This window comes from Pempheris klunzingeri, chromosome 4 (genome assembly GCF_042242105.1).
Source record: "Pempheris klunzingeri isolate RE-2024b chromosome 4, fPemKlu1.hap1, whole genome shotgun sequence".
NCBI lineage: Eukaryota > Metazoa > Chordata > Actinopteri > Acropomatiformes > Pempheridae > Pempheris > Pempheris klunzingeri.
In genome coordinates, this window is record NC_092015.1 from 24,087,107 (window position 1) to 24,230,578 (window position 143,472).

The 143,472-nt window shown below is 42.2% G+C and overlaps 7 protein-coding genes and 1 long non-coding RNA gene across 10 annotated transcripts; 3 read left to right on the forward strand and 5 right to left on the reverse strand.

The window, feature by feature from the left end:
• Nucleotides 1-6,168: 6,168 nt before the first annotated feature.
• Nucleotides 6,169-7,250, reverse strand: LOC139199570 (complement C1q-like protein 4). Its single transcript, XM_070828619.1, has 4 exons — nt 7,244-7,250; nt 6,957-7,070; nt 6,717-6,857; nt 6,169-6,602 (listed from the first exon to the last, which is right to left on the reverse strand). Exons 1-4 carry the CDS (start codon nt 7,248-7,250, stop codon nt 6,169-6,171), a joined length of 696 nt encoding a protein of 231 aa, XP_070684720.1.
• Nucleotides 7,251-10,410: 3,160 nt separating this feature from the next.
• Nucleotides 10,411-15,163, reverse strand: ftr86 (finTRIM family, member 86). The gene is made up of 11 exons (XM_070828621.1): nt 14,654-15,163; nt 14,206-14,301; nt 13,819-14,052; nt 13,535-13,697; nt 13,361-13,453; nt 13,156-13,215; nt 12,980-13,030; nt 12,834-12,875; nt 12,647-12,712; nt 12,343-12,545; nt 10,411-11,126 (listed from the first exon to the last, which is right to left on the reverse strand). The coding sequence occupies exons 1-11, from the start codon at nt 15,161-15,163 to the stop codon at nt 10,791-10,793; spliced, it is 1,854 nt and encodes a 617-aa protein (XP_070684722.1). The 3' UTR covers nt 10,411-10,790.
• A 2,379-nt stretch (nt 15,164-17,542) lies between these two features.
• Nucleotides 17,543-21,399, forward strand: nudt8 (nudix hydrolase 8). 3 transcript variants are annotated; one of them, XM_070829145.1, is made up of 5 exons: nt 17,543-17,610; nt 18,106-18,993; nt 19,070-19,202; nt 19,646-19,723; nt 19,828-20,661. In XM_070829145.1, exons 2-5 carry the CDS (start codon nt 18,107-18,109, stop codon nt 20,011-20,013), a joined length of 1,284 nt encoding a protein of 427 aa, XP_070685246.1. In that variant the 5' UTR covers nt 17,543-17,610; nt 18,106; the 3' UTR covers nt 20,014-20,661. The 3 variants fall into 3 exon arrangements, with proteins under 3 accessions (XP_070685246.1, XP_070685245.1, XP_070685247.1); XM_070829144.1 differs by adding an exon at nt 20,693-21,399 and having other exon boundaries at nt 17,571-18,993; nt 19,828-20,026; XM_070829146.1 differs by having other exon boundaries at nt 17,571-18,993; nt 19,876-20,661.
• A 264-nt stretch (nt 21,400-21,663) lies between these two features.
• mfrp (membrane frizzled-related protein) lies at nt 21,664-35,032 on the reverse strand. Its single transcript, XM_070829908.1, has 13 exons — nt 34,979-35,032; nt 28,256-28,358; nt 27,098-27,235; nt 26,479-26,634; nt 26,098-26,317; nt 25,269-25,399; nt 24,979-25,104; nt 24,785-24,861; nt 24,535-24,683; nt 22,941-23,071; nt 22,420-22,554; nt 22,056-22,183; nt 21,664-21,888 (listed from the first exon to the last, which is right to left on the reverse strand). Exons 1-13 carry the CDS (start codon nt 35,030-35,032, stop codon nt 21,664-21,666), a joined length of 1,773 nt encoding a protein of 590 aa, XP_070686009.1.
• Nucleotides 35,033-35,991: 959 nt separating this feature from the next.
• Nucleotides 35,992-49,589, forward strand: LOC139200319 (complement C2). Its single transcript, XM_070829584.1, has 19 exons — nt 35,992-36,043; nt 36,648-36,760; nt 38,267-38,414; nt 44,948-45,133; nt 45,261-45,434; nt 45,697-45,795; nt 45,986-46,128; nt 46,232-46,373; nt 46,505-46,639; nt 46,775-46,879; nt 47,092-47,229; nt 47,683-47,792; nt 47,903-48,014; nt 48,325-48,472; nt 48,669-48,742; nt 48,855-48,946; nt 49,055-49,187; nt 49,272-49,321; nt 49,407-49,589. Exons 1-19 carry the CDS (start codon nt 35,992-35,994, stop codon nt 49,587-49,589), a joined length of 2,337 nt encoding a protein of 778 aa, XP_070685685.1.
• A 62-nt stretch (nt 49,590-49,651) lies between these two features.
• On the reverse strand, nt 49,652-56,880 carry pnkp (polynucleotide kinase 3'-phosphatase). The gene is made up of 17 exons (XM_070829036.1): nt 56,494-56,880; nt 56,084-56,130; nt 55,540-55,818; nt 55,119-55,406; nt 54,547-54,626; nt 54,390-54,447; nt 54,164-54,271; nt 54,007-54,078; nt 53,829-53,877; nt 53,461-53,528; nt 53,152-53,244; nt 52,936-53,032; nt 52,784-52,845; nt 52,499-52,608; nt 50,876-50,963; nt 50,731-50,798; nt 49,652-50,050 (listed from the first exon to the last, which is right to left on the reverse strand). Exons 1-17 carry the CDS (start codon nt 56,612-56,614, stop codon nt 49,930-49,932), a joined length of 1,809 nt encoding a protein of 602 aa, XP_070685137.1. The 5' UTR covers nt 56,615-56,880; the 3' UTR covers nt 49,652-49,929.
• A 1,935-nt stretch (nt 56,881-58,815) lies between these two features.
• On the forward strand, nt 58,816-68,956 carry LOC139200003 (TRPM8 channel-associated factor homolog). The gene is made up of 11 exons (XM_070829232.1): nt 58,816-59,462; nt 63,538-63,754; nt 64,095-64,386; nt 65,406-65,707; nt 65,827-66,001; nt 66,200-66,294; nt 66,687-66,897; nt 66,982-67,218; nt 67,635-67,858; nt 68,047-68,160; nt 68,676-68,956. The coding sequence occupies exons 1-11, from the start codon at nt 58,816-58,818 to the stop codon at nt 68,916-68,918; spliced, it is 2,757 nt and encodes a 918-aa protein (XP_070685333.1). The 3' UTR covers nt 68,919-68,956.
• A 66,680-nt stretch (nt 68,957-135,636) lies between these two features.
• On the reverse strand, nt 135,637-142,525 carry LOC139199721 (uncharacterized). Its single transcript, XR_011584153.1, has 2 exons — nt 141,729-142,525; nt 135,637-141,640 (listed from the first exon to the last, which is right to left on the reverse strand). It is a non-coding gene; the product is annotated as an uncharacterized lncRNA (long non-coding RNA).
• Between the last annotated feature and the right edge of the window lie 947 nt (nt 142,526-143,472).

Genomic DNA, 143,472 nt, shown 5'->3' on the forward strand with positions numbered 1-143,472 from the left:
CTAAAGCCCTCAAAAGTAGAGCAAGAGCCAGAGCTTTCAGTTATCAGGCTCCTCTCCTGTGGAATCTCCTTCCAGTTTGGGTTTGTGTGTCATTCTCTCTACATTTAAGAGTATGCCAGAAACTTTCCTCTTTGATAAAGCTTATAGTCTAGGGCTGGCTCAGGCCTTGGACCAGCCCCTAGTTATGCTGTTTTAGACCTAGACTGCCGGGGGACTCCCCATGATGCACTGGGCTCCTCTCTGCCATTGTTGTTTTATGTAGCACTTTGAGATTTGCTAATGTAAAGTGCACTACAAATAAAAATGCATTATTATTATTATTATCATTATCATTACACCTCATGTGTCTTTAATGTCTGTTACTAACTTGGTATCTCCCCCAGAGCCTTTCTGTGCTTTTCTCATCTCTCAGGCTCCTGTGGATCCTGGTCCTGGTTCTCCTGCGGTGGTTCTCGCTTCATGAATCATAGTTACTGTAGTTATTATTATGTGGGGGTGTCAGATCATGATTAACCTTGCCTTAAAAACCAGTTCAGACTGCACTTTGCTGCTAAATCTGTTTTGCAGTTAGTCATGCTCCACACTTTTTGATTCCTGCTGCACTGTTTTGTCTGTACTTTTGCTTCTGTTAATCCCTGTCTTCCTTTTCTCACTGAGGACCTGACTCCAGCCTCTGTCTCAAGTGCTCCTTCACTGCCTGACTCACCTGTCAGCCTGGTCCCTCAACCTCAACCAAAATCTGCACTCTCTCCTCTCTCCTCACTGCAGTGGTAGGGTTCAGTACTAGCCTGTGGCCCTTTGTTGTGTGTCTTCCCCTCTCTCTCACCTGTTTCTTGTCACTCGTCACTGTCTATTAAAGCTGTAAAGGCGAAAAAATAATCTTAAAAAAATAGCCTTGCCTTGACACCATCTGCATACATCCTATGCCATTGGTAGATCATTATAGATCATTATTTTTTGGGCAGAATTAAATTTTTTGAAATTTGATGTTAGAAATCTACTGAGTCGTTTATTGATAACAACACCGTTCCTGGGTCATTGGAAGTTCATAAGAATAAATACAAAGAGAGATTTAATTCACATTAAAGATTGAGTTGGTATGTTTACATTGTGTTTTTCTTTTTTTTTCAGAATCAACTTTATTTGCCAAGTTTGTACAAGCAAACAAGGAATTTGACTGCGGTGAAACTTATCTCTCTACGTACAGTAAAAAAGTAAGAAATAAATTACAACAATAAGAACAAGAACAATATAAGTACTCATAACAACAGTATATACAGTGGAGGTAGGTGTGGTGCATTTATGTACAGTCCCTGACAAAAGTCTTGTCGCTTACCGAAGTTGTTGGAACAACAAATAATAACTTGACTTGTAGTTGATCAATTGGAATCTGAAATGGCTTATGTGAAAGGCAAAGGCCTCTGGATTATGTGTATTGTATCAAAATAAGGTTTTGTATCATTCATTGAGTTTTATCATTTAATTAGAACAGGTCAGATTTGGCTTGGGCAAAAGTCTTGTCGCATACAAAAAAAATGTATGGTAGAAATTATATTTTATTTTGAATACACAAATATGCTACAATAACATCACAGCATAAAGCTATGGTCCCTTGGGAAAAATAATTAATATCATGTATGACTCCCACGAGCTTGGAGGACTGCATCCATACGCCTCGGCAATGACTCAAATAATTTATTGATGAAGTCATCTGGAATGACAAAGAAAGCAGTCTTGTAGGACTCCCAGAGTTCATCAAGATTCTTTGGTTTCATCTTCCAAGCCTCCTCCTTCATCTTACCCCAGACATGCTCAATAATGTTCATGTCTGGTGACTGGGTTGGCCAATCCTAGAGCACCTTGACCTTCTTCGCTTTCAGGAACTTTGCTGTGGAGGCTGAAGTATGAGGAGGAGCGCCATCCTGCTGAAGAATTTGCCCTCTCTTGTGGTTTCGAATGTAGTGGGCAGCAAGAATTTGTTGATATTTCAGGCTGTTAATGTTGCCATGATCTTTCGCACACCCCCATACTGGATGTAACCCCAAACCATGATTTTTCCTCCACCAAACTTGACTGTTTTCTGGGTGAATCTTGGGTCCATGTGGGTTCCAACGGGTCTTCTGCAGTATTTGCGGCATTTGGGATGCAGATCAATGGATTATTCATCAGAAAAATCTACCTTCTGCCACTTTTCCTCTGTCCATCCTTTCACCAAGCTGTGGGCCTTTGCAAATGCAACACAATTTTTTAGTTGCCTTCTGTTTAATGCTGGCTTCTGAGCACTAATTTGGCCATGGAGACCACTGCGTGAGAGAAACAAACTGACTCGACAAACTGTTCTTCAAGATACAGGGGTTTCTGGCGACCACTTCTCAGATCTGACCTTTCTGTTCTAATTAAATGATAAAACTCAATGAATGGTACAATACACATAATCCAGAGGCCTTTGCCTTTCATATAAGCCATTGATTCCAATTGATCAACTACAAGTCAAGTTATTATTTGTTGTTCCAACAACTTCGGTAAGCGACAAGACTTTTGTCAGGGACTGTAGTGCAATTTTGTAGTGCAAATATAGTGCAAATGTGCAGAGGTATGGGACTATTGCACAGTGGTTCCTGAGTCTCTGAGACTAGTGAGAGTTCATCAGGGGAATGGCCTGGGGGAATGGCCTGTGTCTGGTGGTTCTGACTACACCAGTGGACCAGCTGTTCCACCTCTTGTCTGTATGCCGACTCGTGTCGTCCGCATACTTCAGGAGTTTCACAGAAGAGACCCCTGAGGTGCAGTGCAGGGAGTCCAATTGTGTTGGTGGGAGGTGTGAAGGACTGCTTCTCAAACCTGCAGTAGAAGCTGTTCAGGTCGTCAGCAAGTCTGAGGTTTCCTTTAGGGTGGGGGGATGGTCTCCTGTAGTTGGTGATGTGCTGCAGGCTTCTCCAAACTGATGCAGGGTTGTTGGCTGAGAGGCTGTTTATTAGCCTCTCACTGTAGCTCGTCTTAGCTACCCTGATCTCCTTTGCCAGCCTGTTTCTGGCCTGCTTGAACAGGGCCTGATCCCCACTTCTGTAGGTTTCCTCCTTGGTCTGACGCAGCTTCCCAAGGTTAGGTGTAGACCAAGGTTTATTGTTGTTGTATGTGATGATGGTCTTGGTCTGCACACACGTCCTCACAAAAACTGATGTAGGACGTCACAGTGTCCGTACGTTCGTTGAGGTCAGTTGCTGCAGCTTCAAAGACACCCCAATCAGAGCAGTCGAAGCAGGCCTGTAACTTCAGCTTTGACTTCTCTGTCCACCTCCTCACGGTCCTTACCACAGGTTTAGAAGTTTTTAATTTCTGCCTGTTGGTCGGAGAGTCCTAAAGCTGCACGGGGGACAGAGCAATAAGCGTCCTTTAACACAGTGTAGCAGTGGTCCTGTTACATTAGAATTGAATATTACAACAAAATGTTTTCAATGTTAATTAGAACTTTAAATCATAAAGTGTTTCATATGTTTCTCAAACGTTGTACAGGTCAGTCTGACCTGACAGACTGGAGTCTCCTCTATTGTTTTAAGAAGCAGATGTAATATCTTGATTGTAAGAAACAGAAAGTTCTTGTTTTGTAAACATATTCCTGCAGACACATGCCTACGCAGACAACGCTGACGGCTGGTGGAGACTGACGCATGAACCCACCGGACCAATCGAACAATGTGTACGTGTGATATTGTGATACTCTACCCTTTAAAATCTGTTGGAAAACCCAGTTCTTGGCTCCTCTGGCCAGAACCTCCCCCCAAGGTCTGTCACAAGCCCAGCGCTGCCTGAACCCCAGCGTTGTATTGCATTGTATTATTCCACCTGTGAATCTGAATTAAAGGCGCTTCTGAGACCCGACTGAACCCTCTGGCTGATCTGTGAATAATCTCGGGCTGTCCATTAAAAGAATGCGGGCCCTTACAGTCCAGAGTGTGAGCCTCTCTGGTGGGACACTTAATGTGCTGTCTGTACTTTGGGAGCTCATGGGTGAGGTTTGCTCTGTTGAAATCCCCCAGAATGATGAGAAGGGAGTCTGGGTGTTTTTTCTCTACTTCTGTTATCTGGTCGGCAAGCTGTTTTAACGCCTCTGTTACACAGGCCTGAGGTGGGATGTAGACACCGACCAGGACAAACAAATTGTGTACATGTTCTGAACATGTTAAACACAAGCATAGCGTTGATTATGCTTTTTGCATGTTTTTAGTTTGACCTTTCCTTGCAAAGTTAATCCTGCAGACAAGGGGGCAGCTGTCTTATGTACAAAACATATACTGAGGGCAGCACAGTAGTTTTACTCTAGGCATTTTTGCTGCACTCTAAAATAAAAAAGGAATTATCTCTGTGTCCTTTTTATAATGTTAGTGTTACATTAGAATTGAATATTACAACAAAATGTTTTCAATGTTAATTAGAACTTTAAATCATAAAGTGTTTCATATGTTTCTCAAATGTTGTACAGGTCAGTCTGACCTGACAGACTGGTGTCTCTATTGTTTTAAGAAGCAGATGTAATATCTTGATTGTAAGAAACAGAAAGTTCTTGTTTTGTAAACATATTCCTGCTAGATACATGCCTACGCAGACAACGCTGACGGCTGGTGGAGACTGTGACGAACCCCCCGGACCAATCGAACCTGGTTGCGTGTGATAATCTCTGTCAGGACCTTTAAAATCTGTTGGAAAACCCAGCTCAGGGCTCCTCTGGCCAGAACCTCCCCCCAAGGTCTGTCACGAGCCCAGCGCTGCCTGAACCCCAGCGTTGTACTGCATTGTATTTGACCTGTGAACCTGAATTAAAGGTGCTTCTGAGACCCGACTGAACCCTCCGGCTGATCTTTGAACAATCTTGGGCTGTCCATTAAAGAATGTGGGGTCCTTACATTAGTACAAATGATCACCACACACACGGCATCCTTCAATATTTAACACTCAACAAGTACTTTTCTCTGTATGCCTTCCAACCTTTGTTGGAAATTGTTTGCATAAATTGAACATTTTTGACAAGCGCTCTTTACTGTTGATTGTCCTCAATCTAGTGGTTACTAGGCACTCTCCAACTTGAAGCATGAAGTCACACCTCAGAGATTAAAATTTGATGTTGGTGACTTAACTTAAAAATTAGAAAAGCACAGGTGTAAAAAAAAGTGGTTTTGACTGAAAGCTTCCTGAACTACTAACTTGGTTTTGTCCCCTGTTGGCTCCTTGCAGCAGAAGATTAGTCTTCTCTGCATGTCTACAGTACAGTCTGTACAGTCTACAGTGCAGCTCTTCTGTCATCTCATTTTAGCCTTAAGGTTCACTTCTAAAGATGTTTGCTTTGTTTGCCAACAACCATTACTACAATTGGGCATCACTCTTAAAATTTTAGAATATGTTAAAATGACAAAAAAAATCTACAATGGTGGAGTTAAAAGTTTAAAGTTAAAAAGCATTGAGGTTTTGTTTTTAGCCTGCTGCTCATATGTGCTTGAGAATAGTGGCCAAAGGCAATATAAGACATAACACACTTGAATCTCTGAGCAAACTATTGGGGAAGGGTTGCATTGTGAATGATTTGGAGCCAGGTTTTGAAAAGGGAGAATACAGCATGAAATAAAACAACTGATGTATCTGATTCAACTGGATCAATTTTTTTTTTCAAACTGTCCATCATGAGATGCTAAGTCAATTGTGTACTCTGTGCCAATGTCAACATTAAAACAAAATACGCCATAATGCTAATATTTTGCTTACCATTTTGTTTTAATCAAAATCCAGGATTATTTTCTTGTAACTATACAGCTATATCTATATCTATACAGCATACATCCAGCACATAAAAGAACAAACATTTTGAGACACACATTATGACATTAATCAGTTAGGATATAAACAATTAAGAACAGAGACATACACCATTTTGAACTTAGAGTAAAACTTTGCTTTTGTTAAAAGATAATATTTTGTGTGAGGAAACATGATGAAATAAAATAAGTAAAGAGTGAAGGTGAGAGCATTGTGTTGGGATAAGTAAGAATAGAAAACAACAGATAGATTAAGATTACTTCGCACAACTGTCACCACAGAAATATTTCATGTATCAGACGCAAGGCCTTGTCAGTAGAGCAAGATTTGGTACAATTCCGAGAGCAGCTAAATTTCCCTAACTTAGTCAGTTGCATACAGTAGATAACCAGTAAAAGTGTTATAGTGGCTGTTGTTATCACAGAGGAAACATCCAATGGGTAAATTGACAGCCACCTGGTCCCCAGCCTTCAGGTGGTAGGCCACGACAACAGTGGCACTGTCTTCTTGGTCTTGCATATTTTTTTCTCTGGGTCTTGCCACCACTTGGCCATTAACTTCTAGAGTGGCGCAGGCGGCCAAGGTATTACCAGGAGAACCAGCATCACTGTAGACGGTGAGGGCAAGGCTGTAGACACCAGAACGGGGCACAGTGAAGATACCAGTATCTACATTGTATCCGTCTCCCACGTTGATGAAGAGATGTTTGTAGACGATAAGTCTGTCATCGCGGAAGGGGCCAAAGCACTTCAAATTGTTTTCATTGGTCAAAGCGACAGAGAAGGCACTGCGGCTGGCTGAGGATGCAGAGGAGTACAGAAAAGCATGAAGACTGGACTTTGATTGGATCACATGACAACATACAAAGGTTACTCTCTTTGGGTTTGTGGAACTTATACAATTTGTCTCACCTCTGACATTGTTGAGGATGGTCTTTGTTTTTACCAGTTCCTTCTCCAGCTCATTGAGGCTCATATTAAAGAACAGTTTCATCCTGTGTATCTGTTGCTGCATCAGACAGCAGCCACATGACGCCTGGTCCTGAAGACACACTGAGCACACATCGAAATACAGTAGGCTGCAGATGAGAGTATGTGTACATACAGTGACTATGGCCTATGCCTAGACTTATTTTCTTAAAAAACTCTCACCATTGTCTGTGTTGGGATCTTTTCCTCCATTTCCTGGATTTTTGTCAGGTCCGGTCCAGGAATATTCACCAGCCTGGATAAATGCAGCTTTCAACAGACACAGCAATACTATAGCTGGAAGAAGAAGAGCAAAGCCATGTACCACTAAACCCGGAAAGAATCATAACATTGAATCTTACACACTTAACATACATCTTAAATGTTGCAACCATCTATCTACATGCATTGCCTCTGTAGTTCAACCTCGTTAATTATTGCAACTTTTTTCAAATTATATCAAGTCTCACCTCGCATGGTGATGCAGGTATCTGATGATGGTTTCAGAGGGGCAGAAGGTGTGATAGACTGATGTAGGAGCAAAAGTTGCACACATATATATATATGTGTGTGTGTATATATATGTATATATATATATATATATATATGGCTTTTAAGTCACTCCTCCCTGTCTCCCCTGAAGTTCACCCTGTATTCTTTTTGCCTAAACACCTGCATACATAAACACCTTTGTACATTAACTCATTTCCTTTTGAGTTGTTTCACACTCACACACACACACCCTCCAAGGCTTTGTATTGTAGATGTAGGTCAGGTATCATCTATCCTCAGAGGCAAGTAGTTCATGCGGTTCTGTGTTCCCATCAGTTAACAAAAGATAGTGGCTTTTCTTTGAGTTTACAGGTGCTTTATTGTGCAACAAAGTTAGCAGCACAATCCACTAAATAATAACAGTGACGGTGCATTGTTGTGTTTTATACCAGCAGATTTTTAAATCAAGATAGATATTTTGCACCCAGAGGTCATGCCATCGGTATTAATTATATTATCCAAATTTGTCCAACTTTTTCAGTTACAGCCAGACACCATCTCGTGTAAAATGAGAGTTTCATTGTCCCCATATGAATAGTGTTGAATTACTTACTAGCACAAAGTAAGGCTATGCTTCTGAAGTTTTGGAATATGAAAGAAAAGACACTGCATTGCAGGTTAATGAATTACAGTTTAGCTGTGTCAAAAGAAAGGAGTGAGTAGATAAAGACCAATGGATGTCAAGTAGTTCTAGTTCAATCCATGTGGGAATACTAAAGATGCCACAGATAACTGGATGGGTAGCTTAAAAGCATCCAGGTCACCAAGTGACAACCACGAGTGATGAGCAAATTTTAAATCCTTAATGTCTCTTTTTCATGGATCTGACACCCTGCATCTCCATTCTCTACATGCCTGCTCACCATTAGAGCAGTTAACGTTATGGATCTGACTTGACCAGGCACAGACACAGACAAAAGAAAATCGTTGTTTAAACAGAGGAGACATTGCAATGACTTACATTTTAAATTAAATGTTCACACACTTTTTTTTTATTTGCATACAGAGCGGAGAAGTGAGATCCGATCACAAACAGTCACTGGAGACGCATATGGAGATGTATTTTAATGCCAAATGTAAATAGATGAACGTAGATCTGGCCACTTGTGATCAGATCACAAAAGACACATTAGATATTCTTTTAGTCACCTAAATAGGTACATAATCTGCATTGTCTTATATAATGTTCACTCTGGTACTGAGGGCTATTCAAACAGTCAACAAGCATAATTTCCATGGTATACTTAAGTGCTTTAAGAGATATAAACCTTCATCCAAAAAATATAGAATGTTAGAAAAAAAAGATATTTGAATGGAAATTTTGGGAGTGTACCAGGGTGGTGCGTATCCCAGGATTGCAGATGTTGTGAATGATGAGTGGTTGAGACTCTTGTGTGTGTGTGTGCTCATGTGAGTCAGAATTTGTGTGTGTGTGAGTATCTTTATAGCAACACTTCAACAAGCTAATTTATTTAGTGTTCTCCTTCATGTCCTCATCCTCTGAACAAAAGGAAAGTGTCTAAATAATATGAATAGGATTTAACTGAATAAACATCATATTGTATAAAGAGATGTGGAATATCATAAGAAGAGAATTAATCTGAAAAGTAGGAATGAACAGATAAGACTTGAAAAATGTGTGAGGATGTCTGACTCCTGTGTGCGTATGTGTGTAAAACTATTGATTACCATCTGAGGTCTTTTCTTTTGGAAATCTGAGGGCTTTTATTTTGAAAATCTGGCATTCGCAAGAGTCCCTGTTACCTTTTGAAACATTTTGAAATGAGATTGTGGAAAAAGTTTTAATGGGATTTGAAAAGTAAATAATAAAAGTAAAAAGTCTGTATTTGTATAGCGCCTTTCTAGTTATTTCAACTACTCAAAGCGCTTTACATGACATCCTCATTCACCCATTCATCATACAGGAGAAATGTAATTTGGAGGAGACTATTCTTTCATACTCATTCACACTCTGAAGCCATGCTTCAGGAGCAAGTTGGGGTTCAGTGTCTTGCTCAAGGACACTTCGACATGTTGACCCATAGGAGCTGGGGATCGAACCCCCGACCTTCTGATTGAGGGACGACCCACTCTACCACTGAGCCACAGCCGCCCCCAAGTAATGCCCAGAATGTGCACAACATGTTGAATATTCTGATATTTTAATGGAGTTTCTACCTGAATGTATAAATGAGTAGTGAAGAGTTGAAAAAGTGGAAATTGGGAGCATTTGCTCCATTCACCTGAAAGGGGAAATTTTCGCAGAAAACATTACATTTTCTGGAAAGTATGTATGACATGAACATGAAAAGTTATAGTGCATGAATCCCAATCAAACTGAATGTTTTGAAGTTTGAATGATGTTTCTACTTGTGGAAGGAGAAGTATGCCGAAAAAAGTAAAAAGAATAACTAGAACATTTTTATTTTTTTTTTGCATGTGGAATGCTAATAGCTGAATGAAATCGCAAAACATTGTGGAAAATGCAGAAATGCAGAAAGCTCAACTGTAATTCAGTGCAACCCTTAAAAACCTGAAAATGAAATTGGCAGAGATGGCTGTTGGAAAAAGTTTAAGAAGTAGTACAGTTAATAGTAGTAGCAGTACAAGTGGTAGTAGAAGTAGTAGTAGTACAGGTAGTAGTATTAGTACTGGTTGTTGTACTACTAGCAGTAGTAGTAGTACAGGTAGTAGTATTGGTACTAGTAGTACAAGCAAAGTACAAACAGCTGGAGGTTTATATTATCAGCAGAAGCTGTGTTACTGTATCTGGGGCCTGAACAGTGCTGTGTCATGGTGAAGCCTAACTGTTGATAGCACAGAGAGCCCTGCAGAGGTGCCAATCTAACAAGACATTTTGGCTCAAAACAGTAGGTCATACACCTGAGCCATTGTCACTATGAACATCACCACTTTGAGCTTCACCATTTTGCTGAAGATGAAGATGTGTATTTTGTTTGGAGAAAGTTTAAAAACGACCAAGATATCATAGTTTTAAAAGTCCAATATTTGTGGTCTTGCTGAAAAATTCAGAGCCAAAATAACATACAGTGAATGAGAGAGTTGAAGGGTTCTCTCATTGCTTTTGAAAATCCAACTGCTGAAATAATTACATTGTCTTAAAGAGGATACATTTGTCTATGTTTTGATGTAAAAAATAGTGTATAAAAAGTTCAGGAATAAGAACCAGAAAGGCAGAAGAGCATCATTACCGATGATGTCACCCACTCTAGGCAGCACATTACACACCCATTATAAACTCAGGAAAAGAACTGCAAAACTGTAAAATAAAAATAAAAAAGCTGAATAGTTGAATACATCAATAAGGTTGGTGCAAAAAAAAAAATTTAAATCAGACATTCTGAATACGTTTGTTTCTTCTCTTTGCATTTCTGGAAGCAAGAACACATTTATGACCTTACTAAAAAAAGTGAAAAAAAAAACAGCCCATCATTTACATATAACTCAATCCAATTGGCAAATAGTCACTGTTGCCCCTACTCCTGCCCAGAACCTGAACCCTGGGTATAGTGGGCCTGTGAACTGGGCCTGGTGTTGGTAGATGAGATCAACCTGGTTGTTGGCGATGCGGTAAAAGGCCAGAAACCCTACATGCTGGTCCAGATAGATGCCAATCCGTTTGGCCTTAGGTGAGCCCAGCAGTTTTTCTTGGCCATCATGCCAGAAGGAGAAGCCACTCCCAGACCAGTACAGGCTCCAGGACAGAGCATTGTGGCCCAAACGGCTTTTGTCATCAAAACCTTTGCGTTCCATCTCCTTGTATGCCAGGCCAATTGTGATCTGCATGATGGGACATGAAAAAACTATATTAGGAAATAAGCAAATCCTGCTGTCGGCAAATGCCACCGAGGGGTAACTGTGAAATTTTATCTTCAGTACCTAAAAATAACATGTAAAGGGAAGTCAGAAAAGTATGTAGTTGTGTTGCTCACACCAGCACATTACGATCAACATTACTGTGAACTACAATGACCAGTGACCAAAATGTGGCAGGAAGTGCCAATTTTGAAAGTCTCATTTCCCACACTGTAGTTTTATACTGAAAGAGCAGCTTTACTGGTCATGATTGGGGAATCATGACCAGTAAAGCTGCTCTTTCAGTATAAAACTCATAAAACGCAACATAAAATATTCGTTTTTTATTGTGTTCTGTACTAGTTTCAGCAATAAGTAAATGATGAAATGTTGTCTCCCGGTGGGCATAATGCATATAATCTACAGTTTGTCAAGACATATTGCAAAGCTACTTAACTCATCTGGGCATTGTTTGACTCAAAACCAAGCTTTTGTTGTGTTGTCTTTGTGACCTGATTCAACATCATGTGCATTTCAATCCACAATTAACTTGGAAAGTAACCCTGAACCCAAAAAAGAAATAACCATAAACCCTAAAGAAAATAAACCCTAAAGAATAGTTGCCCAATCCTACTCCCCCATACACAAAGAGAGGGCATGTTTGTAAAAAATTATCTATCAACACTGCCTTTTTATATCGACATGGTACTCCCCCAGTCTCCCTGATAAAAATTCTTCACTTGATAATTTCATCCACCGCAATCTCACCTCATAATTCAACTTAAACTACCAGAGAGCCCTGAAGGCAAACTTCTTTTGTGCTCACTGATTGAACAGACAGCCAAACAAATATTCACAGTAACATAACAAGGCACAGTAACATAATAAGTCAGCATGTCTTATGTAGTTCTCCGTTGTTTTGTTTGGACCACAGCTGTGTAATTCTGGCTGGGATAGATGACTTCCTGTGATTTCTCATAAAATAAAATCCATCTTGTTTCTAGTAAACACATTACCTGCCTCCTGCAGCCCTTGGCAAAACCAAGTGGAGTATTTCAGTCGGTGGTGACAGTCTGATAAGGACAGTTTCTTGTTGTGTACCAATTTAAAGTTAACATTTAATTCAAGCAAATTTCATCAAATTTGCAAGGATATACCAAACTAAAACCATCTATTTCCCAACTGATTTATAAGGAGCTACCTTCTGGCCAGTCCACTCCACCTCCCAGTAGTAAGGGCTCCCTGCCAGAGGCTCTCTGCAGAGAACCTGTCTCCAGAAGTGGAAGCGTTCAGGGTGATCTGGTGGGTTCAGATTCCCAGCCCGCATTGTGGCTTTACGATCTCCATCTGATAGCAGCACGTGGCGATACACTGTGTTGGGGTCCATGGTGGGTTCAAAGCGAACTGAGGGGAGAGAAGGTATTTTAGTGAGGACTCTGGGCCCCTCTGAAGGCTTTGACACTGTTGTAGATTCTGTTTCATATTGTGGAGTATAAAGGACTCACATTTCAGCAATTCTTCTCTTGTTTTTGACTCTGGATTAGCAAGTCCCACTACTGGTACAGGAGGCACTAAGGAGGGAAAAACAAAATGAATGCATCAAATCTGGTATTAAAAGTCATCTACACCACACTCTCTACTTCTGTAAGAGGAAAAAATTGTACAGGCAGTTTCATATATTTTTGTATTTACCTTGCGGTTGAGGAGGAGGGGATGGAGCAAGGGGGGCTGAAGCTTCACATCCAGAGAGAATGGGAGAGAGGAAACAGGAGCTCAGCTTCTTTACTTCTAACATAACAAACTGTTTTTTGTACTGCAGCAGTCTTTCTGATTCTTACCTTGAAGGCATGCAAGGCGTAGATTAGGATATTTGAATGAATCCTGATGCCCTGTGGGGAAAGAATGAATAGATGAACAAACTATTAACTCTAGGACGTTCTAACAGCCACATTTAAGAGCATTTGTTTTAGGAGTCACAGTTTCTATAATTGTGAGCAACAGTTTCTATGATAACTTAAGGTCTTATAAGGTCTTCGAGGCAGTAGAGGTGGAGGATCTGTCATCATCTGATAAACTAAAGAAAAGAGTGAGTGAGTTATGAGAAACAGATCTGAAGCTGTCCTTTTTTTAAGTTTATAACTAACAGTCAAAACAAGCTCATTGTCAGCTCAAACTTATTTTGCGCTTGTATTGAAGTGGGTGATTTTAGGTTACTGTACCTGTGTTTTGTGCATTGGCCTGAACACTGTCATTAGCTGCTGTAATGACTGTTGCTGCACAATTGGGTATTGGAGCCATTAAGACCTGATTCACTGCAAAGAAAAAAAATTTTGACTGTCTGAATAAGAGAGGAGAGGAGAAGAGAACGAAACAGAACAGAAGAAACTACTGACTTAATGTGATAATCTTGGCCAGGCTGGCTTTGCAGAGGTCCTGTATTGATTCTTGCAGTTCTTTCATGGTTGAGCGAATGGAGGCCACCACCACTTCCTTCTGATTCAGCACTGAGCCTCCTATGGCACCTGTCTGACCCAGTGGCTCCATGGTAAGGAAATTCTTTTGAGCAAATGACACAACCTATTATAGACAGGACTTCTCATTTTATTAATGATTTATTTATTGATTCTGTAGTTATCCAGTGAAATCAATTTCCAGAAACATTGCTCCCACTAATCACCTTCAAAAAGCAGATGTTGTCCTGCATGTCGGCCAGCCTGCCCAGCTTTTCGTTCCTCCATCGCAGCTGTGTCACTTCCTGCTCCAGTCTGTGGATTTGCCCTTCAACTTGGCTGCTTAAAGAGGTCTCATAGGTGCTGAGGAGCTCACCAACCTGGGTACCTGTTTGATTCACATGCTTGGCCAGCTCAGTGAATGAATCTGTGCTATCTTGCTCAAAAGCCTGCAACAAGGCCTGGGATTGCACAAGGAGGAAAAGGTGGATCAAGCAAAAACAGGAATGAAGAAGTTATGCAAAGAAGGTACAAAGAATGTAAAGGTGTGTATCAGCTACATGCAAAACATCAGAAATGGGTTTCTAGACCAAACAATCATAATTGTTACTTACCATCTGTTGGCGAGCAAAATGTCGGAGCTCATTAAGCTTCTTTTCAGACTCCTGTATTCTCTTCTGTACATCTACCTGCATTTGAATAAACTCTTTCTAGAAACACACACACCACCCATGACTTAGTATAGTGAGGAGTCAAACCCACCCCCCCACCCACACACACACACACACACACACACACACACACACACACACACAGGCCCTAGACTGTGTTTGTGATGTTACATTTTTTGGCCAGAAAATCAGAGTTATCAGATGAACATCAGCTGAACTTATTCATCAGTTGAACAAGTTGTTCAAGTTCAGCTACATGTTAGAAATGCTACACTTGTGACATCACAGTTCTGGATTTACCTGCTCTTAAACACCAAGACCAACATGAGAGAAAAAACAACTACAAAAGAGTACTGATAATATGGTGGTATTTGCCTTGCTCATTTCATACCTGTCTCTCCTTCCTCTCCTCCTGTGATTTGAGCACACGATGTCCCTTGTGTCCATGCAGGCAACACACCTCACACACGCACTCCCTGTCTTCATGGCAAAATAGGTCCAGGGGTCGGTTGTGTCGAGGGCAGGACCTGGGATCCATTGTGGGAAGCTGAGGGTAAATGCTGTCCTGTCCCACCCCTGTATCCGGTAGGACCTCCAGGTAGATAGGCATTGATGGTGGGGCAGAGGAGACAGCTGTGAAGGAGCTTTGCTTAAGGCTACTGGTTCTCAGTTTCTCCATAGCTTCCATTAGCACAGTGCTCTTGCCCAGTGAGGGTCGAGGGTTGAAGATCTGCCTACACTGGGGACAGCTGTACTGACCATTGTTGTCTCTCTTGTCCCAATGACTCTGAATACAACCCAAGCAATATGAATGTCCACAGGGCAGAGTGGCTGGGTCCTTCAGGGTATCCAGGCATACTGAGCAGACAAAGGTCTCCTCTTCAGACCAGGCTGAGGCCATATGGTGTGGGGTGGAACAGAGAAGAATGAGCCCAGATTTGTTAGCTAAAGAACTAGATATAATGTTAGCAAGTCTTAAGTTAAGACACCCAAAGATGTCAAGGCTGAAATGCCAGTTGAGCTGAATGAAATGCTGCTTAAAAACCGAGGCAGTCTGGGCTCAGGGTGGGGCTGGTAAAACTGGTAGGGTGAGGAGTTTCTCTCCCTTATGTCATAGATTCTATGATCAAATGATAAATAGTAGGCCTCCTAAACTAATGATAACTTTATGTCACTGTGAAAATTAACTAATTACTAACAATGGAATCATAATGTTCAGAATGTGAGCCAAACTGTGATGTTAGGCTTCATAGAAACTAAAACTATAATGGACTTGGGTTTTAGTCTAGCCCTCAAAAGAGGACAGACTGGTTTTCCCCCCCTAATGATGCAAATTGCAAAAAATGCAGGGAGTTTCCCCAATGGATTCATCAGTAAATACTGTAAACATTCTGTCTCATCCCCACACTGTATTTATATGTGGTTAACTCAAGCTAAAAAGAAGAGCTGTGAAATGAATTTGGTGTCATCACAGCGCAGTGAGCGCGCCATTGACGCAAGTGAAGCTTTGCCACTTGCCATTTTGTATTCTCATAACTCTGTATTGTTTTACTTGCTTTGGGTCCTAGATTCTAACCAATCCAGTGCTTCTTCCCTGTTTAAATATTGTTAGATCAGCAATAGACACAACCCACAACCCATAAAAGGCAGTTTAAGTGATCACACCTGCTATCTTGACTTGATAATATTCACGAGGGCTAAATTTGGTCCACTCTTTTGTTTTGTTTTGTAGTTTTTTACAATGTTACGTGCCCCACGTATGTGTGTGTGTGTGCTGGTGTCTTGGTTCTCTCTCTCTCCCCACAGGTTCCTCCTCTGCAGGAGAGGTGGAGAGGTTAAGTTTTCCACAGTTGGTTAGTGGCATTCAGCTTTTGAGTTCGCTTTAAGTTGTGTAATTCTTTGGTTTACTTTTTGAATAAATACTTGCTTTCTACCCATCAATTTGTTTTACCTCCCCTCATCCCCTAAACATCTTTTGGGTCAAAACATACAAGTTGAATTACATTTAAAGGGCCAATACATCTCATTACTTTATGGCACTTTAAATTATTTGTCAGTGCTCAATCATTGGCCCTACACTGGATAGAGGAGAAGGAAATAATAGTTTTTCAGCACTGTTAAGCATAAGATCTGGTAAATCATCATTTAGAACAGACATTGTTAATGAAATATTCGTAGTAATGTACAGATTGAACAGTAAAGGTACATCTACATGCTTTCTTTGGATTCCTGCTCATGTTGGTGTGGAGGGAAATGAGCAAGTGGCTATTCTGGCAAAACAGACATTAAAAAGTAAACATGTAGACCTACAACTTCGATTGAGCAAGGCTAAAACTGAGCTACTCATTAGGACATATGCGTCCTGTCATACTGACTGAAACTGGGAGACATTTATACTATGTTGGAGCTGGGGGATGGTGGGCTTCAAATTTGACTGCACTGGAACTGTAAAATGCAGTCATTGTAGCCAACCAGAAACAGTCAATTTATTGTAGGAAATGTAGTTTTAGGAGGAATCACCTTATTCAGTCATTAAGGAAGGCAAAACACCATGATTTTTCATGGACAGGTCTCTTGGGGAAAGCACTGGGAAAGATATATGGTGCTATTATTAAATTCACTGATTTAGCTAAAAGAGTCTAAAGGGGTTTCTTCCCCTCTTTTTTCCTGCATAAACTCACACTCCAGTCCAATTGGAGAGCAGTTATGTACCTTTAAGAGGGTTTGCCATCCGCCAATAAACTCTAAAGAAAAAGAAGAACTAGCAATGATGTCACCCACTCTAGCTCTGAACATTCCGCCACATACACACTAATGGAAAATCTGAGGAGGGCTGGAAATTATCTGAAATTTTGAATGGCGACGGTGGTGAAAGGGCGGATGACATTAAGGGTGTTGAATGATGTCCTGGGTGAGGACAAGATGTTGAACGTTTTAAAGCTTGAATGGAGTTTCTAGCTGAATATATGAAGGAGCTGTGAAGACTTGAAGATGGTTGAAGAAGAAAATGAAGAAAATGTTTAATAATTCTGAAATTATGAATGTCATAAATGTGAAGTCATTGAAAATGGATCCCGAATACTACTAGTACAAATAATAATAAGAATTATTATTATAACAATAATAATAATAATAATAATAATAATACATAATTTTGGAATAGAAGAACATATGTCGTGAATGCCTGCAGCATTTACACCAATAAGAAGAAGAAGAAGAAAAAGCAGCAGCAGACGACGATGATGATGACGATGATGACGATGACGATGACGATGATGACGACGACGACAAGCTTCTGGCACCCGCCTGCTGGGCTCGAGGCCAGCTGCCGTTGAATCAACTTTGAAGGTGATTTTTTTCTGTTTTCAAATTACGTTTTAATTTTGAAAATGGACCATTGGCGTGTTTTCTAACTTCGTGTAGGACATAGCGGACTGCCATTGGCCAACTTTTGAGTTAACCGTCGAGACACGACATTAACGTAGCTTTGTTTTTGTTGCTAATGTGTTAGCAGGCTAAGTTAACCTGGGTATCCTTGGACAGCTGACTCTCGAGCCAAAGAAGGTCATGGCGACTACTAAACCAGCTTTTTTTGATATGGTAGCGGAGAAACGACAAACCTGATTTAAACGTAATGTGATTTTTGTATGTTAGCAGCGTAGCTACGCTAGCTAATAAGCAGCTGTTCCTAACCAGCCAAAGTTTGTTGGCAACTGTTTTGAACCCCTCCTTCTGTGCAGATAGAACGTCAATAGACTGAATTTCATATGCTTGTGTAATCTATGACAACTATGAGCCTACTTGACTAATGCTCTTAAGACTGTCTTTGTATGTTTCTATTAGGATGTTTAGGGGGCGACAGATCCTCACTTGGTCTTGTCCCATAAGACCTTTGCTATTGGTGAGAGAATCCCATGCCTCTGCTTTCTTTGAACACACTGGTGGTGGATGGCAGGTTGCAAGAGATGTGAAGGAGAGGAGATATGAAGGGATCTGTGGAAGTAAGGTGGGGTCATCATTGTCCACAGAGACTATATCCTGTTCAACACAGCTGTCTTCATTTAACTTCGACCTTGATAATCATCACTTGAGAAAAGCTTCATTTCAAAACCCCTTATGTAAAGCCATTTTGTCCAGCAGTTGTCACCCCCCTCAAGTTTCTGCCACCACAAAAGCTAAGCAATCATCGGATCATTGGAAATGCACTGTAGTGGAAGATTTAGGTCAAAACCTCAAAGATGTGAGCACTTACCAGGAGTGTTTAATCAACAGAACTTATGTTCAACGCTGGAGAAGGCTTTGGGACATTTGCCAGTCTTCAATCAGTTTCACCAATAAGACTCAGTTTAACCCTCTTCACAGCTATTACAGACCTTTCAGTTTGTCGACACACACGCCATGGATTTTGAACCATTTTAATGATATACCACAACCATCCAGCCTCTCTTTTCACCAATCCAGAGGTGTTCATCAGGCTGCCCCTCACATGGCAGATGCCTGGAGAGACTGTCTATCCCTGCAGAATGAAAACAGGTGTCGACAGAGCCTGTGGCCCAACTTGAAGCTTTACGAGGTGGATAAAGGAAGAAAAGAAGTGAGTCAGAACCAGGGAAAGAACCAGAGGAGATGGGCATCAGTACTGGTCTCTCTCTGCTCTGTTGAGGGGGAGCCAGCGTTTCTCTTCACTCTGCGCTCCAGCACACTGAAGGGAAGGCACAAGGGAGACGTGAGGTCAGTGGCAGGCTAGAAATATACTATATACAAATGTTCAGTACAGTACAGAATCCTCATTACCACTTATTTGTAGCTTTGCAGGAGGGAAGAGTGATCCGTCAGACAGAGATGTGGTGGCTACAGCGTTGAGGGAAGCCAGGGAGGAGCTGGGTGTTAATGTGGCAACAGAGAGGGTCTGGGGCATCCTGAAGCCTCTCAGGGACATGGTGAGTGCAAGTGCTGTTATGTCTCAAAGAGTTTAATGAAGGGAAGTCTGCCCAAGTAGACCAAAACTCAAAAATAATCAATTTATAAAGAGAGAGAAAATTGTACTAATTTTTTAAATTATTTATGATTAACTTTCTGTTGCTTCACTACTCAATCATTCATTTATGTGTTCCGGTACTAGCCTTACATTTGGCACAATTAGGCCTGCATACACTTTATGTCCACTACTGTAAAGCTTTGTCACAAAGTGAGGCCACAGATGAATCTATATTCACTATAACGAAAATAAAACTGTTAACAGTTAACTGTTTTGTGTCACTTCTACAGACACTTATCATTATACTTGTCTAATTCTCAAAAGCTTTTGTCATTTTTAATTTTAAATCTGATCAATGTCTGATTCTGATGCTGTCTTTTTTTTTTTTTGTGTCTCTCTCACCAGTCAGGGATGATGATTGCTCCTGTGTTGGCTAACCTCGGTCCTCTAGAGAAGTTTTCCTTCAAACCAAACCCTGGAGAGGTAAATTAGCAACATAGAAATACAAATAAGCAAATGCATTTTAAAAGACACTTCTTTTCTGGTTGGATTCTGTACTGTACTTCCTTTGTCTGTTTCCATCCCAGGTAGAGGAGATTTTCACCCTGTCCTTGTCCCACTTGTGCAACCCTCAGAATCGTGGCTACACACACTTCCGCACCGGTGACAAATATGGATACACCCTCCCAGTGTTTCGTAATGGGAAGCATCGAGTGTGGGGCCTGACAGCTGTTGCCCTTGACCATACCCTGAAGCTCATTGTCCCTCCATAGCAGCTCAGTCACAGTAAGTTTACAGTACACTTACAGTACTAATTTTGTGTACATAAGTGTACTAAGTGTACCTCATGTGACTCAAAGATATGATTGTGATAAATGTGCAATCAAGCTTTGTGAAGTGAAATCATGCCAGGAATCAGTGCGAGTACAAAATATGGTCATTCACTCATTTATAAAGGTAAATTCCATTTATGCACTTTCTGAAGTTTGGGTGTAGAAGAAGCTCTATTGAATGGATCGCGTGTATGAAATATTGGCTAGCTGTGTTTATCACTGATAGAGTTGGTGTTACCACTATCAGTGTATATATACTCTGTGTGTTTATATGACTGCTTACAAAATTTCTCTGTAATTCAGCTTGAAATCTTCTTCACCAATTACCAATTAAATGGATTTTAACAAGTTAAATTAATGAATCGCCGAGATAACTTTTGCCATATGAGTTTCACACAAGGCTTCTGTTTTTCTTATTTTATCATGCGGGCTCAGGTAAGCACTGCTGTAACAGCCTACATGATTTCAAGAGTGATTCAGTTCATGCCCATATTATTTTGTGCAAGATGAAATCTAGACTTAGAAACCCTGAATATATAACCACATCACACGATGTGCAATGAATAATATGCAATAAATGGTATTTTAATGGTGTTCTCTGTATTTTTATTCTTCATAGGTGAACTCTGTTCATATGATTGACATCAAAGCAATAAATAGTACATATACAGTTCACAGCAGTGATTTCTATGAGAGATTTAAAACTTTCATTTTGCTTGGTTGGTTTGTGAATCACACGGACACTTGAAAAACTTCTTTTCATCTATATACTGCTGAGGAGGAGGGAGCACGGAGAGGGACACTGCTGGGGAGGAGGGAGCACGGAGAGGGACAGAAAGAGACTGAACAGGCTGGTCAGGAGGGCCGCTTCTGTCCTGGACTGCTCCCTGGACTACATAGAGGAGGTGTGTGAGAGGAGGACATTAACAAAACTCAAGTCCATCATGGACAACCCATCTCACCCCCTGCATGAAACTGTGGGGGCCCTCAGCAGCTCATTCAGCAGCAGGCTGAGGCACCCACCCTGCAAGAAGGAACGCTACCGCAGGTCATTTCTCCCATCAGCCAGCATCACTGGCTGATGTTAATACACTGTTTTCCATCCATGTCATTCCATTCCTTCATTCCCGTCCATACCTGTACATTTCTGAACCAAAGTGTAAATATCCCATAGTGTAAATATTTATTTCATCACAGCCATATATTTATATTTATATTTATTTTGCTATTGCTATTTTTTCTTTTACTATTTGCTTCTTTTCACTCTCCCTGTTCTATTGTTGCTGCTGTAACATGAGAATTTCCCCCTATGGGGGATCAAATAAAGAAAGGTCTAAGTCTAAGTCATATACTTTAAAATGGCTATTGTTTCAAGTTTTACAGGCAGTATAGTGTAATGAGGTTTGCAGTCATGCTGCAGGTCAAACTGTTTTCTACAACACAATGTTGTGGAGCTGGTCTGAGAATGTCTCCAGGTCTGTAAAATATAGGCCACAAATCCAGTCTAAAATGTTTTCTGAAAAAATAGGCAGGGATGGAAATGATCATCTCTTACAAACAACACAATTGAAACATTAATCTCTTGAAGCATCAAGGCAGCGAGCACTCCATGGGATCCTGTGAGTCAGGCAAGAGGTGACAATTGAAGGGCCAGCTGAAGGAGAAGAGATCTGGGGATTTGCTGCATTGCTGCTTGGCAGAGGAGCAGACTGAGCGGCAGGGCTGGAGGATGCCACCCTGAAGGCTGCATTGGGGCAAAAACATCCCACACACTAGCCTCCGCAAGGGCCCAAAGCACGCCAGCTCCATCAGCACCTAGACAATGAACATTGAATGTCTGGCTTGAAAGATCTGCGCAATAGTTTAAAGAAACTACAGCATTTTTAATGCGTGTTTGTGCTTCTAAAATGACCCAAAAATACAGCAGCAACAAGAAAATATTGGCAATTTAGTTACATTTAAATTGTGAAGGTAGCTTTTACCCGGTACTGTTGCAGGAGTGTGGCAGCTTCTCTCTGATCAGCAATGGACAGCCAGATGTTTGGGAATGAGGTGAGGTTATAGTTTAGGCCTTTACACATCTCTACCTCTATTAGCTCACACGGTGAAGCTGAGGGCAAGGAGAAAAGAAATTATTCCTATTCTCATTTGTCCTTGATGTCGTCCAGTGTTTGGCTTCTGGAGAACCAGAACTCTCTCTCTCTAGTCTGCACAAAGGAAATTATGATCTAATCAAAAAGCAGTGCCCCAATGTTTCTGTTAAAAGTCTGGCTCTGGAGACAAAAACTACTCTAACTCGGACTCAAACGGGACTCCGATTGGGGTCGAAGATTAAAAGGGACTCACTGAAGGGAGGGTAGGTGGAGTTGCCACAGTCCTGTTCATCTGCCCCATCAGAGCAGTCATTCCATCCATCACACAACCACTGCTGCTGAAGACACTCCCCTGTACTACAGGCAAACTGGTTGGGACCACATGTCCCTGTAAATAAAGACAAAAAACACAGGAAGGGATTTTAGAAAGCAAAAAAGTGACAATGTGAGGAGGCATAGGGAAAGGAAGAAACTACTGTAATAGCACAGAATTTGGGCCTATATTAAAGGGATTTAACGTCATTTATAAACTGATGATTTTTGATGAGTAAATGTAGGTTAAATGCAAACATGGAGGCAAGGAGAAGAAAGGAAAGTTTGTAAGATTTGAAGGAGGAAGTAAATGCATAAAAATGGGAAGGGGAGGAACAAAGAAGCCAAGAAGTAAAACAGAAGAAGAGAGAAGAATATGGAACGGGAAGGATCAGCAGCAAAGAAAATAATAAATGGACCAGTAGCAATTTTGAATTAGCTTTACAAAAAGCAAGAACTCACTGTCCAGTACAGACTCAGCCTGGTATGTTGCACTGAAGCCACTGTCGGCCACTCCCTCATCAGCCACAAACACGACAGTCATGTGGGGGCCAGAGGAAGTAAGGTCTGGAGGGAAGGTGGCACCACAAAACCTGAGACAAAGGTGGAGGAAACAAAAGCTGTTCAGTCATTGTGGTTATGTAACTCAAATAAAGGAAGACACATATTTACTCAACATACAGGATGTTACAAGGAAAAGAACTTTGAAGCTTACTTTACATAAATCAACAAAAAAAAGGGGTATGGAAAACAAGGGAGGTGGGTAAGAGTAACATAAGATTAACACAACAAATTAATTATTAACTAAGAAACATTAATTATTAGCCTTTGGGATGGGGGCAGGGGGCTCACCTGAATTCTCCAACTCTCCAAGTTGCTGAGATAGAAGAACTCTGGGAATATTTGTGTTATTTTTGTAAAATATTGATCCCTGGGCCTTTTGTATTGGTCATACTTGCTTAGGAAGTGCACCTGTCTCTTTTCCCTGGTCACAGTAAGAACACAACCTCTCCTTTCTGGGCACTGGCCAGCCTACCTCCACTGGCAGGTTGTGTTTACTCAGTCTGCACTTAGTACACTACTTGACCACAGAGTCTGACAGAAAACTGAGGAGAACATTGACTGTCTGTTTAGGGCTACATACTGTATGTTTTTATTTTGTTAATTCTGTGCAGTAATCTCAGTATTTTTTGTTTCTTAATGATTTACTGGGGTCTAATATTCTGAATGATTGTACCTTGAAGCTGAGGTGGCACTGGTGTAATGACCTGATTTGGGAAGATGGGGTTAAGAAAATGTAGAGTGGACTCCTTTGTAGATTCAATTTCTGGCAGCACAGGACTTTTAAGGAAGAGGAGAATGAATCACTTGTTTTATTATGATTTCAAAAATGTAGGACTCATTTTTGAATATTAAACAGTGGAGGATATTGGCCTAATGCAATGTTGGGAGCTCTTCGGAGCACCTAGATGATGGTTTTGCAGAACTCTTGTAGGATTTTAAAGATTTTGTCCCATCTTGTCCAATCGTCTTGAATTTAAGTACCTACACCTCACTGCCATATAATGCAAAGGGACTGATAGTGATTAAAATATTTTGAGCGAGGTTCTAATTTTAATTCATTCAATTGGTAGCTCAGTGTTTATTGATATTGAAGTGGCATAGAAATCCCTTTTTGCTTTGTTTTAGTGCATTCACAGCCAAGCTAAAATGCCCTGTGTCCGAAATTTTAAGCCCTAATACATATGATGATTTTTTTTAGTTCAACAAGGTTGTGCCCAATTGCAAAACTGGTATTGTATTTCTGTAGTTAGACCCTTTGTCCCAGCACTTTGGTTTTGGGTTGGTCCCAGGTTTGAAAGTATTTTTTCAATTCTGATAAGTGTTGCTGTATCCCCTCTTTTGTGGAGGACAGTAGGACCAGGTCATCAGCATAAAGGAGACACTTAATTTCACTGTCTTGTGCAGCTAGGGTTACAGCCCTACATTCACCTGGAAGAAAGATTCTGTTCTCTTTCTTGCAATCTTAATTGAGCATTTCCCATTTGGGCCTCACCTTCCCAACAGTCTTCCGGCTCCAGTATCAATGCTGTCATGCACTTCCACATAGTCAAACTCACACACATCCTGAGTTTCCAGGCTGAAGTCGCTGAAGCTCAGTGTGATGACGTGACCCTCGTCAACAGATATGTACCATATGCACAACTGATGTGAAACAGAAGCGATTGGTGAAAAACACCAGTTTCATGGCACTATATTAATTAGTATGGTGTGTGTCTGACAGTCTAACATGGTTGAGAATGTACCTGCTGGTGAGGATAGGGACTTGGGTGGTTTGGACTTGAAAGGTAGCCATACGGCCCAGCCTTCTGCCCACCACATTCTGTGAAAAAACAATAGAAACAATGTCCTTGTGTCCTGTGGCCTTTTCAAGGGTGTTGAAGTTACTGTATGTCACTGTATGTTACTGTATGTTTTAAACGTTGTCTGCTGGTCTCACCTTTGTGTTTATGGCTGCAGTTTGCCTCATCTGTTAGGTCATGGCAGTTCAGATGACCGTCACACACAGACACAGGTAGCAGACAGCGACCACTGTCACACATAAACTCTTCTCTGGAGCAGCTCCCTAGGAAAACACAAAGTTGATACATGCACAGATGTTTATAAATGCAAAATCATGAGTGCAAGACTATGTGTAATTGCACACACACACACACACGCACACACACACACACACACACACACACACACACACACACACACACACACACACACACACACACTACTGACTGTGTTCAGGCAGTATGGCCCTGTACTGTGCAGTGAAGCCACTGCCTGCAATGCTGCCATCTGAGTGGAAGGTAACCCACGCTGTGCTGCTGTTTGTGTTGATTGTTGGTGGTGCCATGTTACCACAGAACCTTCAGAAGAAAGGACAGACCTTTTACTAATGCTATCCTTTTATTTGAATAATCAATTTTTTTCCTCCATATTATAGCTTTGCAGTTGAGTCCAAACTTTGTTCTGTAAATCCTCAAAAGGATGTGTGATCAAGTCATGTAACAATTTTTGAATTTCATGAATCGTGTTCTGACAGTTTCCAAGAAAGTACTCAAGAATGTCAAAGTAGTTTATTCACATGTACTGAAATCTTTCCATGAAGCCTACGTTGCATACTCTCCAATTATACATAGACCTTGAGCGCCATCTACCAACAAATTAAAGTATTGACATGAAGCCTAATAATGATCCTGTCATGAGAACATGTATAGAAATGTTGCTTTGAAAACTTAATTTCAATTGATTGACTAATTGAGACACACATGTTTAGCACACATGTGAGTTTAGTTTGTCATTTTTTCCACTCAAATGTGAAATTTGTGAAAATCTAATTTGTTGGAACACACATCAATACTTTGCCTCCACTTCAGTGGGAACCACTTGAACACTTACGGTACTTGGGTAGTAGAAATATATTCCATTAACACTGTTTCGAATGATCGAGGTCTTTTTGCAACAGAAGCACAAGCTTTCAAAAGAGACTGGGTATTGTAGTATGAAAATAACACCTAAAAAGGACTGTTGTGTCTGGAGTTGAAACTGACAATGTTTGACCAACCTGGTGACCACAGAGCTCTGTTCTATCTGCTCCCGCACCTCAAGCCAGTCAAACAGACAGGGAGATGGCCCCTCTACAGTCAGAGAGGAAACATGGATCTGGACCTGGGAGGGGGGTGGGACCTGGATCACCCACACACACAGCAAGTTGTGGGGGTATGAGCCAGGGTGGTTTGGAGAACTAAAACTGCCCTCTGAGTCAGTCAAAACCCCTCCACAACCTGAGAGACAGACAGGAATACTATCTTTCAGGTGAATAAAGGAAAGGGCCTCCAGGGAAAGAAATAATATTTGTATTGGATGACGATAGACGTGAAATTGAGCATAAATTTTTTTTAAATTACAATACAGTATAAATGGCAATTTTGCTTGAATCTTTTACGTGTTTCAGATGGTGGGATCTTAGCAGGCTGCGGTACAGCTGTACTGTCCAGTTGACTTGTGTTGGCAGAGGTTGTGGGCGAAACATCTCCTGCACTCAGCAGGTGTGGAGGGCTGGTGGACAACAACTGATCCTCCACTGCCAGACCTTTTATTTCTAAATCAGGTACAGAAAACAAAGACACACCGAAATGAGTGACCAATCAAAGAAGAAGCTCATTCTAGATAGAAAATTAACTTATAAATGAATAAATAAAGAAAATAGACACATTTCTGAAAACCTGATCTAGTTATATGTAAAGAATAACTTGTGCAACATGAGTACTGTAAATGATACTTTAGTATACAATTCTTCTTAATGAACTAGATTGTAGACATAGCGAGATCATCTTTTTTGCCCCATATTTTTTCATGAAGTGCCTACCCATAAAAGCAGTAAATGGGACAGTATCCTTAAAATGATAATGCTTAATTTGTATAAAAGCTCATATAGGCAAGCTATAAATATGGAATCTAAATTTATGAAATCACTTGATCTCTAATAAGCCCTTGAAATAAATAAGCCCTTAAGCATTTCTTTTTCATTGTGATGACTGATATGAGGTGCAGCAGTGACTGACGTGTGAGGATGAGGGCCAGTGCCAGTGCAAGGGCTGCCAACAGAAGCAGGGCAGCAGCAGAGGCCACCACCTTCCCCCAGCCACAACCTGGGCCCCGCCGACGCATCACACACACCCCAAACAGGTCCAAGCCTAGGCCTGAATGACAAAGCACACACACATTAATGTGTGGATATGTGACTGTTAGCAAAGCTCATATAGTTCAATAGTTTGAACTTTCTGGTTTATTTGATGTTCTTGCAAATTATTTATCATTTAACACCCAATTGATTTTATGGCATTATATGTAGTATTAAAGATGGTTATCGACTTAAGGTGAATTCTCTAAAGCTTAGAGAATCTTGTCACCATGTCCTCTGTTCCACTTTACAATCAATAAAAATGAAAGCTAAAGATAAACTACAGGACGTTATATTATGCATCTGGACAAAATAATACAGCCTTTATATAATTTCATTTGGCGCTGTTTTCAATTAGGGAGAGATTTGGATTAAAGAATGATTAAAACAGCAGAAGCTAACATACTTTTAGTCCCTCGTATGGATCAAACACCAAAAACACAGGACCCTACACTTCCAATGATGCAACTTGGCAGTGTCTTTCATTAGACCCTGGTTAACATCCATGTCTTTTAAATTCTACACCTCCAGTTTTTAATTGAGGCTTTCTTTTAAAAATTCATATCCTTCAAGCCCAAACTGTGATAACCCTGATGACAGCACTGTGTTATCATCAGGGTTATTTTCTCCTTAAAATCAATCAATCAACCAATCAATCAATCAATCTTTATCTATATAGCGTCAATTCATAACAAATATTATCTCAAGACGTTTTCAGAGCAGGTCTAGACCAAACTCTTGAATTAAGAGACCCGACGATTCAAGAATTGAAAATTAAGGATTCAAGAATCCCCACATGAGCAAGCATCAGGCATATAAGAAAGCCCTTTAATCCTTGTTAGCAGTTAACCATAATAACCATGTTTCACACACACACACACACACACACACACACACACACACTTACTTCCTTAATATTCTTAAAGAGAATTTGAGCTGAATCCAGCATAGTTAAAGTTATGCAAAACTATATAATAATCTAATACACTTGTGAATTACAGGAAGTCACAGGAAACAGCAAGCTGATTGGCGGACTTACTTGCACCTGGTTTGATTGGTTCAGGGGTGGACGATGTTGAGAATCCCTCCACTCTCTCCTCTTGCTCCCCTTCCAGCTCAAACGCAGGGTTACAGAACACATTCTGCATAATAGAATAGAGAAGCAAACAAAAAATGTGTAAAAGTGTTGGTTCCAAGACACAGTTTTATTCTTTTGAACACATTCAGAGATTTTGCTGCTACAGTCTTACTTGGTTATTGCTACACTGCAAATTTTGGCTTTTGGAATAAACTCCCTGTGAGTCAGAAACAACTCAATTTTAGTGTACATGCGTGACCAACGCATATACTCCAGAGCGGAGTAATTTCAAATTTGAGTTGAGCTGAGCTGAGTTCAAATTTTACTCCTCAGGTGTTAAAGTTCTAATCTGATATAGAGTATATGTAACACTAAAACTGAGTTAATTTAAATATTAACTCATTACCAGTGTTAGGAGGAACACTTAAAATGTATTTAATTCAACCCTTTTTTAGAGTTAGGAGGAACACTTAAAATGTATTTAATTCAACCCTTTTTTAGAGTTAACAATTCTACATTACTCATATATTATTATTATTATTAGCAATTATTAAAATTACTGCTGCGCAATGTACTGTTTGCAACACAGTTTTTATTTTACATTTAAACCACCTTCAAGGTCACAACAGTGCAGCTCAAGTTGTATAAAACAGTCAATAACATACACAATGAATTACATTTTGTCGTCAGAACAATAAACACATAACAGCAGTGTTAAGTGCAACATTGTGTAACATGAGGTAAACCACTGAATTTACTCCTGTTAAAGCACATAAAACAAGTTCACATGGATTCCATTCTGATAAATCAGATAATACAATTTTCTGACACAACATAAAATTGGGAATCACATCCATATGACATTTGGGCATCAAAACACGTGAAATGTGTTAACTGCTCCCTTTCTATAACCAGTATCTTCCTAGGCATGTGTTCACTCACTTGAAAAGCATGGAAATGGTCATGAAAAAAAGTTTCATGCTCAATCAAAACAAAAACAACTTGATTATTGTGCTAAATGATTGAGGCTATTTTGCTGAAAAATGGTGAGTTTTCCTCAGTGCCTGTGCAAACAAAGAGTCCAACACGATACTCAACTCCACAATATTTTACCCACTTTGTGAGGTTGACAGTGGCTTGTGCATCAACATGACGATATGCTTTTACATCTTCTGTAAATTCTAGTGTTTTAAGTAAACACATTTTGACTGGACCAGATTCGACTGATTTTGAAGCCAAGCATTCCCAATGGTATGCCACTGCAAACTAGTGTTTATTTGCAAGTGATACAGTAAAATTTTTGAAGTTCTTCACACAATCTTTAAAAAATTTTCATGGTCCTTATATGAATGAGTGGTCCAATCTTTCTGATGCATCTTGGGTAGTGCACCATGAAATGATGTTTTGGAAGCAAGTTTTTTGATGGTACAACTCTTTGAAGAGTTGATGATGTTCAACAATAAGGTGCTTTAAATATATGGTCATTCCCTCAGTGATTGAGTAAGAAAACGCAATGTTTATAATATTCAGCAACAAGTGCAAATCATCCTCTGATAACAGGTCGCCAAATATCAAAGGTATGTTTGTGAGTAGACACAGTGTCTGTGAAGCGTTTAATCCTATTCCATGTCCTCCACAGTCAATGTTAATATGTGTTGGCTTCTTTTTACTTTCCAAATGGCCATAGTTAAAAGCATATCCTGTTTAACAAGCTTTCTCTAGAGATGAAATGTTCAATCAAATATTCAAAAAGAAGTCTGACCTCATATTGACCAACTCCTTCCAAAATGTCATGCATGATGTCAACAGCATAGTTCTCAGCAGTATTGAAATACTGCAAAGTATTAAGTATGCTTTTTCTCTTGATGCCAAAAGAAGAAGTTAATGTTGGATCATCTACCAAACTGGCATAGTGTTGTTCATTCAAATCAGGTGACCTTAAAGCAGGGCTGCCCACACTTTTTCGGCTCGCGAGCTACTTTTAAAATGACCAGGTCAAAATGATCTACCTACATTAAAAATGCTAAACATATATTAACTTCTATATATACTGAGTATACTTTATATTTACAATATATGTTGGCATACACTGCATAACTGCAACTAATGTAACCCTTGGTATTACACTTAAAAATTGACAGCAGTAATGCACATAGGTGACAAACAGTGATGTAACCATCAATATTGCACACAAGTGACAAGAGTAACTGGAACATTCAATACATTTATGGTCACTACCTTACTCTGATGACTTGCACTGAATGGAGTAGAATATCCCTTCCTATCCTGTTCCCCATCCCAGAGTATCCCTTCTTTAGTAGATATAAATTGGAGGGCTAGCTAGTAGCTAGCGCGTTTGACCGCGCATGTCCCTTCCCGGGACCCATAGGCCGCCCTGTACGTCAATCAAGTCGCAAACGCAACTTTTTTAACTTTTTTTTTTACCGTCAGGCGATCTACCGGCACTACTTCCGCGATCGACCGGTCGATCGCGATCGACGTATTGGGCACCTCTGCCTTAAAGTCAAGCTTGGGTCATCCTCTGAGAAAATTGACTGTGCTGAACATTTGTCAATTAAGCAAAATCGACAGAAATAATTTGCACTAAATGACTCCAAGAATCCAACTTGGAAACCGTGACACAATCCCAAGGGCATGAAACTCCTTTGTTGCTTTACTAACATGACTCCTGCAAAAGGAAAAACATAATTCCTAAGGATAACTGTGTCCTTTTAAAAATTAGTACCTCGTTGTACCTTTATCAGTGTCTTGGCCATCTAACATTAAAAGGATTGACAATAATGTTTAACTGTTAAATTTACAATCATTTTAACCACTGTTTTTCATGAATCACTGTGAAATTTCTAAGTTGTAGGCTAATGTAGGTTAGTGGTTACTTATGCTAGCGCCAAACACTGCTGTCTACACGCACGGTGTACAATCAGCAACCTGATGAACCTGACTCTCCTCTGTTATACTGAAAAACACTTTATCAGCAGATACATATGTTTGCATTGTTAAATAAAGTCACAATCCAAAGTTATTTTATTCAATTGTAGCGTTAGCTCATCAAGTTAGCATTAACGTTAGCGTTAGTGTTACCTGATTAACACTCCTTTAGCTACTGAATCTCTATGTCTTCACCACCAGTGTGCACACGCAAGTTTGGAGAGGGAAAACATATTTTTCTAAAAGGTTCAACAGAAAACATGGCTGCCTAAACTTTATCTTCTTTACAGCAGAGCAGCAAAACGTCAAAGACCAAATGCAGAAAATGTACCAACTTCAACAAAAATGCTGTGTAAGCTGTACCAACCGAACATTTTATAATAAAGTTGAAGAAGTGAAAAATAGGCTCAATCTTACCTCACTATGAAGTCCAGTTACAGCTTGCTGTGCGCCAGTGAAGTCATGGAGCAACCGTTAAAAATGAACTCCAGGAGAGGAGTTAAAATACGCTCCTCAACACCCACTGAACTCTGACAATTAGTAGCCTATCCCTCAACACAAACTGAGTTAGAGGTAAAGAATAAACTCTGCACTCAAGGCAAACCCAATGCAGCAGTGTGAGGGGGAAAAGTTGGTTATACATGAACACTTGGATGCTCAACAGGTTGACTAATATTGGCTTTCTTCGAGTCCCACCAGAGATTTCCGATGGGATTCAAGTCAGGCGACTGTGATGGCCACCCTAGTATCTTCCAGGACTTTTTCTGAAGCCAAGCCTTGGTGGACTTTGAGGTATGCTTAGGATCATTGTCCTGTTGGAAGGTCCAATGAAGCAAAGAGGCCCCAGAAGCCCCTGAGCATCCAAAACCAACCAAACATCACTGTGAACAAACTCCTGGCTCAAGTATACCTGATGCAACTATTAGGCCCTTGATTAGTTGCATCAGGTGTGCTTGATAGCTTTGATAGATATATCTTTTTACAAACCTACTTTACAGTCTGTAGGAACGGCCAATCCAAAACTTTCCAGAATATTAGCATAAACCAACATGTTTAGTTTTTCTTAATATAGACTTCTAGACATCTATATGAGGTTGTGGCTCAGAGGTAGAGTGGGTCATCCATCAATCTGTAGATTGATGGTTCGATTCCCAGCTCCTCCAAGTTCGCATGCCAAAGTGCAAAACACTACAACACACTGAATTCGAACTCATGCTCATAAAGCATAGTGTCAGTGTGTCAAATTATAGTGTCCTTCAACTTAAAGTCCTCCTGTATGCATGAACGGGTGAATGAGGTAAAAGCATTTCATGTAGTTGAAATGATCTGCTGGTCTGCTATACAGACCATTTAGATGCAGTGTTATTACTAATTCATCCTACTTTGCAAACCGTAAGAACTGCAAATCCAAAATCTCTTTCTGAAATATCTGAAATAAACCAACATCATTATTTTTTGTTTATATACATCATCTAGATCAGAGGTGCCCAATACGTCGAAAAAAAAATAAGTTAAAAAAAGTTGCGTTTGCCGGGAAGGGACATGCGCGGTCAAACGCGCTAGCTACTAGCTAGCCCTCCAATTTATATCTACTAAAGAAGGGATACTCTGGGATGGGGAACAGGATAGGAAGGGATATTCTACTCCATTCAGTGCAAGTCATCAGAGTAAGGTAGTGACCATAAATGTATTGAATGTTCCAGTTACTCTTGTCACTTGTGTGCAGTATTGATGGTTACATCACTGTTTGTCACCTATGTGCATTACTGCTGTCAATTTTTAAGTGTAATACCAAGGGTTACATTAGTTGCAGTTATGCAGTGTATGCCAACATATATTGTAAATATAAAGTATACTCAGTATATATAGAAATTAATATATGTTTAGCATTTTTAATGTAGGTAGATCATTTTGACCTGGTCATTTTAAAAGTAGCTTGCGAGCCGAAAAAGTGTGGGCACCCCTGATCTAGATGCAGGGGAATTACTAGTTCAGGTGTACTAGATATGTGATACTGTATATTCAGTAGATTTTTCTTTTTCACTTATTCACTGTATGTTGATTTCTATCACGTTGCACAGTGTGGCTGTGGAGAATTGTATTTTATTTTTTTAAGTATTTAATTGTTAAATGGGTGAAAATTAATTTTATATTATATTTTACCAAAATTTGACAACCTACCCAGTTGTTAACTATACTCACATGATACCTGTGGTCAAGAGCTTCTGTCTGTCTGAAGCCTTCAAACCTTCGAACTGAGGTCAAGGTTTAAAGGTCAATATTTAAAAGCAGGAGCTATGTAGAGTCTTCATACTGATATACAGGGTGAGGCCTTTCTAATGATGTATTTGGTTTAGCACTATGACAAAATTTTAATTTTCTAATTTCAGGACACAAAGCATCCCAGGCCTCATTTCAGAGAGTACTTTGAAGGCCCACTTTGTAAAATGAAGCTCATACTTTGTTTTTGTGTTTTTTTCTTTTTTTTTTAGCAGAATAAGTAACCAAAATGAGTCACCTTCAGAGATTACAATATATATTCTCTATAAATCTTTATGATTCTTGGTATGAGGATTTTCTGTCAGCCTTTTCTTAACCCTCCTGTTGTGTCCCGGTCAATTCTGACCGATTTACAAGTTTCCTCCCTAAAAGAGTAAGTAAATTTCATCCGTTTGTCATGAAGTTCCATGACTTTGTTCACGCAATTTGTAAATTGGAAATGAATAGGTAAGACTCCAATTAGTGTATAAAACAGAGTTCAAGCACGTATCTACTCTCCTTTCTCACACCTCAACACGCAGGTGCAGACACAAACATGTGTACGCGCACACACAGACACACACGCACACATCCCTTTTTGGCTTCCATGGCAACCCCCACGGGAACCTGTTGACAATATAGTTTTTACCCCACAGGAACCAATATAGTTTTTACCCCAGGGAAACCAATATAGTTTCTACCCCACGGGAACCACACCTGTGGAAAAACAAAGCTGCAACATTGTTTCAATCATACAACTTTCTCGCAACTCTAGTATATAAAGCTTTTCTGAGGCCTTGCTCACAGCTCAGTCTGTCTCTCAGCATTGGTGAGAGACATAAATCAGACTCAAAAAAGTGACTTTGGTAAACATTTCAGTAAAGTACTCTGTGATAAATAGTACAATAGGTTTCATTTTAGTATTTGTTATAGTCAAAATAATATGTATATTATATTTTTTTCCCTTAAAAAACGAGTGGTATGAGCCCAGGTAAATGAGGCCTGCAGGACATACACAGCAAATACAAGTTCAAAACTTGTAACGCTCACAAGTGCTGAAGTTGATAAAATAGATCTAATACAACATTAAATGAGAAATAACAATTCAGTTTCTGTGCTCCCATAAATCCCAACTGACTGAAAAAAAAGACACGACGCAGGCACGAAAGAAAGTTGAATCAATAGATTACATTTCCTGAATATTTCACAAACATCTGTGAGATTGGGTTGTTTCAAATTCTGTCTTTTTTGCCATATTTAGGGACAAAACCCAATGCCAAGTCAATAGGAAGGACCTCATGTAAAATAAAGCCAGCTATTCAGAAATACAGACAGTTTCACAAAGATCCTAAATAGGGTCCAGTTTGTAAGGCAAGCGCTGACCAATCATATGCTTAATGTTTCAATAACTGTGATCTTTCATGCCGCACAGCACCGCCCTCAACCACAGTCATCACTCTCATCATCTTCACTCACCTTGTAAATATCTGAAGAGTCTGAGTACACTGCAACTTGGCTGAGGTCAGACATCTTTTGTCAGCTGCAACTCAGTGCTTCCCTTTTTAAAGAGCTTGATGTGCTAAATACATCAGTGGCGACACAGTCAAGAGAGCCCTTTCTACATAAGGATACATTAAAGATGTATCGCTGGGTTTTCTTAACATTATTTAGTTTTTGCTCCAACAGCAAACTTGAAACACTGAAGTGTAGTAAGCTTACGGCCTTCACTCCTTCAGCACAGCACAGCCCTTTGTTGAACATCCATCACTGTAATCCAGATAAAAAAGAAAAATAGCACATACAATTCACATCAAAGAATGATCGAAATCCACTTATCAAAATATCCAAGTTTGTTGCTGCTCTTTGTGCTTTTGTCTGTTTTAGCACATTGACTTGTATTTCTCTTATTTCTGTCTAGATGGTATGTGAGTGGTTACAAAAGAGTTTTAGAAACTCCTTCAGTGTTGAACAAAGCCGAGTCAGCTGAGAGGACTCAGCTCCTTGGAGGAGGAGGGAAAGGGAGAGGGGGTGAGGACGGAGGTGTAGGTGGGGTTCCCTGTTAAATCTCTATAATTCCGTAATGATCCTTTAAGCAACTTAAATGTTTTACTCACATGACCAAACCTAAGTGTGCAGCTGCACCAACACACAAATACAAATATGCACAGTCTGAATTATTTTGTGATACAACAATGCTGGGATGAGGTCTGATTTGGGAATGGCTGATAATAAATCTGTAGTTACCTGAAACTTGAAAATGTTGCCACAGAAATATGAGCCTGTCCAGAATAATAACAGGAGAAACAGATAAATTGAAAGTGAGATCAAATCTGTGTTATGTCCTAAATTGCTTAATTCCTCCTCTCTGTTTTCTGCTGCTGTGTTAATGAGTAATCTGTCATCAAATAAAGCAGCTGACCGCAGGTCGATACAGACACTCTTGCTGTGGTTTCTGTCACTCTCAGACACCACTGATAAATAGCCTGGTCATGTATGTCAAGTCTAGTCTATGGATCCTACTCTTCATCTCTATCCAGGAGGGTGAGTGTTTTAATTTGTTGCACTTAGTGTACATTGTGTAATTACTACGTATGAGTATGGATTTGCATTAGATGAGAAGCTTTTAAAAAAATTACATGTGTCTAGTTTAGTGGTTCATGTTTTAATTGACCTGTATCGCCTCCCTGAGGGCAGGAGGTCAAGCAGGTGGGTGACAAGAGTCTTTGACAATGTCTTTGACAATGTTCTTTGCTTGGGAGAGGTAGTGGGTGTCTGCAATGTCCTGGAGTGAGGGAAGAGGGCAGCCAATGATTTTCTGTGCTGTGTTGATAACCCTCTGTAGTGCTTTTTTGACGCTGAGCAGCCCACACACCACACTGTGAGGCAGTATGTTAGAATGCTCTCTATTGCACTGCGGTAGAAGACCACCAGCAGCTTTCTGCACAAACTGTTTTTCCTAAGGACTCGCAGGAAATGCAGCTGCTGCTGTGCCTTTTTCACAGCAGCTGTGATGTTGATTGACCAGGACAGGTTGTTTGATATGTGGGTCCCAAGGAATTTATTCCATATTAGCTGTGTTGACGTGTGTCTCTGTATTCCTTTTGGCTTGTGCATGTATGCAAATCACCAATACTTTGTGCTTCAGTGTCCCTACAGGAGTATGACGATATTTATGAAGATGAAATATACGAGGACCCACAGCCTACGAACTGCTCAACTACAGAGACTATCAAAGGTGGACATGTCACATACTCAGAGGTAAAAGTAATACACTGTACAGTAGAGCTGAAATAATTAGTCGATTAGTTGATCAAAGGAAATTGTAATAATTTTTTTTTTAACATATTTTGGTTCCAGCTCCTCCAAAGTGACGATTGGCTGTTTTACTTTTGTCTTTTTAAATCAGGGGTGCACACACTTTTTCGGCTCGCAAGCTACTTTTAAAATGACCAGGTCAAAATGATCTACCTACATTAAAAATGCTAAACATATATTAACTTCTATATATACTGAGTATACTTTATATTTACAATATATGTTGGCATACACTGCATAACTGCAACTAATGTAACCCTTGGTATTACACTTAAAAATTGACAGCAGTAATGCACATAGGTGACAAACAGTGATGTAACCATCAATACTGCACACAAGTGACAAGAGTAACTGGAACATTCAATACATTTATGGTCACTACCTTACTCTGATGACTTGCACTGAATGGAGTAGAATATCCCTTCCTATCCTGTTCCCCATCCCAGAGTATCCCTTCTTTAGTAGATATAAATTGGAGGGCTAGCTAGTAGCTAGCGCGTTTGACCGCGCATGTCCCTTCCCGGGACCCATAGGCCGCCCTGTACGTCAATCAAGTCGCAAACGCGACTTTTTTTAACTTATTTTTTTTACCGTCAGGCGATCTACCGGCACTACCTCCGCGATCGACCGGTCGATCGCGTATTGGGCACCTCTGTTTTAAATTGACAACATTTTTGCTTTTTGGATTGCTTCTCCGCCAAAACAAATGTTGCAACTGGTAATTTTTCCACACAATAATCTAATGATCTAGAAATTGTCAATTTAATCTAAAGTGAAAATAATTGTTAGTTGCAGTTTTACTGTACATATTTTTGATATACATCACTTAAGATTGAGAGTGTTCGGTAAAAGTCAGTTTATACCAAAGTGACAGTTGTACAAGTCTTTCAGTCTGTTTATGTGCAGCTCTGTTGCCCTGATGTAGTTGGTTATGTGTTTAAGACAACAGTACAGTACAATTTCAGTTCAACAGACTCTTAATGGAAATGTAAAACAATGCAAAACTGAGGTCACAAGCAGTATAAAAAACAGGAGAATAGGGGCAGAAAGCGGTAAATACAGTAGAAGATATGGAAAAGAGTTTTGTAATTTATATAGTAACAAAATAATGTAATTCCAGGTGAATAACAGAAATATAAAACCAGAAACAGAACAGATGTTACAACATTCTCAATCAGCCAGTGATGCAGGGACAGAAACTTGGCAAATGGGGGATGGTAAAAATAATGTAATATGTTATAATGACAAAATAATGAAATAAACAGTAAAATTTCATCTGAATTATCCAAGTAAAAGTGAGGGACATGGAATTATGAGGGTCATTTTCTGATCACGGTAAGAGGAACAAGGTTTGGAAAGTGAAACAAGCCAAGCATCTTATGGATGCTCTCTGGAAAGCTTAAGTTTTCTTATTCTAGCCCCAAAAATGATCATGTGTTTCCTCTGCAGGGGGGGCTGGAGGGCAGTGTGCTGAACTATCACTGCAGCCTGGGGCAGTATCCTTTCCCGATCAGCTGTAGGCTCTGCAGTGCTGATGGAGAGTGGTCACCAATGAGATTAGCCAATGGCAGACAGGCGTTACATGCCACATGCAAAGGTAATGACTGTGTTCAGAACATGGACTGTTTAAAGGATGTGGACGTAGCTTCCAGGTGTGAAAAGTGAATTCAATGCAGAAGAAGTCCAAATGTATGGAAATCTAATCTAAGCCTAATTCTTATTTGATTTATTACCTCAGTAAACACTTTCCTAATGAATTTATGGTCTCAATCGCTAGTTTCAAGCATTCTTCAATACAGCATGATGTTCATTTAGTAAATTATGGTCCCATTTAGAGTAAAATAGATCATAAAACAGGGTATGCTTCAGGGCTGGACTACCTCGTGACTAAAAATCAGTGCTTAGAGATAGGGTGAGGAGCTCGGATAACCGGGAGGGGATAGGTAGTTGAGCCGCTGTCCTGCACATTGAAAGGAGCCAGTTAAGGTGGTTCAGGCATCTGGTCAGGATGCCTCCTGAGTGCCTCCCTTTGCAGTCCCACCGGGAGGAGATAATACATCTCCATTCGCATCCAATAGATGCCATTATGCACCAAATATCCCCATTCCCCTAAAACAGAGATTTTCTTTTGTCTATTGTTCCATAAAGGTGTATTATGAGGTGTGAAATTGTGTTTGTAAAATAATTTCCAAAAAAGAAAAACCTGTTGGTGATATTTAAAAACAGTTTAGTGGCATTATAATTGCATTTTACGAAAAAGTCTATACCACCCATCTTCTCAAATATATTTTGAGGGAATATGTGCCAAATGATGGCATTTAACACATTGTTTCAACCAGTTCAATTTTAAGGTTCCATTCATACATTTAAAATCTATTGCCTTAAGTACACCTCCAGGAAAGTCTTGGACAGCAATAGCTGTTTGATATAGTGAGCTTGATTTCTCCATATAAAATCAAAGTTGAGTTGGTTTATAGATTTAACAAAGTCTGAACTGAGTGCTAAAGAAGATGCTGTGGGAACCCCTCTGGAGATAGAAAATGGATAGATATCTTTGCAACCACATCTTTTTACATTTACAATCAGCAACTTTGTCTTGCATGATCTTTTTTTTTTTTTTTTACATACAGTGGGGCAAAAAAGTATTTAGTCAGCCACCAATTGTGCAAGTTCTCCCACTTAAAAAGATGAGAGAGGCCTGTAATTTTCATCATAGGTACACTTCAACTATGAGAGACAGAATGGGGGGAAAGAATCCAGGAAATCACATTGTAGGATTTTTAATGAATTAATTGGTAAATTTCTCGGTAAAATAAGTATTTGGTCACCTACAAACAAGCAAGATTTCTGGCTCTCACAGACCTGTAACTTCTTCTTTAAGAGGCTCCTCTGTCCTCCACTCGTTACCTGTATTAATGGCACCTGTTTGAACTCGTTATCAGTATAAAAGACACCTGTCCACAACCTCAAACAGTCACACTCCAAACGCCACTATGGCCAAGACCAAAGAGCTGTCAAAGGACACCAGAAACAAAATTGTAGACCTGCACCAGGCTGGGAAGACTGAATCTGCAATAGGTAAGCAGCTGGGTGTGAAGAAATCAACTGTGGGAGCAATGGAAAATGGAAGACATACAAGACCACTGATAATCTCGATCTGGGGCTCCACGCAAGATCTCACCCCGTGGGGGCAAAATGATCACAAGAACGGTGAGCAAAAATCCCAGAACCACACGGGGGGACCTAGTGAATGACCTGCAGAGAGCTGGGACCAAAGTAACAAAGGCTACCAACACTACGCCGCCAGGGACTCAAATCCTGCAGTACCAGACGTGTCCCCCTGCTTAAGCCAGTACATGTCCAAGCACGTCTGAAGTTTGCTAGAGAGCATTTGGATGCTCCAGAAGAGGATTGGGAGAATGTCATATGGTCAGATGAAACCAAAATAGAACTTTTTGGTAAAAACTCAACTTGTCGTGTTTGGAGGAGAGAGAATGCTGAGTTGCATCCAAAGAACACCATACCTACTGTGAAGCATGGGGGTGGAAACATCATGCTTTGGGGCTGTTTTTCTGCAAAGGGACCAGGACGACTGATCCGTGTAAAGGAAAGAATGGGGCCATGTATCGTGAAATTTTGAGTGAAAACCTCCTTCCATCAGCAAGGGCATTGAAGATGAAACGTGGCTGGGTCTTTCAGCATGACAATGATCCCAAACACACCGCCCGGGCAACGAAGGAGTGGCTTCGTAAGAAGCATTTCAAGGTCCTGGAGTGGCCTAGCCAGTCTCCAGATCTCAACCCCATAGAAAATCTTTGGAGGGAGTTGAAAGTCCGTGTTGCCCAGTGACAGCCCCAAAACATCACTGCTCTAGAGGAGATCTGCATGGAGGAATGGGCCAAAATACCAGCAACAGTGTGTGAAAACCTTGTGAAGACTTATAGAAAACATTTGACCTCTGTCATTGCCAACAAAGGGTATATGACAAAGTATTGAGATGAACTTTTGTTATTGACCAAATACTTATTTCCCACCATAATTTGTAAATAAATTCTTTAAAAATCAGACAATGTGATTTTCTGGATTTTTTTTTTCTCATTTTGTCTCTCATAGTTGAGGTGTACCTATGATGAAAATTACAGGCCTCTCTCATCTTTTTAAGTGGGAGAACTTGTACAATTGGTGGCTGACTAAATACTTTTTTGCCCCACTGTAAATACCAAGGTATTTTGCAATAGTTTAACAGGTACATCATGAAATTCTGTGCAAAGAGAGAGAGAGAGATAGACAACAGAAACAGCAACCAATGTACAGTGACTATAGCACTAACAATAGGAGTGTGACTAAAAGATTAGCAGTATGGTATTATTGAAAAATGTGACGAGTGGCAGACGATCTGCAGCAGTGATTCATGAAGCCAGAGAACCACAGCAGCAGGACCAGGACCAGGATCCACAGGAACCTGAGAGATGAGAAAAGCACAGACAGGCTCCGGGGAAGATAGCAAGTTAGTGGCAGACATTAAGTGGACATGAGACATAATAATGGAGAGGAAGAAGAGGATAGAGTGCACCATAGGAGTCCCCCGGCAGTCTAAGTCTATAGCAGCATAACTAGGGGCTGGTCCAAGGCCTGATCCAGCCCTTAACTATATGCCTACTCTTAAATGTAGAGAGGGTGTCGGCCCCCCGAACCCAGACTGGAAGGAAATTCCACAGGGGAGGAGCCTGATAGCTGAAAGCTCTGCCTCCTGCACTACTTTTGGAGACTTTGGGAAGCACCAGTAGGCCTGCATTCTGGGAGTGCAGTGCTCTAGTGGGGTAGTATGGTACTATGAGTTCTTTAAGGTATGATGGAGCCTGACCCTTAAGAACCTTGTAGGTGAGGAGAAGGATTTTGAACTCTATTCTAGATTTTGCTGGAAGCCAGTGAAGAGGAGCCAGTACATGGTCTCTTCTCCTGGTTCCCGTCAGTACACAAGCAGCAGCGTTCTGGACCAACTGGAGAGTCTTTAACGACTTATTGGGGCAGCCTGATAATAACGAGTTACAATAGTCCAACCTAGAAGTGACAAATGCATGGACTAATTTTTCTGCATCATCTATGGATTTGATGGGCCTGATTTTAGCAATATTATGTAGATGGAAAAGGGCAGTTCTAGAAATCTGTTTAATGTGGGATTTAAAGGACAGATCTTGATCAAATAAGACTGGAGGCCAAAGTAATGCCATCCAGGGTATATATGTTATTAGAAAAGTTGTCCCTGAGGTGTTTGGGGCCGAGCAGAATAACTTCAGTTTCATCTGAGTTTAGCAGCAGAAAGTTGCTGCTCATCCAGGACTTTATGTCCTTTAGGCAGACTTGAAGTTTCCTCAACTGATTGGATTCATCTGGCTTTATTGATAAATATAATTGTGTATCATCTGCTTAACAGTGGAAATTAATGGAGTGCTTCCTGATAATATTACCCAGAGGAAGCATATATAAGGTAAAGAGTATTGGTCCAAGCACTGAACCTTGTGGACAGAGGACTCATTGTTAATATGTACAAACTGAAATCGATCTAATAGATAGGACTTAAACCAGCTTAGTGCAGTTCCTTTTATACCAATGAACTGTTCCAGTCTCTGTAACAGGATGTGATGGTCAATGGTGTCAAAAGCAGCACTCAGGTCTAACTAGACCAGTATAGAGAGAAGTCCTCTGTCTGATGCCATAAGGAGGTCATTTTTAACCTTCAACAGTCTCTGTGCTATGGTTTGCTCTAAAACCTGACTGAAAGTCCTCAAATAGACTATTAGAGTTTAGGAAATCACATAGCTGATTAGCTCCAACTTTCTCCAGGATCTTTGAGAGAAAGGGAAGGCTGGATATAGGTCTATAGTTGGCTAATACACCTGAATCAAGAGTGGGCTTTTTCAGGAGAGGTTTAATTACTGCCACTTTGAAGGACTGTGGTACGTAGCCTGTTAGTAAAGACTGATTGATCATATCCAGTAAGGACGTGTTGATTAGGGGCAGGACCTCCTTAAGTAGCCCAGTAGGAATGGGGTCTAGCAGACATGTTGACCGTCTGGATGAGGAGATTATTGAAGCCAATTCAGAAAGATCAATTGGAGAAAAACAGTCCAAATACACATCTGGTCTAACAGCTGTTTCTATGGTTCTTAGGTTTGAAGTTGGATCAGAGCCTGTTGAGGGCAGGAGGTGATGAATTTTGTCTCTAATGACTGCAATATCTCTATATGCTCTCAGTAAAATCAGTTCAATGCAGTTGGGGCCTCTGTCCTTTTAACTGTAAATAGAATTCAAACTTTCAGCTATTTCAGGTGTCATTCAGAATTCAAATTCTTTTTCACACACACATGGACACTAACTAACACAAACATACACACTCACATACACACACACACAGATGCAGCCACCAAGGCTGAGAGGGAGGGAGACTCCCGATCGCGGGGAGACAACTGGTGGAGAATTTTTCCCCATCTGACAGGCAACTGAGAGGCCTTCGGTTAGTTGCAGAAATTCTGGGTGGCTGCCACTGTATACATGCAATTGCACTCAAAATTATTCAACCCCGGTTGCAAATTAAGTGTGTTGGCAAAAATTGTAAACTTTCAGCTGTGTTCAATGAACTCAAACAAGAACAATTGAAATAGCTCAACGCAACTAATAATACGGGTGGGTTCTCCCATCCCATTCCATCCCATCCCATCCCACTCTTAAAGACTACTGCAGTCTCAAAATAATTCAACCCCCTGAATAGAATTAATTTGCAAATCAATTTAATTTGTTGTCTCTTGACAGTGGTGTTTGGTTGCATGTTCAAAATATAGGTCAAGAGAATAAAAAAGTTATGATAGGAGATCATTGCCTTGCAGGAACCAGGAAAAGGATACAATTAGATAGCAAAAGCACTGAATGTTCCTAGATATACTGTTGGAAGCATAGTTCGGAACAATGACTTCACTATCTGGGCATGACAGTAAGAGGAAGCTATCAACAACTGCCACCAGATTATTGAGCAGGCAGGTGGCCAAAAACCCTTGAGTGACTGCAAAAGACCTGCAGCAAGACTATATATTGAATGCTTCCATGCCCAAACTCCAAGACGTACACCACTATTGACCCAAAAGCACATGACAAGTCAGCTCAACCATACAAATAGGCCACAGAAATATTTGGATTCTGTTCTATGGAGCGATAAAACAAAATAAGAACTAACGAGGTCTATGGATCAGCAGTATGTCTAAGGAGGAAGAATGAGGCATATGCTGAAAAGAACACCTTGCCTACAGTGAAGCATGGCAGTGGCTCTGTGATGCCCCGGGGGTGCTTTGCTTCTCATGGCACTGGAAACCTGCCGTGTTTGGAGGGCAAGATGGATTAAATCAGGTATCAGTATCAGGAAATCCTATTGAGAAAACATCAGGCATCTGTGAGGAACCTGAATCTTGGGCGTCATTGGACCTTCCAACCCAAGCATACTCCAGATTCCACTGAGGCTTGGCTTCAGTAAAAGTCCTGGAAGATACTAGAGTGGCCGTCACAGTCACCTGACTTGAATCCAAAAGAAAATCTCTGGTGGGACTCGAAGAAGGTGGCTGCAGCACGCAAACCCAAGAATATTGGAGAGCTGGAAGCTATTGCCCATGAGAAATGGGCTAAGATTCCTCAGGAATGCTGTCAGAATCTGGTGTCCCTCACATTTGCAGCAGCTCATGACAGCAAAAGGGTGCTCTACTAAGATGCTTGTCAAGAAGGGGTTGACACACTAATACACTTGGTCACACTTCCAAGCACAGATGCACGCATACACACATACTAACATACTCACATACTCACACTAAGTCCCAACCATTCATCATTCACAACATCCACAATCCTGGGATACGCACTGCCCCGGCCATTAAATCTGTGTTCTCTGAGTAGTTATTGTAACCATAAAGATTGCAGGATAAAAGTGTTTTGTCTCTCATAAGACTGTAGTATCAAAGGCAGTGTTCCTTAATGAATATTCTATGTATACTTCCTGTTACAACAATTTTCTTTTCATCCTTCCCTTTTTCCTCCATCCTCCTCTCCTTACCATGTCCATCTGTCCACCCGCCTCTCTCTCATTTCCAGATGTGATGTGTCCATCTCAGCTCCAGCTGGATCATGGTGACTTCTGGCCCAGGGACCAATGGCTCCCTGTTGGCACAATACAGAGCTTCTCCTGCCAGGAGGGGTTCACTCTTTATGGGTCACCCCAGAGGAACTGCACCCCCTACGGGGACTGGACAGGAACCACTCCTATCTGTGACAACCATGGTGGGTGCAGACAACATTACAAACGTTGCTCACATTAAACATCTTCTGCAAATAGTTTCTATTCTGGGTTAGGGTTATTTAAGCACAATCACTAATTAAAATATAACCCTCTTGTTTTTAAATGCAGCTGGCGACTGTAACGACCCAGGAACCCCCCCAGGGGCCCAGAGGTCAACCAGCCAGTTTCACATAGGGGAGAAAGTGATCTATCAGTGTCAGGTCGGTCTGGATCTGCTTGGGTCAGCTGAAAGGGTTTGCCTGGAGAACAGGGAATGGAGTGGCTCAGCACCACGATGCCAAGGTGCACAGTGACTGTTTTTTATTCATACAAAGAGTGCACAGTAATATTTACAGGTTTAGATTTAGTTGTTTTTCCTTTAAAATCTCAGAAGTTAAAAAAAATTATGACTAATCGGACAGTGGATAACAAATACTTGATTTGCCTACACGGATGTGCACCTACAGCAATTGGGCATCAAAGCAGTACCAAAATAGCACAGTGAACTATTATAGTATAATAATAATCTACCAATCATGTAAGATATCTTTGTGATTTACTGCAGGTCAAAATACCTTCGACTCCCCTAGTGCTGTAGCAGCAGCCATGACAGGGTCACTTGCAGGAATCATGCATGTACTCTCACCAGACTCCAGAAAAACAGGTGGTATTTTGTGTCTTTAACATTTTGACATTTTAACAGTGTTGTGGCACAAACATGAAATTTTAAATGGATATAAGTAATCTTGTTATACAGCTTGTCAGAGCAAGAGACAAATATGAAGAGGGAAATTAGCCCAGGTCAACTGCAATAAAGATAATGTGCAATGTGTGTGTGTGTGTGTGTGTGTAAGCTGCAAGGATGTCCTTTGGCCGAACTTTTCGTGTGGCTGAAGGCAGTCGGTTGAATATCTACATTTTACTGGACACATCAGGTAGCATCAGAAAGCAAGACTTTGAAATATCCAGGAATGCCACCATTGCTCTTATCAGAAAGGTATGTGCTAAAATCATATCTATTCACATCAGACTACCAATTTGTCAGTCACAACATCTCAGTAGATGTGTAATCTACATGTCTCCCTTCATTTTCCTTGTAGTTAGACAGCTATGAGGTACAGCTGAAGTTCCATGTGTTGTCATTCGCCAGCGAAGCTAAAGACATTGTAGACATCAGAAACTCGGACATAAGTGGTAGCACTGAGGATGTCATATGGAATCTGATGGAGTTTGACTACCATAGTAGGAATTTGCTTCTTTCGTTTATAGTACTCATTCATTTAATGTCCATGTCCTGTAGTGTGATATATTACTGTAAGTAGGCCTCAATCCATATATTACGCCACAGTCTTTTGCATTTTGCTCATCTGCAGGCCATGGACGTAAGACAGGCACCAACCTCCACGCTGCCCTGTACCGTGTTAGTGAAGTGATCAGCTACTTGAAGCAAAACAGCGCCAAGAACCATTTCAATGAGACTCAGAATGTCATCATCATTGAAACAGATGGTAAAGACACAGGAAATGTCTCACAATCTCCAGCTCATAAAAATATTTTACAACTCATTAGAGCTCTTGTAATACTGGAAAGTGGAACATTATCTTTAGGCACTCATTATGTCTGTTTTATCTTCCTGCATGCAGGTTACTCCAACACAGGTACCAAGCCTCAGACTGCCCTGGCCCAGATCCGGAATCTGCTGGGTTATCCCACGACATCCCCTGATCACACAGATGAGACAATGCTAGGTATCATGTTGATGAAAGATATTTAATATATCATGTATATTCTATTCATCTATTTATATTTTAGCAACTCTACTGATACTTAAGAATTACTTCCACAGAGTGCAACAGCTCCATTGCCAAAATTATAAGCTATCATAAATCAGGCAAGCAAAGACTGTTTTACATGGTTGACAATGCATGTACACAATGTACGTACGTTTGTGTGTTTTCAGATGTCTATATATTTGGTGTTGGGGACCAAGTGAACAAAGATCTTTTAAACTCCTTAGCCTCAAGGAAACGTGGAGAGCATCATGTCTATGTCCTAAAAGACTATGAAAAGTTGGGAGAGGTGTTCAACAGTATCATTAGTAAGTACATTGCTCAAGAGTAGCTTATATGGCACAAATCGTGTGTGTTTTTTAATTTCAGCTGTCAATTTGTGTGCAACAAAAAAAATGAATTCTAGGAATACAAAATACTTGACAAAATCAAAACTGATGTCTTTTTGGTAGCTCATTAAAAGATAATACCAAGATTTTAGTTACTTGGCAGTGTTCAGCACTGTTGTCTCAGAGCAAGAAGGTCCCTGTTAGCAGGTGGCCTTTCTGTGTAGAGTTTACATGTTCTCCCCGTGCTCGCATGGCTTCCTCCCATCCTCCAGACATGCTGGTGGATTTGACAGGCACCTAGGCCAGGATGTACCCCGTGACACAAACACACCACCGCCAGCAACCCTCGAACCACTCTAACAATGAATGGTATAGATAATGGATAGATGGATGGAGGTTTAACCATTAAAATGATCATGTTTCATCATGCAGGTGACAAAAGTGTGATAATGTGTGGGGTAGCTCAGGAAGATGTCTCCATGGAATATGAAAAAAGTAAGATACCAGTTTACACCAAACCCTGGCATGTCACTGTGACAACGGTGAGAGCTTTGCACAATCATTCAGTCACTAAGATTATAATAGATATTTTTCACCATCAATGTGATATTTCAGAGTGATTTTCACACATTGACATTCTCCTACCTCACAGTCTATGCCATGTTTTGGATCAATTGTGAGCCAGAACTGGGTGCTGACAGCTGCTCACTGCTTTGCCAGAGTGAGCACGGACAAAGTCTCTCAGCAGGTGCTCATACAACATGGTCAGTGTTGGCACAGACAGGTCAAAATACCATATTTTGGAGATTGAGATTCATAGCAAAAAATGTTATTTGTAATTATTTTGGTTTCTGTTATTTTTTGGATGTTTAAATCCAAATTACAACAAGCATAGGCACTTCTAACATAAGTTATCGTCAAACAATCACCTCTGAAAGTGCATTACTCAACTCATTTAACTACTGTACTATATTGTGGCGAACAGAACATCTAGATTAGTTCTTTCTATTAACCATCTTGTTGACTTCACACGCTTTTATGATGAAATAACAAGCAGCTTTTTTTGGTTACCAGGAGAGGGCACAGTGGTTCCCAAGACAGTGATCATCCACCCAAAGTACAACATCAGGGCACTCAAACACAGAAACATATCTGAGTTCTATGACTATGATGTAGCTCTGGTAAAGGTGAAAGAGAGTATCCCCCTCTCCTGGAAAGCCAGGTAAGAGAGCCCAAAGATAAGGTTCTTTAAAGTTAGCAAACAGGAACACATCTAACATTAAAGCTAAACTTGTCGCTTGTTGACAGTGTTTTTAGACAAAATCAGTGCTAAGTGTTTCCACCCTGCATTATACAACTAATATAAATGCTGCTGAGTTTCAGTGTTGAATGTGTGTATACTGTATTTCATACAACAGACCTATCTGCTTGCCATGTACTGTGCCAGCCAGCCGAGCCATGAAGACACTTAACTCTACCTGTCAGCAGCACAGTATGTGTGGAAAAATATGCAAGAACATATTTTCCATTAACATAGAATTAATGTATTACACAGAACTCCTCGAGTCTCAAGCATTCTCAGTAAAATGAATGTGTGCATACAGGGGAGGAACTACTACCACACACAGAAACGGCTGTCTCTTTCATCCATAAGGACTCCAAACGCAAAGAAACACATGTTCACACAAAGAGTCAGGTGAGTGGTAGTTGATGGGATTGCTTTCATGCAGATACTTAAAAGATGGAGGAAATAGATTTCTTTTATGACAGGAGTGGTGAGCTGTAATTAATGTGCTGTCTGCAGAGGCCTGGCTGTTTGGAGAAGGCGAGGCAAACATTGAAAGAGCCCACAGATGTGACTTTGGATGAGTATATACCTGACAGATTCCTCTGTTCTGGGGGCTCATCAGGATACCAGGACGCTATCACCTGTAAAGGTCTAGAATTTGCACTTACTATAACAAAGCCACCATGGTTCGGCCAACTTGGGATTCCCATAACAGGTATATGTTTTTGTATAGGCGACTCTGGTGGATCCCTGTTTCTGCAAAAAAGAAAGCGCTTCTTTCAGGTCAGTACGTTTCCTGCTAGAAAAAACTAAATAACACGCGGTACTATCACAATCACATGGACATTTCTCCTGCTTTCATCTCCAGGTCGGAGTAGTGAGCTGGGGCACCACAGATGTATGCAACGCAGTCAACTCAGATCTGAAACAGTACAGCAGTGACAGACCGCCTCCTGATGCACGGGACTTCCACATCGATGTATTCAAGATTATGCCATGGCTGAAACAGCATCTGGGTGAGGAGATCGAGTTCCTGTCTGAGGTCAATTGAAAGCATCTATTATGAATCAGCCGTGTAATGATTGGATTAAGCAGTTGTAACTCAATGCACAATTCAACTTTTCAAACCTTTATTGTCAAATGAAATACCATTGATTTTAAGTCTAGTGAACATCACTGGTCTTACATTGTAGTTGCTTTGCTGGGAGCATGCATACAATCTAGGACATAGAAGCACTGCACACATATCAGTGTGGAGTGCATACACTAGACAGTCTATAAACTTAAATAGAGAATAAAATGTCAGTATCTGATGACATTGGCTGCCATCTGTATTTTTTTCTGTCAGTGAGATTGTGAAAGTCAAAGGTGTTTGAAAGCCAGTTCTCCAATCATCCCTCAGAAAACTGCCGAAACAGGATTTCTGCCAAGCTGTCTTTGAAGTTCGGAACAAAGTGGATCTGGAGGATCTCAGAGAATCCTTCAGAGAGAGCAGGAGCAACAAAGTGTTTCCTGTACAAACAGAGAGCCAGATTAGTGTGATCAGTACCAGAGCTATCACTATTAAAGATGGGGTAGGCAGAAATCTGGACAAAGAAAAAAAAAAAACAGAATTTGACAATTTCAGCTCTCCCCTCTGTCGTAAGCCCTCCCAGCAGATGAGCATGGAAAAATGAAGTTAGCAGCACTGTCGTAGCATTCTCTCCATCTCTGATACACTTTGTCAGTATTGACTTGTGCTTTAGTGTGTGTGTAAGATTTTCTGCTGTTGAATCAGGCTTTCACCAACGACCAACAGCCAATAATAACACCCTCTCTCTGAAAGGACCAAAGTAATTACCAAAGTCTCCAGATATGGGCTAGATGTTCTGAAAACATAGCCAAGGTCTAGTTTTCTCTCAGACCATTTAAATCATAATATCTTTAAAGGGTTATTATGGAATTTTTGCCCTGTGACAAAAAACAAACTGCCTACCCAAGCTTTTTAACTACCAGAATTAAAAACCCATTTTAAAAAAGCAGCAAGTAACAAAGATAAAATATAATTTTCTGAAAATGGATTAACATGAAAAGTAAAGCCACCTTGGTAGCCTGCATTTAGCTGCATTTAATTGGGGCTTTTTGGCATAAGACACACATGTAATGTTTTTGTAACCAGTGCAAGTGTGAGAAGAAAGGTTATTCTTTCTTACTTGTAGTGGTGGAAAACCATGTCATTGACCCTCATGTGTTTGGTGTTTGATGGAGCCATCTCACGGAACTGGAAACAAAAATAAGGTATTAAGGATAAAATAAAACAAAGGGTAAATAGTCACAGTGTGGATAGATGAGTCATACTCTATTGTTGTGTTTGGCTTGCTCCAGAGATGCTGAGAAGTAGAAACAGCGACAAGACACTCCTGTGGCCTTGGCCACGTCCACATATCTGGAAACACACACAGAACATTTGTTATACAAACATAAATGCACATACAAGCAGCAGGAGGAGCACACAAGCAGTACCCACATTATTTAATGCACCCATTAGGATTCTTTCAGACAGTCTAAAACTATGGCAATGACGGTAACATACTCACTTACACAAGGGGTAAAGACAGGAACAAGACCAGCCTGTGCCATAAAATTAGCATTTCAAGCATGTAAACGTGTTACATGTTAAAATGAGAGAAAGTAATTAACTTAAATTTAGCATTATACCTTTGTTCTAAAATGGGAATGTCCTTTAGCAACAGTCATTTGTCAACTATGACATTTTAACATAATGACATTTGACAAGCTATGAAACATGGTATGTAATGTGATGCTTCTTATTTACAATCTCTTATCTCTGCGTCTGTTTTGGCAACGCACTGGTGCAGTGGTTAGCACTGCTACCTCATAGCAAGACAGTTCCACCTTCAAACCTGCTGGCTGCTGGCTTGCACTTTGAGCTTGAGGCCTTTCTGTGTAGAGTTTGCATGTTTGCCCTGTGCTTGCGTGGGTTCTCTCTGTTCGCAACCATACACCTGGACCCAGCTTTCCGCTACCATTGGTCAAAGTATGGCCCATGTCCTCCTTTGTCTCAGCCAGCACACAGTTGATATCTATCTATCTATCTATCTATCTATGTATGTTCAACTGGTGAGTGAGGTCCCTGAAGGGGATGTCTGCTGGATGCTCTCTGTGGGGCTTGCTGAAGGTTTCTCAAGGGCTGTGGGACAACCAGAGGCCACCAAAGGCCCACAGAGGATCCCCTGAACTCAACCTGGGTCTGTGGGGTTTGCTAGAGGGCTCATTGGGGCTGTGGTATAAGTTAAACCCACTGAGGGAGCCTGTAGAGTCTCCAGAGCTTAGCCTTGCTGCTGGAGATTCAAAGTGAAGACAGTGAGAAATGGACAGAAGGGGAGAATCAGAGACAGTTCCACAGCTTAACCTTGGGCTTCCTGAACCCTGAGTAATAGAACTTACAAAACCTTGTCCTTAAAATCAGGGCTTTGAAATTGGTACTTAATGAACTTTGGCTGCTATTACTCTGGGGCAGGCTTTGTGGGGACTGTGAAACAGAACTAGGGTGTCGACAGCCTCTCCAGGGCCCACCTGGTCTTCTGGGGCTAAAAGTCTTGCAAAGCGAGCTTTACAAGGTCGACAACTTAGCATTATGGTGCCACCACATGGTCATTTCAAGGAACTGCACCATGAGTTACCGTGTCATATCAGAACTTAGTGTACTTACTCAACATCTTGTCTGTATGTAATTAGTCTTCATTTATGCATGCCTCTGTCGATTTATGCTTTCTGAAGCCTATTTCCATTAAGGTTCACCCAAGTGACGTGGATCCTGAGTATTAGGGATGTAACTACATATTGCCGAGTTTTTGGAATTGTTAGATCCCTACTGAGTATATATTCATACTCAAATGTGCAAGGACATAGACACACAGAAATGCATCGACACTGCACGTACTGATAGTCATGCTGTACCTTTTGCGAGACTCTGGATCTGGGTTGGTGTTGTCTATGACGACACTGTGGCCCCCCTTTAGAGAATTCTCACATGTCGACACACACTTCTGCCATGAACCGAGAGTGTCCTGAAACAAAACAAAACACAAAATGTTGGTCACAACATGTCAGGGAGGACTTTAAGACAACAATAAAAATAATCACAATTATCTTCATCTTGTTCCATATAAGACCTAATGTTGTGGGTTCATTTAGACCTGGCACAAAACAAAACTAGAGTCCTGTTCATTAAAATTAACTCACCCTGTTGACGTACACATAACCTTTTGGAATTATGTGGGTCTGGAAGAAGGTGGATTTACCCGCTTTGAAGAGATGACAGAGAGAACAAGATCAGAATGGTGTTAGTGGGAGGGAAGAACATATATGGTGATATACCATCCACCACCTCTTACATGCAGGGAAACCCACAGCAACAATGACTTCTGTCTTATTGGAGGTGAGAGAGGCAAATGGAGGGTCATACAGCTGTGCAGTGGAGTCAATCTTCCTCTAGAAGTTCAAGTAACAAAGCACATTTACAAAAATTAACACAAACCCACAAATTTATTCTTAATACATTGTAGAGAAAAAAAACATAGTACATATGCAAGTATGTTCATTGTACATACAGGGTCAAAATTAGGCAGGGTGTAGGGGGCACTCTTCCAGCCCAGGAAGTACTCCTCTGGGGTATGGAACTGCAACCCAATGTTCAGAGCAAACTACAACATCAAGAAAGAATACAGTAAGTGGTACATAATGCTCATATTTGTAAGTTCTATGTACCTTTTCCCCATTAAGGTTTCTATTCATCCATTATCTATACCACTTATCCATCAGGGTTGCTTGGGGGCTGGAGCCAATCCCAGCTGACTTTGGGCGAGAGGCGGGACACACTCAAAAGCACACACAAAAGCAGTAAAAGTCTTAGGTCTTACCAGTCGGTCACTACAGGAGAAGTCCTTCTTCTTCCCTGGCACCCAGTTCACTGGCCTACCTGCAGCATCTGTGCATAGAGGTCAAGTCAAAGTCACTAGCAGTGTGTATCCTATTGGGTTTATAGTTAGGTGTAGGCCTATAGGTCTAGCATTAAGGACTTGCATTCTGGGAGATTTCAGGGAGGAGGGTTAAGTTCATTCCATTTTTTGAGATGAGGGGAATAGGAGGCTTGAACTAATAGTTTGGTTTTCAAAATGTAGATGTGTGCTTGTGTAGGTGTGTGCATCCATGTGATACCAGATCAGATAACTCAGAGCACATGGTTCATCACTGTGGCAACACCACCGTACACCCAACCCTTACTCACCACCTACGTAAAAACTTTGTGTCTTGTCAACAGCCACACCATCATTTGCCTGTGCAGGACACACACATGCAAAGATACGGTGAGGAATGATAACAGGGCAGCCAATGCAAATATTGTACATGAAGTATGGTTCTTAAATAATAAGGATGCTTGCCCATGTGTCTCTCTTGAAGGTTACCTTCTCACACAAGTAATTCCACATTCCCATCACTGGTTTCCTGTACATACCAGGGCCAGTTGCTACAAACACCTGAGACAGCCAAGGAAGAAGTAAAGATATCAATTTTTGGACAATAATTAAAAGAGAGATGAGAGCCACCGCTAACATGACTAACCTGCACAGGTAGCTGCAGCATAGAGAGGATGTCCTCCACTTTAGACTTGAAGACTTCTGGCCTAAGTTTTCCTTTAGTGATCCCCATTTGGTTAGTGAAGAACACCACCTGCAGGACATCTTCCAAAGTCTTTCATCTTCCAAACTTCTCCAAATATCAGTACGTAAACTTCTCCAGATATCAGTACAAACTTCTCCAGATATCAGCATGTATTGCTCCCACTCACCTTGTATCCTTTCTTGAGCAAGTTGGCCAGCTTGGGCTGAATTTCAGGATACAAAATCCTGTTAATTAAACAAATACAAGTAGAGGAATATTATGACAAGAAAGAGACAGACAGTCGTGTATCAAATCTTAGGGAAAGTTCAGGAGTGCACACGTACTTCCAGTCATCTGGTGCAGTGGGAAAGACTTTGCCAGACTTGGTGGTGATGATGCAACCATCTATGTCAAACCCAGTAATCTGGAGAGAGACAAGATGATGTCCAGATGATCAGTTAACACATAAGCAGCTGACAATGGGCGAGAGGTGGGGTACACCCTGGACTGGTCGTCAATCAATCACAGGGCCAATACACAGACAGACAACCACACACTCAAACCTACAGGCAATTCAAAACCTTTATATCTTTGGACTGTAGGATGAAGCCATAGTACCCGGAGAGAGCCCACGCAAGCACAGAGAGAGCATGCAGACTCCACACAGAAACCTGCTAGCCAGTAGATTTACACCCTAAACCTTGCTCTGAGGCAACACTGCTAACCACCATGCTGCCCACAACTACGTAATTTTCCAATATTGTTCAATCTGCTGACTATTTTCTTGATAACTGCTCAACTAATTAATTAATTGATTAGTGGATGCTTCTGTTGTGGAAGAAATACATTTGGGGAAAACATAATGAAACTACAATGAGTTACATAAACAAGTAAAGCTGTTCCATTGAAGTCCCACCTTTTCACTCCCTTTGACACCAGCAGCAGTGAAAATCATCAAGCTGCCTGTATGCTGCCAGCTGCTCTTTAGACAGCCCTTTGAAGATGATGAAGATGAAGGGTGGGCTCTGTTACTACTCTCTGTCATAGACTTTGCTGCCAACTCCTGCAACTGCTTGAGGTTTTCTTCTGCCAGTCTCTCCTCTTCACCCTCCTCTTCTTTCATCCATCTATCTGACTTCTCACTTCTTCTTTGGCACTTCACTTCAGGATGCCCCCTCTCTGGGCTCAGTTGTCTCTTAGATGACTAAACAGATAAATCAAAAAAAATACAGCAATTTTCTATTGTTGACTTCTCTCAGTAAATATTCATTGTTGTAACATTACAGTACTAAGCAAATAAGATACACCAATAATAATACACAGATTAGGTGTGTTACCTTCATGGGATAGGTAGAAAAGAAATCCTTTATACTGTGCTTCGGATTCAGACTCATCTGTGCTTCTTTTTCCTTCCCGTTTCCTCCTCCTTTTGCCTTATCTGCAACTTTTAATCCTTTCTGTGCGATGCCAGGGGATGCTCCATTTGAGCTCAGGGAGAAATGCAGTTTAAATGGATGGTTCTGGTTGACCAGATAAAGGGTGTCTCCATGAGTGAGTTTACCAGACTGGCCTCGGCACAGCTCCTCACTACTTAGGAAACTGGGATTGGGACCCAGCTGTGGAATGAAATAGAACATATACTAGCACTGGACTGAAAGCCTTTATACAGATACATTAGTTAAGATGATGACCAGAATGGGTCTTGGCTGAAAGAAAGGTGTGCTGACATCAGGTTTTAATACATAATGATACATCTAGTGTTATGAATGTGTGTCAAATATGAGCTCTCTGTGGTGTTTGTTGGGTGTAGCCTCACGGAGGTGTATGTCTACACTGAGAGTTTCACAGGGAGATTAATTGCTTCAGTTTTTGCTTTCATACCTGAGTAACAACCACATCCCGGTCTGCATAGCAAGCCACCACCTTCACTAAAAGAAAAACAAGAATCATTACCACCAATTATTACCATACTCACAGACACACACAAACACACATCTTAATATGCATATTCGGTTAGAACTGAAAATATTAGTTGACTAATGTACAACCATTTGGTAATTAATTGTTTAAGTCACTTTTATGTGATAATGCATTATGTGATTATGTTTACATGTGTCAGTTTAGACTTTCCCAAAGTTTTCCCTATTTTCTAGCATTTTGTGCTGTGTGTATGAGCCAACCAGATGGAGTTGTGCAAATCGCAAGGGTCTCGTGGTAAATTCTGCATGTAATGTGCCACATGTACAGTGTCGTGCACCACTGTACTGTACTTCAGTACAACCTCTCCTTACCCTGGTGCCTGGAGCATTTCTTGTCGGCGACCCCAGTGTCCGGACCCCGGCCCAGAATGACAGCTCGTCCGTCCTCCAGATGGACCCGGGCTCCAGAAGCGCCAACCAGCGTACACGACATTTTAGCGAGTGACCACAACAGCGAGATCGCCTCACCTTAATCCCTATGGAGTGCTCGTGAACGACTCGTCTGAAACTAGTCGTCTCGTGAAACTAAGAACCGAAACACAGACATAAAATACTTATCGCGCGGCGGTGGTTACGTATATCTCAAATGTGTAACTTTTCGCCACAACCTCTTTGTGTGTGAGTTGGTTGTGGAGTGCTGTTGTAGTCAAACAAAGCGGAGAGGCCTTGATTTGAAGTGTGCCCGCGGTCCGTCACTTAGAGACGGGATCCCCTTGAATTTCCTCTCTTGACTTCCTCTTCCGGGTTTCCATACGTAATAGGCTCCTTGGAGCCAGGTCTGCGCAGAATCGATCACCGCACAATGCATGACGGTTATTTGAGTTGGACTTGACTGCAGCTGTTTGTCTCCGCTCACTTCTGCTACCGTCTAATCTCGTCCACTCAGCTCGAACGAGCCAAATGTCACTCACCTTGCCTGTCGTCTTTTAGATTTGTTGACTCGTGTAATTTCAGTCAAAGCCAAATCCTTGCGGAAAAGTGGATGTTTCATTAATTTGTTCGCCTTAAGAAAAAAATTCCTGAACAGTTTAAGGATTTTTTGGAGGCGGTTTCGAATTTTAGGTCGTGAGTCATCTATGCTCCTTCCAGTCAGTGAGACAAGAAGACAGGTAAGATTAAATCCAAGGGGAAATAGGACAAGATGATCAGTTCTGTAGTTGTGTCCTTACTGGTTTGAGCTAAATGCTTCTTGTTGAGTTTATTTTGAAAAATTTGTTCAATGTCAATGTATGTTGGTTCCCTCATTTCTTCTGTGAGGCACTTTGGGGCATCCCTGCTCTTGTAAGTGCTATAGATAACAAAAAACACATTCTCCAAGACCTCTGTAAAACATTCAGTCACAGTCACTATAAGTTTGTTCAGCGTCCTTAGGTACTGCCTTACACAACAGGATAAACAGGTTTCTTAAGCTGTCTCAGACAGGGTGTGTCTCTGTCAAAACCAGTATTTATCCACTGCCAGTGGCGACTAGACGCCAACCTCTTTAGTACCTACCTGGCCGGGGTTCCAAGCGAGCTGAGTCAAACCTAAAATGTGACGTCAACAGACTGCAGGCCACTGATTGGCCAGGGAGTGACGTCTCTGGATGAGTCATGAGAGCGACTCGTTCACAAGATCAAATCCGCCATTTTTAAAACTCTGGCAACAGCGACCGTGTGTTTTTATTATTTCTGTGAACAAGGTAAATGGCTACACGCTAACCAAACACTCGATGTCCTTAGTTGTGTTTGTGTTTGTGCCGCATACATATTACGCCACTGGAGTTTCGGGCCGCCTTGCTATGACAACCCCACCCACGTTGAGGTGGTGCGCAATTGTAATGGAAAACGACCGAAACCGAGTGAGTCGAGTTGAGTCGTGGTGAGTAGTGCTAAAACTGTGTAATGGAAAAGCGCCTTAAGACTTTATTTATCCCACACCAGGGAAATTCACTTGTTACAGCAATAGAGGAGAACTAAGGCCGAAACAAAGTGTGTGAAGTGAAGTGAAGTGAAGAAGTGCAAAAGCAAGGAATATAACAAATATAGAAGTAAATATAAAAATATGAGAAATAATATAAAATATATGCATGTGTGTATTCTACCGAGATTTAATCTTGGTGGTCATGAATAGTCTGTCACTGGGTGTATTGACTCATCACTCATTGACTCACTGAAGTCAGTCTTCTTATTGTCATTTTACTCTTGTTCTTGCTCTCATTTATAGTCTCTCTTCTGTCCTGTCAGCTAGTGCTCTTGGTAGATTGCCTGTCTGGAAAACTGTTGTGTTGGAGTCTAATAATACAAGCAGAAAGACAAGTTAACTTTCAGGTAAAGAAAATCACTTTGTGCTTTTTGTTTTGTTGTTGGCTATGGAGAGTAGGCTACCTATCATGGGGCTCTAAACTAATTGTAAATTGACATGTTGTTGTATTTTGACTGTGAAAAGTGTAACACATTAGCAATCAGTTGTACATTTATTTTTTGTTTTGATCTCTGTTAATCTCATTTTCACCACAACCATCTGACAGAAGATACTGACATGTTAAACCTCATTCACTAATGCAACTTGCATCTGACATAACATGCCTTTTTCTGCCACCCAGCCCTCCACCCTCCTCTCCCTTCAACCTTTAGAGCATTGATCCTTCTCGCCATGCCTAACCAGCCCATTCAGAACCATCACGAAGAGGCCTACATGTCTCTGATGAGAGACTTGAGAGAGTTAGACCTCCGGGGCCCCTGTGTTCCTAGTGACCTTGTGCTGATTGGAGACCATGCCTTTCCTTTAGCAATGAACAGCCGTGGCCAAGTCCTGATGGCTGCCTCTCTCTATGGTAAAGGAAGGATTGTGGTCTTGGGTCATGAGAGCTACCTGACCACCTTTCCTGCCTTGGTAGAGAATACTCTGACTTGGCTGAGAGGAGCTGGATCTGAGAACTTCTCTGTGGGGGTCCACGAAAACGTCAAGGCAGTCACTTATAACCTCAGTAAATCCAGGTTCCAAGCCAAAGTTGTGGGGGCCTTTAGTAACGTTCGGGAGGTATGTGTGTATGTAGCTGATGCCTACAGTGTGGGTGTTGACGCAAAGGACCTGGTGGCATTTCTGAAAGCTGGCGGAGGAGTGCTGATAGCGGGGCAGGCGTGGAGCTGGGCAGCAGTGCACCCTAAAGAGAATACTCTGCTTCAGTTTGGAGGGAATAAGGTTTCTGGTGTGGCAGGGATCTACTTCTCTGAACATCGGGGCATGGCAGAGTGCCTGTCTGTCTACCCACAGATCCCATCGTCCTGGATGGCTGTAGTGTAAGTGTGTACTATACTTCTGTTTTTTGCACATTTAGATCCACTTTCCAAAGTGACAACTTTTAATCTGAAACCTTCTACACTGCGTGCACAATTATTAGGCAAGTGATTATTTTGACCATATCATCATTTTATCCATAATTTCCAACTCCAAGCTGTATAAACTTGAATCCTTATTGGATTTAATGCATATCAGGTGATGTGTATTTGTGTAACGAGGGAGGGTGTGGCCTAAGGAGATCAACACCCTATATCAAGGTGTGCATAATTATTAGGCAGATTCTTCTCCTCAGGAAAAATGGGCCAAAAAAGAGATTTAACTGACTCTGAAAAGTCAAATATTGTAAAAAGTCTTTCAGAGGGATGCAGCACGCTTGAAATATCTAAGATATTGGGGCGTGATCACAGAACCATCAAACGTTTTGTTGCAAATAGTCAGCAAGGTCGCAAGAAACGTGTCGAGAAGAAAAGATGCAAATTAACCACCAAAGATTTGAGAAGAATCAAACGTGAAGCTACCAGGAACCCATTATCCTCCAGTGCTGCCATATTCCACAACTCCAACCTACCTGGAGTGTCAAGAAGTACGAGGTGTTCAGTTCTCAGAGACATGGCCAAGGTAAGAAAGGCTGAAACCCGACCACCTCTGAACAAGACACATAAGTTGAAACGTCAAGAATGGGCCAAGAAATATCTGAAGACAGATTTTTCAAAGGTTTTGTGGACTGATGAGATGAGAGTGACTCTTGACGGACCAGATGGATGGGCCCGTGGTTGGATCAGTAACGGCCACAGAGCTCCACTTCGACTCAGACGCCAGCAAGGTGGAGGTGGGGTACTGGTATGGGCAGGTATTATTAAAGATGAGCTAGTTGGACCTTTTCGGGTTGAAAATGGACTCAAAATCAACTCTCAGACCTACTGCCAATTTCTAGAAGACACTTTCTTCAAGCAGTGGTACAGGAAAAAGTCTGCATCTTTCAAGAAGACTTTGATTTTTATGCAAGACAACGCTCCATCACACGCATCAAAGTACTCCACTGCGTGGCTGGCCAGTAAAGGCCTTAAAGATGAAAAACTAATGACATGGCCCCCTTCTTCACCTGACTTAAACCCTATTGAGAACTTTTGGGCCCTTCTTAAGCAGGAAATCTACAGTGAAGGTAAACAGTACACCTCTCTGAACAGTGTCTGGGAGGCTGTGGTTGCGGCTGCACAAAAAGTTGATTCTGACCAGATCAAGAAACTGACTGACTCCGTGAATGGAAGGCTTGTGACTGTTATTGAAAAGAAGGGTGGCTATATTGGTCACTGAGGGTTTTTTTTTTTAAATTTCAGAAATGTTTATTTGTAAATTTTGAGTTTGTTTATTATTCTCACTTTAACAGGTGAAAATAAACAAGTGAGATGGGAAAATCTTTGTTTTTCATTTAGTTGCCTAATAATTCTGCACACTAATAGTTGCCTAATAATGGTGTACGTATAGATATTCTCTTAAGAAAGCCAAAACTTCACTTTTACTACTTAAATGTTCAGGTTTGAGGGTTTGTTAACATTTTGGATTGACCAAGAGCACTGTAGTTGTACAATAACAAAATGTATCCTCAAAAATACAACTTGCCTAATAATTGTGCACGCAGTGTACATACATTGTGCTGTCCTGTTTATGACGCACACCATAATTGCACATAACCCTGTTCAATCCTGGCCAGTCTTCTTTTGTTGGATATCACAACCCTACCAATGTATTTCCTCTCCATCTGATACTGAAGCTATCCAATAAAAAGTCAAAAATCACTAAAACTAAATATTCATAAAAGGAAAACAGGAACCATGACAATAATGAAAGCTGCCGCTTTGGTCATAGAGCCCTTATCCATCGCACTTAAATCATCTCCATCAATAATCGGAATTCATAGAGGGGGAGAGGAGTATAAATTATCTCTATATGTGGATGATTTATTAATATATATCAGACCCTGTTTTGTGCGTACCTCATATTGTCCATGTTTTGGAGGGATTTGGCACTTTTTCAGGATATAAACTGAACCTGACCTGGCTCTTCAAATACAGGATGGCTCCTTGCCGTTCCATATGTCCAAAAATGGCTTTAGATACTTGGGTATTAACATTACAAGAGATATGTAGAGCCTCTATCAGGAAAACTATTGTCCTCTAGTTGAGAAAGTTAAATTAGATCTGACAAAATGGAAAACCCTCAAGTTATCCTTAGCGGGAAAAGTGAATTGTATCAAAATGAATGTACTTCCCAAATTTCTGTATTTGTTTCAATGTATTCCACTTTATCTTCCAAAGTCTTTCTTTAAATCTATCGATAGGGCTTTCATTTCATTCATGTGGAATGGCAAGAGACCCAGAATATGGTTAGATTTACTGAAGAGGCCCAAATTGCAGGGTGGCTTAGCTCTTCCAAATCTCCTTCACTACTATTGGGCCACAAATGTTCAAAAAATCCTTTATTGGCTCCATGCTCCTGATACAGACTGGTGCCGCTTTGAAGCCAGATCCTGCATCTCAACATTCCTTAATGCCCTGGTCACGTCCAGTCTTCCCCTGTCTATTTTTAATTTTACTAATAATCCAGTTGTTATAAATACAATCAAAATATGGATCCAACTTAGACAGAGCTTCGGGTTCAATAATTTTCTTCACATCAGTCCTATTTGTAATAATCATTCTTTCCCCCCAGCTAGATTAGACTCTGAATTTTCTCTTTGGCAAAGACAAGGCATTTTTAAATTTAAAGACCTGTACATAAACGGTCTATTTGCTCCTGAAAATAATGAAAGCTGCAAGCAGTGATGCTCGGGTTATTGCACCTCCACACACACAGCAGCAAACTCATTGCCAGACACCGGTGTACATGCTATGTCGATGTCTTTAATCTGACACTCTCATCAAACATGAAATTTGGTAGAGATCTGACCACATGGAGTCGAGTTAGAACAGTCAAGGACATTGGCGAAATGGCAGCGTTGTTGGAAAAATGGTATTATTCACAATAAAGCATCATCACAGTCTGAGGTTTTCCTGACAACATTTGTAGTGAATCTGATCAACCCGCTTGTCATACAACATCATAGCATGAAACATGTAATTTTCTGTTGCCAGTAGGTGGTGCTATAACTGAATATTGACATGTAGCTATCCTCAGGCAGGGACTCCTACCAAACATGAAGTTTGGAGCAGATCCAGATTCAAACAGGTTAATTTACTACCCACCCAAATCTCCCAAAATGTAGTATAAAGTGAAATTAAATTCAAAATGTTGAATGTGAATGTTTATGAAAGAATAGTCTCCTCCAACTTAGATTCCTCCTGTATGAATGAGGATGTATTGCAAAAGCGATTTGAGTAGTTAAAATCACTAGAAAGACGCTATACAAATACTTACCATTTAAAATCCACGGTCAGATCTTTACCAAATTTTGCATGTTTGATAAGAATCCCAAATCCTTGTGCCATGTGTCACATAGATGTATGAAATTCAGTGGGCATATGGACCATGTCCAGACTTAAAAAAAATTTCCAGGTGCCATGGCCTAAATCCAGCAGGAGTTCCATCTCATTCATCTCAATCTAGGTCTGCATATAGAGAATAATGATTAAAAGTTGTCGAAAGTCTATACAAAACTCAAAAAGCGTGGCTGTGGTGAGGTGTCGAATTTCCATGTATTGCTATGAAACAGGAAGTTGTTGTAAAACCTATGTCTCTTAAAACCTATAAAGCTTCAAAATGTAGCATCATTAATGTCTTAAGATGTCACCTACAATAAATTTGACGTTGTTCTAGTTAATTCCTTAAGGGGGAGTTTGTTAAAGTACAATGCCTGTTAATGGTTTCATGTTGCAAAACTCACAAATTTTACAAACTCACAAGTTTTTCCTAAGCCCCACTAAACAATGCAACTCCACAGGAGAAAAATAAAGACCTCTATAAAACAATAGACTCCTTGTACTTTGCAAGAAGTGCCTATATGCATATACTACATATGTATGTATATTTCATACTTGGCATTTATCTTTCCTCTCCTCTTCCCCCTTTCAAATACAGAATCGGAAAGGATTTTGAGGACGACCTGGAGTTCTTACTGAAGGGGGTTTCAGAGTTTGACCTCCGTGGTACAGCAATAGCGTCTGAGCTTCTGATTCATGGTCCGCTTGCCTTTCCCATCGGGACCACAGACAATGGACAGGCATTCCTGGCAGGAGCCTACTATGGGCAGGGACGGGTCATTGTAGTTACACATGAAGGATATCTGGGACGAGAGGTAGAGTTTACATTAAAGACTGATTTTAGAATGTCTACCTTGATAAGTAAAGTGAACATAATGACAATTTGGTCATATGATGCAGTTTATACGTAGACTATATGAGCAAATTGTCACTATGTGCTCAATTTAGCTTCAAAAGTCAGAAATTTTAAAACAAATCTGTAATGTAAATTTGAGTACTTATTACATATTATTTATTTGACTGTTACAAATGAATTTCTGACCACCAACAATAGGCTACTGTAGTAGCACATAATGAGATGTGTGCTGATCTGCCAAATATTTTTATGTCATCACTTAAATACTGCCTTTCTTGCAATACCTTCCTTTATCACAGACACTGGCTCCATTTTGGAACAATGCCATTCATTGGTTGGATGAAGGCCGGCAGGGGGTCATTGGTATAGTGCCAAATAATGCACTCAAGGTTCTGAGCAAGTCAGGGTTACAGTGTGAGAGGACAAACTTCAGGGAAGACCTGAGTGTATTTGTGTGTACTGCGTACAGCGATGATCATGCAGAGGAAATCGAAGACTTTGTGGCAGAGGGAGGAGGCCTGCTGATTGGTGGACATGCCTGGTACTGGGCACAGACGCACCGTGGAAAAAACCCATTGACAGATTTCCCAGGTATGATAGCAATATATATATATATATAAAATATAGATTATATATTGACAAGTTCATTGCATCATAATATATCATTATGTCCATTCATCCATCTATACCGCTTATCATCAAAGGTTGCTGGGGGGTGAGAGGCGGGGTACACCCTGGACTGATCACCTGTCAATTACAGGGCTGACACAGAGACAGACAACCGTTCACATTCACACCTACAGGCAATTTAGAGTCTCCAATTAACCTAACCTACATGTCTTTACATTATGGGACGAAGCCAAGGTACCTGGAGAGAACCCATGCAAGCAAAGGGAGAACATGCAAACTTACGCAATAGTGCTAACCACTGCACCACCAAGCATACATAACATAATGTATACTAACCAAATTCTAGGTACTACTGTCTTAATGCACATGCTGGTGTGATAAGGTTTGAGGTGATGGCACATATCAGGCACAAATCAAAACTACAACTTAATAAATCTCAGACTTAACAAATTGGTTCTAAGAAACCAATGGATGGCATTACTGCAGAGGGACAAAAGCTTGAGTGTGCTGTTAGAACGGTACAGTGGGACAAAGGGCAGAAAAAGGAAGGTTGGACATCTGGATGACTGCAGGGATGGTTGAGGTGAATGCAAAGAGAGAATCATATTAAGTGTAATTAATCATATTAAGTGCAGCCGGTGAGGAAGTCAGACAGGCACAGAGAACATCATGGGGGCAAGTGGAGACTGACAAGACTTGCAAACACACAAAAGAATATAGTCAGAAGAGGTGCTTGAATGCTACCAAAGAATGTAAATGTATCTCTCATTTACAGGCTTTATATGACACCTGCATAAATTTATATCTAAGAGAACTCCAGGATAAGTCCTGAATATCAGAACCAGAATTAGGTTATCTTGGGCTTCAAACCAAAAATATTGATACCAGTGTTCTCATAACCCACCCATATTAGTCCAAAGCTAACATAATTTCGACAATAAAACACAGCATATCAAAATGTTTGCTGAAATGTCTTTCAGGGAACAAGATCCTTAACAAAATGGGCTTGAGCCTGTTGGGGGCAACAATCAGTGGAGGTTTATACAAGGCCACTCTGCCCAGCCAGGCCATCAAAGACACCTACCACTTCCGCCACCTTCTACGCCGCTTCGCTGGCCATGTAACCCAGGGTGAAGAACTTAGCAAGCATGAGGAGGAATACCTTCAAAGGCTGGGCAAGGATTGTGCCATGTTCTTGCACTTGAAGGCTCATGACTGCTCCTCCTATACACAGGTCCTGTCCACCCTTACTGACATCTTAAAGAGGTCAGGCATGCCTCAGGTGCGTAGGCAAAATAACATGAATGCTCTATTTAATATTCCAATAGAACAGCACGAAGTTGATAACCAGTCAGATGTGTTAGTGCAACACCGTTGATAATGTTCATTATTTTTTTCAAGGTGTGTGAGAGCTGCCCTGTGAAGAGTCCCAAAGACCACCTACTCATGCATGTGGGGGCAGAGGTATATAAGGTTTGCCGAGATCCTGATGCCCTCCTGCCCTACCTCATCAAGCATAACCCGTTGATGCCAGTTGTCTACAACCACAAAATCAAGATTAATGTTAACACATCAGGTCAGCCCTTGTTGTGGACAACTATCAATTAGTTCAATTTATTTACAGTATGTGCACACTTCATTGTGTGCATAATTTGTATGCACAACTGAATTCAATATGTTGCAGTAATGTTTGTTACACTGCACTAATTTACACTTCTCGCTGGTAAGGAGGAGAAAGGTGAAATGTGTCAGCTGCTGTGTGTGTGTGTTTCAGAAAGAGAGGAGTGGATCAGTACAGGTCTTTATCTCTCTCCTGGTATGAAGACCTATGTGGCCATACCAGCAGAGATTGTCAACAAGGAATGGAAGGTAATGTTAATGCACTCAAAAATAAAACTAGAGACTATCTTGCGATGGGATCACATCAGTTGTAATGCCAAAACAGTGTGTGTGTGTGTGTGGTGCAATGGAACACATGAACACATTAGAGAAGTGATTTTGTTGAAACAAGTGAATTGGATCAAACTGGGATACAGTGATCTGTAACTGAAAACGAATGTGGGCTCAGGGGATTTAATGGAGGGCCTATGGCTACTCCCGCTCTGGCATCCTTGCTCGGCTTTCTCTGTGATTTCAGCCCACCTTTTGCAGAGGTAGCAGGCTTGACCCCCAACATTTACCATATATTTCCAGCCTTGCATCATCATTTACAGTACAATCTCTGCTTACATTCAGTAACACATATTCAATACTTTCCTCAGATCCAAATAGGCTGTCAAACAGACCATCTCAACGCTGCAGAGTTGAAGAGAGCACAGTGTGTTCATGAGCAATTTCCTGTTACCTTAGAGATGATGCAAGTGTGGAACCTGTGGGGAGGGCTCATCTACCTGGTGGCCCCACCCAAAACACAAGTGGAGGGGAAAGAGGCCATTGTGCAGATGGCTGTACCTGCGCCATATTATAAATCTGGTGAGTCTGTAGTGCATGAAACCATGGCATGTGTATGCTGATGTATGTAAATTTAAGCCATGTATTGATTTTTGTTCTTTTCAGGAGTGACAACAGCGGCTGAGTGGTCATTGCTGCGTACAGCCCCTTCACCGTGGGCAGAGTTAGAGTTTGACAACATCATCCTTACTGTGCCATCAGATGTTGTTCGAGACCTGGAGCGCCCTGATGAGTTGGCAGCGCTCTGGGGTGATATCATGAGGGGCATCGCAGACCTGTCTGCCATACCACACAAATTTCCCCGCAAAGAACGTTTTGTAGCGGATGTGCAGATTTCCCATGGTAATTTGACTTTGACTCTGTATTTGGCTTTGACACTGAATTTGTCTGATTCTTATTTGCTTATGCTGTTGACAGTCCTGGGGAGATGTGGATGTAGAGGTTCCAATTCCACGAACCTGTATCTCCATGCAAAAAGGGGCACCGCTTTGTGCTAACCACTGTGTTTAGAATATTGTTCATCCCTTACACAATTTATTGAAAATAAATCTTGGCACATACTATATCATGACAATGTTTTGCATTAAAAAATTGCAACACTACTATGAGGAGATAAGAAGGGGTTTTATAGAAACACGTGCTAACATGTTTTTTACATTCTGTTCTTTGCTCTGATTATTTGCCTTTACACTATAGTGTGAAGCACTACAACTATCCCATCTATAGATAATGAACTTTAACCCTGTTTTTCCATCAAGGTTGGATGCATGCAGGTTATCCTATTATGACACACAAGTCCACAGCAGCTGTGCTGGTCAGCACTGAACATGCTCTGAGTAAAGGCCTATGGGGCCCCATCCACGAACTGGGACACAACCAACAGAGAAGCTGCTGGGAGTTCCCATCACACACCACAGAATGCACATGCAACTTGTGGTCAGTGTATGTGCATGAAGAGATACTGGGGATCAGCAGGGCAAAGGTGAAGTCAATGAGTTTTATTTACTTGACAAAGCGACCAATGGCTAGAAAAGCCTGGTCGTCAGGTGTATTATGACACGTTTTATAGACGTCACAAAGGTAAATCCTCTTTTATGTCCTGTGTTAAGAAAAGTATTCAGCTTTTCAGAGGGATTACACACTCCCATTGTTTCATATTGTTTGATGCAGGCTCATCCGGCTATGACTTTAGCAAGTCGAAACAGTCGTGCAGAGGAGTATGCTAAGGGGGGCAAGAAGCTCAGCAGCTGGCACATGTGGGTGGCCCTGGAGACTTACATGCAGGTGAGAGAATTTGTCTATAATACTGAAGAGAAATGTTACTTATTTATACAAGTACTTATTCTTGTTACTTATTTATATAAGTATAGTGTCAGTCACGGAGGCAACAGAATTGTCATTCAATGGTCAGAAAATTCAAATAAGACTGAAAATCTCTGGCCCCAATGAGGCTTCAATGGTCATTACACACCAGACAACAAAAACCTTGGATGTAAAATCAACAGACAATACTACTATTGCCTTCTGCCTCTGTCTCCTTCCATTTAGCTCCAAGAAAAGTTTACTATGCAATGTAATTTGAATATATTGTATCATTAAATCAATTGCCTTTTTGATTTTAAAGATTGTGACTTAGTGAATACACAGCAATACAATGGTTGGTGTATTATAGTGTTAAGACTTGGTACAGGAGACTACATACTGCACTCCATTGAGGCTTTAATGGTCATTATACACCAGACAACAAAAACGTTGGTTATAAAATCAATACTGCCTTCTACCTGTCTCCTTCCATTTAGCTTCAAGAAAAGTTTGGCTGGGATGCCTTTAAGAAGGTATTTGCTGCCTATCACAAGATGAGCAATATTCCCAAAGACAATAAAGGAAAGATGAATCTGTATGCTGAGACTTTCTCGCAGGCTGTGGGGATGAGTCTGGCTGGATTCTTTAAGGCTTGGGGCTGGCCAATAAAGACAGCCACTGAAGAGAAACTCTCCAACCTGCCTTCCTGGAGTGACCACCCCATGGTCCAGTATGACTGAACTTTAGACTGTTGCTGATTAAAAGTGTAAAAGTGAGAGATGGGTAACATATTGTTGACATTGGGTAATTGAATTAATTGACAATGTTTTCACTGTATTTTGTATTTTTACCATATTTATTGCAATGTTTTAAAACAGAAACAGGAGTTACTTTGTTGACATAACTTTTAATTAGCCCCATTCAAAAAAATAATTTATAATTGTTAAATGCTTAAATAATACCAAAATACTAAAGCTTTTTGTGTTGCCATCCACTGATGGCCTACTAAAAGCCTATTCAAATTCATCAGTGACTGAACAATCGTCATTTGCTGACGACAGTAGTAATTTTGGCTCTGCCCAGCTGCCCCTTCTGCCCCTTCCCAGTGGGAAGGAGGACATGTAGCACCTTGCTGTTTTTCTCTTCTATGATCTTGGAGACTATTGTCAATGCGGCTAGTGAGAGCATGAGCAATTCTAAGTTGTCAGGTAGATCAAGAGGTCTTTTACTTGGTCACTGAGGCCTCTGAGATATGTGTCAAAAAGTGCAGCATCATTTCAATCACTATCCACTGCTAAATACTTACTGAAAAATGCAAACTTGACTACACTCTAACACTCTCTAACAAGATACAGACACTGACTAGGATGCTTGAACGCTCAACACAAGGGCATAAATCAAGGGGCCTGAAACAAGAGTGAGAAGTTGAACGCCATAATAAAGCAGGAAATACAAATCACATGAACTAACTTTAACAAACTTGACAAGGACTAACAAAGGCTTTCAAATGAATCATAATTAAGTTTAGGTCTAGGCTTCATTAATAAGCTAGAGTTGAAAATGTCTGCATCCCCAGCTCCCTATCCAGAGTCTCTGATATCAAATTATTTATTAATACAGCTTTGGATGGCAGAGATCTGATGTTTAAAAGTTTAAAGTTCATTTAATTCTCCCATCCTATACACTTTGGCGGTGGTGGTATTATTTTTGATTATTTTGTCGTTCACCTAGACTCCCCTAAAATAGTGATTAGACATCTCGAAACATAGTCAGTTGGTGCACAACAGATTTGGAAAATGGGGAAGGATGCAGTCGGTACAGAAAACCCTACTACAATACGGTCTGAGAAGCTTGAGTTCTTCCGAAGACAGAAGAAAGTATGACTATTGCTCTAGCCTCAGATTCACAGCAACAATGGAAATGGCAACAGAACTAGCTTCTTCTACAAAGTGTTGCTTGCGACATGAGTGGACTAAAGTCTGGCATGGATGCAGTCTAAGCTACGGCTGACAAGCTGGGGTCTTACATGAGCAATCAATCAATCTTTATTTATATAGCGCCAATTCATAACAGTGTTATCTCAAGACGCTTTACATAAACAGCAGGTCTAGACCAAACTCTTTGTAGGAGCCATGAGTGAAGTGTTGTTTTGTTGTAAGGTTGGGGGGCACATTGATTGTTGTTAGTGCTGGTTTTCGTTATGATATTATTTTGTGATTATATTGAATAGGGGGATAGCGGGTCACATGGATATGGGCGGGGATATTAAGCTAATAGACTCACCTGATCACTTTTCATTGTCTGAGGGAAAGAGAGGGGGTGAGCTGGGTCGGCGTATTTTTTGTTGACTGCTATTTTCCTTTGATTGCTGTGATTACTTTGATTATGAGTTTGCGCACATTATCATGAGCTGATCATCTTTTTCCTCAAATAAAAGGCAAAATTTCTTCTTTGGAATCTCAGTGAATTGAAAAAGTGAAAGAAAATGAGTGAAATAACTTCTGATGTTGAAATGGAGTGTGGGAAAAGACAAATTAAACTCACGGCCAAGGCCTGGGCTGATAAAGTTGAAAAGCTTCAACATGAACGCAAAATCACTGTGAATAAAATGAACGTACTCAGACCAGAAATGATATCACTTTTGAAAAGAAAGGAAAATGCTTCCCATGTTCAATTCCATATGGACAAGTTAATTCAACTTTGTGAAAATTAGGTGTTGATTCCTTTACTTGTGGGGGATGAACAAAATAAATAGAATGAATTCCAGCATCATGAAACACAGCAACGCATTTAAAGAGGATGTTCACAGGTGGCTGAGTGAATCAGAGGGATCTCAACGAAATAACAGCCTCGGTCAATCTGATCCAGCTGCAAGGAATGAGGAAGTGCTTCAATGTCCAACAGAGGATGAGCCTCAAGTTACAACCCAAGCTGCATCAATAATCAGTACAGAGGATGTGCAGGATGACATAAAACCAAGTGACAGTGTGTCAAATGCGGGAAGCAGAAACTCTGCTACTGGAGTAAGGTCTGCTGCTTCTACTGCTATGCTGTACTATTAAAGTACAGACTTGAACTGGAGGAGCAGGAGGAACGGCTGAAAAGGAAAAAGGAGCAGCTTAAACTGGATGATGCTATTGCAGCACATACGGCAAAATTAAATGTGTTAAGATCTCAGAGCATTCTAAGTGGAAAGCATTACATATCAAGGCATTCAGATGGAATGAACTCTTATTTGGAAAAAGGAAAAAGCCAGAAGCTCTCAATGCTAATGCAAACTAATTTATTCCACAAATGACAATACCTCTCATCATTGCCAATGAGAGAAATCTCAATTTTTGATGGAGATCCATTAAAATATCGTGCATTTATAAAAGCTTTTGCAAATGGTGTGGAGGGAAATACTGAGAACTACAGCGACAGACAGATTTCCTGAAGCAGTGCACCAGGGGTCACCCTCAGGAACTGGTGAGAAGCTGCCAGCATTTTGACTCAGAAAGGGGCTATGTTAAAGCTAGAGCTTTACTACGGGAGCATTTCGGAAATGAGCAGAAAGTTGCTTCTGCATATATGGAAAGGGCTCTCTCATGGCCTCCCATTAAAATAGAAGATGTAAAAGCCCTCCAAGACTACAGCCTTTTCCTCAGAAGCTGCTCTAATGGAAGGGGTGGAATATTTGCATGAGCTAGATTTGCCTGCCAATATGCTCACCATTATAAGGAAGTTGCCTTATAAATTCAGAAACAAATGGAGAACTGTAGTTTGTGAACTGCACGAGAGACGCAACCAGAAAGCTACTTTTAGGACATTACAGATTTTATTGAGAGACAGGTGAAAATCTTAACTGACCCAGTGTTTGGAAACATACAGGATGCTCCCCCAGTGACAATGAATAAAGGAGTAAATAAGTTCAAACCACAGCCTCGTTCTGGATTGAAAGGAACAAGCTTTGCCACCACGGTGGCTAGTGTGGAGAATAAAACTCAACCTGGAACTAAAGGGAAGGAACAAACCCTTACTTCAAGGAGGATGTGTCTTTGTTGTGGAGGAGGACACACATTGGATGCATGCAATCAGTTGGAGAAAAGCCACCCACAAAGAGAAGATAGGCTTCATAAGAGAGAAGGTTGTCTGTTTTGGCTGTTTGTGTATTGGACACATCAGTAAACATTGTAAAAAGCGTATTTCCTGTGCAAAAGGTCTCCCACATCCTAGTGTACTTCATATTGCCATTGCCATGCCATATAGTAAGTAAAACTTAATCAAAACTATGTTAATCGAGTGTGAAGTTCAGTTATTTTCAGCCTAATTCACAGAGAAGAGTTCAAAATGTACATTTCAATCAATCTTTATTTAAGTCCTTAAAACACGCACCACCAGACTGTTACATAGTTGTTATCCTCAAGCCATCACCAAACTAAATAATGCACTTAAAACATAGGGCCTGTGCAATAATTTGAGTGGAATATAATTTATTCTTTGGCATTTGTTGTTTTTGTATCTTTGTACTTTTAAGGTTTTGTTTCACTTTTTTGTGCTTTGAATTCCGCTGTATTTATTTACAATGACAGTAAAAGGAATCTATCTATCTATCTATTTACATTGCGCCAATTCACAACAGTGTTATCTCAAGACGCTTTACATAAAGAGCAGCTCAAGACCAAACTCTTCAGGAATTAGAGAAACTTGATTCAACTCGTGTTCATCATCTTTAACTATTTAGAGTGTTTCCTACATAGAAATGTAGCCCCTGGAAACGGAACTCACCTCTAATTTCAAACATGAGCTTAGTTCGGTGAAAAATATTAAAAATGAACATTTGCATCATCTGGTAAGCTCCAAGGTGGCGGTTTGGCAATATATACAAATTGTGGTGCTGTAATGTAAAGTGGATTTCTCAATTCTCATTTCACCAACCAAATGTTGACCTTTTTACCTACCACAGGAACTAACGCAGTAATCATTACTGCAGTTTATATCATGGTCTGGGTGAGTACTCCATTCTGGCTACTGGATATCCATGAAAAAGTGATAAAGGACACATACTAAGTCGTTCCAAATTAATGCGCTGGCTTGAGTAACCATAGCAACAGGGACACAGTCAGAGCCAGTTTACAATTTGTTGCAACACCAAGCAAGCAGTCCTGGTCCTTCAATTCAATTTTTCAATTCAATTCAATTCAATTTATTTGTATAGCCCAATATCACAACAGAGTTGTCTCACAGTGCTTTACAAAGTTCACTGAAATAAACAAGTGTCTCATGCTCTGATCACCACAAGATGGAGACATTCAACCTGCAGAAAGTACACTGCCCCTCTGATCCTGTGATCACATCATTACTCTGATCGGATCTTTGGACAGTTTATTCATTAAGATCTTTAATGATCACCATTCATGGGGCTTGTCCCTGTGATCTGGATTTTGTCTGTGATTCAAAAAAAATGTTGCTGTGTGGAAAATAAGGGAAACAATCCTGTAGAATGAAGTCAGTACAAACAATCGTCTCACATTCAACTTGTTGCTTCAGACTGCAGCTGCCAGTAACATTACACATGGCCGTTCATTTGTTTCTGAAAACCTTGATATTGATTTGGGACAGTGACATAGCTGGTTATCAAGCTACTCTTTTTTCGTTAAACATACTGTGAAATTATATTCACTGTTTGTCAACCACACGCAGTGTTACTTACATTGAATCTTGCAAGTATGTTGTCAGCTTTCTGGTTAACAGCTGAGCCAAAGGGATCGATGGGCTGAGTGCACAAGAATTATCTGCCATTGCCACTTTGTGTCCATGATTCATCCTATTTCCTGGAGGAAGGAGCAACATTACCATTCCATAAGAAGTTAATGGGATGGCAATGATTGATACATGTATTAGTCATACCCTCAGGCGTTATCAGGGAAACAGAGTTTATGGCTTGTGAGAAATTTAAGATTTTGGTTGCAAAATGCATGAAAATATAAATGAATGGTCTTCATTTTCTTTTCTTTGGAAACTGACTATGGTATAAGTGGGACAATGCCCTTTGAGGTGTCCATAACCAGGAATTAATAGAATCCACAGAGGCCTCCACATTGTCTGTTAATTTCTGATAATGGACATCTCATCAGGCATCATCCCTTAGCTATGTCCCACCGAGTGCTAATGTAAAACAGGCTATGGGAGAACTACACAAGGCCATCAACGGAAATGCAAACTGCCCACCCTGATGCATTCTACATCATTGCAAGGGACACGGCGAGGCTGGAGACTGTATTACCCCAGTTCTACCACCATGTGAAATGGTGGTAGGAACTAACACACTGGATCATGTTTACACAAACATCAAAAATGCATACAACATAAGCAGCCCCTTTACCCCATATTGGTGGCGCTGATCACTTGACGACCATGCTAAAACCTGCATACAGGCCCTGTTTAAACCAAAAGCCACTGGCACTGATGGAAATTTAGAGTGTGGTCTCAAGAGTCCATTCCAACTCTGCTAGACTGTTTTGAGTGCACACAAACACGCATTTTCAGGGATGCAGCTACATCAGAGGACTGTGTAGACCTCCAGGAAAACACAGAAGCTGTCATTGGATGGGTGATGCATCAGAAGAGGAGGCAGCATCTCACCTCTACTGTCAAACAATTTACTTCCAGTAGGCTACCTACCAGAGTAGGAACTCAGATCAGCCAGCCTTTGGGAAGACTTTTTACTTCCATCCATGCATTATCTATACTGCTTATCTGTCTGGGCCGCAGGGGAGCAGGAGCCAATCCCAGCTGACTTCGGGCGGGAGGCGGGGTACAGCCTGGACTGGTCGCCAGCCTACCACAGGGCCAACACATAGAGACAGACAACCACTCACACTCAGACCTACGGGAAATTTAGAGTCACCAATTAAGCTGACCTGCATGTTTTTGGACTGTGGGAGCAAGCCAGAGTACCCGGAGAAAACCCAAGCGAGCACGGGGAGAGGGGTTGCTTTGAGGCAAAAGTGCTAACCACCGCCTGAGTTAGAGTAGTTAGCTTGAGAAACTTGATTTAACTCATGTTTGTTCATCATCTTTAACTATTTTGAGTGTCTGCAAAGTAGGAACACCATTTGTTTGTGAAAACTTCGATACTGACCATGGGACAGTGACATAGCTGGTTAGCTTGCTAATACTGTGAATAATACTGTGAAATTATATTTACTATTTGTACATGACTCAAGATCTTGCCTGACTCGGACTAAGGTGACCATCAGATGGAGCACATGCATCTGAAAAAGTGTGAGTCTAATATTCCCATCAATACTACACAGTATTTAATGGTGAGTTGTTGTGACTCAGAGTTATTGTTTTCTGTAGTTTAACATGACCAGATTACTAGTTTATAGTCTGCTAGCTAACGCTACAGCTTGTGCGCATTTCGTTGCCATTTTCTGTTATTTTATGTATAGCATTCTTGCTAATCGCTATTGCTAGCTTATTACACGCTCAGTACAAGTTAGCTCTGTATGCTACCTGTTATCTGTGTAGATGCCTGTCCCAGCTAATAGTCAGTTGTGAGAAGGTCCAGTGGATGAAATGGGATTCCCTACTCCCTAAATTCCCTCCCTACGCATAAAGAAATCAGAGACTGTTTGTGCCCACATCTTTACAGAGACCTGACATCGCCTGGACATCCAGGATCTACTTATCGCCCTGGATGAGCATACTTAGGGAAAATAAATTCTCTAACACATTTGAATAAATTTTATAACTATATGACTAGTCATATTTGAAAAGTATGACTCATCCCTACTAATCACCCCGTCATATTGTGTTCTGTTATTAACCTCTAAAGACCTGGCGTACACATGCGTGGACATCACATTTTGGGTTATATTACCATAGTAGTTAATTCTGCTTAGTTGGGGCCGTATGGACATGTATGTGGGCAAAATTGTTGATATTTCATATTGTTTTCTTGCACCGTGAGTTTCAAAACATGTTCAAAATATGTTTTGTATGTGTTATAAATACATGCAAAAGCAGTCAGGAAAAAAACTGCTATGTTCAGGGTGGAAATAAAGAGTTTTGCACAAAGGTGACTTTATTGTGTTTTCTGGAAATTAAGACCGATTGTCCACATATGTGGGCATAATTTTTCTCTAAAACTACACCATGTAAAAAGATGATGCTTAGGTTTTACACTTTACACTACAGCCCAAATAGCAAGGAGAAATAAAAAATGCATATCAAACAAGAGCTCGGGTCTTAAGAGGTTAAAGAACCACACACTGTGATGAACCTTATCATTTTTACATCTTTACTTTCTCATTAGGCTCACTTCACACACACCTTTACCTGTACCTACGTTTGATATAGATTAGCATCCTAAACTACAGACATGGAGTCTGCATCTTCTTTTTCCACACTCACCTGAACACCAAATTAGTGTCCTGATCCAACAGTCTGGAGTGATTTCTGCCACACTTACTTAAACATCCGTATACATTTTCTTACACAATTTCTGGTCTTTCAGCTGGACCCAAAGCAACTATTTCACCCCAAGATGTGCAGGCTAGATGAGGGAGACCCAGAAGGAGATGTGGATCACCCACACAGATGCAGGGGGTACCCAGCATTTCTCTAGGACTATCAGGTAAGGTTATTGCTCTGCATTCCTGCCACACAATTTACTATGCAACACTTTACAGTCATGACCTCTGGCTCCCTTGTAGCTTATCATGTCATGCCATGCATGTAATGGTACACAAAGATCAAGATGTCTTCAACACAGAAGACACAGACACACATTTCTACATTATACACATTGAGTATAGATGGCCATGAAGGATGAAGTGATTTGAATCAAGTTTCTTGTGATGGTTTGTATGCAGATAGTAGGGATGGGCTGTGATTTTTGAATATCTGCAAGTCCTTGAATTATTAAAAAAAATGAACAGTTTATGTGACTACATATTTTCCTTTGTTTTTAACCAACACCTGGTAGTATGTCCATCAGGTGCAGTTGCTTGATCCATTGCTTAGGCAGCTTGAGTCCCATTTCATCCAGTCAGTTGGGACAAGCTGGATTATCTTAGTCACCCTGGTGCCATTGCCATCAAAGAAGACTGTACTGTAGTGCTTGCAAGCGATCGACTCAAGGTCTTCTTTGATCCTAAATGCTTTATTCAAACATGTATGAACATGCTTCACTATTGGCTAATAGTGGGCAGTTTACAACACTTAGGAGTCAGTGCAGTCAGCACTATAGAGACTTCAGCTCCTCAGTCACTTTTTACTAGAATTTCTTTGAGTCATTAGGCAAAAATCTGGTCCTTTTCTTGGAGTTTTAAACATCACTGCTAATTCATTCAACACATCTCTTAATTCTATGATGCTCATAGATAAAGGTCTATAATGGTTACAGTGAATTTACCTCAGTGATAAACTTTTCAAATACTATACCCTCATATGATTCTGTATCTTTTGGTTTGAGATACAACACTTCCACAAGCACATCTTTGTATTGTGAAATCAGGCCACTGCTCTGTTCTCCATGAGTTATCAGAGTATTCCAGCTTTCACCACAACATTTAAGAAGCGAGCTACTGTGGAAATACTTACTCATTGATAGCCACCATGGTAATGTCTTCCCTTCATCTTACTTGCTGGCTTGGTTTTTCTGTGACTATCAGAAATAAATTAGTCTTTTCCTTTTCTAAACTGTAACCTTTGTGCATTGATGTTTTCAGTATTTGAGGTGATCATTAACTAGAACAGGCTCACGATGAGGCTCTATAATGAACAATGTGGATTCACAGGTAAAAGTGCATGAATAATGTCATTAGCCACTCAATGCATCCCTAATTTTGTGTTTGGGCTCTTGAACACTTCAGGCTGCCTTTTACAGTTCTGACTGCTGGATTTATATAGTTATGTTTATTATGGAGAGGAGGAAAATAAGACTAGTTCTATTACAGGTTGAGGTAGCCCTATGAAGAAGGGAATGCATTCAACAAACATTGACCTTAATAAAAAAATGTGAATGAAAACATACATTCACTAATTTACAAAAAAACCTATAGGGTACTTAAGGTCTTCCTTTTTTCTTCTGTCCTTTTCTTCCATATTTCCTTTTTATGTCATTATGTCTGTCCTTCTGTAGTTGTCTCCTCCCTGCTTCCATTTTCTTTGGTTTTATCTTTCAGTCTATTTTTTTCAAATGAACAACTTTCCCACCTTCCACTGATCTAAACACAAAAAACACACAACAGCATAACTTAGAAATTAGAAAAACTGTAGCTTTATGATAATAACTGTTATGTTACATAAATTGTTTGTTGGGAGCTATGTTTTCATGAAATTTGGCATTAGTTAAGGAAGTCTAACTTAATGCTTACTCCCCTTATTATATACTCTTCTTTCTCTGTCTCTGCCTTTGTCTGTTCTCACTCACAACTCATCGGACTGAAAACTTCCACTCTTTCAGTTAACTTATCAGATTTCTGCTGCTGTCAAATGTCATTTCAGTTTCAGAGAGAAGCAAACCTCTTCTTCCAACCCATTCACCTCCAGTCTTCTCACAATCACTGTTCCCAGTAAGTCTTAGGCCATAAGCCTTAATTGATCTACCAGTTGAGCAACCAAGGTACCTCACCCCTACAGTTCTAATCTTTTTTCTCAGTTCACAAGTGTGGGAATCTAATTTTCAGCCAGTCACTGTACTGAACCTGTTGGAGTTATTTTTCAGGGTCCATGTTGACAAGTCTGAGGAGCCAAACATCCCATTTGAGCAGCATTGCTCTGGTGCTGCTCACACCTATTTCACCTATATTAATTACATTTCCAGGAGCTGGCAGATTTAAATTTCTGCATAGAATAGGCATTAACTAAAGTGGATGAATTAGTTGGATCACGTTTCTCTAGCTAATTTGCCTGTATTCATCAAATGTTCTCTTTGATGTTCTTTCTTTTTTTTTTCAATTCTCTTTTTATTGAACATTATAACATACTTACATACCTTCTACATACAGCTGGTAAACAATGGCTCGGTTTTTTTCTTTTTTCCAAATGCAAATGAAATATGTTTTAAAATTAAACATGACATTCAAAAAATAATTAAAAGGAAAAAAAAAAAAGAGAGAAGACTTCTTCAGTCTTTTACTTTAAATCAGTATAAAGAATGTCTATACCTTTCCATGTACCCAAACGGAATCATGCCCAGGACATAGTGGTTATTTGCATTCTACCTTACATTTTGAATGGTTTAATCTAACAGAGTTTTGATATGTTACCAGTGTAGCGAATATAGTAAGAGAAAAGGAAAAACTAAAAAAAAAAGAGAGAGAAATAAAAGAAGAACAAACATTCCAACTTCTGTAGCTATGAACTAGGGGTTTTTTTCCTCCACAATGTACATCTCAAGCAAAATCAGACCTAATTGGTTTTATGTATGGCCTTCTGTGTTAGTGTTTCACCCTGTCTCCTCCTGTATGTTATGGAGCACCGCCTGTGAACTGGAGGCGTGATTGTTTGGACTGCGGCACGCCCACACCTGGTTCTCTCTCCCACACCCAGATGCCATTGGCTGACTGATCAACCAGTGAGGGAGCATCTCAACACCACACGCTCCTTTAAAAGAGGCCGGAACCAGCAGTCGTGGCAGCTGTTTGGTTGTTTCTTGTGCTAGTGAACGTGGTGTGCGATGCTCTTTTGTAAACAGCTTGCCTCTGTGTGAACTCGATCCCGTTAAAACCTGTCTTGCCTGTGGGCTTAGCCTCAGCTACCTTTTTTTTTGTGTACTGGTAGTTTTGTGTGTAAACGCTGTTCAGCGTTAAGGGTACTACTCCCCTGTACCTTTGTTTATTAGTAGACCAGGAAGTCTTTTGTTTTCACTTTTGAGTGGTGTTTAATTAAGCTCAGGTTGAGTTCTCTTTTTGTTCTGATTTGTTTTTTGTTTGAGTAGCCGGCAACCGCCCTCCTTTTGTTTTCTCCTCCTTTTTCATCTGTCGTTGTTTTTCCAGCACTTTAAACCAAACCAGTTGGTAAAAATAAAACAACTGTGAGCTGACCTTTCTTGTACACCTGGTCGTTTATGTCTACGCCTCTTTCCCCTGGCGAGCCGGGGCGTAACATAATTGGGGGCTCGTCCACGATCTTTAAAACGTTCCAGGTGCCCAGTTGTTTATGTTACTGATTCTTGTTGTGCTGGTTAATAATGTCGGTGTTTGATCTGCAAGCGTTTCTGATTTCCCCCAGTATTGAGCAGCTTGAGGTCTGCCGTAAGGTTGACTTGGCGGAGATAGCCGCACATTTCAGGGTTGTGGTCCCGAAGCAGGTCCTTAAGCAGGAGCTTAAAATAATGGTGGTGGATAAATTGGTGGAGTTGGGGCATATTGTGTTGCCGTTCCCAGAGGAAGAGCGGCCTGAGTTGGTGGTAGAAGAGAGGGAGGAAGCTGACGTGCGCCCGAAAACGCCATATACGCTGCCGCGCTTCAATCCCCTCTCTACCAGCTCTTGGTCCCGTGACGAGGCTTGCCTCAAGGTTCACCTCGCTCAGCTGCAGATGGAGGCTAAGGAGAAAAAGCAAGTACGGCTTGCGCAATTCGAGCTGGAAGTGAGGAGGCTGCAGATCGAGGCCGACAAAGCGGTGCAGATACGCCAGCTAGAGTTGGAGGCGCAAAAAGCCGCTGGTGCGTCACTGCCCCCGGAGCACACAGGTGCGGTGCCTGCTCCCAGCTCTGGCATGACCCTGGATATTAGCAAGCATGTTAGCCTGGTGCCCACATTCCGCGAGTCTGAAGTGGATTCTTACTTTGGGGCATTCGAGCGCATTGCTGCAGCTTACGGAAATGCTTCTCCAGTGTGGTAAGTGCCGACACAGCGAACCAGGGTGAGATAGTGTACTTTGTGGAGGATGAGATATTGATGCGCAAATGGTCACCCTCTGTCTCCTCTGGGCAAGATCACAACACTGTTTTGCAGGTTGTCGTCCTGACTGTGTACCGTGGACATGTCCTATCTGTGGCTCATGAAGGTAAGTGGGCAGGACACTTTGGAGTAAGTAAAACATACCAGCTGATACTCCGGTATTTCTTTTGGCCTGGGTTAAAGTCAGATGTGGTGGAATTCTGTTGCTGCTGCCATGTCTGCCAGTTGGCAGGTAGGCCTAACCAGGTTATCCCTCCGGCTCCATTACACCCTATTCCGGCCCTGGGTGAGCCCTTTCAGCGGGTAATAATAGATTGTGTAGGCCCGCTCCCTAGGACTAAAAGTGGTTGCCAATACTTGCTAACCATAATGTGTGCATCCACTCGTTTCCCAGAGGCCGTGCCGCTGCGGAAAATAATTAGTCAATCAATCATTAAGGCTTTAACAAAATTCTTTTCCACATTCGGCTTCCCGAAGTAATTCAAACGGATCAAGGCACAAATTTCCAATCTAGAAGTTTCAAACGAGCTCTAAAAGTATTAGGGGTCAAACATGCCGTGGCCAGTGCATACCATCCAGAGAGTCAGGGTGCGTTAGAGCGGTGGCATCAGACGGTAAAGGCCATGCTTCGGAAATATTGTCTAGTTACGGAGAAAAATTGGGATGAAGGGATTCCCTTCTTGTTGTTTGAGGCTCGGGAGGCTGTTCAGGAGTCCTTGGGGTTCAGCCCAGCTGATCTGGTGTTCGCACACACACCCCGTGGACCCCTGAAAGCTTTAAAGGAAGAGCTATTGTCGGTACAGTCTGGTCCTAAGAAGAACGTGCTGGACTATATGAGTAAAGTTCGGGAACAATGGCATGCTGTGAATACACTAGCTAAAGAGTCTCTTTCTGCTTCCCAAGCTAGAATGAAGCGCAGATATGACCGGACAGCCCGCCAGCGGTGCTTCCAGGTGGGTGACCAGGTGTTAGCTTTGTTACCTGTGCCGGGCTCTGCGCTCACGGCGAGGTTCAACGGACCCTATAAGGTAGTTGAGTGTCTTAGTGATACTGATTATGTCATTAATATTCCGGAGAGGAAAAGAAAAACTTGTGTGTGTCACATTAATATGTTAAAAAAAGTACTTCACTAAAAGGGCTGAAGCAGACCTGGGAGAGGCCAAGCCACCCCAAGGGGCGGTACCAAGTGGAGTAGCTGTAATTGTTGCAGAAAGTGAGTCATTGTTGGGTGAGGATGGCGGCATAGTGATGCGCTCCCCCTCACATCAGAGCAGGCGGCTGCCAAACTCCGAAATGTTAAAGCAGCTTCCCACACAATTAAGTCACATGACCAGCGGGGAGAGGGAGCAAATAATAAATCTGGTGGAAAGATATCCTCAACTTTTCGGTGATGTTCCTTCTCACACCACAGAGCTGGAACATGATATTAATGTAAAAGGGGCCAGGCCCATAAAGCAACATTCCTATCGAGTGAATCCTACTAAGCGGGAGTTAATGAAAACAGAGGTGGAATACTTGGTGCAGAACAGACTAGCTGAGCCCAGCAGTAGTCCCTGGAGCTCCCCCTGTCTGTTGGAGGCTAAAAGCGATGGGTCACCACGCTTCATTACTGACTTTCGCAAAGTTAATGCAGTGACAGTCCCCGACTCTTACCCTCTACCGAGGATGGAGGATTGTATAGATAATCTAGGATCTGCCAGGTATGTGAGTAAACTGGACCTACTCAAGGGCTACTGGCAGGTGCCATTAACTCAGCGGGCAAAGGAAATATCTGCGTTTGTCACACCAGACCACTTCTTGCAATACACTGTCATGGCGTTTGGCATGTGTAATGCCCCGGCCACCTTCCAAAGGCTAATTAATGTAGTCCTGGCTGGTGTAGCTAATTGTAATGCTTACCTGGATGATGTAATAGTGTATGCCGAGACTTGGGAGGAACATGTGTGCACATTGGAACAGGTATTCAGCCGCCTTGAGCAGGCATCCCTCACTCTGAACTTGGCCAAGTGTGAGTTTGGCAAAGCCACAGTCACCTATCTGGGACGCCAGGTAGGGCAAGGACAGGTGAGGTCGGTGGAGGCAAAGGTAGCTGTAATTGCACAGTATTCTGTCCCCACCAACAGGAGGGTGCTGCGGAGATTCTTGGGGATGGCTGGGTACTACAGGAGTTTCTGCAGGAACTTCTCAAGTGTTGCAGCTCCTCTAACCAATCTACTGAAACAAAATGTTGTTTTTGTCTGGACTGCTGAGTGTCAGCATGCTTTTGAGAGTGTAAAGTCCTTATTGTGCCATGCTCCTGTACTCGCTGCTCCTGATCCCAAGGGAGCCAGTGGATGCCAGTGCAGCAGGGGCTGGGGCAGTCCTGCTGCAGGAGGATTCAGAGGGAATTGACCATCCTGTGTGCTATTTCTACCGCAAATTTAATAAACATCAAATTAGGTATTCCACTATTGAGCAGGAGACCCTGGCGTTGTTGTTGACGCTGCAGCACTTCGAGGTGTATGTCGGGTCTAGCCCGCTGCCAGTTATTGTGTACACTGATCATAACCCTCTCACCTTCCTGTCCCGTATGTATAACCAGAACCGGCGGCTCATGCGGTGGGCCCTGGTTGTACAAGAGTATAATTTGAAGATTCTCCACAAGAGAGGCTCGGAGAATGTACTGGCCGATGCACTGTCCCGGGTGAGTACGTAGGAAACTGTGAAATTGTGAATTATTTGTGTAATTTGAAAGAAAAGAGTGTTACAAAACTAATGGGGTTTGTACTTTAAGGGGAGGGGTGTTACGGCCCATGGCCTTCTGTGTTAGTGTTTCACCCTGTCTCCTCCTGTATGTTATGGAGCACCGCCTGTGAACTGGAGGCGTGATTGTTTGGACTGCGGCACGCCCACACCTGGTTCTCTCTCCCACACCCGGATGCCATTGGCTGACTGATCAACCAGTGAGGGAGCGTCTCAACACCGCGCGCTCCTTTAAAAGAGACTGGAACCAGCAGTCGTGGCAGCTGTTTGATTGTTTCTTGTGCTAGTGAACATGGTGTGCGATGCTCTTTTGTAAACAGCTTGCCTCTGTGTGAACTCGATCCCGTTAAAACCTGTCTTGCCTGTGGGCTTAGCCTCAGCTACCTTTTTTTTTGTGTACTGGTAGCTTTGTGTGTAAACGCTGTTCAGCGTTAAGGGTACTACTCCCCTGTACTTTTGTTTATTAGTAGACCAGGAAGTCTTTTGTTTTCACTTTTGAGTGGTGTTTAATTAAGCTCAGGTTGAGTTCTCTTTTTGTTCTGATTCGTTTTTTGTTTGAGTAGCCGGCAACCACCCTCCTTTTGTTTTCTCCTCCTTTTTCATCTGTCGTTGTTTTTCCGGCACTTTAAACCAAACCAGTTGGTAAAAATAAAACAACTGTGAGCTGACCTTTCTTGTACACCTGGTCGTTTATGTCTACGCTTCTTTCCCCTGGCGAGCCGGGGCGTAACATGTACTCTATCCAGTTTTCCCACATTCTTTTAAATCTATCCACCTCCGATCTCAAGGAAAAAGTTAGCTTTTCCATCACATATATGTCGTGTATTACCTCAACCCAGTCCTCCACCTTAGGTGCCTCATTCTTCATCCATCTTCTGGTAATTGCTTTTTTGCTAGCAATCAGCATTATTCTATAAATATATTTGTCCCCAAATCTCGTAAAATTTATGTCCAGTTTCCCCAGGTATAGTACCTCAAATGTATGTGGAAGGTTTACCTTCAGTATTTTATCCATACACTTTTTAATCTCCTGCCAGTAACCGCCAATGGTGGGACACCCCCAGAACACATGGAAATGGTCAGCTTCATCTGCACCACATAGTCTCCAACACTTTGTGTCATGGTATTTTGTCTGGGCTGGTGTTTTAAAGAATCTTATCATGTTCTTCCACCCATGTTCTCTCCATGATAAGGAGCAAGTTGTTCTCCACTGTTGTTCATGTATCTCCTCCCATTCTTCCACTGATATAACAATATTTGCCTCCCTTTCCCACCTCTTTTTTATATACATCGTGTCATTTCCCTTTAAGTCTTCCAGTCCCTTGTATAATTTTGAAATTAGCTTTTTCCCTAGTTTTGATTCATATGCTGGGGTGAACATCTTAATGAGACCCCCTCCCCTCAATAGTTCCCTTTATTGTTTGCTCTCGATAATGCCTTAATTGCAAGTACCTGTATTGATCCAGATTCGTTAGACTGTATTGGTCTTTCATCTCTTGAAAACTTTTGATCTCCTTCTTTCCTAAGAGCTCCCAGAATATCGTAGGCCCTCTGTCCCAATGTTTAAAACGTTTATCTGTTCTATTTGGTATGAATTCAGAATCATATCCAATCCATCTTAGTAGTCTACTTTGTGTTTTCAAGTCATTTTTCACAATTAGTTCAAACCAAAGCTTCAGGGACATATCCAACCATGGGTTTGTCCCTTCTCTAATGTGTTTTCTCAAGTTATCGTCCCCTATTATAGCCTGTATAGGAACCCCATCAGTTGTGCTGGCCTCAATTTCTTTCCACCTTGCCGAGTAGGAAGGATTGTATACATTCACCAATGTTTTTATTTGTGCCGCTTGATAATAGTTCTTCAGGCAAGGGAGTGCTAGCCCTCCTTTGTTTTTAGGTAACTGCAGAGTTCTGTACCTGATCCTTGGTCTCTGCCCCTGCCAGATATATCTAGAGATCATTTTATCCCATTCCCTGAATTCGTTTTCTGTTATCTCCACCGGTAAACTCTGGAACAGGTACAGAAGCCTTGGCAGTACATTAATTTTTATCACCTCTACTCTTTGTGTAATACTCGTATAAGGTATCAGATTCCATCTGCTAATATCAGATTTAATTCTGCTGAGCAACGGATCGTAGTTGATGGATTTTAATTGTCCTAAATCTTGAGGTAGCTTAACTCCCAAATATTCTATTAATTTTAAGTCCCATTTGATCTTGTACTTATCCCTGATTGCTTGGCTTGGTCTGTAGTTGAAAGTGATAACCTGAGTTTTTTGTATATTTATTTTATAGCCTGATAGGTGGCCATAGTCTAAAAGGGCTGTCATAAGTGCAGGGAGGGATGTATTGGGGCTCGATAAGTATAATAATACGTCATCTGCAAATAACGCTATTTTTTGTACCCCTCACCCCAAGTCTATGCCTGCTATATCTTCATTTTGTTTTATCCAATTCCTAGCTGTAATCCTAGCAGTTGGTTTATTATACAGGGCCTGTATGACCTTAATAAATGTCTCATGGAAATGAAATCGCTCCAGCACTCTATATAGGAAATCCCATCCAACCGAATCAATTGCTTTTTCCACATCTATTCCCAACACCACTGTCTCTATCTGATTTTTGATTACATGCTGCATTACGTGTAGGGTGCGCCTGATATTGTCCTGCGTTTGTCTCTGTTTTATGAATTCTGTCTGGTCTAAATGAATTATTTCTGGCAGAATTATTTCTAACCATCTGGCTAAAATAGCTGTAAACAGTCTATAGTCTTGATTAAGGACGCTAATAGGTCTATAGCTGGAGCATTCCTGCTTATCCTTCCCCTCCTTCGGAATTACAGAGATAATGGCTTCTCTCCATGAATGAGGAATTTCTCCCTCCTTCAGCACCCAGTTAAATGTCCTCCTCAGAAGTGTGATTAATGATACCCTAAGTGATCTGTACCATTCTGCGGTGTACCCGTCAGCTCCCGGGGACTTGTTGGCCTTAAGATTCGAGATTGCTTTATTTATTTCTTCATCTGTAATTTCGGTTGTCAAAGCCTCATTCTGTTCTTCTGTTACTCTTGGTAGATTTGATTTCTCTAAAAATGTATCTATCTGGATTTTATTACCAGCTTTCAGTTGAGCATATAGATTTTTATAATAAGTTTCAAAGCACTTTTGAATTTCCTCTGTTTTCCCCACTGTTGTTCTTGTATGTGGGTCCCTTATTTTGTAAATATTGTTTTTTTCCTGCTGTTTTTTCAGTTTATATGCCAACAATTTAGTTGATTTACCCCCCACTTCATAATATCTTTGTTTTGTGAACAGTAGATTTTTTTGGATCTCCTGTGCATAAATCTCATTTATCTCTGCTCTCTTTTTTTATTTCCCGATTTATGTGCCCTTCCAATTTGTCTTTATGCTCACTTTCTAGCTTTTTTAGGTCTGATTTTAATGTGTCAAGTTTTAACTTTCTTACCTTTTTCAAATATGCTGTTTTGGCTATTATCTTCTCTCTCATCACAGCCTTACATGCATCCCAGAGCACAGACGGGGACACCTCACCATTATCATTATCCTCTATATATGTCTGAAGTTCCTTCACTATTTCTTCCTTCGTGTGTCCTTTTAATAATATACTTGAATTTAATCTCCAGATTGTTGTTTTTTTCTCACTCGCCAGACGTAATGTTAAATAAAGGGGGCTGTGGTCTGATAGGTCCCTTATTCCTATATCACATTTTTCTACCCTATACATATCTTTATTATACATCAAAAAATAATCGATCCTCATGTATATGTTGTGTGGTGAAGAGTAATAAGTATAGTCCCTACTTGTGGGATTCAAATCCCTCCATACATCTACAATTCCCAATTCAGACATTAAACCTTAAATTTTTTTACTTATTGCACTTATTTGTATTCCACCTCCTGAGGAGTCTAGCTGCGAGTTAAATGTTTGGTTCAGATCACCTCCTGTAATTAAAACTCCCTCTGCCTCTGTTGTCATTAGATCAAACATGTGTCTATAAAATCTCCAATCCGAGCCTGGTGAGGCATAGATATTCAGAAAAGTTACCACCTCTCCCTCTAGTTTCCCCTTAACCATGATAAACCTTCCCTCTTTGTCCCCTATCAGAGATATTTTTTTCAAATACAATCCGCCCCGACATTAAAATAGCCACCCATCTCTGGTGTCCTGATTTGTAGGAGGCAGAGAATATTTGGCTGTAACCATTCCTCTTAAGCTTTGCATGTTCCTTTTCTGTTAGGTGGGTCTCCTGTAACATTATCACCCCGACTCCTTCTTTTTTCATCTTACTTAACCCTTTAGGCGCCGGAGTTTTTTCAAGAAAATATACAATTTTGATATCAAGATTTCAAAAGGCTATAACTTGAAAGTAGTTTGAGATAAAGGTATACTGTCAATGAGAAAATTGTTCAGTATGACTCAAAGTCTATGATGGGAGTGAAATTATTCATCTAATTTGCATATTATGAAGTCACAAGGTGGCGGACATATTGGAAAATGTTCAATTTTGATATCAAGGTTTCAAAAGGCTATAACTTTAAAGTGGTTTGAAATAAAGGCATACTGTAAATGTGAAATATCTTTAGTATGAAACGAAATCTGGGATAGGCTCCAGAATTCATCATTCAGAAAAAGAGAGATGAAATCAATGGGCTCAGAATTTGTCAGATCGTCTCCACAATAACCAACAGGCTCATCAAAATTTCGGATCCACTTTTGATACTCTTCCTCTTCTCTCAAGAACTGCCAGCCATCATCATCATTATCATCACCGCCGTGATTTACGGTGCGGCAATGAACGCCACCTCCGCCGCTATTAGCGGTGTGTTTTTTCCCGCGGCGTCTCCCGCGTCTGCCACGACAACCGCGGTTGTTTTCATCCCCGCTACATTCACCCATATTTGCGGTGTTATGAGCCCCCCTGCCACCTCGACCACGTCCCCTGCTTGACGATCGCAGAATGCTTCACCCCGGCCACGCTGAGGTGAAGCATCCGCTATACCATGTGCTGATTATGGACTATGGCACGCGGACTCGCCGTCACTACTAATGTCAGTTTCTGCTTCACTGGACAACTGCATGTCTTCCTCCACGGAATCGGAGCTCTCGCTACGCTCTGCACTACTACTTCTGCTTCGCCGCCGCGTCTCTGCGCCGGAGGGTGTTTTACAAACTTTTTTTTACTGTAAAACTTTGAATAGAACCACGCCCACAAATGCTGCTCAGATTACAGGCACACATGTCCGCCATGTCCTGGTGAAAAGTAATAACAAGATTCGGCACCACATTTATAGATACAGCCTGTTTTATTCAGCAATGTTGCTTGTCGCAATTTTGCGACTTTGGCGCTTAGAGGGTTAATATCTTACTCCTTTTGGTTGGGTTGAGTACACCATTTACATTATATGAGGCTACTTTAATGCAGTTTTTGGATGATGTCATTTTTCTCTGTTCCTCCTGCCTTGTGTTTCTCTCCTCTCCTCCCTTTCATATTTACCCCTTTTGCTACAGAAACAATAATGAACATTAAACAACGTATAACAAGAGATACCTTGTAACAAGATCGTAAACGAAGTTCCTTAGGTGAGGTCTGATTATTGACCTTCTCTGCTCTGATGTTCAGTCCGCTCTGAGGGATGACCTCTGCTCCCGAGGGGCAGGGGGCCCTCGCTGATAAAGTCAATATTGTTCATAAGTGCGCCTCAGCTTTAAGTGCTGCCCCAACTTCCATAGCTTATGAGGATAAATGCATTTCAACCAAAACCTGTAAAAAACGCTACAGTCTTGACAAACCACATGTTTCTCACCTTAGTTATCCCAATAGGCTTAAGATATTTCCTGGAAACAGTCTAATCTTCACCTTGGAGTGTTACATCAGGTCCTGATGATACCTGATCAACAGGTGTCCCTTTCTCTCCTGAAGGCTTGCAATTTCTGTTTGTAGCCCTGCCGTGTGTCCGTTGTCCCGTGCCCACTCTTTGCACGGCTCGTCGTCCACATTAGCCGCTTGATCCGCTCTGACCAGTTCTCCATCGGTTTCACGACCTCCACCTGGAGCCCTCGGGCCACCATGTCCTTCGTTGCCTCCTCCGCTGTGTTGTAGATACGTGTCTCTCCCTCGTAAAAGACCCAGAGTTTCGCTTGAAACGGCGTCTGGAAGCGCATATTCTTACTTCTTCGTCGTACATGAAGCCCTTCTCCTGCCACACAATCTTGATAAGCTCTTCTTTACTCTGAAAACTTCGTAACTTTATCACAATGGATCTAGGCGGGCTGTCCTTGGGAGGTTGTGAGACTAGAGCCCGGTGAGCTCTTTCAATCGGTAACTCAAGTGATTGGGGTAAGTCCAGCTTCTCCCTAAGGAGGTTTTCGACGAAAGTGGTCATTGATTGAGCGTTTCCCTCGGCTCCTTCCTTCACGCCGTAGATTCGGATATTCTCCCTCCTCGAGCGGCTCTCCAAGTCCGTCAATCTGGTCTCGACCTGCTTCTGTAGCTCCACGAGCTCCAACGTGGCTTCTGTTGTTTGTCTTCTTAATATCGTCTTTGATTTCTTTCAGGTTTTCAAAGTTTAAAATTCTCGTATCTCTTGTAATATTGTTTCCAAGTCTGCCATGTTTTTAGTCGGTTGTTGTGTTTCTTCTCCCTCTTGGCTTGGTTGCGTTGCTAGTTTAGCTTTCACTCTATCACCTGTTGACTCTGTTAGCTCTTCAGGTCGTTCGGCTAATCGGCCTGTTAGCTTAGCTGGCTCGTTATCTTGCTCGAGGTCTAAATCCGCATTTTTAATCGACTTTCGATTTTTTCCTCTGGTCTTAATCATTGCCCTTACTACCACACTCTCACATTTATATTCACTTTCTCAGACTGATAGGATTATAGGGCTTTTTAAACCTCTGTGTCGGGGAGCTCCCTTTCTATGTTGCCGCCATGTTGGAGTTCGTCGTCCGGTCTCTCTTTGATGTTCTTTCTAAGCTTATTGTTGACACAGGAGGTGGATTGTGTTTCCAGGTGCTGGTAAATGAGAATTTCTATACAGGAAACACTCTCAATAGCTAAAGGTGATGAATTACATTAGTTAGATCAAGTTCCTTAAAATAATCTGTCTGTATTCATCATATGTTCATTTTAGTGTTCTCTCGCCAAACTAAGGCTATTTTGGACACAGGAGGTGAATTGTGTCTCCAGGGGCTGTTAGATGTCAAATTCTATACAGGAAACCCTCTAGATAGCTAAAGATGATGAATTACATTATTTGGATCAAGTTTCTTAAGGTAATCTGTCTGTATTCATCATATGGTCATTTTAGTGCTCTCTTGCCAAACTAAGGCTATTTTGGACACAGGAGGTGAATTGTGTTTCCAGGGGCTGTTAGATGTCAAATTCTATACAGGACACCCTCTAAATAAATAAAAGTAATTAATTACATTAGTTAGTTACATTATTACAAGTTTCTTAAAAGTGATCAATACCTGTTTTCCAACGGGTTTGGAGGCGGATCAGACCAAAAAGAGGCAGTTTGGTGTCGGCACCCAAAAACGGAAATTTCCTTGACCCCGCGGTCAAGGTTTTTTCCAAATCCCTGCTCCTCCACTGTTTTGGCTGACAGCTGTTTTGGCTGACAACTGTTTGCTGGCCGATTTACCACATTAAAAGTGATCAATACCTGTTTTCCAACGGGTTTGGAGGCGGATCAGACCAAAAAGAGGCAGTTCACTGTTTTGACTGACAGCTGTTTGCTGGCCGATTTACCACATTAAAAGTGATCAATAACTGTTCTCCAACGGGTTTGAAGGCGGACCAGGCCAAACAGAGACAGTTTGATGTCGGCTCCAAAAGCGGAAACTTACTTGACCCCGGGGGCAAGGTTTCTTTGAAATCCCCCCTCCTCCACTGTTTTGGCTGACAGTTGTTTGGGTCAAGTGTTTTTTTCAAATCCACCCATCTCCACTGTTTTGGCTGACAGCTGTTTGCTGGCCGATTTACCACATTAAAAGTGATCAATACTTGTTTTCCAATGGGTTTGGAGGCGGATCAGACCAAAAAGAGGCAGTTTGGTGTCAGCTCCAAAAATGGAAATTTCCTTGACCCCGCGGTCAAGGTTTTTTTCAAACCCCCCCTGCTCCACTGTTTTGGCTGACAGCTGTTTGCTGGCCGATTTACCACATTAAAAGTGATCAATACCTGTTTTCCAACGGGTTTGGAGGTGGATCAGACCAAAAAGAGGCAGTTTGGTGTCGGCTCCAAAAACGGAAATTTCCTTGACACCACGGTCAAAGTTTTTTCCAAATCCCTGCTCCTCCACTGTTTTGGCTGACAGCTGTTTTGGCTGACAGCTGTTTGCTGGCCGATTGACCACATTAAAAGTGATCAATACCTGTTTTCCAACGGGTTTGGAGGCGGATCAGGTCAAAAAGAGGCAGTTTGGTGTCTGCTCCAAAAGCGGAAACTTACTTGACCCCGCGGTCAAGGTTTCTTTCAAATCCCCCCTCCTCCACTGTTTTGGCTGACAGCTGTTTGCTGGCCGATTCACAACATTAAAAGTGATCAATAACTGTTCTCCAACGGGTTTGGAGGTGGATCAGGTCAAAAAGAGGAAGTTTGGTGTCGGCTCCAAAAACAGAAATTTCCTTGACCCGGGGGTCAAATGGCTTTCTCAAATCCCCCCTCTTCCACTGTTTTGGCTGACAGCTGTTTGGTGGCCGATTTACCACATTAAAAGTGATCAATACCTGTTTTCCAACGGGTTTGGAGGCAGATCAGGCCAAAAAGAGGCAGTTCGATGTTTTGGCTGACAGCTGTTTGCTGGCCGATTTACAACATTAAAAGTGATCAGTAACTGTTCTCCAACGGGTTTGGAGGTGGATCAGGTCAAAAAGAGGCAGTTTGGTGTCGGCTCCAAAAACGGAAATTTCCTTGACCTCGCGGTCAAGGTTTTTTCCAAGTCCCCCCATCTCCACTGTCTTGGCTGACAGCTGTTTGCTGGCCGATTTACAACAATAAAAGTGATCAATAACTGTTCTCCAACTGGTTTGGAGGTGGATCAGGCCAAAAAGAGGCAGTTTGGTGTTGGCTCCAAAAACAGAAATTTCCTTGACCCCGCGGTCAAGGTTTTTTCCAAATCCCCCCTCCTCCACTGTTTTGGCTGACAGCTGTTTGCTGGCCGATTTACCACATTAAAAGTGATCAATACCTGTTTTCCAACGGGTTTGGAGGTGGATCAGACCAAAAAGAGGCAGTTTGGTGTCGGCTCCAAAAACGGAAATTTCCTTGACCCCGCGGTCAAGGTTTTTTCCAAATCCCCCCTCCTCCACTGTTTTGGCTGACAGCTGTTTGCTGGCCGATTTACCACATTAAAAGTGATCAATAACTGTTTTCCAACGGGTTTGGAGGTGGATCAGACCAAAAAGAGGCAGTTCGCTGTTTTGGCTGACAGCTGTTTGCTGGCCGATTTACAACATTAAAAGTGATCAATAACTGTTCTCCAATGGGTTTGGAGGTGGATCAGGCCAAAAAGAGGCAGTTTGGTGTTGGCTCCAAAAACGGAAATTTCCTTGACCCCGGGGTCAAGGTTTTTTTTCAAATCCCCCCTCCTCCACTGTTTTGGCTGACAGCTGTTTGCTGGCCGATTTACAACATTAAAAGTGATCAATACCTGTTCTCCAACGGGTTTGGAGGTGGATCACGCCAAAAAGAGGCAGTTTGGTGTCGGCTCCACAAACAGAAATTTCCTTGACCCCGGGGTCAAGTGTTTTTTTCTAATCCCCTCTCCTCCACTGTTTTGGCTGACAGCTGTTTGCTGGCCGAAAAGAGGCAGTTTGGTGTCGGCTCCAAAAACGGAAATTTCCTTGACCCCAGGGTCAAGTGTTTTTTCAAATACCCCTCCTCCACTGTTTTGGCTGACAGCTGTTTGCTGGCCGATTTACCACATTAAAAGTGATCAATACCTGCTTTCCAACGGGTTTGGAGGCGGATCATGCCAAAAAGAGGCAGTTTGGTGTCGGCTCCAAAAGCGGAAACTTACTTGACCCCGGGGTCAAGGTTTCTTTCAAATCCCCCCTCCTCCACTGTTTTGGCTGACAGTTGTTTGGGTAAAGTGTTTTTTTCAAATCCACCTATCTCCACTGTTTTGGCTGACAGCTGTTTGCTGGCCGATTTACCACATTAAAAGTGATCAATAACTGTCTTCCAACGGGTTTGGAGGCGGATCAGGCCAAAAAGAGGCAGTTCACTGTTTTGACTGACAGCTGTTTGCTGGCCGATTTACCACATTAAAAGTGATCAGTACCTGTTTTCTAACGGGTTTGGAGGTGGATCAGGCCAAAAAGAGGCAGTTTGGTGTCTGCTCCAAAAACGGAAACTTCCTTGACCCCAGGTTCACGTATTCTTTCAAATACCCCTCCTCCACTGTTTTGGCTGACAGCTGTTTGATGGCCGATTGACCACATTAAAAGTGATCAATAACTGTTTTCCAATGGGTTTGGTGGCGGATCAGGCCAAAAAGAGGCAGTTCACTGTTTTGGCTGACAGTTGTTTGCTGGCCAATTTACCACATTAAAAGTGATCAATAACTGTTTTCCAACGGGTTTGGAGGTGGATCAGGCCAAAAAGAGGCAGTTTCGTGTCTGCTCCAAAAACGGAAATTTCCTTGACCCCGGGTTCACGTATTCTTTCAAATACCCCTCCTCCACTGTTTTGGCTGACAGCTGTTTGATGGCCGATTGACCACATTAAAAGTGATCAATAACTGTTTTCCAATGGGTTTGGTGGCGGATCAGGCCAAAAAGAGGCAGTTCACTGTTTTGGCTGACAGTTGTTTGCTGGCCGATTTACCACATTAAAAGTGATCAATACCTGTTTTCCAACGGGTTTGAAGGCGGATCAGGCCAAAGAGAGGCAGTTTGATGTCGGCTCCAAAAGCGGAAACTTACTTGACCCCGGGGGCAAGGTTTCTTTCAAATCCCCCCTCCTCCACTGTTTTGGCTGACAGTTGTTTGGGTCAAGTGTTTTTTTCAAATCCACCCATCTCCACTGTTTTGGCTGACAGCTGTTTGCTGGCCGATTCACAACATTAAAAGTGATCAATAACTGTTCTCCAACGGATTTGGAGGTGGATCAGGCCAAAAAGAGGCAGTTTGGTGTCTGCTCCAAAAACGGAAATTTCCTTGATCCCGGGGTCAAGTGTTTTTTCAAATACCCCTCCTCCACTGTTTTGGCTGACAGTTGTTTGATGGCCGATTGACCACATTAAAAGTGATCAATAACTGTTCTCCAACGGGTTTGGAGGTGGATCAGGCCAAAAAGAGGCAGTTTGGTGTTGGCTCCAAAACAGGCAGTTCGCTGTTTTGGCTGACAGCTGTTTGATGGCCGATTTACCACATTAAAAGTGATCAATACCTGTCTTCCAACGGGTTTGGTTGGCCGATCAGGCCAAAAAGAGGCACTTTGGTGTTGTCTCCAAAAACGGAACTTTCCTTGACCCCGGGGTCAAGGTTTTTTTCTAATCTCCCCTCCTCCACTGCTTTGGCTGACAGCTGTTTGCTGGCCGATTGACCACATTAAGCCAAATATCTGGTTTTGCTTCAGAATCATTCTTAAAAAATTGGAGAGAGCAGTGAGGCAGACACGCAGAAGGGGATGCCTCTGGCATATTGGCGGTCATGAAGTCCATCCACGCCTTGGCTGGATCCAAAAAAGCATCACTCACATCCCCCAGCCAAAACACCATCTCCTCCTCTCCCTTCACAGTCATTTGACAATGTGTTACATCAACAATTACTCCATCCAGAGTACATAAGATAGCACATTTCAGTTTACACAAAGCGTCTCGTCAAAGTAGGTTGACTGGTGTCTGATTAGAGATCAACACAGGAAGTTTGACAGTTTTTCCCTGAAACATCAAAGGAACTGAACTTGAAGTGGGAATCGGTTGTTTTTCCCCAGAGAATCCTACAATCCACACATATTGTCCAGATCTTGGGAGGTGGTCTGCTTCATTCTGTCCCACACAGGTGTAAGCTGCCCCAGAATCTACCATCATCTCAATAGATCTTCCAGCCAAAACCACTTCCACCATAGGCTCGTCATCTGGGCTTAAAGTTGTTCTTACCTGTGTCTCGGTTGTTCCTGTGACTGACAGCTGACATCCTCCTCTCTGACTCCCACTTTGATTCTCAGGGCCCACCTAGTAACCACTTGGAGGTCCCCTCCAGGGATTCACTGGTCCCCTGGTATTTGGAGCATCCTGTCTTGGCTGAGATTGGCCACCTGGACAATTATATCTCATATGTCCATAGTTTCCACATCCAAAGCATCTGATAGGTTGATCAAATGCCCTACCATTGCCTCTGTTACGTCCTCTCATTGATCCTCCTGCCTGTTCTTGTCATCTGAGGGCCTCCCCATCCTCCTGGCTGTACATATATTAGCTGTGGAGGAACAACAGGTGGAGGTGGTGCTGCTTGGTCAGCAGGTGCCACCACAGCTTGCACCTTTTTCTTTCTCTCCATCAATTGCTGTTGGGTCAACTTTCTCACTGCTTCCTCGTCGGCTTGTTTCTGACGAGTCTCCTTGGCTTGTATTTTGGTCACTGCATCAACTAAATAATCAGTGAACTGGTCGAATGGCATTGTGTATAAGCCAACAGCTTCATGCAATTTGCTTTGTGCTGGCAATGGCAGTCCATCCAAGATTCTTTTCCGAAGAGCTTGTCGATGGAAAATGTCTTCATCTGGTCGTGCACCCGTCTGTCTCACCCACTCTTTCCTGGCGGTGTGGACATAAGCTTGTGGGCTCTTATCATCCTTAATGGGTATTGCCACAATGCTGTCGGGCTGAATCCGTGCTGGATATCGCCCTCTCAAGGCAGTCCACAGCATATTCCTGTGTCTGTTGAAGAACTCACCATCATGCTTGTGTTCCCACATACACCCTCAGATGTGCTGCAACCAATGTCTGTTTCCCCAAAATGGCTTTCAGGTCTCCCATTGCCAGAATTGTAGCAATGGTCTCCTCTTCAAACGCTGCTATCCATTTTCCTGCTCCATCATGAATGCAGGGAAGTCTCTGCACTAATCCTTCTAGATCCATTGTGGGCCACAGGACATGTTGGAGCTGGGCACCTTTTGCCAAAAGTGGATACTCTGATGCCTCTTCCACCACTGTTGTGGCCACTGCTGCTCCCCTTGTGTTCATAGTGAATCCTCCATCCATACTTCCTAGTTCCTCTATGATGTCACTTCCCACTGGCAGAGCTCCAGCTTCTCCTGGTCTTTGTCTCAGCCTCGCTGCAAGAGGCCGGGAAGTCCCCGGTGTTTTGTCTGGTTTCCTCCCTGTCATGGGGGTGGACACCAGGCCAGGATCAGGCAAATCAGTATATTCTGTCTGGAGGATGTGTTCAGAACTCTTTCCTCCTGTTGCTTCAGCATCCTTTGCATCCTCCCGCAGCTCATCCGTCTCACCACACCCCCCCGCTGTGTATTTTCAGCAAAAGTCTCACCACACGGTCATGCATCCCACTTACTCTTCTTGGCTTCCTTTCCCCGGTCTTCAGTGATTTCAAAAAAACTTCCGGTAAGTCGGCTAACTCATCTTCCTCTTGTTCAGGTTTTGCAGCTTGTGCCAAGTCTGACACTGGATAGAGGGACTTCCTGCCAGATTTCAATACATAGTCTCCCATGAACTTTAGCTCACGCAAAGGCATTTCTGTAGCATAGGGTGGTGGTTCTGAGTCAGCTGACTTCCTCTGTTCCAGCTGCTTCCTAACATGCTGTTTGGTCTTTTCCCTTAGTGCTTTAGCAGCATCGGAGAACAGACGTAACACAGCATACTGACGTTTACGCTTGCAAGTTCGTTTTACAGATTTATCCTTTCCCTTATGATTTTTGATCAACACTCTCATCTCCGCACACCGTGTTGCATCAAATGTTCCCTCCGCAGGCCACAGAGATGGATCTTTCTTTGTCCTCGCATTCCATTTTTGTGACATGTTCTTTATTTCTCCCGCTAAAAGCGCATTCTTTCCCCTCAGTATACCTACTGGAGTCAAATCTTTAATTTCAGATCCCATGATGTTGTGCCAAGCTATGTATATATTCCAGATACATAAAAATTGTTGCTTCCACAAGGTAGCCGCAGTGTATTTATACTTATATATAGGTAGATATATGTATATATCTCCCCTCTTTTTTTTTTTTATAAAAGAGAAACCACTCGCCAGACAACCCACACCAACCACAGAGAGACAGGGACCAGAATACAGCACCAAGAAATCTGTGTAACAGAGCAGGGCCTTTTTTTTTCCTCCAGCAGAGTAAGTCTGTGACTTCTGGATGGGAGGGGTAAGCGCCTCCCCCCTTAGGGTCGACTACTGTCTTGTAGACAGTTTAACTCTGGACGTCTCCCTGTTAACTTCCTCCGCTCTCTCTACACTCTACTTATAAGTGCCACACCTTTTGGACTCCTGCCAATGTCTAAGTTAACTGCGCAACTGGTTGCGAACTTGAACTAGAACTGTTTGCTACCTCCCGAAAATATAATATATATATATAATATATATATGTATATATATATATACAGTGGGTACGGAAAGTATTCAGATCCCTTCACTTTTTCCACATTTTGTTATGTTACAGCCTTATTCCAAAATGAATTAAATTCTTTTTTTTCCTCATCAATCTACACACAATACCCCATAATGACAAAGTGAAAAAAGTATTTTAGAAATTTTTGCAAATGTATTAAAAATAAAAAACTGAAATATCATATGTACACAAGTATTCACACCCTTTATTCAGTACTTTGTTGAGGCACCTTTGGCAGCGATTACAGCCTCAAGTCTTCTTGGGTATGATGCTACAAGCTTGGCACACCAGCATTTGGGGTGTTTTTCCCATTCTTCTCTGCAGATCCTCTCAAGCTCTGTCAGGTTAGATGGGGAGCGTCGCTGCACAGCTATTTTCAGGTCTTTCCAGAGATGTTCAATGGGGTCCAAGTCTGGGCTCTGGCTGGGCCACTCAAGGACATTCACAGACTTGTCCCGAAGCCAGTCCTTCGTTATCTTGGCTGTGTGCTTCGGGTCATTGTCCTGTTGGAAGGTGAACCGTCGCCCCAGTCTGAGATCCTGAGCGCTCTAGAGCAGGTTTTCATCCAGGATGTCTCTGTACTTTGCTGCATTCATCTTTCCCTCTATCCTGACTAGTCTTCCAATTCCTGCCGCTGAAAAACATCCCCACAGCATGATGCTGCCACCACCATGCTTCACCGTAGGGATGGTATTTGCCAGGTGATGAGCGGTGCCTGGTTTCCTCCAGATGTGATGCTTGGCATTCAGGCCAAATAGTTCTATCTTGGTTTCATCAGACCAGAGAATCTTGTTTCTCATGGTCTGAGAGTCGTTTAGGTGCCTTTTGGCAAACTCCAAGCGGGCTGTCATGTGCCTTTTACTGAGGAGAGGCTTCCGTCTGGCCACTCTACCATAAAGGCCTGATTGGTGGAGTGCTGCAGAGATGGTTGTCCTTCTGGAAGGTTCTCCCATTTCCTCAGAGTAACGCTGGAGCTCTGTCAGAGTGACCATCGGGTTCTTGGTCACCTCCCTGACCAAGGCCCTTCTCCCCCGATTGCTCAGTTTGGATGGGCGGCCAGCTCTAGGAAGAGTCTTGGTGGTTCTGAACTTCTTCCATTTACGAATTATGGAGGCCACTGTGCTCTTCGGGACCTTTAATGCTGCAGAAATTTTTCTGTACCCTTCCCCAGATCTGTGCCTCAATACAATCCTGTCTCGGAGGTCTACAGACAATTCCTATGACTTCATGGCTTGGTTTTTGCTCTGACATGCACTGTCAGCTGTGGGACCTTATATAGACAGGTGTGTGCCTTTCCAAGTCAAGTCCAATCAATTGAATTTACCACAGGTGGACTCCAGTCAAGTTGTAGAAACATCTCAAGGACGATCAGTGGAAACAGGATGCACCTGAGCTCAGTTTTGAGTGTCATAGCAAAGGGTGTGAATACTTATGTACATGTGATATTTCAGTTTTTTATTTTTAATACATTTGCAAAAATTTCTAAAAAACTTTTTTCACTTTGTCATTATGGGGTATTGTGTGTAGATTGATGATGATTGGGGTCTGAATACTTTCCGTACCCACTGTATATATAGTATATTATTATCCCTACTATTAGTCCCATTTTATTCTTGCTATATTAGTCTAATATGGTACCTTTGGTATCTATTTTATATCCATTCTCTCTCTAACTAATACGCATCAGCACAGAGAGCATATGACGCCAACGCAAGCACAAGCCAATGCAATAACATTAAAAGTACAGCTTCTTAAACATAGCCAGATAAAACATAGTAAGTTAAAACATAGCAGATTAAGCAATTCCCAGCTCAGTGTACAGCTCCCGCAGATTAAACAGTTATCCACATTAAACAACCATTAAACAACACATTATCAGATTTTTAACAGTCATACAGGACAGCAAACATGCACTCTTTTATTTCTCTCCTCTCTACTCATGCAGCCAGGGCCTTCAGTCACATACACTACTGACACGCCACACACACACATTCACGCAAACACCAACACCAGAAAACACACTCAGTTACCCACACATTTACACACACTTTTCCTCAGCTCTCTGCAGATCCTCCACTTACACACACACTCAGTGACACTCAACTACTCACACACTTCCACACGCACACAGTCAGTTACACACACACAATTACGCACACACTTTTCTCTGCTGCTGCAACCACTCTGAGACAGAGACAGACAGAGACACAAAACACACTGAGACAGAGAGAGCCACACAACACAAGCCTATATACACGCATACATATAGTTCACACAGTCCATGCAGTCCGGACAACATACACATACATACATACAAAGTGCTTAAGTGGGATTTGCCGGCTTTTTCTCTATTATCACATCCCGTGGACCGCTCCTTCGCAAAAGAACACTATGGCTACTACATAGGAGGGCCAGTCCTAAGCTTCCGCCATATAGTCCAACATATACATTAACCTGTGTGTTGAATGTATGGCCTTGAGCCACGTTTGAGTAGTCAAACTTCAAAGACACCGCAATTTGTAATCAGAACCCACACAGGGCGCGCAGAAGTTGTTCTCTACAGCATTGAGCTTTCCCCCTGCTCATTGTGGCATCAGCCGCTGTCAAAACAAAAAAAGACAAATGCTCAAACCCAGCCGGACTGACGCCAAGTATGCGGGCCAAATTCGCTGTAGCCCCACGCAGAACAACTGCATATGCTGGCAGTCTCTATTAACAATTTCTGATCAGAACTTGGAGTCGAACGCCCGAACACTATAGAGTAACCAAACCGACTTCCATATATATATACTTCACACAATAATTTGTGTAGTCAATGGACTGCTCTCTAGTGTCGTTACTGACATACGACACACATAACACAAACACACACTCACATATGGCTCACAAACACATGCAGTTAGTAAAATCGCAGAAATGTTAAAAGCTATGCACTCTGTTCCACTCACACAACTCCAAGACGTTTTCACCTCACAAATACATGGAGGAGAGCCAAATTAGAATCTGAATTTGGAATATTTTGTCTGTCAAATTTACTGTACCAGCATCTCTCAGCTACCTCCCTCAATCACAGACAACATCTCAAGTTTTTCTTTTTATCAAAAGGGAAAACCAGGCCTGACGATGGAGAGCCAACAGGTGCAGGTCACCGGTCCAAAGCCAGTCCCAATCCGGCTCCTACCAAATTTGTGACGCCAAAATTCTGTGGTGGCAAACAATGATGACACACCAATTAATTCAATCCAAGAATATGTTTAATATGTATTCAATGATATTACAATGGTTGAACATATTTGATAGGCAGGTGGAACACAGTACATATTACCTGCAAGTATGATGATAGAGGCAGTGAGAGGAGGAGAGCCAGGTAACCCGAGGTGAATAGAAGCCCAACCAAAGAAGCTCTCCTTCCTCACAAGTCCATGCATGTCTTTTACCCGTACTGGTGGCTCCCCCCTTCTCCTCCATCCTTTCCCATTCTAGTCAAAAGACAGTCTCCTGGTGCTGGGAAGTTCTAATTTCGCAACTTAACATTCATGGATCATCAACACACAATTCCAATACGCATCACTTCATGAGGCCTATATTCTGTGTCCTTTCAAGGGAACAGAACACACAGGTCACACAAGTATCAAGTCACACTGTGTCTCAGTAACAGCAGCTACCAAACAAACCCATAACAGAGTAATATCAAATCATCATTACATAAGTGATATGAAAACACAATATAGATAAATGTATAGGTAATGTATGAGTTTCCACTACAATTGGACCAGGCTCTCTCAGTCTTTCGACCAGGCTCTCTCATTCATCCGACCAGGCTCTCTCAGTCATTCAATCAGGCTCTCTTGTTCATCCGACCAGGCTCTCTAAGTCATTCGACCAGGCTCTCACATTCATCCGACACTCTTTCCATCCGACCAGGCTCTCTCATTCATTCAACCAGGCTCTCTCCATTTATCCGACCAGGCTCTCTCAGTCATTCGACCAGGCTCTCTCATTCATCCAACACTCTTTCCATCTGACCAGGCTCTCTCAGTCATTCGACCAGGCTCTCTCCATCTATCCGACCAGGCTTTCTCAGTCATTCGACCAGGCTCTCATATTCATCCGACAACACTCTTTCCATCCGACCAGGCTCTCTCAGTCATTCGACCAGGCTTTCTCATTCATCCGACAACACTCTTTCCATCGAACCAGGCTCTCTCCATCTATCCAACCAGGCTCTCTCAGTCATTCGACCAGGCTCTCTCCATCTATCCGGCCAGGCTCTCTCAGTCATTGGACCAGGCTCTCTCATTCATCCGACCAGGCTCTCTCAGTCGTTCGACCAGGCTCTCTCCATCTATCCGACCAGGCTCTCTCAGTCATTCGACCAGGCTCTCTCATTCATCCGACAACACTCTTTCCATCCGACCAGGCTCTTTCCATCTATCCGACCAGGCTCTCTCAGTCATTCAACCAGACTCTCTCATTCATCCGAGACTCTTTCCATCCGACCAGGCTCTCTTATTCATCCGACAACACTCTTTCCGTTCAACCAGGCTCTCTCATTCATTCGACCAGGCTCTCTCCATCTATCCGACCAGGCTCTCTCAGTCATTGGACCAGGCTCTCTCATTCATCCGACCAGGCTCTCTCAGTCGTTCGACCAGGCTCTCTCCATCTATCCCACCAGGCTCTCTCAGTCATTCGACCAGGCTCTCTCATTCATCTGACAACACTCTTTCCATCCGACCACGCTATCTCATTCATTCGACCAGGCTCTCTCAGTCATTCGACCAGGCTCTCTTATTCATCCGACAACACTCTTTCCGTTCGACCAGGCTCTCTCCATCTATCTGACCAGGCTCTCTCAGTCATTCGACCAGGCTCTCTCAGTCATTCAACCAGACTCTCTCATTCATCCGAGACTCTTTCCATCCGACCAGGCTCTCTTATACATCCGACAACACTCTTTCCGTTCGACCAGGCTCTCTCCATCTATCCGACCAGGCTCTCTCAGTCATTCGACCAGGCTCTCTCATTCATCCGACCAGGCTCTCTCAGTCATTTGACAAGACTCTCTCAGTCATTCGACCAGGCTCTCTCAGTCATTCGACCAGGCTCTCTCATTCATCTGACAACACTCTTTCCATCCAACCACGCTATCTCATTCATTCGACCAGGCTCTCTCATTCATTCGACCAGGCTCTCTCCATCTATCCGACCAGGCTCTCTCAGTCATTCGACCAGGCTCTCTTATTCATCCGACAACACTCTTTCCGTTCGACCAGGCTCTCTCCATCTATCCGACCAGGCTCTCTCAGTCATTCGACCAGGCTCTCTCATTCATCCGACCAGGCTCTCTCAGTCATTTGACAAGACTCTCTCAGTCATTCGACCAGGCTCTCTCATTCATCTGACCAGGCTCTCTCAGTCATTCGACCAGGCTCTCTCATTCATCCAACAACATTCTTTCCATACGACCAGGCTCTCTCAGTCGTTCGACCAGGCTCTCTCATTCATCCGACCAGGCTCTCTCAGTCATTCGAACAGACTCTCTCATTCATCCGACCAGGCTATCTCAGTCATTCGACCAGGTTCTCTCATTCATCCGACAACATTCTTTCCATACGACCAGGCTCTCTCAGTCATTCGACCAGGCTCTCTCATTCATCCGACCAGGCTCTCTCAGTCATTGGACCAGGCTCTCTCATTCATCCGACAACACTCTTTCCATCCGACCAGGATCTCTCAGCCATTCGATCAGGCACTGTCATTCTTCCGACATCATTCTTTCCATCCGACCAGGCTCTCTCATTCATTCGACCAGGCTCTCTTGAAACAACGGCAACGCGTTTTGCTGCTGTAGCAGCATAGAAATTGTGTTGCCATTATTATACTTTGACGGTGCCAATTGGCAGCACCATAGCCAACCACTGACGGCGCCATGGCTATTTAAGGGGTGGATTTCCCCCTGCTGGCTCTCCCTCTCTGCTTCCTGGTTGGTTGCGTCACTGCTGGCTCGACCACGCTCTCGTCGGGCAGGTAAGGCGGCTAGTCTGCTCACCTTCTGTGTAGGCCTGTGGGTATTATTAATTGCTGTGTTGTACTGCAGGGCCCTTGGTTCGAGTGCCCCGGAGTTTTTAATGGATCGTGTACCCCGCTCACTGTCGGCACGGTGATTCTTGCGCTCAGGTGTGTGGCATCAGCAGCTGACTACACGGTTGGCGCTGCTCGTAGCTGGGGATCGCTGCTGCTTTGGTGGGACCTGCTTTGTTGGGACCTGCGTTGTGTGGATCGCTGCTGCGTTGTGTGGATCGCTGCTGTGTTGTGTGGATCGGCGTCAGTGAGTTTCCTCGGCGTGTCCGCTATAACGTGCCGATTTCCATCATCCGTCCGGTGGAGAGGTTCTACTTCACCAGCTGTGGACCTGCCTTCTTAAGACAATTGCTTTTCCCTTGGCTTACATCACTCGCAAGTATTGCGTGGTACTCTGGTGTGCTGACTGTTAATTGACTGGCTTGATTGGAGCCCTTTTAAAGTCTGTTTGTTGGGAGTGTGGGTTGCATTTTTGTTTTCATTGCCCTTCTCCGTTGTCTTGATTTGTTGATTATTTTTGTGTTTAGATATTTCATTTGGGCAGAGTTTTTCTTGTTTCTTACCTTATTTCTCTTTGTATTTTGAGTAACTTATATTTGGCAACCGGTAGTTTTGTTTAGTTTAATTGATTTCTGCTGCCATTTATTTGTTTTTGTATATTGTTGTTCTGTTGGATTACTGTAACCCCACTAACCTGTGTGTGTGTTCCTTTTGTTTTAGTTGCTGAGGTCCGGTGGTCTGGTGGTGGGATCCCCTTTTGTGTGCTGTGCTCCCTGGGATTCGGGCATCCTTCACGTGTGTGTGTGTGACTGTCACAGCTGGGTGTCTTCTCTTTTTTTTGTTTTTGTTGGGATTCACCGCTCCATCAACTCGTGCACCGGTATCCTCAGCTTTAATTTAGTCCCCTAGTTTAATCCCTGTGTGAATGGTGTGTTTTTATATCATTTTAATCAAATTCTGTTAATAAAACTTATATTTTTTTTGAGATTGGAACACTGTCTCTTGCTATTTGAGTGAACGGACCTGTGCGCCTTTAAAGGTGCGTCATTCAGTTCTTTGGGCTGAAATCCCAAAGTGGCGTTGTCTGGCAACTTGATTTGTTAAATAGAGTAAGAACGACTATCTTTTTATTTCCCTGACCCTCCGCTCGCCACACTGCCAAAAAGGTCGTAGGAGTGACCTGGTCCAGCGAACCTCGCTCTGACTCCGAGGAGGAGGATGAGGAGGAGCAGGAGGAAAGGACAAAGCGAATGCGGTGTGAAGAGCGACAGGTGAGTACGAAGCAAGAAGAGGAGGAAAACACGAGGCGGCCAGCAGCTGCCGCAAACGTCTCTTTCCATCCGACCAGGCTCTCTTATACATCCGACAACACTCTTTCCGTTCGACCAGGCTCTCTCCATCTATCCGACCAGGCTCTCTCAGTCATTCGACCAGGCTCTCTCATTCATCCGACCAGGCTCTCTCAGTCATTTGACAAGACTCTCTCAGTCATTCGACCAGGCTCTCTCAGTCATTCGACCAGGCTCTCTCATTCATCTGACAACACTCTTTCCATCCGACCACGCTATCTCATTCATTCAACCAGGCTCTCTTATACATCCGACAACACTCTTTCCGTTCGACCAGGCTCTCTCCATCTATCCGACCAGGCTCTCTCAGTCATTCGACCAGGCTCTCTCATTCATCCGACCAGGCTCTCTCAGTCATTTGACAAGACTCTCTCAGTCATTCGACCAGGCTCTCTCAGTCATTCGACCAGGCTCTCTCATTCATCTGACAACACTCTTTCCATCCGACCACGCTATCTCATTCATTCGACCAGGCTCTCTCATTCATTCGACCAGGCTCTCTCCATCTATCCGACCAGGCTCTCTCAGTCATTCGACCAGGCTCTCTCATTCATCCGACCAGGCTCTCTCAGTCATTCGACCAGGCTCTCTCATTCATCCAACAACATTCTTTCCATACGACCAGGCTCTCTCAGTCGTTCGACCAGGCTCTCTCATTCATCCGACCAGGCTCTCTCAGTCATTCGAACAGACTCTCTCATTCATCCGACCAGGCTATCTCAGTCATTCGACCAGGTTCTCTCATTCATCCGACAACATTCTTTCCATATGACCAGGCTCTCTCAGTCTTTCGACCAGGCTCTCTCATTCATCCGACCAGGCTCTCTCAGTCATTGGACCAGGCTCTCTCATTCATCCGACAACACTCTTTCCATCCGACCAGGATCTCTCAGCCATTCGATCAGGCACTGTCATTCTTCCGACATCACTCTTTCCATCCGACCAGGCTCTCTCATTCATTCGACCAGGCTCTCTTGAAACAATGGCAACGCGTTTTGCTGCCAAAAAGGTCGTAGGAGTGACCTGGTCCAGCGAACCTCGCTCTGACTCCGAGGAGGAGGATGAGGAGGAGCAGGAGGAAAGGACAAAGCGAATGCGGTGTGAAGAGCGACAGGTGAGTACGAAGCAAGAAGAGGAGGAAAACACGAGGCGGCCAGCAGCTGCCGCAAACGTCTCTTTCCATCCGACCAGGCTCTCTTATACATCCGACAACACTCTTTCCGTTCGACCAGGCTCTCTCCATCTATCCGACCAGGCTCTCTCAGTCATTCGACCAGGCTCTCTCATTCATCCGACCAGGCTCTCTCAGTCATTTGACAAGACTCTCTCAGTCATTCGACCAGGCTCTCTCAGTCATTCGACCAGGCTCTCTCATTCATCTGACAACACTCTTTCCATCCGACCACGCTATCTCATTCATTCGACCAGGCTCTCTTATACATCCGACAACACTCTTTCCGTTCGACCAGGCTCTCTCCATCTATCCGACCAGGCTCTCTCATTCATCCGACCAGGCTCTCTCAGTCATTCGACCAGGCTCTCTCATTCATCCAACAACATTCTTTCCATACGACCAGGCTCTCTCAGTCGTTCGACCAGGTTCTCTCATTCATCCGACCAGGCTCTCTCAGTCATTGGACCAGACTCTCTCATTCATCCGACCAGGCTATCTCAGTCATTCGACCAGGTTCTCTCATTCATCCGACAACATTCTTTCCATACGACCAGGCTCTCTCAGTCATTCGACCAGGCTCTCTCATTCATCCGACCAGGCTCTCTCAGTCATTGGACCAGGCTCTCTCATTCATCCGACAACATTCTTTCCATCCGACCAGGCTCTCTCATTCATTCGACCAGGCTCTCTCCATCTATCCGACCAGGCTCTCTTGAAACAACGGCAACGCGTTTTGCTGCCAAAAAGGTCGTAGGAGTGACCTGGTCCAGCGAACCTCGCTCTGACTCCGAGGAGGAGGATGAGGAGGAGCAGGAGGAAAGGACAAAGCGAATGCGGTGTGAAGAGCGACAGGTGAGTACGAAGCAAGAAGAGGAGGAAAACACGAGGCGGCCAGCAGCTGCCGCAAACGTCTCCGCCGCGAGGCGTTGTATGATGCAACAAGAGGAGGAGCAGAGCACGAGGCAACCAGAAGCCGCAAACGTCTCTAACGCGAGGCATTTCGCTGCCAAAAAGGTCATAGGAGAGACCTGGTCCGGCAAACCTCGCTCTGGCTCCGAGGAAGAGGAGGATGAGAGGACGAGGCGAAGGCTGCACGACGAGTGAGAGGTGAGTACGAAGCACGAAGAGGAGGAGAGCACGAAGCGGCCAGTAGCCGCAAACGCTGCCAGGTCCTAGAGGTCCTAGACGAGATCTGATCCGGCGAACCTCGCTCTGACTCTGATGAAGAGGAGGATGTATAAGAAGAAGAAGAAGAAGAGGAAGAATACTCGTAGTTTTCCTGGTTTCTTTGGATGATAAATGCCGTAATGTGGTATGTACCATTTCTCCCCAGGAACTCCTTCATCCTGAACTTCTTCTATGTCACGTCTTTCGATGATGTCACTCATGTATCTGACATAATCTTCCTTGTATCTTTCATCTCTGGAAAGTTTCTTTTTCAGGTGGTTTAGTCTGGCTTCTGCAAACTGTCTGTTATCAGGCATGTATGGTCTTCCCTTAAAGGGCAGTGGCATCTCATAATGTCCCCGTTCATTTTTCTTTATGCTTTCTTTATGCTTTTCTTTTAAGTCTGTCGAGGAAGATGAGATCCTCTTGTGACACTGTTTTGTCATTTCCACTTACTTCTTTGAAGTCACTTTCTAATGCCGAATTGCATCCATGGGGGTTACTAGAGGGACCTCTTTTACAGCAACACGATGACAAAGGCTGTCCGTCATATTTGTTTCAAGGCAAGGTGCTGAACTGCCAACTATGCTCCACCCTAATTCTGTTTGAACAGCATAAGGCTCATCCTCCTTGCCTAGGATCACTTGCCTAGGTGCTAATGCTCTGGAACAGTTGTAACCAATCAAGAGACCTACTTCACAACTGAGGAGCGGTGAGACTTCATCTTTGATTGGTGACATGTGACTCCAGCGTTTGGCTGTTTCACAGGTTGGTATGTGTTCAATATTTGCAGGTATATAGTCCTTAGTGTATGCAGCAGGGAGGAGGATGTGTGTTGCTGAGCTACAACCCCTCACACGGAGACCCGATACCTTTTCACTATTTACAACTGCATTTTCTCCCATCATAGTGGTTAGCTTTAATTTCACTGGACAGCTGTCCACTAGCAGTTCACGACTCACTTCTTGATCAATGAATGTGGTGTCACTTTGAGTGTCTAATAAAGCATAGACAAGTTTTTGTTTGTATGGGTTTGCAACAGATGACACCCACACTGGAAGAATCATTGAAGTACTAGCTCAGTGTCCTTCTCTGGCAACGTTAAGTGACATAACAGCAGGAGCTTCCAATGTGTTGTTTTGTGTTGCACTTTCCATACTCACATGCCTTTCTCCTTTCACATATTTGATGTGGTTCTCATCATGAAGACACATCGGGTGCCTTTTCATGCAAATGTCACAGATGAGGCAGTGTCGACAATCCTTTACACTGTGACCTTGCTTTAAACAGCCATAGCACAATTTATTGTCTTTAACATATGTCGTCCTACTTTCCAGCGGCCTTTTCATGAGACCTGGGCACTTGTGAAGCTGATGTGTGTTTTGGCACAACATGCACGGAGATCCCATATGTGCTCTGGTTGATGTGTGCTGGTCACTGTGTACAGCCTTTGTACTGAAGACACTTGCCTTATTCCTTTTAATATCCTTTGGGTTCTCTTTGTCGCTGTGTATCTCAGAAGAACGAAGAGCATGGATGGAGGTGATTGGGTTGCATGCAACTTCTGCTTCCTGCAACAGAAATGCAGCAAACTCCTTAAAGCTAGGGAAATCTTTACCTTCCATCAGGGCCTTTGTCACCTGGCGATTCCATCTGGCGGCAGCCCAGTCAGGCAACTTCTGTGTCAGTCTTTGATTTTCTTCACAATCGTTTAATATTTCCAGGCCCTTTACATGAGGCATCGCTAGCAGGCAAGCATTTGTGAAGTCTGCAAAGTTTCTTGGTCGATCAGCATCTCTAGACTGTATTTTTGGCCAGCTTGATAGCTTTCCTCTAAAGGCTCTTTGAATAACAAATGCCTGGCCGTATCGTTGATTCAGTTTTTTCCAAGCGTCTTGGTAGGCGGCTTCACCATTTCTGAAAAAGGTGCCTTCAAGGCATTTACGAGCTGGGCTACTGACATACTTCTTTAGATAAAACAGTTTATCCGCAGCAGAGATGCCCTTTTGGTCTTTCCATTCAGTAAAGTGAATTGACTCACCACTGAACACTGTTGGCTCTGGCATAGGAAGTCTATTCATCGTAATGCTGTCCTGCACGGCTTGTGCTAGTTGAGCGGCACCAGGGGACGCAGACAACATCACTATGTTAGATGGGTGTGGTGCAGGGGGCTGATATGCAGAATTTAGGCTCACCTGCTTACTCTTTACTGATTGGATATTACACAATTGTATTTCTCTGTCATAGGCTTCCAATCTGGCTCGGACTGCTTCCATATCCTTTCCAGCCTGTAGATGCTCTAGCTCAGATCTTTCAATTTCCAGTTCTTTCTTGTGTTGCTCTTCTAGAGCTGTAATCCTTTCCCTTTTGCCTTTATTCCTCTTGCACTACCTTGTATTCTGCTTCTTTTGCGGCCAACTCTGCCGCTGCCTCTACTCGTTTTGATGCAAGGTATGAAGCTGAGGAATGGCTCACGTAGACAACATCGTTCATGTTCTGCATCAAAATCTCCATCAACACCTTTCGTATATGATTTTGATAATGTCACTGGCTACTGCTTCACATGCATCTACCTTTCGCCCTAAGTCAGCTGTTGGAGTTGTGTGATCTCTTATTTCAGTGTAGAGTTTCATAATGTCATCCTTTGCTTTCTCCAAAATGTCTGCAAGTGATTACGTATGTTTCAGTTATATCTGACTTCGGTTTTTCTCTTGTCTCACACACTTTTAACTTCCACTGTTCATACAAACTGGTAAATATTTTTTCCTTTTTACTTACTTCTTCTTTTTGATAAGCAAGCATTTTTTCCGTCTGTGTTTTGGTACGTTCTGAGCGGCGAGGTTCATCTACAGCATTCATTCACGATGAGGCCGTTGCTCCCTCCATTTTTAGTGTAGCCTTCCTTTTTCCTTTACTGTTACTTTCCTGGCCAACTTCTGCCACCTGCTGTGCGTTGTGGGTATGCTTGAGACCATGGGACCACGTTGTGCAGCATGGCGGTGGGGGATGGTCAAGCTCTTACTGTAGCGTACCAGTCAAAATTAGGAAAGCCAGGACTGATGGTCCAATGTTCTTTATTATCAATTCAGGTCTTAATCCCAACCGTAGTGCAACCTAGGACCAACGTAAGAGCTAAACAAAAAAAAACACAATTAGCACATTAGTCACATTAGCTTGCTTCACACCATACAGTATTTGTTCAAAACTACACAGTTGATAGCACACAATTACTGCACCTTGTTGCCACTTTCAACTGGAGCTAAACTCCTTTATTTCTCTTCCGTCGTCGTTTCTTTTCCTTTATCGTTTCTCTTCATAACCTGCTTCTCTCCCCGTGCTCTTTTACGTTTTTCTTCCCGCTTGCTACGTTAAGTAACATTTCAAAATAAAACTTCCTTCCTCACAGGAAATGGGAACACAAAAACACAAGTTCCTTTCAAAATAAAACTGCGCATATTTGACCACAATGAATTTGGGTCCTTTACAATTATTATTATTATTATCATTGTTACACGCAGAATGGGTTACATTGGATCACAACAGGTGTATTTAGCTAGGGTAGATATCAAACTAAACTACTCAAAATCATATCACTTCCTAACAAAGTAACGATCCAGAGTATTACGAACGACGGCCTGTTTCTCAGGTTTAGGAACTGGATCTGAATATGTAGATGACAGTACTACAGAGGAGCAAGGTTCTTCAAACTGAGACACACAGACACTGTTAGCCAGTCCCTCTAAATATTGTATCATAGAAGCACTCTGGGGACCGGGAACGGCCTGTTTCCCTTTCACCGTATTGGAGGACATGATAACAAATCTCACATAGAAACGATATAGTCCTTTTCGCCAGAGTCTGTTTCAGGCTCACTGCACCCTGTGTTTTCAGGTCCGCTGTCTGGTCTATGACTAAATTCCAAGTTGAGATCTGAATATTTGTCCTCCTCCTCGTCCTCCTCCTCCTCGTCCTCTTCCTCTGCCGCCTCAATTCAATTCAATTAAATTCAATTTATTTTGTATAGCCCAATATCACAACAGATTTGTCTCGCAGTGCTTTACCAAGTTCACTGAAATAAACAAGAAGTGTAAGCGAACAAACAATCAATAAAGAGTCCAGCAGTCGATGAGACCAATGGATCAGTCTGATGGATCAGTCCGAGGCATCACCTGCCTTTTATGACCCTCCTTCTTCGGGAAGGAAAAACTCAAAAAACCCAGTGGGAAAAGAGAAATCTCCGGGAGCACCACAATGAAGGAGAGATCCAGCTCCCAAGGACGGACAGGCTGTAGCCTTGGACAACGCACGTCCATTGGCTGATGGAAAACCACATCAGCAGGACCAGGACCAGGACCAGGATCCACAGGAACCCGAGGACCACATAAGCAGAACCAGGACCAGTATCCACAGGAACCAGAGAACCACATCAGCGGGACCGGGACCAGGACCCACAGGAATCAGAGAACCATATCAGCCGGGCCAGGACCAGGATCCACAGGATCCACAGGAACCTGAGAGATGAGAAAGCACAGAAAGGCTCCGGGGAAGATAGCAAGTTAGAGGCAGACATTTGGCTGACATGAGACATAACGATGGAGAGGAAGAGGAGGAGAGAGAATAGAGGAGCTCAGTGCACCATTGGAGTCCCCCGGCAGTCTAAGCCTATAGCAGCATAACTAGGGGCTGGTCTAAGGCCTGAGCCAGCCCTTAAATATATGCTTTGTCAAAAAGGAAGATTTTTAGTCTACTCTTAAATGTAGAGAGGGTGTCTGCCCCCCGAACCCAAACTGGAAGGAGGTTCCACAGGAGAGGAGCCTGATAGCTGAAAGCTCTGCCACCTGCACTTTTGGAGACTTTGGGAACCACCAGTAGGCCTGCATTCTGGGAGCGCAGTGCTCTAGTGGGGTAGTAAGGTACTATGAGCTCTTTAAGATATGATGGAGCCTGACCCTTAAGAGCCTTGTAAGTGAGGAGAAGGATTTTAAACTCTATTCTAGATTTTACTGGAAGCCAATGAAGAGAAGCCAGTACAGGAGAAATGTGGTCTCTTCTTTTAGTTCTCGTCAGAACATGAGCAGCAGCATTCTGGACCAGCTGGAGGGTCTTTAATGACTTATTGGGGCAGCCTGATAATAACGAGTTACAATAGTCCAACCTAGAAGTGCATCATCTATAGATATGATGGGCCTGATTTTAGCAATATTACATAGATGGAAAAAGGCAGTTCTAGAAATCTGTTTAATGTGGGACAAATCTTGATCAAAGATGACTCCCAGATTCCTCACAGTGGAGCTGGAGGCCAGAGTAATGCCATCCAGGGTAGTTATGCTGTTAGAGAAGGTGTCTGGGGCCAAGCAGAATAACTTCAGTTTTATGTAACATGCTCTCACTTTCTCAGTCTTTCTGTCTCACATACATACATGCACACAAACACACGCACTCTCTTTCTCTCTTTTTCCCTCTCTCACTCACACACACACACAAACACACCAAAATAGCATATTAGTGAGCCTGATCTCATAGAAATACATGATATATCCACCTGTTAAGACTGTATCCATGGAGGTTGCATATAATTCTAACACAGTACATGCCACCTCCACGGAAACAATGTCAATGGAAATCAACAACCCATAGAAGTTCATCAAATAGTCATGAAATTTAATCTATAGTATCGATAGTTTTTAACTATAACCACTACATTGCTGCACATTTAAAAACTGAAAAACTAGTAGAATTGGAGGGAATCCATTATAGATGTATATCTGGGAGCTGGGAATCCATATAGAATGTATTTTCTTGTTTGAATGTCATTTATATATTTTTGCATTGAAATTGATAAAGCATACAAAAATAAATCATTAGATCACAACTGGGTAGCAAATGGTGGACCAGATATCAGCACTAATAAATACACAGATATTGTAACTGAGAAAAAAAACTCACAATATCCCATTGCCGGACACCGACCCTTCCATGCATCTCAGAATTTTCACGCATTTTTGACAATGTATCAAGGAGTTACATGTCACTTCCTGTGTCCCCTATGTCCCCTACTAATCACCTCTTATATTCCAATATATGAAGTGTTGACTACACCATGAAAATTTCATGCAAATCAAATGATGATTGCCACTGTAAGCTTATTTCCTATTTCCACTAGGTGGCACATTGACTGTGGTTGCTAATTGGCATGTAGATGTCTTCAGGACGGGACGCTTATTAAGCATGAGAAGTTTGAAACAGATTGGATAATGTACACTGACGTTAGAACAATTTCCTGTTTCATGGCGAACAAGGTGTCGCCACGGTGACAAAACTCGAGAGCCTCATCAGTTAGCATCATCTATGTTTTGGGAACATTTTGACCAAATTTGAAGTGGCTGTGGTCAACCTGCTGGGATGGATACTGGGAGTAGAACGTATCACTTTCTGTCAAAGTCCTTTAATAACTTTTCATCGTTATTGTCTTTTGAGGTGGATTGGATCAACCCCCTCAGAGTAGTTTGTTAATTTACGTCCCCTGTAAATCGCCGAAAATTGACCAAATTTGGACACTTAATTCAAAATGGCCGACCCGTTGGGTTTAGGTCATGGCACCAAGATTTGGTGAGTTTTCAACCATACATAGCCCTTAAAAACTAACTTCCTGTTTCATTGCGAACAAGACATCAGAGCCCAGTCATTCTTCACCTGCACCACTACCAGATAAAAAATAATCTGGTCTGTGAAGCCCCGCAGAGAGGCAAACTGGATTACTGCAGCCAGTAGGTCTGTATTGTGGAGGACTACAGCCTTGAAGTTTTGAGCCAGCGTGCCAAGTACCAGGATGCTCCACATCATATTTCCCAGTGGAGACGAGAAGTGGCTTTGCTCGGCCAATGAAGGAGGGGGTTATCCTTACTGAACTGGGCACGACTTAAATGACTGCTGGCGACAATGGTGGACTGCTTACTGGTGTTACTGCTAGCTCACTGGCTCTGCCATACACCTTTCGAATTGGGTGGTTTGTCCTGTATAGGGGACTGGGCAGTAGCCATTTGAGTATTTCTTTACTCATTAAATCCAGCGAACGATCCAACATGTGAGAAAAAGACATGAGGTTAAGTTTTTTTCTGTTGTGTTGCATTGTGCATTTTCCAGAGACTCATAAGAGAGAGACACATGGTAAGGTTGTGCTCTCAAAACTAAGACGAAGAGGTGGCAGTTTTGGTACAGCATCCTTCCTTAATTGAAACTAGTTTTATTGTAATATGTTACACATGATTTTTGGGTCAACTGCCTGGTTGAATACTGAATCAATTGATAGTACACGTTGTTCTGCCACTGGACCGTGTGACCCTGGGCTTTGCGTTCACATCTTTTGTCTACAGTTGCAGCTTGTATCTCTGACCACCAACAGGCTGTTTTTTCCCAATTTGATGTAGGCAAGGCTTTTCTAATGGTAACTCCCCCCTACTAGTGGCCACAAATCCCACTGCCAACACAGTCTGGTAACTGTGTTTTTCCTTCATCTGGCCTGGTGACTGAACCCGTCCCTTGATGTGTCTGTACTCCGTTTCTTGGGGGCCAGTTATTCACTTGTCTCTCCTTTCCTGTCTAACTGCCAATCACTCTGACTGGCTCTCCCCCTGTTGGGCAGTATCACTGGTCCCATTCTGATGTTGTTCTTGTCATTGTCATTGTCCCCTTACTGCTCTCATTCTTGTCCCTGTATGGAGGTATCACCTTTCACTATCAGCCCAAGAAATGCTGCTGTCAGTGATAAACAGTGAGTGTGGTGTGTGGGTTGTCTGCTCCGCTGCAGTGGTTGAAGTGTAACTAGATATTCTTACCATCCACAATGAGAGCTGTGGGAGTTGCTAAGATGACCTTAGAGGGACTTGGGCTGGCTCCACTGTCTTTTGAACACTTTGATGTACACCAGGTCTCCTTGTTGTGTCCTCTGCCCTTCACTGTCAATCTTAGTGTCCCTGTCTTCTGTGGCACCATTCACCTGTTGAAACATGTCTTTATGTATTTTAGTTAGTTGCATCACATAACTTGACAGTTCCTCATTTGTTCAACTGTCCTTCATGAGGATCCCTGAGATGAGGCACAGGCAAGGGTCAACCAAGTAGCATTTCATGCAGATTTAGATGTGTTATTCTGTTTGTTTGTCACTGTCTCAGACATTAGTACCATTGAGCCATTAGAGCCTTCATCCAATTGAGCTTAACATCCTCCTTGATTTTGGCTAACTTGGCTTTTAAAATTCCTTAACTTCCTTCCACTGTTCCCTGTGACTGAAGATGGCAACATGTAGTTCCCCCTGAAGACTGTTACCCCAGTTCTACCAGCATATGAAATAGGAAACAATAGAAAGTGACTCACTGGATCATGTTTACTCAAACATCAGAAATGGATACAAAGCAGCCCCTCTACCCCATATTGCTAGCTGTGATCACCTGACTGCCATACTAGCACCAGCATACAGGCCCAGTCTGAAAAAAGCATCACTGAGGGAAATTAGAGTGTTGCCTTCTGAGGCTGTTCCATCCCTGCAAGACTGTTTTGAGAGCACACAGTAGAGCATTTTCAGGAATGCATTTATAAGGGGACTGTGTAGACCTCCAGAAATACACAGAAGCTGTCATAGGAGATACAATTGCTGTGACTCAGAGGTACAGTTGGCTGTCCATCAGCAGATCTTTCGCAGTGCTAAAGATCAGGGATGCTGCTTTTTGCTCTGGTGACAGTGCAGCATACAATATGGTGAGGAGAGGCATCACAGAAGCTAAAAGGTTATATAGGCATCAGAGAAGCTACAAGGCTATATTGGAAAAAGTCACTTTACAGACAAGGACACTGTTTGTAGCAGGGTTTGCAGACAGTAACAGGCTATAAGTCCACTCTACAGTCAGGCCATAATGGCCCTGCCCTACCAGATAACCTCAACACCTTTTACTCCTGATATGAGAACACCAACAACAGGAGGGTGCACAGACTCCAATCACCGCCCACTGACTAAGCACTTCAACTGACTGCTGACAGTGTTAAGAGGATCTTCTCAAAACTAAACCCTTGGAAAGTTGCTTGACCAGACAATGCACCAGACTGCATGCTGAAAAATTTGGGAAAACACGTAAAGGACATTTTAACAGACATATTCAACCTTTCCATCACTCAAGTCAGAGTACCCACCTGTCTCAAGAGTGTCACTATACTACCTGTCCCCAAGAAACCAAATCCAACTTGTCTGAATGATTACGTCCGGTTGCTCTGACCCCAATTGCTATGAAATGCTTTGAACGACTTGTCACGCAGCTTCTCAAGACATGCCTCCCACCAACCTTGATTCCGTATAATTTGCTTACAGAGTAAAGCGGTCTACACCATATCCACCGTACTCCACCTCACTCTGACTCACCTGGAAGATAAAAACACTAATGCTGGGATCCTGCTAATTGAGTTTGGCATTTAAAACAATTTTGCCACAGCAGCTGGTGGAGAGGCTGCAGCTGTTGCAAATAGACTGCAACTGGATCCTGGACTTCCTGTCACAGTGCTGGCAGACAGTCAAAATTCGTAACACCACCTCTAAGCTGCCATCAAGAAAACAAAACACCATCTCCACCTCCTAGACTGAAGACAGTGTACCTCCCCACTACAGCTCTGACAATCTTTTATGGAGGAACCATTGAAAGCATACTCACATTGCATCACTTCCTGGTTTGGTTACAGCAGCTCAGATGACAGACAGAAACTGAACAGGATTGTGAGAACAGCAGAAAGGATTATTGGTGTCTCTCTTCCATCTCAGATCAACATCTACAACCAACGCTTCATTAGCAGACGATGCAGCATCATGAACGATCTTTGAATGTTGAATGTTTGAAACAACCTACCTACTGAGTTCCCTCAAAAACTGTGTGCGAGTGTACCCAGAAGAATTGATGCAGTTTTGAAAGCAAATGGTAAATGGTCAGTACTTGTGAGCAATGCATGCAATTGGTGGGACATGTACAGTGTTACCTGATGTTCCATTGTCAGTAAAGAGGCTTTTTGGAAAACAAAGACTGCTGCTATCACTGCTGCCCTAATCGGGGCACTCAATGGTGCTGTTTTTAGGGTATCGTCACAGATCCACAGCCAGCTGCACCCTGCCATACCCAAGAAAGAGAGCATTTGCCCACCTAACTGTGGTTTTACTATGGTTTTGCTGTTAGCACTGCAATATAATCCTTCTTACAGTGCTCCTTCATAGGACCACAGATCAAAATATTGTCTGTATATTGCAAAACAGTGCTTCGAACGTCCAAATATTGCTGATGATTTAATAAAGCCTACAATACACCAGCATGTGGCTCCAGCTCAATAAAAGAATCCCTCCTGGCACTTCACTCCACCGCCTTAAATACCCGTTCCTATCAGGCACATACCACCTGATAGGTAACTCCTAAAACACACCCACATGAATAAATACTGCATATCTACATAAAACCATAACCAACCGAACCAAACTAAATAAGAATTAACTAACGAAAACCCTATTTAATAAATACCCCCCTAACTACTTTACATAATTATTTACATTATTGGAAAAGAAACTCCCCTCTACCCACTCGTACATGGCACCTTCCTCCTGGAACTCATAAAAGGCGTCCGAACCCCTGGGGAACTCTTTTGCCCGGACACCCTGGGAGGAAGAGGACAGGCAAAGGTAAGTTCTTACTACCAGCACGTAAAGATGAAAACAATAAATTCACAGTTTGCTAACTACTTTTCCTTCCACCTCTTTCACTGCCCTGAATCATCTGCCACATTCGTATTCGCAAGTGAGAACCTAGATGGAGCTGCCTGGTTTACAGCTGCACCATGTGCTTCAAACAAAGAATCCAGCAAAGAACCCAGCAGTAACGGCCATCCGACTTGATGGCTGGCAGATCACGTACATACACCATTGCCCGGGCAACCCTTGATCACACCCCAAGATTATGTCCAAGTGGCCTGTGTCACACTTCTTGATGCATAGCCATCTAGAGGCCTTCTCTGCAGCGTCAGAGGTGTTCTTGATGGCACTGATTTGTCCACTGCCATAAGTCATATGTCCAACTCCTTGCTGGTTGATTGCAGTGATGCGGTGTCTCTCAAGGTGCTATCAAACACCTTGCCTGGCTCCTGACAAGCTGATGGAATCTGGATACCTTCTAGGGAGAAGCAGGCCTTGTCTGTCACCTTCCCCCGCTTCACCACCAGTGCCCTGGATTTTGTGGGCTTGAAGCACATTCCAGTCCATGCAATGACTCCTTCAAGGCCTTTGAAGATACACCTGCATTCATGTACTGGGGTTGTAGTCACTGTCTGATCACCCATGCTCTGATGGGGGATTGTCAGATTCCAGACTTGGTTAGGGAGCCACTACTATAAAATAGCTAAGATAAAGAGGATCACTGACATAGTGCATCCTGTGTTTATCCCTTTCTTCAAGCAGTGCCATGCTGAGGTTGTGGGTCCAGAGGTGACTCTTAGACTTATGCAGTTGTAGTAGCCCAGAATGAGCTTCACTGGAAGCAGGCAAGTGCACTTGCAAGTGCTACCTCCACTTGCTTGTGGGGTATTGGCCTATAGGCATTGGCCTGGTCCAGCAACAGGATTGCCAAGTCCCCTTTTCCTTCACGTGCCTCCTTGATGAGCTGAGTGCTCGTGTGCTTGAGGCAATGCCTGGGATACCCCCCTTCACCGCTCCACAGGACTCACGCCCTTTTGAAATGATGACTGGGAGAGAGATGACCCTTCCGCTACACATCTTGTACCATCCAGAGGACATCAGTATTACGACTGGCTATACGGCAAACCAACACATGACAGACTTATGTTACCATCTCTGGGCCACATTTGCATGGGCCTGAGAGAACTTGGGTGCTAGCGCTAAGGGATCTAAAGCCTACTATGACGGGAAAGTGTCTCACAGTGAATACCAAGCGGGTGATAAAGTCCTCTATTTCTCTCATACTAGCTTCTCTTCACTGGCTTCCAGTAAAATCCAACATAGAATTCAAAATAATTCTCCTCACCTACATGACTTTTAATGGTCTGGCTCCATCATATTTTAAAGAGCTCATAGTACTGTACTACCCCACTAGAGCATTGCGCTACCAGAATGCAGTCCTCAAAAGGATTCTTGATTTGGGGAAAACTCTCACTGGTAGCCTGCTGTTAGGAAATAGAAAATGTGCAGGCACGCTTATGTTAATACATTTTTATGTTAATACATTTATGCTTTATTATCATGAAGTTTTAGCCTGATGCAGGACTGTGTGATAGTTGCTGTGACCTTTACACAGACCAAAGAGATGTGTGTTGGTGTAGGATGTATCAGACTGTGCTTGCATTCTTGAGATAAAAAAGAGTTCGAGAAGGCCTTGAACAGTGAGAAGTCAGCATACCTGCGGTTCCCACCAACCGCCCCTGCAAGGAGGAGAGGGAGCAGGGTGCGGCGGAGGACTGCTGAGAGGAGGAACTTTGCTTATACATGTTACATATATGCTTGAAAGACACTGAGACCGCTCAGTGCAGATGTAGATCTTTGCCTGTACTCCTTGCTTGTTGCAAGTAAAACTTTGAACTGAGATCTCTGTCTCTGAGAGTTTATCTTGTGTGTTGGGAAATTTTGTGGTACGAACTAACAGCGAAAATACAGTTCTTGTCTTATAGAAATAATTTCCTGACACCTGCCATATCAGAATCTTGGAGCCAAGACAGACAACAGCATACAAATGTGTCCATGCAAACCAAATCAAACCTTACAAGCCATTCTCACTCCAAGGAGAAGAGAGAGCTTAGCCACCCGAAAGAGAGGAGCAGTTGGTGTATGCTCCAACTCACACGTCTGCATGATAAATGGTCTGTATTTGTATAGTGCCGTTCTAGTCATCTCAACTACTCAAAGCACTTTTACATCACATCCTCATCCACCCATTCACACATCATTCATTGAGGAGGAATCCAAGTTGGAGGAGGCTATTCTTTCACACACTGAAGCTGTGCTTCAGGAACAAGTTGGGGTTCAGTGTCTTGCCCAAGGACACTTCATAGGTCATAGGAGCCGTGGATCGAACCACTGACCCTCCGATTGATGGACGACCTACTCTACCTCTGAGCCACAGCCGCATGCACTGAGCCACTGTGCCCAGCATGCACTAACTCCTAACATCCATCACCCTTCCATACAGTAATTAAACTCTGGTTTGCTTTAGAATGAAACTGCTTTGGATCCTCAGCCAACAAGTCACCCTATGTGTTGAAATGATCAAATCTGGCCCGCTAACACAATTTTGTTTCCATAATATCTTACCCAACAACAAATTTATAGATCTTTCCTATCTTATATACAAATGCTTGCACACAACATCCCAAAAATGAAAACTTAATTGTTAAAGACCTTGTCATAAAGCCTATATTTTTGGAACCAGAGTAGCTCAGAAGCTATATTGAAACAGCCGATGAGCATTTTTGAACGAACAGATCAGGTATTTGTGCATTTTAATTTTGATTAGATCAATTTTATTTGGATCCAAAGACCCTGTATGTTTTATATCTTATGTTGATCACTGGCAGCGATTTCATGTTGCTAATAAAGCTTTTACTTCAGCAATTCTGTCATGTCATCATATCAGTGATGCCCAGGAAGAGACTAGGTAACCACCGAGAACAGACTTGACCAAACTAGACAGACAGTGGACAGCTCAGAAAGCAGGAATGGGTAGCACCCCAACTTGCATCTTCTGTGAGGGAGAACCCAACAACACAACCCAGAGAAACATACCCCCCAGGGTCAACAATGAAAACCTTGGCAAATGGATTATCAACAACAGCAACTGAAAGATGAATTTGCAGCAAGGTCTGCAAAAATGAGCACAGCCTTAAAATCCATCAGGCCTGAAGGAAGCAGTTTGACCTCTGTAATATGTCTTCCCTCTAATGAATGTCACACCGCTGGTCAGGTTTGTGGCAGCAGCAGGTTTATTTCATATCTGTATTTATAGTAAAGGAGACATACAGTAGAACAGCCATCTCCTGTGGACAAACAGTGCATGCTTTGCCTTGCACAAAATCCTCCATTGCTTTGTGGGTTACAAGTTACAATAGTTACAAGTTATATTAACAGTGATCGTGTAGTGAATTAAGGTTAATCTAAATAAAACAAACAAAACCGTATAAAAACTGTCCCTAAATGGAAAACACAGGAGATACAAAGTTATACAGATTTTTCCTTTTACACCAAACTGTTCCCTTTTTTAAAGTATTTTTAGGACCATGCAGAGAAGAAGTAATACTTTAACAGTCCGCTGGAATTGGCATGCTTAATCGTTTATTTAGTAGGCAGCATGCAGTCCGTACTGTTTGAGTAGGTAGTATGCAGTATGTTAGTATGTCATTTCGAACACAGCCATAGACTCGCGTCACACTTCAGCCTTTCTCCTAGCTAGCCACTAGCCAGTGGTTTGTGCTCTCACTGAAGACCTAAAGGGGATATTTTAAGATCCACAACACTCTATTAAGAGGACAGTCATTAACTTTGCATACCTTTGTTTTATTTGTATTTTATATGGTTAAGTGGTTTATCTGTTCATTTATTGTTCTGTGTTTATATGAAACAAAAGCAAGTACAAAAGAGGGATGCAGAGAGGGGACAGGGATGGTTAGAAAGCTGGATAGAAATTAGACTGGAAACATTAAATCAAAACAAATCTTATTGGCTTTTAGAAACTAATCTATGAATTCAAAAGTTGTTAAGAAGCCACTGTGTGAAACCCACTGCTTTGGTTTAAGAAATACGTCCTTGCATATTGAGGAAACAATGTTAGTATCTGTATAATGAAGGGCAGAGTTCGGAAATTGTCTTCATTTGTATAGGAACATTTTGCTATTACCTGACAAATTCAACACTGTAAAAAGGTAACTTACTGGCAGCTTGATGCAAGCAAATTACTATAATATGATAACTTAACTTAATTTACAGTACAAATATCTCTACTGTAATTTAATTTACAGTATTATCATCAATACTAATATTGTACCATATTTACCGGACTATAGAGCGCATTGGAATATAAGCCGTACCCACTAAATTTTAAAAGAAAAAAATATTTTTACATATATTAGCTGCACCAGACTATAAACCGCAGATATATACGTTGTGAAATGAGATATTTACACAGAAAGCTTTTGTAAATGTTTATTTACATACCTTAATTGTTTCCAAACGGTGCCTGTAACACGGCAGTAAAACGGCTGATCGAACAAAACAGAAAAGTCATTAATGTTTTTATTCATCCTTCTCCTGTGCACTGAAACCACTGAAGTCATCTTCTTCAATGTCGGAGTTGAAGAGCCTCAGAACATCTCCATCACACACCTTTTCAGTCTCTCTGTCGGTGTCGCTCTCAATGTCACTTTCATCTCGAGGCAAAGTTACCGCTAAAGTTGTGCTGTTCTCTTCATGCAGCAGTCCAGCCTTTCGAAACCTGTTGGCTCCACGCTGTTAGGATCCACTGGCAGACCTCAGAAAAGGATGCTCTTCGCATGCGGCCAGTTTTTGTGAATGATTTCTCGCCGCTGGCCATCCAAGCCTCCCACTCACCTCGGAGTGCCGCTTTAAATGCACAATTCACACTGATGTCGAGTGGCTGCAAAAACTTAGTTGTACCTCCAGGAATCACAGCTGGAATTGAGTTTGTTCTCTTGATGGCTGCTTTCACAGAATCTTTTTTTTATGGGCCCTCATACTGTCCAAAACAAGCAATGCTTTTTTCCGGTGAAAAAATCCTCCCGGGCGCTTACCGTAGCACTACCGTAGGCTTTCTATCATCCACCCTTTTTTGTTAACTTTAACGACTATGCCTTTCGGGAGTTTTTCTTTTGGCATAGTCATCCGCTTAAAAATCACCATTAGTGGAAGCTTTTGTCCGGATGCGGTGCAGCTCAAAACACGTGAAATGCGTTCTCTCGTGGCCAGTTGTTTTCACCATAATGGATGGATGCACCTGTCTTGTTAACAGTTCTAGTTAGAGGCAGGTCAAACGTCAAAGGTACTTCATCCATATTTATGATGTCGTCTGGTCCAATGGAATTCTCGGCTATTTTTGTTGCAATGAATTTGTGGAAGTTTGCAACTTTTTCCTCGTAGTCAGGAGGGAGTTGCTGACAGACAGTCGTCCGTGCCCTGATGGACAGACCTTTTCGTCTCATAAATCTAAAACACTATGACGGCCCACCTTTAAAATCTTCAACAGACATTTCGCTGGCGATTGTTTTAGCTTTCAGTTGGATCTGCATGGTGGATACACCTCGGCCGTGTGCTCTCTGTGTGTTCACCCAGTCCTCAAGAACATTTTCAAGTTCAGGCCATCTGCTTTTATGACCTCTGAAAGCCTTTGTTGTCTTTTGGCATTGAATCAGTTCTTCACGCTGCCGTCTCCAAAGTCTCACCATTGATTCATTAACGCCAAGCTTACGTACAGCAGCTCTATTTCCCTCCTGGATAGACAGATCGATTGCTTTCAACTTAAAAGCTGCATCATATGCTTTTCTTCATGTACTTTCCATGATGAGGGTGTGAAAAATATTTTGTGCTTGTGCGTGTTGTGCTGCGTTTTGCATTGAGTGCGCCAAAAACTAGCGTCATCTTCTTTGCATTGACCTCTTGCGTCTGTCTCGTTTTTGCACTTCCTGCGCCCCCTGATGGCCGTTAGTGAAGAAAAATCTATAGATTAGCCGCATCATTGTATAAGCCGCAGGGTTCAAAGCGTCGGAAAAAAGTAGCGGTTTATAGTCCGGTAAATACGGTAATTTGATTTACTTATTACATAGATATTACCACATTTTTATTTACAGTGTTATTAGATTTTCAATTACAGTTAAGTTTAATTTACTTTAAACAAATTCAGTTAACTGATTTATTAGCAATATTTTCCTCTAAAATCACAATCCAATTGCAGTATAGCACTGTTTTAAATTGTAGTACATTTAGTATTTTCAAACAATTTGCCATGAGGGATTCAAGCTGGTATTTTGTCTTTGCACCCTTATTGCCAGATTTCCAGATAATCTGTGACTTCGATGTGTGTTTGGAGCCATCAGGGTTGATTGTCAGAATGAACCTGGAAGCACAAGAAAAAATATATTATTTGACTTGACTTGCTCTTGTGTGTTTCCCGCTCCTGTGATTGTCTGCCCTACCCCATATTGTTTCCACCTGTACTCCCTTTCCTGGTACATCTATTGTCTGTGTTTTCCCCTGTCTTGTGCCAGATTGCCTTGTACCCTTATGTCAAGCGCTCCAGCATCCTAGTCAGTGTTAGTATCTTGTTGAGAGTGTTAGAGTCAAGGCAGGTTTGTATTTGTCAGTAAGTATTTTTTGGATTGTGTCTGTTTCTTGTCCTTGTTGATCTTGTTCAACAATATACTGCAAGTGTTAAGTTTTAAAGCTATTGTAATACAGAAAAACAAACCAGTGTCAAGAAAGTTAGTCACAGTTGTTGTGCAAATTAATACATTATAAATGAGTTGCTTTGTTTGATAAACACAAGTGATGATTTGATACATTTAATTCGAGCTGTTATATTATCGTTATTGTTAGTGTTTTGCAGCTGCATATGCTGTGTACACAATGCTAAACCTGATGTTTTGTCAAATTTTGCGCGATCATCAAAAACACAGTTAACGTGTATTTGATGTGTCCCTTGTTATATTTTCTATCAAGAATGGAAGCATACTCTGATTTGCATTTTATTTATGTGTTCCTTACAGTATATGGCTGTCTCTTGAATTACCAGCCCTGGTGATTGTCTAACATGACTTAATGCAACATGGGCCTGTCCTGCAGAAAATATTTAAGACAAATCAGTAAGGTCTTGTACTTTCTGTACTGTATAAGCACATGCAAGCTTAAATGGACATTGTTGTTGCAATCTGCCTTTATTTGTAAACTTTTGTTCATCTGGTTTAATACCAGTATAACCCATGAAATCCAATGAAACACAAGCAGATTGTCACTCACTTTCTGTTGTCACTGTTTAGCATCTCTTTTGTACTAGTTCCAATCCTGATCGACAACTCTGGAAAAGCACATCTTTTTGTCTATTTCTATTAAGCTTATCTAACATGAACATAAGTCAATAGTTTGTGATCAACCATGAATGTTTCATCAATGATTACAACCTGCAAATCACTATTTAGCATACAAAGAATTCAGCTTGTTTTCACTCAGAGGGTTTTTTTGGTAAGTAAATGCTTTTGCCAATGCAAAATTTGTTTTAATTGCTGCATGCAAGTTGTATGCAGCAATCTCTGTAGGAGCAATTAACAAAAATCATACATTGTCAGGATGACGATAATCTCAATGGCTCATATTGTTAAATTGCTGTTTTACTGTCCTTGCACCTCCTGTAATAAAACATGTAACAGATCTGGGTTTTTGTTTCTTACCCTGTCTAAACACCTTTGTCTCATCTGATTAAAAAAAAAAAAACAATTAAAAGATTAGTTTCGGCCAAACCATCACTTGTTTGATACCCTCCAATCAACTCCAAATGGCCTGAAACGCGCTCCTAAACACTTTCTGGGGGAACTTTTTTCAAAAAAACACTACCTCACTCAACTCTATGGGGAATTTTCAAACGCCTATAACTTTACAACCCAACCTCCTAGCGCTTTGCAAACCACTTCCGCCTGCCATAATTCGGCCCTTCTGAACACGCCTGGCTTGGTCCCGTCTCTCTATGACCTTCCGTTCCGGAGATACAACAAAAACAAAGTTTTTTTCGCTACTTACACCCACTTCCCGATGTCACAGCCACTCAGGGGACCCACCAATCGAAAGACAGCCTATGGAAATGGGGGGGTAGAAAAAATTTCAACTCTCTAGCTCACAAGGTTCTTCAGTTACCGGCGAGTCTGAGGATCGCCATTTCGGCGGTCGTGGTTATTACCCCCCTTACCCTAACCCTAACCCTAACCCTCAAAAGGTTCTTGAGTTATCACCCAACAAGAGGACCATCAAATTGATGATCGTGGTTATTACCCCCCTTACCTAACCCTAACCCTAACCCTAAGTCTAAGCTCTCCCTCTACAAAACCCTTACCTTAACCACACTCCTTTAGTGCAGCCCTAACCCTTGCAAAAAACACCCTCCGGAACACCCTACAATCCACTCCAGAACACCCCCCAGATAACCCTCCAATCAACTCCAAAACACCCCCCAGATAACCCTCCAATCAATTCCAAAACACCCTCCAGATAACCCTCCAAATCACTTGCTAATTTTTCTTTTCCAAATGTCCAACTTGTTCACTACTTACTAAATTTGGAATATTCTCCTCTTGCTCAAATATTTCAGCTCGGAGGTTTTAGCTGCAAATCTACACAGTGTGGCAGAAACAACTATAGAATACTTTTATGAAATGATTCTGGATTTTTGTCTCAAAAAAGCACACACAACAAACAGCTGCTTGTGTTTGTGTTCCATTTGTGACAGAACCACAATTGTTGTTTAGTTTAATCTGGGTCTGGGATTTTTCTTTTTTTTTTCTCAGAACATGATATTCTGATGCAATTGTTGCCATGCAAGTGGTTAAAAGCACATCATATAGTCTACTCTTCTACACATCAACAGAACTAGTCATCTGCATATCCTCTGTGGCAAGATCATGTGATGTTGCCTATACACCACTTCTTCAGCACACACATCTCTGGTATGTGGCAACCCAGTCTAACAGAAGTTCGTGAAAGAGTCATAAAATTTAAACTATTAATTTGTGTCCTTGGACATGCATTTCTCCTTAAGCACAATTTTCAAACTAATGTATTTCTATGGGTTATCATTTCAGGCCCACAGTACATCTTTTTTTTTCTGCCAGTAGGGTTCCTGTAGGACACAAAAACTGTGCTGTTATTTCTCATTTTATGTTCTTTTTTTTTTTTTTTTTAACTATCTTGCTTTAACTATACTCTTTTATTGTACAAATCCACACAGACCGCAGCAGTCCAAAAGGTCCACTACCGGTCAAAAACGCGTGCTTAATAAGTCAACAATTCGACAGGTTAATGCTCTGACCATCCTTTTAATTCATCAGTTTTAGTTTCAGTTTTATCAGTCAGTTTTTAATGGTGGAAGCTACATTTTTTAACATAAAAACACAACAGTGTCCTTTATAGCTGAACAATACGGCAAACTACAGTTAAGGCCATCAAGTTTTGGAATATTTCTGCCACAATTCTAAAAACAATTGTTTTCTTTGTCTGTTTTTCATAGCAGAAGTGGCATCATCAACTTTTGTTATGGAGACGAACAGTCCACATTACAAAATATTTATTAAAACTATGATTCTAGTATATTGTGTACATGACTGAATTTAATCATAGATCATCAAGAGGCAGTATAATTACTGTTTTGGCTGTACTAAACAATCTATATGTGATATGTTTATGTCTTTAAAAAATTACACCATCATATGGCCGTGTTCGACTATTGTTTTGGGCTTCCCGCCATCGGTTGGCTTCACTCCAATTTGAATTGCCACCAGTTGGCTGATTTGGCTATCAGAAATAATTTTTGCATAAAATTCCAAACAAACCAGTGTGAAGATACTAGTACATTTGGTTTTTCAAAATGCACAATTAAATAATTTACACAAAGCCTGAGGAGGATGTTCACAAATAGGATTAATTACATCAAACAAATTCAACATCTGAATTAATATCAGAAACATATGCTTTTAATTTGAAATCTTGTGCTTTGTTTGTGCATTGTTACTTTTTTTTGTGAAGATCCCAAACCCAAGTCATGAGTTTCTAAAGTATTGACAGAACATCCACATGTCACAGTTGGAATACAGGTAAATGGCTCTGTTTTGCAGCTGTAAGACTGACACAAACACCTGTTTTATGTTTTAAGAGGGCTTTTTCTTCTCACTGAGTCCTGTGGCCCAGCAGCAAGTGTGACTGAACACATCTTTAAGGCAGGTTTTAGTTTTATGGCATTCCAGCCAGTCTCTGATCCTGCTTCCTTTAGGCAGTGTTGTGCTTCACTATACGGTGAATAGCACATGGTGAAGACCGCATGTTTCTTTGTCTGTGGAACTATTGGACTCCATTCCCCAGTGTCCCCCAGTTTCACAGATAGGTGTGAAATCACCCCCGCACCCAGCTCCACAGTCACCATTGGCCGGAGGGGGACACATGATTTTATGACCTCAGGCCAACAAAACCAGTTCACCCCCACTGAACTGTCTCTTTTCCCGTTGTCTTCTCCTGGAGGAGAGACAACTCTCTTTCCCATTGTCTGAGGAGGACAGACCAGCTCTTTTTCCTGGACCTCTCCTCACAAGAGCAGGCCACCTCCTTCATGGTAGCTACACAAGGTCCTGCCTGAACTAAACAGACCAGCGCCAGCAGGTACGACCTGGAGTCTGCCAGCTGATAACCAACAACAGCACACCAGCAAGTTATAAGTTATATATATATTATTATTATATTATTATTTTATTATCATTTATATATAAGTTATTATAAAACATAATTCCAAATTGATAGTTTAGTATTTTTATGAGACTAAATCAATTAAAATGGCTATCTTTTCCTCGTTTTTCGAGGTGGTGCCCCAATCGAAGTGGACTTTATTCAATGTTCCATTCATTTTTTATTAATTATCTTAGATAATTATTAATTATCTTTGATAATTAATTAATTATTAATAATTAATTATTTCTGATAGTCAAATTGAACTTTACCACAGGTGTAATGCACAACAGCAGGGATGTTTGGCCACAAGACCAGCAGCTGCCATTGCTATCTCTTTATCACTTGGGTAAGCCTTGAAGCCATATATTGTATTCTAAAATATCATGCTTTAGGTCTCTTGTCAACTTGATTTATTGTTCTTCTCAAATTCAGCGTTTCTTTCTCCAAGTTTCAGCTCAACATCAAATGAATATGTGGGAACTGGAAAAAGACCTGTAGGCCATCTGCTTAGATCTTCTGGAGATGACACGCTTGAAAGTGCTTCAGTAGATGAGAGCTGGAATCTTGATGAAGTGAGATATGCACAACAGCTTTTTGTGGCAAATGTGGCAAGTCAGCAAGGGAAGTGAGTTTGTGTGTGGCAACAGAGGCCGATCATGCACTGAGTTTTAATTTTCTCTCCACAACTCCACATAAAATGCACTGGGGCTGCTTTAATCCAGAAAACTCCACGGAGAACATTGAGCTTAAAAGAGCCACACCAACCTGTTTTAATCGAATATTATCTGGTCTAGCTCAGCTAAAAGCACAAAAGCACCGAATCTGCCAGCACGTAATGTAATCGACAATGTTATATTCACTTCAACCTTACCTGTCTCTGCTCTTCTCCATCACGTGTGTGGCGGCGCACTCGGTGTAACACACCAGAGCAGAGGATAGTTTGAAAGTTTAGCAGCGGCTCTAACTTTGAATCGACTGGCCTAATTAGCTTAAGGCTCATGTTTCAACAAAAATTTGAACTTCCAGCAACAGTGATGGTCCTACTTAGGCATTATCAGTGTCCAACACATATCGAACTACAAGTTAACCTTATAGAGTAACCTTGTGCAAAATTAATTTCTGTGAATCACCTGTAATTCATGTGGCTAACATCAACCCTAGCTCAACATGATCAATCTGTCAACAAAAAATATCAACAAATACTTTTAAAAAAAGAAGAAATGTCAAGAAATATGAATATACACTTACGGTGAGACCAATGATGCAGATTCACATGAGGCATTCGTGGCTTGTTCAAAGTCTTGCTTTCCCACTCCCTCATCACACACCTGTCCGTTACTGACCTCAGACGCACACACTTATAAACAATAGAAATAAGTATTGTTAAATTTTTACTTTTGAGTGGTGCTTACTTAATCCACAAAATAGTTCACATCAATCAAAAATTATCATTTTCATTCACTTAAAAAGGAAGGAGACGTTGCAGGAACTCAAAATATTTAAGTTAGTAGAATTTTTTTATTACTTTGAGCATTTGGGTTTACATTGTATAAAGGGCACTGTAGTGATTTATATTGAGAGATGTTTAACAGGAAACGGTGACAGTGAGGAAAAGCGGAGCATCGTTGCCCCCATAGAAGCAGTCGAGCTACTTTCGCTGTTAAAAACTGACAAAAAAACATGATCATTCAAGATGGAAGGAGAAATTAATTAAAATGGATGGTCATAGCATAAACAGTTGGTATTGTTGTATAGGAGAGGACCAATGATTGATCAAGTGTGTGAGAAGTGTCATAAACCTTTTATTGAACTTAACAATCAACTTTGGACAACTCCAGTTCCCGCAGGGGGGAGAACAGTATCTAAGACAAAGGACAATGACGGAGCCAAATCTCCACAGGACCCCCTTTGTCCATGGACTGTATGAAAGGAAGTGATGAGATCACCAACAGGCTGCCTACAGACAAATGTCAATAAAAGAGACATTAAAATTGACGCCCTGAACCCTGGAAGGACAAAGGGCGCTTTGATCACAGCGTCTCTCTCTCCTCACACGGTAATCTGTCTTCCTATTCACAATTAACCACGAGATGGTCATCCGTGAGAAATCAGTGCCTGAGGGTGAGACAAATGACGGTCACAAGGTGGCAAAATTCTTGTATGTAATTTTATATGCATTTGTAAGTTTAAAGTTAACCAAAAAGTACTGTTAAATGAATTGGTCAGAAGAATTGGAATATCAACATGCTTGTCTTTTTAATAATGTAAATCCCCAGGTTCATAAGCCCAGATGACTAAATAACGCATTTCAGTTTTAAGGATGTTATGTCCGTGTATCAAAACTGCCACCCAAAGGACTTAAGTGTGTACATTGAAAAGTTAGTCAGTAAAAGTTAAAATAACTGCTCTGCTATATATGTAACCAAAATTATGTCTATTATTCTGTGTGATCTTAGTATAGCGGTATAGTATAGTAATGTTAGTAGCAATAATGCTATGTAGACAAAATATCAAAAGCGTGATAGTGAAGAAGGTTGAAATAATGTCATTAATCTTTATATAGGATTCTGTGTGTTAGAAATATAGGAATATAATTGAGAATTAAAATGTCATGAGTGTTGTCAGATATTGTGTTTAGATCTTGCATGGATTTGACTAAATTGGAAGGATAATCTGCGATTAGTAAATTTATTAATAGAAAGACCTCCCGATGCAAGATAGGCGTTCCGCCATGCAAATGAGGCTATGCCCCTTTGTATAAAACACTATGATAGTTTTGATTCGATGCTCTTAGCTTCTGGCTCCAAGCCTCTGGCTTTAGCCATAGTCTTGTTTTCCTTCATGTTCATTTCCCTTCATGTTTTATGTATTTTAATCACCCGCACAATTTTTAATGTTCTTTCCTTTTTCGTTTCTTCATGATATTTTAACCCATATTTACCTTTTTGTTAACAAGTTTTATCAAGTTTTCTTATCAAGATTACTCCGTTGTGTCCGGCTGTAATTGATCACTACGACCTCACTAAACGAAGTTTCTTACGTTTGTCTGCCCGAAACGCCTTCACACAACTAAACCCATTTTTGACGTTTTTGAGACCCAGCACCTCGCTTCAAAGAACTGATAAGTTTCCTGAGATCCGCCGCAACCGTTCTCAGTGAAAGTTAAGCGAGTCTGACCAGAACTCAGTCCAGCAGTAGTAAAACCGCTGTTGAACAGTCTTAAACTGCTAGCGCCGTAGCGGACCTGAATCAAGAAACCAGCAGGTTTCGCTGCGAGCTAAACTCAAGCCCCGCTAGAGCTGAACCAGGGCCGGAGCTAGGAGACCGCCAGGCTGTGCTGCCGACCACCAGACGAACCGCTGAGCCATCGGACCGGACACGTGGCATCGCCAGGTTCCACCAGCCACCGCCATCAGCCGAGCTGCCCCATCATCTGGCCGAGACGAGACGCTGGCCCAAACAGCTGACACATCTGCCGAACAGCTGATCCGCCGGCTCGAACAGCTGATTCACCGACCCGGCCCATGGTACAGCAAACGCTCCTATTCCACCGTACAGCTCATCGCCGGTCCTTGCTACGTCCAAAGTAAGACTGTTCTTAAGTTATCTCTGGTCAGACGTTGGTGTGAAGACTTAAAGTTTTATTTTTCCATCATTAAAGTTACTGGTTAGTAAATACGCCGTGGCCCTTCCGCAGGGTATATCGTTTTAGTTTTTGGTTTATCCTTCCAGTATTGCCAAACCCTATGCTAATAACCTCATCCATTCTGTTGCTTTGTCTGATTATTATTGCTGTCATCTCATTTACTCCTTTTTCATTTAGTCATTAATACATTTCATTTATCATCACGTCGTTGTCTATTGATTTATTACTAGTAAAGGCAGAGATCCATGTTTACGAGGACTTACCATTTAGACTGAGACTGTTTAATATTTAATTACTAAGGTTAAATACCTGAAGCCATTTGAGCTAATAAAGTAATAAATTAATAATTCTCTGTAAAGACGGAGTGGTGCCCCTATTGATACGAGAGCTTTTAATTGGTAACGTGTAGTGAACCTGCTACAGTTGATTTATCAAACGTGAGGAAAAGAAGGATAAAATCTTGTGGCTAAATGTTGTTGCTAAACAGTTATAGTTTAAAAATTAATATAAAATGAGAAACAGCACAGCTTTTGTGCTCCCAGGTCCTACAGATGTCCTACTGACAGGAAAAAAGACGTGATATAGACATGAAAAATAATCCCATAGAAATACATTAGTTTGAAATTCATATTCAGGGTTATGAAAAAAGAAAGAAATTTATGTCCACAGATGCAAATTCATAGATTAAATTTTGTGACTATTTAGGGAAAAAAATCAATAGGTTGTTGATTGGCACGTAATTTTGATACATCATGTGCCACCACCACAGAATACTGCGTTAAGAAGTTGTGGTCATACCACATATTTCTGTGAGATTAGCAGCCTTCAGTAGTTCTTATGCTGTAATATTGCTATGTGTTTGACTTAACACTTAACACTGAATCTGCCATGTTGTGACCTGATGAAGCTTAGGTGATCCTTGAGCCCCCCCCACCCGCCATCAAAGGAGGAAGTTATTACTGGACACGTGTGTGTATCTGTCAAGCAATGACCTGAAGACACCAAAGTTGCCAGCAGTTATGATGACCAGAGAGCTCCATCACCAGCTGACACTTCAGTGTACCTTGTCTCAGTTGAGAACATCATATGGATAGATATACACTGAACAAAAATATAAACGCAACACTTTTGTTTTTGCTCCCATTTTTCACGAGCTGAACTAATCTGATCTAAAACATTTTCTATATACAAAAAACAACCATTTCTCTCAAATATTGTTCACAAATCTGTCTACATCTGTGTTAGTGAGCACTTCTCCTTTGCAGAGATAATCCATCCCACCTCACAGGTGTGGCATATCAAGATGCTAATTAGACAGCATGAATATTGCACAGGTGTGCCTTAGGCTGGCCACAATAAAAGGCCACTCTAAAATGTTCAGTTTTATCATACAGCACAATGCCACAGATGTCACAAGTTTTGAGGGAGTGTGCAATTGGCATGCTGACTGCAGGAATGTCCACCAGAGCTGTGGCCATGAATTGAATGTTAATTTCTCTACCATAAGCCATCTCCAAAGGCATTTCAGACAATTTGGCAGTACATGAAAAACCGGCCTCACAACCGCAGACCACATGTAACCACACCAGCCCGGGACCTCCACATCCAGCATGTTCACCTCCAAGATCGTCTGAGACCAGCCACCAACAATCGGTTTTCATAACCAAAGAATTTCTGCACAAACTGTCAGAAACCGTCTCAGGGAAGCTCATCTGCATGCTTGTTGTCGAGTGGGCAAATGCTCACATTCGATGGCGTCTGGTATGTTGGAGAGGTGTTCTCTTCATGGATGAATCCCAGTTTTCACTGTTCAGGGCAGATGGCAGACAGCGTGTGGCGTCGTGTGGATGAGCAGTTTGCTGATGTCAACTTGTGGATCAAGTGGCCCATGGTGACGGTGGGGTTATGGTATGGGCAGGCGTATGTTATGGACAACGAACACAGGTGCATTTTATCTTACTCTGGCTCTTGACGAAGGCGGTCGCATTCTCCCCTCTCTCTCCTTCCCTTATCTTTTCCTGCTCTGCTCTCAGTCTTGTCTTGACTAGGAGCCTCTCTCTGCACTGTTCTCTAAAACTCTAAACCTGAATCATGGAATTAGTGAACTGGTCTCTCCATACAGTTGATAAAAACTTTTCCAGCTGGCTACATGGTTGACTCGTGGGATAAGTGGAGGACTGTGTGCCTGGCGAACCTGTCCATTGAGGATGTGGAAGATGTCTATCTGTTTGGAACTGTTGGAATCGAGATTTACTCGCATTCCTGGATTCTTTTAATAGGGCGAAGTAGGCACGGAAAGTAGTTGAACAAGCACAAGTTTATTAGTTCCTTTTGTGCACAAAAGGGGAGATCCACACATCAGCAATGCACCCAGTACAGCATAAAAGATCTCAGCCCGTCTCTCTGTGTGTGTGTCTTTTATACAGTCAATCTGTTCCTGTTTCTGCTGGTTTGTCGGTTTCAAGGTCTAACAGTCAAGGTCTAACCGTCACACACAGTACTTCCTGTCCTTATTCTGCACACTATGTGCATGTGCCTTGATATGGAGCTGATTAATGTGGACATGATTATTACACAAATATCACACTATGTTTTCCATATATGGTGGTATACCTTTTCCATATATGGTGGTATACCGATCCCACAATTCCCCCTTTTGATCTCGGTTACGAGATCACATCAAATAGGAATACATATAAAGAAAAGAAAACAGTGTGCAACAGAAGAAGTCAAAACATCACTCAATTTGGGAGGGCTGCAGGTCAGAAACATCGGAATCGTCGGGCTTGTGGGGGAGAGCGAGCAAAGGCATCATAGTCGTTGGATCCGCACCTCCTATTGCTCTCGTGATGATACGATTAACTAACGTCCGGATACAAGGGATACAACAACAGCCGCATAACGTAAGTAGTGCCGCAAACACTGCGATCGACAGCAAGACAGAGGAAACCAAATACTTATATTTACCAAAGACATCCATCCATTGATCCCACATGGAAGCGTCGACGCCCGAATGCTCTTTCATCTTTTTGTTGAGCGTGCGTAGCCCATCCAGGACTTTGGACAACCTACCACCAGTGTCAGTATTGTTGGGGATGAACGTGCAACAGGCGTCGCCAAATATGGAACATACACCCCCCTTTTCAGCCAATAACATGTCCACAGCTATTCTAGTTTGAAACGCCATTAAAGATGTCGCTTTTAATTGTTCATGGACAGCAGCAAAGCCTTCCTGGGTCCAATTACCTAGCCTTTGTACATTGTAATGCACATAATTTATCCTATCAACATTTTTGTTTGTAGTACACCACCAACAGAGGGTAGATTCAAAGCCAGCAGCAACTTGGTCCGCCAATTTGTATTCATCAGGTACACCTCTAGGGACCCCTATGGCATCGATATAAGTGGTGTCGGTTTGATCCATCCATGCCATACTGCGTCTAGACCTGATCTTCGTCGGGGACAAGGATGAGGCCGTCTCTAGGACTTCATTAAGCAGTGTGTTAGCTGACATAGGGAAGATCCGCACCGGAAGGATGAGGGATACAACAGCACATGTTGCGGAAAGATTGCGAGCAACTGAAAAGTCATACAGAATGGGGCCTCCACACCACCACCAGATATCAGCGCGAGTCACTGCTTTGAAATTAGACGGGGCGGTGATATTCATTCTACAGTAAGTGTGAGGCACTGATCCCATACGGTGACCTGTTCCATTAAAGTGAACACATGTAAAATTGCTCATTGCAACGGTTTTATCAAACACTGGTTTGGCTTTGGTGGTAGTTGTACGAGGGAACACCCGTTCCCAAACCTTACAATCCTGTATGAGTGGTGATGAATTATTCATGACGTCTATAGTGCAATTTCCTGAAAGGGCCGAAGGGACTACTTTTAACAACGGACGAGGACCTAAGCATACCACACAGTCTTGTTTAGCGGCTTGTGCTGCTTGTTCAGCCATCAACAGCCAATTATTGGTATTGCCTGAGACTCCAGTGGTACCTTTATACCAGTCATCGACCTTAGACACCGTTACAGTCGTGATCTTCACAGCGTCTCGTCCTTTGACTACCACTACAGCCGGGGGTGAGGGACTATGTTGTGTTGTTGCGTTGGATGTAGTCATCCAAGTAGTGTTAGGACAGAGGACAAAGCCATGACAAGGGTCCACTGCCCCAGGACGGTATATACAGACCCCCAACCAATAACAGTTTACTACCGTGGGATGGACGGATTAAGACGGACAGACTTCTAACGGATAATGAGTGGTGTCTAGTCCCATGACTACCTGTCCGCTCTGTACTGAAAACTGAGTCAGGCGTTGTTTCCAAGGTCCGCTATTCCACCCATAAGAAGAGTTAGCCCAGTTTGCTGTGGTACCAAATGTGGAGCCCCACGTACTATCTACTTTCCCAGTCTTAATATACCACGAGTATTTCTCCAGCCATTTACCTCCTTTCCACTCCTTTAAGTTCCAAAAGGAGAAGGAGGTAAATGGAATCCGGACGACGAACGCTGTTTTATTAGTGCTATAGCACACTCGTGTGAGCTCGCCGGCTGTGTGATTACATGGATTGTAGCTCTTGTTACATGACCCTGAAAGGGTGCGTTTGGGTCGTGCTGAATTAGTTGGAGAGTCTCCGGGAACCCACCAAAGGATAGATCCTACTAAGAGTATAGATAGGACGCACAGCACTCCCAAAGTTTTCCACGACCCGTACATGTTTAAATAAAAGTTCTATGAAAGAAAAAGGAAAAAATAAACAAAACCTTCTAATGACTTAACTGAACTGTCTGTGTATCCTGAGCAGGTTTACTCTCAGGAGCGATTACCACTTTCTCATCTGTTGTAAGTCATTCAACTCAATGCAGCGTACAGCAATAGTTAATTTACAACATGGTAGAGCCTGTGGCTCCCAAGTGATATAAAGCCCATGAAAAAACAATAATAACAATAATCATGCAACAAACAAAAAACTGCAATGTTGAATCACTCATGTCGGGGGCGATGTACAGGCGGTAGCTTGGCACGCTACGTGTTGGAGAGACAGCTCACTTATTCAAGTACTGTCTCTCGTCGGGGAAGGGTAGACTACCTTCCCCCTTTTGGCCACCAGGGGATTATTCTGCCCCACTACGTTGAGGTGGGCTTTCCTTGGTGCTGGTTGATGAATGATGTTGTTCCTGTAGATCCCTACAGGTGTCACTCAGTGATCTTTGAGGAGCTTCCGCAGCTGCACTCTGGCTCCAATGGTACCAGAGATCTCCTTTTCCTTTTGTCCTCACCGTATGTAGAATCCTCCCTATTTCCTGGGGTGGTCCAGCCCACCTATGTTCAGCTTATTGTTGTTCAGTCATTTTCAGAAGGACCCACTCTGCCTGTGGCGTGGTGTCTTTGGGTCCGTGTGCGCTGCTATCGCAGTCTGCGTATTCTGCAATGAGACTTCGTACTCAGAGAAGTACACTTTATGGGTTAACCCTTCTACTACATGTGGTCCACTGAACTTTATTCCCAATTCATTTTTGTCTGTGCACAGATTTTGCCAATTTATTTTTAGAGTTTCTGATTCAATCTTTTTTTTTTTCTGGTACACCGTACCGAATCGGTGCTTTAATCACAACAACTCCTCTTTCTTATACAATTCTTAAATTTTTGACTGTGTCTTTACACACAAATATGTACCTGAGCCTTCATACTGGCTCAGTCCTGTCTGTATAAACAATGATTTTTTCTTTACCTGCTTCAGTGACTAGAGGAAAAACGTCCAGGATATGGTTTCACCGTTGGTCTGGCATTGTACATGTTACATTACTCACAAATGTGTGCATGATGCTTTACCAATTTCTCATCTTTTGAGCCACTCCTACATGTCCTACCCCCTTTTGCTGTCTCTGTTGCTGTTTGTGAATCAATGTTTTATATATTAATCTGTCAAAGAAAATTATTTTTCTTAAGATATTGTCTAATCTGTCAAAAATTATTATTCTTCAAATTTTCTTATTTTTCTAATCTGTCCTAATCTTTCCCCCTTTTCTCTGGAACAGAATGTCATCTGTTCCAGAGACATCAAGGAGAATACGTGAGCGTAAGAAAGCCAATAGTACATGTGGTATTGTACATGTCCTCACATAACAGGTTGACAGCCGCGGCCACACCCTATTTGGCAGAAATAGTAGCAGCAGTGATGTTCAACATAACATGCAGAACGCCACATGAGGTAGGTCTGGTGGAGAGACGTAAGGGTGGGGCTGGGAGATCCAGGGGTTGCAGAGTAGGACTGAGGGGATGGAGACACCGTGCTGGAAAGTCTTAGGTTGTGATAGACCCCATTAAGTGTTGGCGTGCGGTATCAACAGAGGTCCAGCCTGGTATTGTCCCACGCGACCAGTTCCTGTATCGTTACATGGTAACTTAACACCATCGGGGAGACACACGTCCAGTCCATCAGGGGAACATAGGAGCATAGCATCAAGTGTTGTTAATTAGTTCTGGTGGCACAGGGGCAGAGGGCTGTTTTTCCATTACCAGGGATTGTGTCCACGTCCTCCTCCCTATCCTCTGGAGTATGAATGCATATGTCGTCCCCTGCCACGAGATGTGGGTTGCCAGTCCGTTCAGGGACAATCTTTTGTCCGGTGACCTAAGAAAACAGTCTTGGTTTCTCCTTCTGCGTCGTCGTTGTCCCCCTTTTGCTCTCCAGCTCCCGCCACTCACCCCAAAATTTGAGTCTTATTTATGGAATTGGTGTGCTCAAGAAGGCACAGGATAGGGGTCAGATTGTTGACCAGGTTGTGACTCGGCTGTCAACATGACTTTAGGGGTGACAGTGTTTAATGTATGCTGTCGTCAGTGACCTTATGTCCAACTTTGGCTAGTTGCCTATTTAAGCGAGTAATTGCAAATTTCCCAAGATTTGATGTGATTGCCTGTCTAAATCAATTCTGTCGCGGGTTATCTTTTTGTATTTAGGTCCTATAGTTACTTTCTGTGAGGTACTGATGAAGGTTCTATTTTCCATTCTACTTTATTTCAGTTATTACAATGGTGTTTTGGCAGTGGAATATGCCCCACCTGGTCTTTACTATGTCTGTGCTACAGTGTAGGGAAGGGTCATGTTTGGTTATGATAAGTGTCCGTGTATTTGATCTAAATTGTCTCAATCTACAGCTACTTTTGTCTTGCCATGTTGAACCTTGTAGTGCCTTGTCACCGGCCCATGAGCCAAAGTCTAATTCCCACTGCTACAGTGGCGTCCTTGTATATGAAGAGTACCATCTGTGTTTTGTAAGTCAGAGTACAGTCCAGGATATTGGGGTGGTAGGACATGTGTGAGTGTCAGGTGTGATTGGAGTTACCAATTGTTCCGCTTTACATGCTCCGTCAGGTTTCATTCAGATACTTCACTCTTTGCCACGTGACCGCAAGCTTCGTCCATTCCCGTCGTTGTTCCTCCTGGTACATCCACGCCCCTTTATCCACGTGTTGTCTGTAAGACACTCTCCGTCTTCCCCTACTCTGTCAACTATCCTCTCAAGGTTTCTACTTTCTAGCTTTCTCCCGCCTTCAACCTCCTAGACTATTCCCTTTTTATCAACTCTTCCACATGTTCTCCTGTATCAACTTCCTTTTTGTCTTTCTTTGTTATCTGTGGTTGTGACCTTCACAGTCCTTACCCTATTTATCTATCTGTTGGTGGTATGTATGTCATAATCCTCAACCTCCATCGTCTATTCGCCTATTAAATTCTCCTTCCATTCTTATTTTCATCTTAACTCAGAGGCCAGGTGGTTTGTATGACACTTGCGTTCCGAGCAACCAGCCCTTGAGCAGGTCAGTTTATGCAGCCAAACAGTTTGTATGACACTTACGTTCCGAGCAACTGTTCTGATTGGCTGAGACAGGTGGTGTTTTGTTCACCGCTGAGGTTTCCCTCCAGATAGATTCTGTTGACACCGTTAAGGTTTCCTCTATCTGTGTTCTGTCTCAGTCAAGACACTGCAAAACGTGACTTCTCTTATTGACACCTCTGAGTTTTATACTTCCCACTCCCTCTTATTTGTCTATTTTCACACACGTAGTTCAATTAATATCACATTGCATTATATACAGCATTATAAAACAACAAACTATTTGTACATTCACTTCAGGCCTATTACATTGAACTTCTTTTCATTTAGGGACTATAACCCACCTTGTATTCTGCAGAATATACTACTTTAGGGGACTCTAACCCCAATTTAGAGGACTATAACCTCAGGGACTTTAACCCGTTCCGTGGAACATTCTACTTTAGGGGACTCTAACCCCAAATTTAAAGGATTATAACCTCAGGGACTCTAACCCGTTCCGTGGAACATTCTACTTTAGGGGACTCTAACCCCAGGGACTCAAACCCAAATTTAAGGGTACCTCAGTCCCTAGGGACTCCAACCCAGCTTGTACCGGACCTCGTCAGATCACGGTGGGGGTTTGCCACACCCAGGTATTACTTCTTTTTTTTTTTTTTTTTTTTACTCTATTTGTCTTCCATATATACTTTTTTTTTTTTTTTTTTTTTTTTTTTTATCGTACTTATGCCTTGTTCTTTTGGTCAAACTTAAACACGAGAGTTCAGACAGGACACAGTTTCCTAATTGACAGAATTCGTTTAAACAGGTTTCTGCTTACCTTTTCTGTTTTATTTGGCCGGCCTGTGTCCTTGTCTCTGCTCGTGTAGAAGTTCTGTTAGTTCAAATAGTCCGTCCTCCCTTTCAACCCTATCCCGGACGAGCCCCCAAATTGTTGGAATCGAGATTTACTCGCATTCCTGGATTCTTTTAATAGGGCGAAGTAGGCACGGAAAGTAGTTGAACAAGCACAAGTTTATTAGTTCCTTTTGTGCACAAAAGGGGAGATCCACACATCAGCAATGCACCCAGTACAGCATAAAAGATCTCAGCCCGTCTCTCTGTGTGTGTGTCTTTTATACAGTCAATCTGTTCCTGTTTCTGCTGGTTTGTCGGTTTCAAGGTCTAACAGTCAAGGTCTAACCGTCACACACAGTACTTCCTGTCCTTATTCTGCACACTATGTGCATGTGCCTTGATATGGAGCTGATTAATGTGGACATGATTATTACACAAATATCACACTATGTTTTCCATATATGGTGGTATACCTTTTCCATATATGGTGGTATACCGATCCCACAGAACCATGATAATTGGTGTTCTGCTGATTGGATTATGCATTGCACTGATGTATCGACAATACTGGAAGCTGGTGGCAGCAGTGAAGGGCCCCACTCCGTTGATTGAGGGTTTAGGCAGGGCTCAGGCCGCGGTTCTCAACCGCACGGATAACATCTTGGAGAAGCTTTCGGCTCTGCAAAAAGGATTGGATCGATTGGATCGATTGAGTGACCAGAGTAAGCCAAGTCTATTGAATACGGCTGTCTCGCTCTAACCCAAATAATCTAATCTGAATTGGCCTCCCCTAAGCAGTGACCTTGGCCAAGGTCGCTGCTGGAACAATCTCCCCTCTGAGTTCACTGCAGCTGGGACGCTCTTCCCCATCCCACCCCCATCCACCTGGTGTTTGTTGGCTTGTCTGGAACCAGACCAGGGACGTCTCCATGGCAACCGCCATGTTATCGCCGATGGCTGCGAATGAACTGAGGCGGGTTTTGGGGAACTGATGAGCAACACATCAGGACTTACTCCTGCCCTACATCCAACGCCTTCGCCAGCTCCCACCCCTCCAGCATGAGAGGCATAGTCTAAAGCGTTCGCCCACCGGGCTGGAGACTGTGGCCTGCCTCCTGCGGTGCTGGATATCTCTACTCCCCTTTCCCCCTCCCCTGTTGCAATGTTGTTATTGTCATGTGATGTGCTAAAAATTTGTGCTGAGGTTTTTTACCGGTCCCACACTGCACTCCACATGAGTACAGTCTGGTGTCGCATGTTTTTTCTCCTCCCCTCTCTCTCCTCCTGTTTTCCTCCCCACTTTCCCCCCCACTGTAAACAGAATTTCCCCTCAGGGATTAATAAAGTATTTTGATTTGATTTGATTTGATTTGGTTTGATGGCATTTTGAATGCACAGAGATACCGTGACAAGATCCTGAGGCCCATTGTTGTGCCATTCATCCACG

Coding starts and splice junctions, on each gene's coding strand:
- LOC139199570 (XM_070828619.1), bottom strand. Junction 6,858..6,956: donor AGATCCCAACACAGACAATG/GTGAGAGTTTTT, acceptor ATGTGTGCTCAG/TGTGTCTTCAGGACCAGGCG. Junction 6,603..6,716: donor CATCCTCAACAATGTCAGAG/GTGAGACAAATT, acceptor CTGCATCCTCAG/CCAGCCGCAGTGCCTTCTCT.
- ftr86 (XM_070828621.1), bottom strand. CDS start 15,163: ATGGCCTCAGCCTGGTCTGAAGAGGAGACCTTTGTCTGCTCAGTATGC. Junction 14,302..14,653: donor AGGAGAGGAAGGAGAGACAG/GTATGAAATGAG, acceptor GTGTGTTTCTAG/AAAGAGTTTATTCAAATGCA. Junction 12,713..12,833: donor CCCTCCTCCTCAACCGCAAG/GTAAATACAAAA, acceptor TTCCCTCCTTAG/TGCCTCCTGTACCAGTAGTG.
- nudt8 (XM_070829144.1), top strand. CDS start 18,071: ATGCTCTTAAGACTGTCTTTGTATGTTTCTATTAGGATGTTTAGGGGG. Junction 18,994..19,069: donor AGGCACAAGGGAGACGTGAG/GTCAGTGGCAGG, acceptor ACTTATTTGTAG/CTTTGCAGGAGGGAAGAGTG. Junction 19,203..19,645: donor TGAAGCCTCTCAGGGACATG/GTGAGTGCAAGT, acceptor CTCTCTCACCAG/TCAGGGATGATGATTGCTCC.
- mfrp (XM_070829908.1), bottom strand. CDS start 35,032: ATGTCTGACCTCAGCCAAGTTGCAGTGTACTCAGACTCTTCAGATATT. Junction 25,105..25,268: donor GGCCATACTGCCTGAACACA/GTCAGTAGTGTG, acceptor GTGTTTTCCTAG/GGAGCTGCTCCAGAGAAGAG. Junction 21,889..22,055: donor CACTCCTGCAACAGTACCGG/GTAAAAGCTACC, acceptor TTCATTGTCTAG/GTGCTGATGGAGCTGGCGTG.
- LOC139200319 (XM_070829584.1), top strand. CDS start 35,992: ATGTATGTCAAGTCTAGTCTATGGATCCTACTCTTCATCTCTATCCAG. Junction 36,761..38,266: donor GACATGTCACATACTCAGAG/GTAAAAGTAATA, acceptor TTTCCTCTGCAG/GGGGGGCTGGAGGGCAGTGT. Junction 45,435..45,696: donor CTCAGCACCACGATGCCAAG/GTGCACAGTGAC, acceptor GATTTACTGCAG/GTCAAAATACCTTCGACTCC.
- pnkp (XM_070829036.1), bottom strand. CDS start 56,614: ATGTCGTGTACGCTGGTTGGCGCTTCTGGAGCCCGGGTCCATCTGGAG. Junction 52,609..52,783: donor GTTATGTGTACGTCAACAGG/GTGAGTTAATTT, acceptor GTTTTGTTTCAG/GACACTCTCGGTTCATGGCA. Junction 50,799..50,875: donor AAGCCAAACACAACAATAGA/GTATGACTCATC, acceptor TTTTGTTTCCAG/TTCCGTGAGATGGCTCCATC.
- LOC139200003 (XM_070829232.1), top strand. CDS start 58,816: ATGCCTAACCAGCCCATTCAGAACCATCACGAAGAGGCCTACATGTCT. Junction 64,387..65,405: donor CCCATTGACAGATTTCCCAG/GTATGATAGCAA, acceptor AATGTCTTTCAG/GGAACAAGATCCTTAACAAA. Junction 65,708..65,826: donor AGAGGTCAGGCATGCCTCAG/GTGCGTAGGCAA, acceptor ATTTTTTTCAAG/GTGTGTGAGAGCTGCCCTGT.